General features: G+C 39.5%; 2 protein-coding genes across 5 annotated transcripts; one reads left to right on the top strand and one right to left on the bottom strand.

Moving 5' to 3' along the window:
* Positions 1-13598: 13598 nt before the first annotated feature.
* On the bottom strand, positions 13599-25569 carry MFAP3 (microfibril associated protein 3). Its single transcript, XM_036909382.2, has 3 exons — positions 25443-25569; positions 17690-18152; positions 13599-14841 (listed from the first exon to the last, which is right to left on the bottom strand). The coding sequence occupies exons 2-3, from the start codon at positions 17982-17984 to the stop codon at positions 14096-14098; spliced, it is 1041 nt and encodes a 346-aa protein (XP_036765277.2). The 5' UTR covers positions 17985-18152; positions 25443-25569; the 3' UTR covers positions 13599-14095.
* On the top strand, positions 25544-110384 carry FAM114A2 (family with sequence similarity 114 member A2). Of its 4 annotated transcripts, XM_036909264.2 has the most exons (15): positions 25552-25687; positions 25985-26067; positions 37543-37811; positions 38188-38287; positions 38692-38784; positions 74328-74419; positions 75552-75686; positions 76163-76321; positions 76933-77056; positions 86141-86220; positions 93795-93911; positions 94389-94528; positions 104219-104291; positions 107177-107230; positions 109045-110384. In XM_036909264.2, the coding sequence occupies exons 3-15, from the start codon at positions 37557-37559 to the stop codon at positions 109210-109212; spliced, it is 1590 nt and encodes a 529-aa protein (XP_036765159.2). In that variant the 5' UTR covers positions 25552-25687; positions 25985-26067; positions 37543-37556; the 3' UTR covers positions 109213-110384. The 4 variants fall into 4 exon arrangements, with proteins under 4 accessions (XP_036765073.2, XP_057347010.1, XP_036764996.2 ...); XM_036909178.2 differs by lacking the exon at positions 25985-26067 and having other exon boundaries at positions 25544-25666; XM_057491027.1 differs by lacking the exon at positions 25985-26067 and having other exon boundaries at positions 25550-25687; positions 37543-37802.
* The last annotated feature ends 11512 nt before the right edge of the window (positions 110385-121896 follow it).

Raw genomic sequence — 121896 nt, 5'->3', positions numbered from 1 at the left:
GCTTGTCCAAGGTCACATGGCTCTGTAATTCAGGTCCCATATATGTCTGGTTTACATTGCATCCTCTGTAATCTGGAACCCTGACTGGTATCTAGCAGGTGCTCAATAAGCATTTGTTGGATAAATGAATGGAACCCAAATGCCTGTTCTCCAGTGCAGGGTCCCTTCAAATCGTGTTCTCATGGCTTGGTAAAATGAAAACCAACACTACTTTGCTTACAACTGGCAATTCCTTTTCACCTTATGCTCAGATTAACACCTACTGGCTATGGATTGAATTCTGTTGAAAATGTCAGTTTCCTGGAGATCTAGCTAGGGAAATTTTCTAATATTGGAGCATAATGCTTTGTAACTTTTCATTTACCACCTAAAAAGGACTTCCCTGTTCCATTGGACATTCCTCTTAAATAAATGGGTGAGTATTCTAAAAATAGTGCCACCTAAAACTTACTAATGCTACATCAACCCATTGACTCTAGTTATATTTAGCCTCAGGCTTGGAGATAAAATCTTGACTGGCTGTTTACAAGGATAAAGGCAATATGACTAATAGCCACTATTTATCAGGTAACAGGTATGTCAGATATTCATTAAGCACTTTACTACATTATCACCTATCTTCATAATAAAGACTAATGATACCTTTCAAGGTACTGACTGTACCTGTGTTGTCCAATACGGTAACCACCAGCCTTGGAAGGAGCTCTTTTTTGGAAGTTTGATATTAGCAATGATAGGCTGAGGGCTCAGCGAACATGCAGGAGGATGTTTAATCTGGGTTTTAAAATGTCTAAGAACTTAACTTACAGATAAAGTCCCTCAAGTGTGCAAAGACATATGTCCAGAGATATTTGTTAGAGAAATGTTTGTAAGAGCAAAAGACTGGAAACATCTAAAATGTCTACCAAAAGAGGTTAGTTAAAAGATACATTCCATTAATAGAATGCCAGAAAGCCACTCGAAAGAATGGGGCAGAACTATAGGTATTCCTATGGAAAAATGTCAAGGTATAGGGTCTGAATAGGAAAGTCCCATTTGTGTAAAATAAATACAATGATATAAAATACATGTAGGAAGGAAGGTGGGACAGAAGGATGGTATACTCTTATTTGTGTAAAATAAAGACAATTATGTAGAATATATATAGAAAGAAATGAAGGAAGAGAGGGAGGGAAAATATTTCTGGAAGAATGTACGAAATACAGCTAATCAGGGAGCTGGGGAGTGGGGGTGGGGTGGGAGGATGAAGCAAAGAAAATGTATATTTTTTTTTACTTAAAAACTTCCTATACTGTTCATATTTTTAAACAATGTGCATGTATTAAATTTGTTATTTAAAAACAATAAGAAAAACAGGGTGTATATAAATTGTTATTAACACCCTTAGGGGCTACAAAGAGACAACAAAGAAACCAGGCAAGCTCATTTCTGCATCAATGTTCAAAAATTAAGAAAATGTTGGCTTTTAGCAGAATTTATACTGATACATGCAAGCTCACATTAATAACATGCTCAGAATAGATAGACCAGGCATAGTAGCACTGAACACATTCAAAGCAGAGTTTGGCCAAGCTGTTAGAGGAAAGATATTCCAGAGCACAAATGTTGGACAGATGGATGGCACAAGATGCTTCCCAAAAAGTTACTAAGTCTCAAAAGGATTCAGAGAAATGTGATACGTAGCATGAGTTCTTAATCATGAAGAGCCTCTTTTTTCCTGAAGGAAATATTCTTTCTCCTGCTTTAGAGAGCTAATATGTGAGCCTTAAGAAGTTTAATATGTGAGCCTTACTATGTGAGACATTAAGCTATAAAATTAGGGTGATCCTAACATTACTAATTGCTTTCTCCATGCTAGGCATTCAGCCCTGACAACGAAAGTTTTCACAAGTAGGCAATCTGATGTTCAAAAAAGTTACTGACCTGTGGAAGGTTGCTTGATGAGTATGTGGTGGAGCCCTGAGCCTGCTGCCTGCTAAGCTATATGTATCTCAGCATTCCAGAGTGGAGGGCTCCTCGGGCATCATTTATTCCAGAGGAAAGGAAAGTAAGGTCCATAGGGGAAGAAAATTCCCCAAGGCCAGAGTACAGGTGGTGGTCAAGGTGGGCGTGCAGTTCAAGCATCTGGTCCAAGAGCATGTGCATCCACCCTAATCACCCTCTCCTTAGGCTATGGGTATATAGCAGATGTTTCAGACAAAGCTGAACTGAATAAAATGGGGCTCTTATATGTACAGCATTGCAATAGGCCTCCAATAATGAAGTTCCTCTCTGAAAACTTGCACTTCCCAAACCTAGTCTCCCCTTCTAGAATTTTGCCATATCCCGATGCCCCAGAGCACTACCTGACAATTTCCCAGTTTGTGGAAGGTAGGTGACTGTGGCACCACTTATTGTAAGTTCACCTAAACCAAAAATATGTGTGAAAGCATAGGTTTAGTGGTTAATGTTCTCCTAACACATATTTTGAAGTACAATGCTGATCATGTTACTCCCCTTTTTAAAAACATTTAATTTGTTTTTAGAATGAAGACTCAAATTCCTGGCTGGGCCTATGGGAGGAGGGGTTTGCCATCTGGCCCACTGGCTCTGCAGCAGCTGTCAGGAGTCACGCTGGGCTTTTATGTGCCCAAATGCACCTTGGCTCCCACCGCTCACAGCCTCTGCACACGCTCTTCCATCTGCCTGGAGCACTCTTCCCCTGAGCAACTCATTTGTAGCAACCAGTTCAAAGGCCACTCGTTTGGGGAGGCCTTTCCCAAGTCCCAGGGTAAGCCTTTGAGATTCTTGTCACGCTTGTACTTACTTGAACCTGTAATCTTCCCCAGCAGTGTGGGCTCCAAGAGGGCAGAGACTACATTTTGCTTGTTTATCACTTTGGGTGTAGCCCTCAGAGCCAGCCTGCAGGCGCCAGGTGCCCTACCTATGGATTAAATGAGAGAAGGGAGAAAAACCTATGCAATACACATAAGGGATCTCAGAAAGCACAACGGTTCTACACATCTGTGATTTCAGAGTTTGTCACTATTTCACCCCCAAATGTAACAATGTAAGCTTATAATGATGTCCCCAAGTTATTAGCAAAAACTCTGTTCACTGCGCTGCCAGAGAAAGTTGCACTGAAATTCATTTGAAAACTATTTCCATTAAGACAGTCAAACTGAATAAATTCTTCTTACAATGGGAACATTGTCTAAAAAAAAAAAAAACACTTAGCAAAATACCTACTGATGCCAGATAAACAGAGTGTTATTCTGCTTTGAATTAATATAAGCTGTATTTATGAATTTTTATATTACAATTGGGTACATTTCATTTTCCTCCATTTTACTGAGTCCCCAGGAGGTTCATGGGTAATAAAACAAATGAATTTCTTTCTCCATTAGCCTATCTTTGACACTTCCACATGGCTCCTTGCCCATACAATCCAGTATTTTTCTCATAAATGGTAAAGCCTTCAGCCTTCTCATTTATTTTAATCACTTTCTTTGTTTTCCAGAAGAGACAGTAGTTATATCGCCTTCTGTCTACATGAGGGAAGAGGGTAAAATGAGGCAAAGATGCTAAATTATTTATTTAAGTTCATATAATCAGTATTCATCCATCCATCTTTATCAATGATGCAAAAAATATTTAGTGATTGCCAACTCTGGTGCCCAGATGTTTTAGTTACTGGGAATATAATAGGAAACAAGATAGATAAAGTCCCTGCTTTCATGTAGCTGATAATCTAAACAAATAAATAAAAAATTAGTATAATTAGTGCTACATACTGAATGTTTGTGTCATCTTCCATCCCTGCACCTCCCCCCTGCCACACACAATTCATAGGTTGAAACCTAATCCCCAGTGCGGTGGTATTAGGAGATAGGGCTTTTGGAAGATGATTAGGTCATAAGGGTAGGACTAGTGCCCTGATAAAAGCGGCCCCAGAGAATGAAGGAGATATCTAAGCTGGCCTGTGCATACAGTAAAACAACAAATTTGACTGGATCTATACTGTTGGAACTCAACCAAGAATTAGGAGAAGTGCAAATTGTAGCGCTCCAAAATCTTACAACTACAGACTATTTACTGTTAAAAGAACATATGGGATGTGAACAGTGCCCAGGAATGGGTTGTTTTAATTTGTCTGATTTTTCTCAAACTATTCAAATTCAGTTAGATAATAACCATCATATCATTGATAAGTTTTCACAAATGCCTAGGGTGCCTAACTGGTTTTCTTGGTCTCACTGGAGATGGCTGGTAATTACAGGTATGCTTTGGTTATGTAACTATACTCCTATTATGTTAATGTGTGTGCGCAATTTAAGTAGTAGCTTAAAATCTATACATGCTGAAGTTACTCTACAAGAAGATATGTCAAAGAAATAATCAATCTTCCCATGTTTTCTCCCGCCTGCTACTTCTATAGCTTTTCTTCTTCCTTCCTAATTACAACGAATTCTTAAATAGAATTCGTGCCTCATATCAAATTTACCGAGTATCATAACTCCTCCAAGTGGTAAAGATACCTCAAGACAAATGCTGGGCATAGAAGCCACAGGGCATAAATATGCAAAGAAATAAAAAGCTAACCATTTCAAACAATAAGGCTTCTCTCTCACTTACCAACTTTACATTTCCCTGTATGGCCCCGGAAGATGACTGGTTAGCCAGAGACGGGTAAGATTCCTCAAGGGAGGAACAACCTAAGACAGGCACAGTCGCAGGGGGGTCATCAGGTGAGAAATTGGGGATCAACAGAGGTGAGGCTTAGAACCTCACCCTCCCTGTTCTGAGAGAAATCTTCTGCATATGTGGATGTTTTATTGCCCTTGTCTAGCTTGGATTAACACATAGTCTACGGGCACACACCTGATCATCTACATTTGCTCTCTTACAACACTAAACTATGTTTTCTACCTTTATGTTGTATCTACCTACCACTTCAGCATTTTATTAAAAATAATAAAGAGAGAAATGTGGTATCCACATATAAATCAAGTATAAAAATCAAATGTGTATTCATATTTGAACTGTTTATAGTTCATAATGCATGAGCAAAACTAAAAGTTTCTGTGATGACTGCCCTTGTACTGTTCACCATGTAACTTAGTCACTATGTAAGAATTTGTTCTCCATGTAAGAACTTGTTCGTTATGCTTCAGAAGATTGGAGACTGATGAAAATTAGGCTTGGGGTGGATTAATGATTCTGCATTGAGCATTGACTCCCCTATACAGAATTTTATTGTTGTTAACAACCATTTGATCAATAAATATGAGAGATGCCCTAACAACAACAACCAAGAAAAAGTACACACTTCCAATTGTAAAATAAATAAGCAACCGGGATGTAATGTATAGCATAAGGAATATAGTCAAAATATTGTAACAACTTGGTATGGTGATAGCTGGTACTTAGAATTATCATGTATATAAATGTTGAATCACTGTGTTGTACACCTGAAACTAATGTAATGTAATACTGTGTGTCAACTACCCTTCAATAAAAAATAATTATCTAAAAAAAAAAAAAAAAAAAAAAAAGCGGCCCCAGAGACCCCCCTCACCCCTTCATGTGAGGACACAGCAAGTAGACTGCTGTTTGCAAACTAGGAAGCAGGTTCTCACCAGACACCAAATCTGCTGGTACTTTGATCTCAGACTTTTCAGACTCCAGAATTGTAAGAAATAAATTTGTTTTGATCCACTCAGACTATGGTACTTTGTTTTAGCAGCCCCAGTGAACTCAGACAAATAGTGACAAACACAAGGATGAAAATAAAAAGAGAATTATTCTTAGAGTTATTTAACCCTGACTCTAAGCCCAATCAATGCTGGGTGCATCTACTCTTGTGTGGTCAGGGAGACCTCTCTAAAATGGTAGTGAATATGCTGAGATCTGAATGCCCAGAAGAGGCCAGTAAAGGGAACATCTGAGGACAGATCACTCTGGGCAGAGGGAACAACAAGACCAAAGGTTTCGAGGTGGGAGCAAGCTTGGTGTTCTGAGGAACAGCAAAGCGGTCAGGGTGGCTGGAATGTGATGAGTGAGGTGGAGAATGGTGTGCAGTGAGCTCAGACACTCAGGAAGGAGCCGGCTCATCCAGAGCCTGTAGGCCATGGTAGGGAGGATGGATTTTCTTATGGTGATGGGAAACACCATAGAATATAAGCAGAGAAGACATGACATGATTTGTTCTTGAAAGTTCATTCTGGTTGCAAGGTGGAGAATGGAGGACCTTTTATCACAGTGGAAACAGGGAGCTCAGATGGGCCGCCAAATAGTACAGGCAAGAGATAATAGTGTCTTGGAGTAGGATAGTGTCCATGCAAGTAGAGAGTAATGGGTAGATTAGATACATGTTTTTTGAAGCAAGACAACAGAACTTGGTGATCTATTGGAAGTAGAGAGTAAGGCAAATTGAGTCAAGAATGACACAGGTTTTTGGCTTGAGTGAATGAGTAGATGATGGTATATTTATTGAGAGAAGTATTCAAGCAAGTATAGAAACTGATTATTCTTTTGTTATTGGGGCAGGGAATCAAAAATTCTGTTTTGGACATATTAATTTTGAGATGCTTTTTAGAGATGCCTGGCCAAGCGGAAATGCCAAGTAGAGAGGTGTTAGATCCACAAGTGTGGAAGAGAGCATTTAGAGCTGAAAATATACATTTGGGAGTCACCAGAGAAGATGGTATTTAAAACTTTGAAAGTGGGTGATGTCACCAGGAAGAGAGTGCTGTTGGAGAAGGGGCAGCCACACCTCCCAAACCCTCATCCCTAAGTCCCACATTGACCAATGGTCATGATCATATACAGTGCCACAACACTCTCACCCCTCCCATCCCATTAAACAAACATTTGCTGTCTCTCTTTTTTTAAATTTTATTATCAAGTATACATCACCGTGGTTCAACAGTCCCCCCCACTGTCTTGGTAACCACTAGTCACTTCTCAGTGTTTACGAATCTAATGCTGTTTTGTTCCTTGTTTGGCTTTGTTTTTATATTCCACAAATAAGTGCTGTCTCTTCTATATGAAAGGTGTTACACTAATGAATAGGTGACTAACAATGCCATCTCTCAACTTGCCCACAAACTGATAAGAGTAACTATAATATAAAAGGTAGAAAGGGGAGTGGCGGGGCCTCCAAACATAAACTTGGGAGGACTTATATCAGGGAGGATCAAGAAATAAGATTTTATCTTTCTGCTTAGATAACAAGATACCACTGAAGACTTCTGAGTTCCATGATCAGATTAATGCCTTTCCTTCCCATCCCTGGTTTATTCATTCTCAGATAAGATCAAATGTCACCCCATTCACAAAATATTTCCTACCCTCTGCTACCACTCACTTCACTTCTTTTAAGTCCTTCTGGGTATTTTACCTAGTACTAATACATTTAGCACTTGTTGACAGCACTGTCTCTTCCAGTTGGTTTATTTTAGGAACATTTTACTTTTTCAACTGGTCTATACATTCCTTCCAAGCAGGATCCATAACTTAAGTCCACAGTCTATGGCTCAGGGACAGGAACATGTCAAATACCTGCCGCTTCAAATGTCTCTTCTGCAGGGAATTCTTCTCTGACTTCCAATTGAATCAGTTTCCTTTGTTCTAGGCTCTCTCATAGAACATTTTCTAGCACACTTCTCAGTTTTTCCTTATAAACCCTTGTGTGACTGTTTGAATAGGATCCACCTTCCCACAAGGTTTAAGTTCCCAAAGAGGAGGGATCACCTCTTGTTTATGGTAGCATTCCTAGGTTGTGTGAAAAATTGAATGAATAGGCACGGCCTTAAGTAGTCAGGGGTCAAGGGGCTTGGGCAGAGCAGCCTCAGGCATGGTCCAACTGTCTGCCTGCAGTTTCGGTAAAAGCAACGAAATGCAAATGGCAAACTACTCCACAGAGGGAGCTCCTCCTGATGAACTTCCCTTCTGCCTAGGGACAAACTATTTCCCAGAGGGCAGATCTTCTATCAGAAGGAGGCTCCTCGAGGGCTGATTTATCATCACTTAGGACACTTGAATTCTCCCTTTTGCACAGCTGAGCAGGAGGCAAAGCAGAGTGTTTCCAACTGTCAGGAAGAATAAGATGCACGCTGGCAGCAGTCACTGATCTTCTAGGCAGATGGAGCAACATATGTATATTTACATATATATTTCCTAATCAATAGATTCCAGCAAAAACATGAAAACTCAAGAACATGATTGGAATTCAAGGAGCCCTGAAGAAGTTTAATTTTTTAACAAAAAGTAGCACAATTTTTTTTTAAGCAGCAGATGACTTCAGGACAAAACAAGGACTACTGAATAATCAAACATCACTCCCTAAATATGTAACTCTCTTCTTCTTAATTAGGTATTTCCAGCATTTCTTTTACAAAAAGCATTTCTGAGGCCAGCTAAATTGTGCTTTGAAATCTTTTCACCATATTTCTGGCCCCTTGCCTGCTTCTCTGTCTCCCTTCACTAGCCACACAGGCCAATTTCTTCTATATCTCCAACACGCCAACCTTGTGGTCCCCTAGGGACTTTGTCATTGCTTGTTTCCCTATCTGGAGTGCCCTTTGCCCTAACCTGTGAGTATTTCAATCTGCAACATTTGGGGCTCAGCACAATGTCTTCTTTCAAGACGCTTCCCTGATAACACCTGTCAGTCACTGTGGAGTCCCTGGCCCCTGGAAGCACCTGACACTTTGCATGTAGTAAGTACCTGCTAATAAACAAACAGATTGATAAGCCAATTATGCCCCAGCAGAATCCCGTAACTTGTCTGCTGTTTGAACCACGTATATTGGAGATAATATAACTGATGGCCTGAAGATTTAACTGAAGGTTTATTGCTTCTGATTCTTGCTTTTTTCACACATGTGAATATTTCCATGGAACATAGTTTGCAATTTTACCCACTACAGAATCACATTTTGCTCCTGTAATTCATGTGATGATTGCACATTATTCATTGCCTCCAACTTCCATTCTTCCCTACTCTCTTAATAATAGAACATTCTGGGGCAATGTGTCCAGTTAAAAAAATACTCATACTTATCTCCCAGGCTTTCTTATAGCTACAGCAGGTAGCCATGTAATCCAGTCCCAGCAGCTGAACAGCAGAAATTGCGTGAGGCTTTGGGAAAGCTGTATCTTGACAAAAAGATGCAGACTCAGCTGCTGCATGTCTTTTGCCCTTTGACCATCTATCTACCCTTCCCCCTGCCTGGAATGCAGACATGATGCTGAAGGTCAGAGAGTTGTCCTGGGTAGCAGGTGCTTGGACCTATAGAGTGTAGCTGTCATTGCTCTGCCCATAACCCCTTGACACTCACCACTTCTATATTCACCGCAGGCTTCCTACTGAAAGCTCCCGACTCTGCCTGAGGGCTTTTGCGGGCTACAGCATCATGCTTAGTCTGTGTGTGGCAGGTTGGAAGTGCCAGAATTAGTGAGCCTGGGAGCAGCCCTCAGTAATAATGGGAGTTGGCACATAAATATCTGAGCTCTGTGGCCTCTGGATGGGGCAACTTTGAGCCATGAGCTACATACACTGGGGGGCAGAGCTACATAGCTCTGAAGAATTTCCTCAAGAAGTGATATAAAGCAACAGCTTTGAGACATGAACTATATATACTGTCTCACTTCCCTAGCCTCCTACCCTTCTGACATGACCTTTCAAATAAACTACTTGGGAACAAATTCTTGTCTCACGGACTCTTAGGGAAACCCAGTCCAAGACATCTTGTGACCATGGGGATGAAAATCACGTACTAAGTCAGGGTGGAGAGGAATCTAGAAGGAGCCTAAGGCCTTGATGCCAGACTTGAGCTCATGCACGATCCCTGGACTGACTTCCTCTGGACTTCTTGACAAAAACAAAGCCCTTGCATGGGTAGACACCACAGTTGGGTTTCTAAGGCAGGCAGCCAAATGCAATTGTAACAGAGAGATCTGAAGAATCCACTTGAGTCCAAATGCAGCCAGTCATCAGCGGGACACAGCTGCTGACACTGAGACTGCATGGTTACTCATCCCTTACACTGTACAACATGTTACAGCAGGAAGAGTGTTTACTCACCTGTTCCTGTATTTAACCCTATTAATTTTGTGGGGTAGGCATTATCAACTCTATTTCACTGAAGTCTAGCGAGGCCAACTCCCATTGTTGCATGGTTATTGGTGGAATCAGGACTCAAGTTGTGATCTTTTGCCATAGGGAGATTGGGGCTAGGTTTTCATTCTAAGGAGTCTGTGGTATTTAAATGAGTCACACCTCTGTTTCCTTTGCCTGTCTCCTGATATCCTGCGCTTTTCCATGCCTGCTCTCCATGTTCACTCTCCACTCCCATAGAACTGCAAATGTCCATGTCTACCACAGCTGCCCCCCTCCCACCTGCCAAATCTCACCCCAAATGACATACTAATCACATGTTCTTCAAAACACGTGCTAAATCCTTTTATCTCTAGGCCTTTGCTCACGCTCTTGCCTTTGCGTGGAATGTTTTACTTCAGAAGTGGGAAAATACTCCACTTAGGGATGGTCTGGTAATTGCACCCTCATGGTAACTGCAGACAGGACACCCATCTCAGTATTGTTCATAGCACCAAAAGCATATGGATACCTAGTATATATTTGCAAAGCTGAAGTGGGTAGCCATGGTGGAATCTAAGTTGAATTCAAATTTACCTTTTTAAAATCATTGACATCAAATTCCATCATATGTAAAAATGAATATATATACTCTATAGTAAAGATTTCAGACAAATGAAATATTCTCCATTGAACATTTAATGTTACATTCAAGTACTGTTTTTTAAAAGACAAATTATAATGTAAGTATTCATTATTATAAGTGACCATTTAAACATCATCTGAAGCATACCGAATTAATACTCACTTACTTTCAAGAAATATGTTGAGAACCTAGGCTTTTTTTTGTATAAGGCTGAGCATTTTCAACATTCCCAGTCTAGATGAGAAAGACTATTCTCTTACTGGTGACTCAGGAAATACGGTACTCTGTGTCACAGCTGCTGGTGTGTGGAGATAAGGTTAGCACCCATGACTGGCTGTACTCTGGAGAACGAGCACGTTGGCTCCCACGCTGCTCTGGGACATGGGAGAAGTCTGATCTAGGCTGGAACTGCACACAGGGTGTGAAGAGCACGGCACCACAGGGTCCACTGAGGCTGGAGAACCAAAGCGAGAGTAGTGTGCTTTGCCTTTAAAATACATGTTTAGTGGGGCAAAGAAGCCAGGAGCCTCTCACAACCATTCCAGGCCAGCAACTCCTGAGATATTTATATCAAGGGAGTTGGCAGGAAATACAAATATTCACTGGGCTGGACTCAAGAATTAAACTACCTATGGACTCAAGTGGGGTATCAGCTTAAAAGATGCCCATCTGTCTGGTTTCAGCTAGTAAGGAATCTACAAAAATGTTCACATGTCTACTTTTGGAAGATTTATTTCAAAGAGCCACCATTTCATTTTATAAGGATAAAGACAAAATTTATAAATGTGATGACAGAACTATATCGAACACATTTTGTTGAGTAAAGACATTTTCACTAACTATAAAATCCAGTGAGACAAAGGGATAATTACACCACAGTCAAGACTTTTAGACTAGTTTAAGTTCAAAAGGTTAAGATTTTACAAAAAGATAACATAAACTATTAATTATACATGAAGAATACTTGATTAGACACAGAAAATATTAATAAGTGTGATTTCCTACCTCTTGAAAACTAGCTTCAGAAACTAATACCAACTCCAATTAAATTTTGACATACTTTAATCAACAGCACCATAACCTGGAATATTCAAAGTAATCCAGTTACTTTGGTGACCAAGTTACATTTATGTTTCCAAAATAATTTATCCAGGATACACTCAGTAACCAATACTTGAGTTCTATTTCCCAAGATGCTGATCATTAAATGTTTACCTTAAGATTTCAAACACTCATGTTCACTGTGAAAAGATGTGGAGTAAATCTTTTCCCATTAATATGACAAGCTACATTCAAAGAAATGACCCCAAGCTTGCTATACTGGGACAAGGCTGTACTATCTGAAGATCTGAGGGATCTTCAGGGACAGATCTCAAACACTGAATTTTTAAAATAAAAAAAAAAATTTTCAAGAGAAACATTCTGGGAAGGTAAAGTATTCTATTACCTAAGTATGTATGTTCAAGGGCCCTTGCTCTCAAAGCCAAACATATGCAAACAGTTTTCCTTAAAGAAATACAGGTCTGTGTATATAGCAAGCTTTGGCTAAATGGTTGGTAGGTTTTGTTTCACTTTGGAGGTTTCCATGGAAACAGCCTGAGACAGAAAAGGCAGCATATCTTCTTAATCCTTAACACCATCTGACAAAGCTGCACTTTGATTCATTCATGCTATCCAGAGCAGATGTATTATGCCTGATAAGCCTGGACAAAAGGAGGCAGGAGTTCTGTCTGGTCCCTCTCGGAATTTCCTGCCTTCCTCCATTTGAGACCTTAAATTAAAATCCTGATAAAACCTCCTCTGAACATTTCCTGCAGGAACCTCTAGTTCAAGGAACGCTTCAATAATCAGAAACCAAATGAAGAAACATGAAGCACCAAATGGAGCTCCATTGCCAAGTTCTTAAAATTATAGACACCAAGGTTTCTGTTGCTAAAGAAATAATTCTGAAGAGTATTTACAATTCTATTATACCAGATCTTAGCCAGGCAAGAAATACTATCTTAAGTATACACACTTGAATCAGATGGCACCACCCATAATTTTTCTTCCTCTTTATGTCTAGATCATTTGGTGTATATACATCTCTATCTATATCTGTATCTACATATTTAACATAGTAACATACACCACACACCATTATCTAATCTTATTCCAGGTTACTGCTTCTCAGAAAGGCTGCAAAAGCAGGCCTAGCTCAGAATTTTGTATCTGAAATATAGAAAAACAAAAACTTCAACAACAATAAAATATAAACAAAGCAAACAAGATAAGGAGGCATGCATGCAGCCTTTAGCACCATATTTAAGACCATGGAGAACAAGACTGTTGACAGAGGTCTGAAGAGGAATCCAGTCCTGTTATTTTCTGCCTGGAATGGGATCCCAAACACAACCCTCTGAGAGAGTCTAGTACTTTTAAAAAGCGAAAGCCTGAGAAATTCTATTACTAGAAATGTCAAAATTCATGATTTAACAGAGACAGATGATTTGACACTGTTTACTCTAAAAGCATTGAAGACATTATTCCTTAGCAACAAATTGCTCACTTTTGTAGATCAGCTGGGAAATCACTGCCAGCTCAATGAACTTTATGATGCCTCAGTAAGTTAAAAAGACATGATATATCCCCCAAAAGGACCAATTTACTTATGGAAAGTGGTTTACTAATGAGCAGTTAGCTCCAGTATCTGTATAACAATACAGACATGGGCTACACTGAAAAGATTCAACTTACCACATAAAATTGTATGTCATACAAGGCAAAACATCTGAACACCTCCTGCATCTCTGTGCACTATGGCACTGGAGTGGGAATCTAAATCATGAATTCAGTCTCAGCTTGGCCCCTTCCATAAAAAGGGACTACAAGTCTACGGAAGGGTTTATTTAGAAGATGTGCTTTAGATTTTGGTGGTTTAAAGGTGACAGGCAAGAAGCTATAGAGCTAGAAATGACTTTAGATATCATCAGATGCAAATTCCTCATCTTATTCGTGTAAAACTGAGGCTTCAAGCCAAGTGTCAGCCCTAACCAATGGAGGAACCATGGCCAGAAGAGAGGCCAGGGAACTCTTAGTGTGGTACTTCCCCTGTTGTTTATCTCTCAGGCTCCTTTAAATCTTAATATGTGTCATTTAATTAGGCTCAAGAGAAATATCAGATAGGATAAATGCTGAATTTTTACATAGATTTTGGCAATAATTCATGTTCTGATGTACTTAATATTCACAAGGGGAAAAAACCCAGGCATCTTTTGGTATAGATGTTATTTCAGGAAATAACACTTCTCTTTTTTGAGCTGTGTTTGTAGGTACTGGGATAGCTCACAGCTGGCAGCTTTCATACGCTCCATCTTTGTAGTGAGAGTTCAGTTCTGCAGGTCCTGTATCATCAGGTGGGCTGAATGGCTGCTGTCTTGAGAATCTGTATCAATACTTTTGGTCTCTGACTGAAGGTGAACAGAAACCTGAACTGCTATCTCCTGGCCTTGTTCATTCAGAGACCCATCATCCGAATCTCCCGGTGAATTACTCCGGCCCATCTCTGGGTTAATGACATAGATGCTACCTTGTGCATTCAAGGCAGGTCTCTCTTTAATTCTTTCTCCCATATCATCAGGGTCATCCACGCGCACAGCCTCAAACATCTCCTCCACAAAGGCCCGACAGTTTAGAATAAGGGGTGGAAGAGGGACACTTCTTGCCAGTTCTTCAATATAACGAGCAAACTCCATCGTCTTAAATTGTGTGACTTTGGCAAGCTCCAGAGTCTTGGCTGAGGTGATGATGGGGATACGTTTTGCGATCTCAAAGGCCTTCTGAAGTTTCTCGGCCCCCTCAGTTCTAAAGAATTCGTTGATAGCCTTCTCAGTCTTACGAAGATGGCTGCTCATCATGCACAGCCGTGTGACATTCAAGATGAGAGTGATTGTAAAGGCAATCAGGCAAACAATCATGTAATAGACACTCATGTCTCCAGAGGTGAAGATAACACACAGGGTGACAGAATAGGAGGCACGAACTGGAGAGGTGACGAAACACGTATAGAGCCCACGGTCATCAAAGGCTACACTGGTGATATTCAGGACGTTACCAGAAACCAACCATTTTCCACCTGATAACCCAACAGAAATAAAAAATCCAGCATGAAGAATATTATTAATAAATACACCAACTGCCTTATCAGTATTCCACCTCTCTGTGAGAGTATTTTAAATCAACTCATCTCATCTCTTAGGTTCTGCTATTTGTTTAAATCATGTAAGAAAGGGCAGACGTTTATGTCTAGAGTTGGAATTTAAAAAGCCTGGAACTTAAAAAGATAATCAAGATTGTCCTTCCTGACACTAATGATTATCATAGCTACTTTTTCACATATAACAGGCTTTTCAGGGAGACAAGTATGTCTATACAACGCTACATAACTCATCTTAAAAAAAATGTTTGGGTGTTGTTTACACCACAATCTCTACCTATACATTTTCATACCCTAGAAGGATATGACTCAGAAATATAAAACAGTGGTTACTTCTGGGATAATGGGTTCTGACTAATTTTTATTTAAATAAAAATATTTTTATTTAACTGTGTTTACTTTTGATAATGAACTTATATAACAAGACAAAAATTATTTTAAAAAAAACCTACCAATTTAACACATTCATTCAATTACTACCTACCTAATCTGGCATGCTTTCACATGTTAATTTGTTTTGTTAGAAAAGGTCTGTTGATATCCTGATTTTCTGGCAAGAGAAACTGAAGGACAAGCCAAAAGCTATGTCTCACAAGTCAGGGTAAGAACAGCTTGGCAAAGAATAAAGTTGCCCTTAAGATGCACAGGCTTCTGTTTTAAATCTAAAACATGCTGCCTCTTTTTCATATATGAAGGGGTCTTCATTCAGGAACACGTATACATCGGTACTTGAGAGTGAAATGCAAAGCATACTGACCTCCCAGCTAGATTCACCATCCTTAAATGACCTGGCTCTGCCTGAACAATTCTCATGTTTGTGGTAAACTGTCAGTGTACTCTGTGCTTTAACTCTGAACACCATTCAGAGATAGATGGAATGGGCTAACCTGGGTATAAGTGTATGTCTCAGTGACTAGAGGTGGTACCCCAGGGGAGGCTGGGTGATGGCTTAAGAAGCACCATCTGAGTGCCTCATCTTCAATCTTTTCTCTGGCTCCAGATTATTTTATGGCACATCAATTAGTAAGTACTCTGGATTGTGCTCACTTTTATCATCATCAAAATTTGTCTAAATTCTATAGTTACATGTAAGAGCTATCACTTCACTAATGTAGAGAGAGGAGGAAAATACATTATACTGAGCATATTCATTATTCCACAAGTTTCTGTTCCATGAAAAGGATATACCCTATGAATCCAAGGTATGAAGTACACAGACTCCATTCCTCAATCACTGCAATAAGACCACAATCCAAACTCTCTAGCTTACTTGCTCATAAGAGCTCAAGATTTATGAACCTTATGCTAGACTGATACGCTCTTTAAACTCCTCTCACTTGAGATTCATAAAACTTAACAAAATTTTCCAGAGCTGGTACTAAAAGGAGCAATGGTAGATGTTAGTGATTTTCAAAGTAAAAGCAAAACAGGAAAATCAAACTGCTATTCTACTTGGTTGGTCTCATCCTAACCTAAGCTTTGTTTATGCAGTCGATCTGTAATGATTATTGATTGAATAATTCAAATCTCAGATGCACTTGGTTAGGATCCCAAAGCCCAAAGGAGATAAGAGGCTAGATCAGTGTGTCCAATGTGGACACCAAATATGTTCACAAAATACACATTCTGAGCACCACTCTAGAGATTCTAATTCAATAGGTCTGTATTTTTAAGGAGTTAAAAAAATACTCTATTTTAACAATTCAAACTCTTCAATCCCTTCATAGTCAGTTAGTCTGTAGGTTAAAATGTTTTGTGCATATTTTAGAAGGAAACACCATTTGTCTCCTTTTCTGCTTTCTATTCTAATATGAGTAATTAAATATCCTTTACATTCCAAGAGGTAAGACTATCCTAGCAAAAAAGATAAGGGAACCTTTGAAAGTGTAGCTTGTGAGGATCCCAGAATTTAATCTTACCCAATATATAAATTTTTCATGGTGATTTCTTTTTGAGGTGCTTTAACACAAGCAGTCTTTAAAAAGAACTTTCTTGCAGAACACTAGTTAAGGAAATAGTATTTTGATTTAAGAGTCTTCACAGGTCCACAAATAGCAAAATTGAATAAAAACCTCTCAAAAAGGAGACTCTGGTCAATTATTATTATGTTTGTGTGATTTTTAAGACTGAGACAAAAAAAATACAAGAGAAACTCTCCTGTTCAAGTAAATTAAGGTATAGAATTAAAAAAAAATTGAGCTGTAAGGGCTTATAGCTCTCCTCTTCAGAGCCCTTCTAATTCTCAGATGGACTTTAAGTTTTCTGCACAGATCTATAATCATTTTAAAACACTAACCTTTTTTGTAACTCATTTCCAAGCAACATTTTTTTTAATGTATGACAAGTTTACTTCAATCTAGCCAAAACCCTTCCTGCTGTATTCTCACAGGGCCTCCATCCCGCACTCTTCATATTACAGTCTAGGGGAATGCTGAGTGCCCCTGGAGTTGTGCAGTGCACAGCCTGCATGGCTGTATGCAGCAACCCTGAAGTAGTCTACCTTTAACGGCTCACCAGAAGGAAAAAAATTGTTCACTATCATCATGTGAGCACCTTTCAAGTTCCTAGTTATTTTTATTTTCTTTTGGTTAAATAATTATAATTATTGCTTTTTGATAGGTATAATGCTCCAGGCCTTTCAAAAGTTTTTAACTATTTACCCTGGAATCTCATTGTTGAAATTTCTTGTTGAATATGCCATAAACCCAGTAAGACAGAAATGACAGGAAATGAGTAACCTTGATTAATTATACCCTGGCACAGTTACCTCTGCCTCTGTCATCCAGTTGCTGTCCTTTTGAGTTGTACCAATTGACATCTTCATAGTGGTTGACTGTGAGGAGACACTCAATCGAAACACTTGTTCCCTCTTTAGCTATGATGACATCATCACCTGAGTGAGAACCTGCTGAGAGTTCAAAGCCTGGAGGAACTGATGCATTGAAAGAACTATGATTTGTTCCCAGTGGGGCCATTCGGTTGAAGTCTACATCTTCCCAAACAAAAGCCACCGGCACAGTAACGCTCACCACTAAAGTGAATAAACAACACTGTGGCTTCATGGGAAAATGCAAGAAAAATCTTGTTTAGATTTGGAGAACTGAAGAGCTTCTAAAGTATAACAACAGCACAGTGGCTAATTTATTGCTTGGTATTTGAGTTTTCCAAAAAAGTGGTAGATCCAGGTATTTTGAAGTCTTCAAGATTAAAAGATGTTAGTGGAGGCCAACCTAAAAGAAAGCCAGATATAAAGTTTGACCAACAAAGACTCATGACAGCTAACACTCTATGTTCTAGAAATGAATATATATGAAATTGATTAGAATAATTGGCACTGACGTCAGGGAGTGAAATAGAATATAGCCTAAAAATCTCACATACAGACAGTAGAAAGAACACTGAGTTGGGAAATGGCAGACCTAGATTCTGGTGCTAGCTTTGCTATCAAGCTATACTGGTCTGGATAAGCAGCATTCCCTTTGGGATTGTTTTCTTATCTGTCAAATGAAGAACTGGATGAGAGCACCTCTAAAGGCTCTCCAAGTTCTGAAATGCTGTGATTCTATTTCACTGTGACAAATTTTATGCAACAGGGAGCCAATGAAGGCTAAAATATTTTGCTTACTGATCTTTTATTTCAACCTACACTATTACCATCTGTTCTTGTATCAATAATGTAAATCAAATGGTACCTTGTAATCATTACCATGGAACTCAAACTTTTAGTAATTCAAGTATATAATATATTAGATATAAATAATGCAAGGACACATGAGTTTGTTTTTCTGTTTTAATATTCGAAAGAAAATTGCACTGCTACAAGTTACTCACTTCTGAGGCTACTCGGGCAAGAATATTAGACAGAAGAATTTTCCTTTAATAGTTTCTTTAATATCAAGAGAATATAGTATATTTAACAGTCTGTGTGACTACCAAGTTTCTAACTCAAAGTATGTAAAAAATTAGCTAAGGAAGGAACTGACAATTTAAATGTCTAGTTGATAGAAATGCAAATATAAACTACAGGGAAAGACAGCCTGACAAATATCATCAATAAAGAGCAAAATAAGATCCCAATCTAAAAGTCTATGTGATTATGATCATCTTCTTGGTAAATTGATTCCTCTTATAAATCACTGACTCTCAAAATTTTCAACTTCTATTTCTATAAAAGGTGAGATGAAACACCTAGTTCTATTTCTTATAAAGGCTCAAAATAATTAGTTTTTGAAATGACATTTACTCCCCTGTACAGTTACATGAAAGCTGCTTCATAATACAACATAAAAAGCAATGGATCATCATATTTTGCCATCAAACTACTCAAAGCATGAATTACAATAAATTGTAAATGTCATTTAATTTTTGTTAGCCACTGAAAGGATGCAAAATGATAATTTTCTGTATCTTTTTATAGCTTTAAAGTTTAAGGACAGACTAAAACAAAGAACTTCAGATTTTGCTAAACATAATAGACTGAACATGTATTTACTTTCATTCCTTCCCAAACCCCAGTAAAATGACACTAAAAGAAACAAAGAACTTCCGTATCTGAGGGGATTTTAGAAATAATCTGATCTAACCCACTCACTTCACACTGACTTGCTCCCTTGGATTATAAATTAGTAGGAGAATCCTCGTCTTCATTAGGAGGGAGTGGTGAGTAGAAACAATGGAAATAACATTAAACGAATGCCTTAAACCAGCTATGGGCTTGACATGTGTGAACTCCCAAGTTCTTTTTCACTACAAGATAGGTAACAATTGGTGGATATGACTTTTATCCTTTATTCTAGACTAGGCATTCTCAATGGTGACAGGAAATGAGTGTGCTGAAAAAGTGCTCCAGGTTTTCTCCAGGACTTAAATAATGTGAGTTCCTGAGGCTCCATCCAAGTCAGCAGTTTCCAGATTTCATTAATTTCTTCTACTGTTAGGATTTTTTTTGCTGTGTCTGTGTACCAAATTATTATTTATACTTTTTCCTTAGATCAAACTATTTTCCTTTTATACATTTTAGAAGAAAGTTTGTATGACATCTGTGGATAAAAGTACTGTACACAATGAAAATAAATCCATGTTATTAACTTCAGAGATACTGTCATCTGCTAAAGGATCTGAGCTGGAGCCCTGCTCTCTTTGTAGGGAAAACAAACAAACAAATAAACAAACAAATAAATAAATCACTCACAACTCCACTTTATTCTAATAGCACCTCATTTCTTATTTTGCCATCCCCATCCAACTCCTCTTCTTACACACTGAGGTGTGGCACACAAACTGCCCATGTGGCCAAGACCTGCGATCCCTGCTCTGTACAGACACAACCATTTGCCTCTACTAAAAGTTTAGAGAGCCCTACAAGGCAGGATCTAGAAAAGTACCATGAACATCCTTAAATTGCACATAGGTCAAAGGTGGCACAGGAGCTTGTGCACAGAGACTTTATGCAGGGGAGCAGTAGATCCCATAATATGCTTTTATGTCCTGTCAATAAAGGGAGGCTCAGCCTGGGAACTTCATACTCATACCTTGGGCATCTGGAACACAAAGGACTTCTGATCTGAGCTGCTAAGAGACACAACCCATTTGCAGATAAAAGGCTGTAGAGCAGATGGGAGAGGAAACACTGGCAAAGATATGGGTCCAGGATGGTGACAGAAGCAGGGGGCTGAGGGAACAAACCACCTTTGAAATCAGGATACCTCCTGAATTATCTCCTCACACTCACTTTCTTTTTAGTTAAGTCAGCATGAAATGGTTTCTGCTACTTTCAACAAAAACTACATAGACTATGACCATTTTACTCATTCTGGAGTAATGATTTTAAAGCAGCTCCACTAAATTGTGTGCAAGATAAAGTACTGGGTGCTGCAAGGGATGCTCAGATTAATGAGGATATTTTTCCAGACCCTCAGGAATTTATACACTAACATGGAAGGTAGGGACAAAAACAGGCAACTATACGCAAGACAGTGTGAGAAGTACTGAAAAGAAGTATCATTGTGCTGTGAATGCAAAAGAGAAAGGACTTCATGAATTTTAGGAATGCAATTCACCTCTAAGATTGGGACTTCCCATAATATCATTCCTGCTATCCTCAATGCAGCAGCTGACATTTGAAGGCTAAGAAGAAAGTGTTCATAAAGGAAAATCAAAGTGCCAACTTTCTATAAACAGTTAAAAGGGCTATGCTATGCTGTGGATGAAGTTACTTGGTAGAACTTGTTATTACTTCTCTTTCAGCATTAATAAAGATAACAGAAAAGTGTGATGCTCAAGTTTAATTCAATTCCTTTTTCATTTTTTAAGTAAAGTGTAAGCTTTTCTAGGATCATGAATAATCAGAAGTGTAGATAATACTACCCTGAAGAACCATTCTGAATATTGGCTATACCATTAAAAAAAAAAAAGAAAAGAAAGAAATGAAAGGACCTAAGCTATCATCCCTACCAGATTGTCTTGTTGCTCTTCCTGCCAATTTCTAAGAGAAGATTTATCTCCAGTCTGTTCCAATTCTGTTCTTGACTTACAGAAGTAAATAAGGAAGTAATGTGGCTGATTTCCATTCTCGTGGCTCCATATTAAGTTGGTTGAGGAAACTGCCGTTTGCAGAAATAGTTCTGGGATAACTCAAAGGTGGCGGGGGGAGAAACACTGATGCCCAGATGGTATTGGTTTTTGCTCCAACTATACCGCAATATTAATGCTTCTTTCTCCATAATCAAATGTGTTCTTGGCTGTATTTACAGCTCATCCACTTTCTGCCAGCACTGTTATACTTGAAAAATGAAGTTCCCCCACAGCGGGCACACAAATGGTCAAAGTGCCGTTAAATTGGCAAGGGGAAGAAAATGCAAATAAAGAGCAGATTGTTAGCACTTCTCTATCCTTTTCAAAGGACAAACAGAAAGCTGTTTTGCCTAAACTCAAGCATTATTATAGGGATCTTAAACATAAAGAAGGTTAGTAGTATTCAAACAGAAATCATCATTTTGAGTGCTATTTTGTGAAGTTTCTAGTTAAAAAAGCTCCTGTGTCCCCAATAGTATTTTGAAGCCATCACACACCACATAACTGGCATTTGGGCACTCTGATCAAACTTCAACATATTTTCTGGCACACTAAAAAACACCTGATTTTATTGGAGCTTTGCTCTAAATTCAGGATTGTTGTATCTGTGACTTTTACCCTTTCTGCCATAAGCATTTGCTGAAGCTACTGGATGCAAATGACAAAGACATCAATGCAACAGGCTTAGATTCATAATCTCCTTGCCCAATTTTTTTCCCCTCTATAGTCTAAAAATACCTCAAACTCAGCATAACTAGAACAGAACTCCTTACTCTCACCCTTAGATCTACCTGTGCAGCATATACATAGCTTGAATAATAGCCACATAATACAATTCTTACAGTTTTGCAAGACCAAAGTTTCAAGATCTTCATGGCACCATGGTGAGGAGTATACAGAGTTGAGCTACAATGCCTGATCCTATCCCTGGGTGAAGCCATGGGCTCGTGAGCCTTAGTTTTCACGTCTCTTGGGTAAGGTTATTACAGTAATGACCTCATAGGGTAGTTGTGAGCATTAGTTGAACTAATGTGGGTATATTATAAATACATGCTATTGCTATTATTATTCTGCCTCTTTGGTGTTTTTCAATTGAGTCCTACTATCCCTGCCCTAGGTACCAGTTCTTTTACCTTACCTGGGTACAACACTATCCTTTAAATTTCTACGAGTCTCCTTCTTAACTCTAACCATGCCCCTTTGATGTCCCAACACTGTTCCTCTCAGAATTGGTTTTGAAGACAAATCCAAGAAAGTGAAGATGACTTTAAAAGCCGTTGTTGGTTTTCCATTGTTTATTGAGATTAAGCTTCAAATTCTGGCCTGATATCCCTAGTTTTCCAGGAATAGATTCACATGGCAGAACAGAAGTAGCTGGACAGAGTCCAGCACTGCCTGTATGCACAATGATTGCTTGCTGAAGGAATTTAGAAGTCTGGTGTTCAGTTACACCTTTGTCACTAACTAGCTGTCATCTCTGGTGGTCTTAGGCTGACTGTTATTAGCATCCCTTTCTCTGCTCAAATACTATGTTCTTCCCAGTTTCCATCATGGCTTAAAGCCCTAACTACACTTGTTTTGTTCTCTATTTCACCTTTTCACTTTAAAGTTTTGGTTCTCATTGTTCCTTTGGTTGAAACATCCTGCCCCTCCCCCACCATCTTCCTGTGGAAATTTCACCCTCTCTACAACATCCAACTGAAATTTTACTTATTCAAGAAGCCTCATCTAAACTCTCACCTGTGCCCTCTTAATTTTGGGTAAATTTCTTTTGCTGTCAGTCCCCTTGCACACTGAGAGTACTCGACTGTGAGACATCAGTTGCCTCTTCTATTAGTTATATATTTGCCAAAAGACTGTAAGATTACAGATGACAGAATATAAACACTCTCTCAGTCCTTGACTAAGACTGGATTCAATATTTTGGATTCAGACACTCATCAACAGGGTGGTTGGAATAGTACCCGCTACAAAGCTTGAACTGACTCTCCAGAGTCCTAGACTCTGTAAACTGTTGAGATATTTGAAGATATGGAAACAGCATTGTTTTCTTTTTTCTTTCTTTAAACACTTTTTTTCTTTCTAAAAACACTATACAGTGTTTTTAAAGTGGGCAAAACACTGTATAGAGTGAATTTGATCTATAGCTAGTTTTCTCAGAGCATACATCAAATTAATCTGTGGTGGCTATAAAAATGCAGATATATTGGCCCCACTCTGGCTTACTGATTTGCTATCTCTAAGGGTGAGGCCAGGGCATCTACAATTTTCATGTGCATATAATTTTAGTGACTTACACATCAAGCCCTTATTTCTTTCAATTCTCGTAACAAAATTGTAATTTAGCAATTCTCAGTGTGGCACAGGGGTTGGGCTAGGCGGCGGGGGGGGGGGTGGAGGGGGGATACCTGAGATTCTTATCCTTCAAAATAATTTTCATAATAATACTAGGACATTATTTGCTTTTTCACTCTCATTCTCACACAACATGGTGCAATTTTCCAGGGGCTACATGATGAATGACATCACAGGAGAATCAATGCAGAAGGAGATAGGAGAATCTGGCTGTCTTCTATCAAGCTAGATATTAAAGAGACTTGTAAAAATGTTAAAACAATGCCATTTTAAATAACTTTTTGTTTTAGAAAATATTCTTCATGAAAATGTTATTTATGTTAATTTGTAATGAATTTATCATTTTTAATAACTTATTTGAAAGTTGTTTTGATATCTAAAATGGTAAATATTGTTAGATATGACCCAAACAAAAACCTTTTTTTTTGATGTTCTCAGTAATTTTTAAAAGTGTAATTGGATCCTAACATCAAAAGGTTTGATAACTGCTGCTTTATTATCAGCAGCATTTTAAAGATAAGACACAGTTAAGTGGCTTACTGAGATTCTATACTTAACCCCTAAATTTATGCACTTTCAATTTCAACAGAAAAATCATAGAAAATTACCTATTTTATACTTATGGCTTTTTGGAGCAGGCATTTTAATAAGCTTCCTGGTGATACTGATGCTCATAAATTTAGAGAACCGCCATCAAAAGCAAACTAATCTGAAGGGTTTTAGGAAGTGCCTATTTTTATATACGGACATTAAGATGATAATTCTTAAGATATTAAACGGATTTGGAAGACTTCAGTTCTTAAAAGGCCAAGTCCCTTCACCTCTCTTGGACTTAGTTTCTCACATCTTTACGTTGAGCGTGTCTCTAAGACCTTTCTGCTTGCCAGTCTGGGTTTCATGGATTCCCATTGCTCAACGGCAAACATGAATGAGGGGTCAGCAGTAATTTTAAAGTCATAAATCAGGGCATGTTACTCTTCTGATTAGAAACCTTCAATCGTTTTCCATTGCTTTCCAAATAAAAGTCAAACCTTGTCATGGCTCATTAGACCCTGCAAGATTTGGCCCTTAAGTCTCTGACCTCATCTTCCTCTTTTTGTTCTATTCACACCAGCCTTTTTTGTTTTGCTTGCCATTACTAAGTTTGTTCCCGTTTTAAGCAAGGTCTTTGCACTTGCTATTCTTTCGGTCTCGAACGCTTTTCTCCGAATTTTCCTAAGGCTTACTTCCTCATTTCGTTGTCACATTACCCTAGTTAATTTTCCCTAAAGCACTCACTACCTTCTTAGATAATCGTGTTTGCTTGATAATTTGTTCAAGGTTGGCCTCGCCCACTAGAGTATCAATTACTGGAGAGCAATGCATAGTGGGTTTGTAACTCGTATGTCCCAGGCGCCCAGGGTAGTGGCTGGCAGGTAACTGGTGCTCAGTAAACGTAGGATGGACGAACTCCTGCAGCCCAGGCCGGGCCTTCCAAAGGCCCACAGACATCCTAGCTTCCTTTACGTCGGACCTCAACCCACCGGCTCGAACCCCTGCCTCTGCAACCCCAGAACCTCCCTCGCAGCAACCCCAACGGAGCCCTTACTCACCGGACCGGCGCCGAGCTCCTTCCGGCCTAAGCGGCGGCTTCACCCAGAAGTATTCTCCGTCGGGGCGGGGGGGAGGCGCCACACACTGAGGAAGTACTTCCGGGGCAGCAAAGAGGCTCGTCGGTGGCTGTGGGGGTGGTGAGGTTGGCGGCGGGCCGGGAGCGAAGCTTCCCGGGAGGAAGCTGGCGGCGTGCGAGGTCCTGGGGCCCCGCTCGGCAGACCAGGTCGCTGGGGAGGGGAAGGAGGTAACTTGGGGCTGGGCGGTCTATCCCTCGGCGCCGGATGCGGAAGCTGTGAAAGCGCTTTGGTTATTGATATTTTATGTTTGTGTGAGGAATTGTGGTCGTCAGCTTCGGAGAATTTAGGAGCAGATGTTTACACCGTATGTCCCGTTTGGGATGTATTCCTGCATGTGGGCATAAGTGAGGGCCGTGTGTTTTTCCGTCTGGGGACCTGTTAATAATGATAGTAATGACAAACCACCACCACAAGCACTAACAGTTGTTAACTGTGCGACGTTATGTTCCGGTCTGTGTTCCGAGGCCCTTACCACAAACATCGTATCGTTGAGTCTTCATATAGGTATTACTACTCCCATGTTACAGATGAGAAAAGGGAGACGCAGGTAGGTGAACAAACCCCCTCACAGTTACTACGGCACAAAGTTGGAAGAAAGTCTAACTCTAGAACCAGTGGTCTTAGCTGCTCAGCTACACCGCCCTCCACATTGGTAACGCCGTGGCTGGAAGTTCCCATTGAATATGGAGCGGTTTATATACATACTTTTTTATTTAAAAAAATACATGACTCAGCCATTTAGCTGTATTTATAATGTTCCGGTTCTTGGAATCTTTCTACTCTAATTATGAAACTAATACTACAGAACACATGGAAAATTTACAAAAACATTTAGCAGTACAATTCCATGTACCTGATATTTATTTATTTATTTATTGTCCTTTTCTGTTAGATTATGAATCCTTTGCGAACAGGACGGTACAGCCATTCTGATAACAAAAGGAATGATAATGATGGTTAAGATGATACAGTCACCACCGCAAAAAATTCTCTTCCCACCTAGTTCAAAATTTCTAGCACATTTTAGATACTTATTAAATCTTTGCAGAAATGAAAGAACACAGCAAGTGTTTAATGTTTTGGAGTATGTCCTTCCAGTCTTATGAAATTTTATGAATAATTAATGTAATATGTACATTATGTTATGCATAATATACAGCATATAAGATATAATGTGTTGTAACTTGGAGAGTGCATAGAGCATATGGAGAGTGAAATGATAGTGTAAAAAAAGTACATATTGAACTACACAAAACTTTGATTGAACTTTGTACAAGAACGGTGTAGTCTTTCCTATTAGCCCTTTGGAGTAAGTGGGGCACCAACTGTATCTTAAATTAATTCTTAATCTCCAGAGCTTGGTATATAGTAGGTGACCAAAAAATGTTTGCAAGAGAGTGAATAATTATTTCTGAGTCGGTTTGTAGGTCTTTGGGTAGTTGTATCTGGATTTTTTTTTTATCTATGTGTTTTGGGAAAGTATAATGTATGTATATCATGTACTCATTTGATCTAGTATCCATGTTACTGTATAAATATACCTTTCTAGCGTTGTATCTTCTTCCCACCATACTTCTTCCTCCATACTACTTATGTCTGTCCATACCGTATTGTCAGACTTCAGGCCTTGAGCTTTTGGCTGTTTGTTTCCACACCGTTGAATTCTCTCATTGGTATCTTCATCTGTCAGAATCCTAAGTGCCCTTTAAATCAGGTGTTGCATGTTCAGATGCCTGCAGGGGCTAATTTGGTAACATAAATAAATTAGTTGGATTTGGGTGGAGATTGTAGGGAACTAGAGAGTAAAACCCTGTCTAAAAAGGCTTAGCAACCATTTGGTCTGAGCTACTTACTACCAAAGCATGTGTCAGCCCAGTGTTGCCACTTCTTTAAATTTTACAAGGAAAGTTGGAAATCTGTATTTATATGCAAAGTCTGATTTTTAAGGGTTAGCAATTAATATAAAACAAGTTTAAAGACTTTGCAGGCCAAATAAAAGCATCTGTTGGCTTCATTTGGTGCTCAAATTCCCACTTTTTGGCCTTTATGCTTATTTCAGATACTATGTGCATGAATTAATTCCCTGATTGTAGCAGAGTTCTACCTCTCTGTTCTTTTAGCATTTTGTGTATACCTCAATTATAGTGCTGCTTCCAAGCTGTCTTAGTTGTTAATGTCTCTTTTTGCTAGTATGTTAGAAAACATTTTGATGACATAGATTGGGTCTGATTCTGCACTTAGCACATATTGGTATGCAGTATATACTAAGGTCTTGGTATATGGCTATGTATGGATGTGTGGGATACATTCATTTCTCTCCAGGTAATAATTTGGTTATCTTGAAAACCAGCATTTACTTTTTGTAAAAATACCAACAGTGTCTTGGCTTTAATTGCCAAAGGGCTGTACTTCAGGGAGGAATTGAATTGGTTTTTTTTGAATTGCTGTACAAAAGCTGGTCTGATGTATATCCTACCTGATGGCTTAAATTTCATAATCTCCTCTCTGAGAAGTTGAGACAGAAATGGCTAATGACTCCAATTTTTTTCTTAAAGTATCATTGATATATAGCCTTACGATTATTTCTTTTTTTTTTCTCCAAGATTTTTACTCCCCTCTCCCATCTGCCTGATTTTTATTATTCTTTTTTTTTTTTTTTTTTTTTCAATAATTATTTTTTATTGAAGGGTAGTTGACACACAGTATTACATTACATGAGTTTCAAGTGTACAACACAGTGGTAGAACATTTATATACATAATTCTAGGTTCCAGCTATCACCCTACCAGGCTGTTACAATATCTTGACTATATTCCTTATGCTATACATTACATCCCGGTTACTAATTTATTTTACCATTGGAAGTCTGTCCTTTTTTTTTTTTTTTTTTTTTTTGTGAGGGCATCTCTCATATTTATTGATCAAATGGTTGTTAACGACAATAAAATTCTGTATAGGGGAGTCAATGCTCAATGCACAATCATTATTCCACCCCAAGCCTAATTTTTGTCAGTCTCCAATCTTCTGAGGCATAACAAACAAGTTTTTACATGTAGAACAAATTCTTACATAATGAATAAGTTACATAGTGAACAGTACAAGGGCAGTCATCACAGAAACTTTCGGTTTTGCTCATGCATTATGAACTATAAACAGTCAGTTCAAATATGAATACTCATTTGGTTTTTATACTTGATTTATATGTGGATACCACATTTCTCTCTTTATTATTATTATTTTTAATAAAATGCTGAAGTGGTAGGTAGATACAAGATAAAGGTAGAAAACATAGTTTAGTGTTGTAAGAGAGCACATGTAGATGATCAGGTGTGTGCCTGTAGACTATGTGTTAATCCAAGCTAGACCAGGGCAATAAAACATCCACGTATGCAGAAGATTTCTCTCAGAACAGGGGGGGTGAGGTTCTAAGCCTCACCTCTGTTGATCCCCAATTTCTCACCTGATGGCCCCCCTGCGACTGTGCCTGTCTTAGGTTGTTCCTCCCTTGAGGAATCTTACCCGTCTCTGGCTAACCAGTCATCTTCCGGGGCCATACAGGGAAATGTGAAGTTGGTAAGTGAGGGAGAAGCCTTATTGTTTGAAAAAGTTAGCTTTTTACTTCTTTGCATATTTATGCCCTGTGGCTTCTATGCCCAGCATTTGTCTTGAGGTATCTTTACCACTTGGAAGAATTATGATACTCGGTAGATTTGATATGAGGCACGAATTCTATTTAAGGGTTGTAATTAGGAAGGAAGAAGAAAAGCTATAGAAGTAGCAGGCGGAAGAAAACATGGGAAGATTGATTATTTCTTTGATATATCTTCTTGTAGAGTAACTTCAGCATGTATAGGTTTTAAGCTACTACTTAAATTGCACACACACATTAACATAATAGGAGTATAGTTACATAACCAAAGCATATCTGTAATTACCAGCCATCTGCAGTGAAACCAAGAAAACCAGTTAGGCACCTTAGGCATTTGTGAAAACTTATCTATGATATGGTGGATATTGTCCAAATGAACTTGAACAGTCTGAGAGAAATCAGACAAATTAAAACAACCCATTCCTGGGGACTGTTCACATGCCATATGTTCTTTTAACAATAAATAGTTTGTAGTTGTAAGACTTTGGAGCGCTACAATTTGCACTTCTCCAAATTCTTGGTTGAGTTCCAACAGTATAGATCCAGTCCAATTTTGTTGTTTTACTGTATGCACAGGCCAGCTTAGATATCTCCTTCTTCATTCCCATGGCAGGTCCAGGAACTGGTGGGATGAGTGCATCTACAGCTGTAGCAGTGCGTGGATCTTTGTTGGGGTTTTTTGATGATCATCTTCTGGCATGAGTCTTCCAGAGGGTGCAGATGTTGGAAGTTCTTTTTCATATCGTATCTTAGTTCATTTTCGGGGTAGCCCAATTAGGCTTTGATCCTCTGTATAAACACAAACAGACCCTTTGCCTACACTTTTATATGCCCTTTATACCCTTGTGTAGAACTCGTTGGAGGTTACCACACAGGAACTGCCCTTTTTTTTTTTTTTTTTTTTGCTATCACTAATCTACACTTATATGAAGAATATTATGTTTACTAGGCTCTCCCCTATACCAGGTCTCCCCTATAAACCCCTTTACAGTCACTGTCCATCAGCATAGCAAAATGTTGTAGAATCACTACTTGCCTTCTCTGTGTTGTACAGCCCTCCCTTTTCTCCTACACCCCCATGCATGTTAATCTTAATACCCCCCTACTTCTCCCCCCCTTATCCCTCCCTACCCACCCATCCTCCCCAGTCCCTTTCCCTTTGGTACCTGTTAGTCCATTCTTGAGTTCTGTGATTCTGCTGCTGTTTTGTTCCTTCAGTTTTTCCTTTGTTCTTATATTCCACAGATAAGTGAAATCATTTGGTATTTCTCTTTCTCCGCTTGGCTTGTTTCACTGAGCATAATACCCTCCAGCTCCATCCATGTTGCTGCAAATGATTGGATTTGCCCTTTTCTTATAGCTGAGTAGTATTCCATTGTGTATATGTACCACATCTTCTTTATCCATTCATCTATTGATGGACATTTAGGTTGCTTCCAATTCTTGGCTATTGTAAATAGTGCTGCAATAAACATAGGGGTGCATCTGTCTTTCTCAAACTTGATTGCTGCATTCTTAGGGTAAATTCCTAGGAGTGGAATTCCTGGGTCAAATGGTAAGTCTGTTTTGAGCATTTTGATGTACCTCCATACTGCTTTCCACAATGGTTGAACTAACTTACATTCCCACCAGCAGTGTAGGAGGGTTCCCCTTTCTCCACAGCCTCGCCAACATTTGTTGTTGTTTGTCTTTTGGATGGCAGCCATCCTTACTGGTGTGAGGTGATACCTCATTGTAGTTTTAATTTGCATTTCTCTGATAATTAGCGATGTGGAGCATCTTTTCATGTGTCTGTTGGCCATCTGTATTTCTTTTTTGGAGAACTGTCTGTTCAGTTCCTCTGCCCATTTTTTAATTGGGTTATTTGTTTTTTGTTTGTTGAGGCGTGAGAGCTCCTTATATATTCTGGACGTCAAGCCTTTATCGGATGTGTCATTTTCAAATATATTCTCCCATACTGTAGGGATCCTTCTTGTTCTATTGATGGTGTCTTTTGCTGTACAGAAGCTTTTCAGCTTAATATAGTCCCACTTACTCATTTTTGCTGTTGTTTTCCTTGCCCGGGGAGATATGTTCAAGAAGAGGTCACTCATGTTTATGTCTAAGAGGTTTTCGCCTATGTTTTCTTCCAGGAGTTTAATGGTTTAATGGTTTCATGGCTTACATTCAGGTCTTTGATCCATTTTGAGTTTACTTTTGTATATGGGGTTAGACAATGGTCCAGTTTCATTCTCCTACATGTAGCTGTCCAGTTTTGCCAGCACCACCTGTTGAAGAGACTGTCATTTCGCCATTGTATGTCCATGGCTCCTTTATCAAATATTAATTGACCATATATGTCTGGGTTAATGTCTGGATTCTCTAGTCTGTTCCATTGGTCTGTGGCTCTGCTCTTGTGCCAGTACCAAATTGTCTTGATTACTATGGCTTTATAGTAGAGCTTGAAGTTGGGGAGTGAGATCCCCCCTACTTTATTCTTCTTTCTCAGGATTGCTTTGGCTATTCGGGGTCTTTGGTGTTTCCATATGAATTTTTGAATTATTTGTTCCAGTTCATTGAAGAATGTTGCTGGTAGTTTCATAGGGATTGCATCAAATCTGTATATTGCTTTGGGCAGGATGGCCATTTTAACGATATTAATTCTTCCTAGCCACGAGCATGGGATGAGTTTCCATCTGTTAGTGTCCCCTTTAATTTCTCTTAAGAGTGACTTGTAGTTTTCAGAGTATAAGTCTTTCACTTCTTTGGTTAGGTTTATTCCTAGGTATTTTATTTTTTTGGATGCAATTGTGAATGGAGTTGTTTTCCTGATTTCTCTCTCTGTTGGTTCATTGTTAGTATATAGGAAAGCCACAGATTTCTGTGTGTTGATTTTGTATCCTGCAACTTTGCTGTATTCCGATATCAGTTCTAGTAGTTTTGGGGTGGAGTCTTTAGGGTTTTTTATGTACAGTATCATGTCATCTGCAAATAGTGACAGTTTAACTTCTTCTTTACCAATCTGGATTCCTTGTATTTCTTTATTTTGTCTGATTGCCGTGGCTAGGACCTCCAGTACTATGTTAAATAACAGTGGAGAGAGTGGGCATCCCTGTCTAGTTCCCGATCTCAGAGGAAATGCTTTCAGCTTCTCGCTGTTCAATATAATGTTGGCTGTGGGTTTATCATAGATGGCCTTTATTATGTTGAGGTACTTGCCCTCTATTCCCATTTTGCTGAGAGTTTTTAACATGAATGGATGTTGAACTTTGTCAAATGCTTTTTCAGCATCTATTGAGATGATCATGTGGTTTTTGTCTTTCTTTTTGTTGATGTGGTGGATGATGTTGATGGACTTTCGAATGTTGTACCATCCTTGCATCCCTGGAATGAATCCCACTTGGTCATGGTGTATGATCCTTTTGATGTATTTTTGAATTCGGTTTGCTAATATTTTGTTGAGTATTTTTGCATCTACGTTCATCAGGGATATTGGTCTGTAGTTTTCTTTTTTGGTGGGGTCTTTGCCTGGTTTTGGTATTAGGGTGATGTTAGCTTCATAGAATGAGTTTGGGAGTATCCCCTCCTCCTCTATTTTTTGGAAGACTTTAAGGAGAATGGGTATTATGTTTTCCCTGTATGTCTGATAAAATTCCGAGGTAAATCCATCTGGCCCGGGGGTTTTGTTCTTTGGTAGTTTTTTGATTACCTCTTCAATTTCATTGCTGGTAATTGGTCTGTTTAGATTTTCTGTTTCTTCCTGGGTCAATCTTGGAAGGTTATATTTTTCTAGGAAGTTGTCCATTTCTCCTAGGTTTCCCAGCTTGTTAGCATATAGGTTTTCATAGTATTCTCCAATAATTCTTTGCATTTCCGTGGGGTCCGTCGTGATTTTTCCTTTCTCGTTTCTGATACTGTTGATTTGTGTTGACTCTCTTTTCTTCTTAATAAGTCTGGCTAGAGGCTTATCTATTTTGTTTATTTTCTCGAAGAACCAGCTCTTGGTTTCATTGATTTTTGCTATTGTTTTATTCTTCTCAATTTTATTTACTTCTTCTCTGATCTTTATTATGTCCCTCCTTCTGCTGACCTTAGGCCTCATCTGTTCTTCTTTTTCCAATTTCGATAATTGTGACATTAGACCCTTCATTTGGGATTGCTCTTCCTTTTTTAAATATGCTTGGATTGCTATATACTTTCCTCTTAAGACTGCTTTTGCTGTGTCCCACAGAAGTTGGGGCTTAGTGTTGTTGTTGTCATTTGTTTCCATATATTGCTGGATCTCCATTTTGATTTGGTCATTGATCCATTGATTATTTAGGAGCATGTTGTTAAGCCTCCATGTGTTTGTGAGCCTCTTTGCTTTCTTTGTACAGTTTATTTCTAGTTTTATGCCTTTGTGGTCTGAAAAGTTGGTTGGTAGGATTTCAATCTTTTGGAATTTTCTGAGGCTCTTTTTGTGGCCTAGTATGTGGTCTATTCTGGAGAATGTTCCATGTGCACTTGAGAAGAATGTATATCCCGCTGCTTTTGGATGTAGAGTTCTATAGATGTCTATTAGGTCCATCTGCTCTACTGTGTTGTTCAGTGCTTCCGTGTCCTTACTTATTTTCTGCCCAGTGGATCTATCCTTTGGGGTGAGTGGTGTGTTGAAGTCTCCTAGAATGAATGCATTGCAGTCTATATCCCCCTTTAGTTCTGTTAGTATTTGTTTCACATATGCTGGTGCTCCTGTGTTGGGTGCATATATATTTAGAATGGTTATATCCTCTTGTTTGACTGAGCCCTTTATCATTATGTAGTGTCCTTCTTTATCTCTTGTTACTTTCTTTGTTTTGAAGTCTATTTTGTCTGATATTAGTACTGCAACCCCTGCTTTCTTCTCACTGTTGTTTGCTTGAAATATGTTTTTCCATCCCTTGACTTTTAGTCTGTACATGTCTTTGGGTTTGAGGTGAGTTTCTTGTAAGCAGCATATAGATGGGTCTTGCTTTTTTATCCATTCTGTTACTCTGTGTCTTTTGATTGGTGCATTCAACCCATTAACATTTAGGGTGACTATTGAAAGATATGTACTTATTGCCATTGCAGGCTTTAAATTCGTGGTTACCAAAGGTTCAAGGTTAGCCTCTTTAGTATCTTACTGCCTAACTTAGCTCGCTTATTGAGCTGTTATATACACTGTCTGGAGATTCTTTTCTTCTCTCCCTTCTTGTTCCTCCTCCTCGATTCTTCATATGTTGGGTGTTTTGTGCTGTGCTCCTTCTAGGAGTGCTCCCATCTAGAGCAGTCCCTGTAAGATGTTCTGTAGAGGTGGTTTGTGGAAAGCAAATTCCCTCAGCTTTTGTTTGTCTGGGAATTGTTTAATCCCACCGTCATATTTGAATGATAGTCGTGCTGGATACAGTATCCTTGGTTCAAGGCCCTTCTGTTTCATTGTATTAAATATATCATGCCATTCTCTTCTGGCCTGTAGGGTTTCTGTTGAGAAATCTGATGTTAGCCTGATGGGTTTCCCTTTATAGGTGACCTTTTTCTCTCTAGCTGCCTTTAACACTCTTTCCTTGTCCTTGATCTTTGCCATTTTAATTATTATGTGTCTTGGTGTTGCCCTTCTTGGATCCTTTCTGTTGGGGGTTCTGTGTATTTCCGTGGTCTGTTTGATTACTTCCTCCCCCAGTGTGAGGAAGTTTTCAGCAATTATTTCTTCTAAGATACTTTCCATCTCTTTGCCTCTCTCTTCTTCTTCTGGGACCCCTATAATACGGATATTGTTCCTTTTAGATTGGTCACACAGTTCTCTTAATATTGTTTCATTCCTGGAGATCCTTTTGTCTCTCTCTATGTCAGCTTCCATGCGTTCCTGTTCTCTGATTTCAATTCCATCAATGGCCTCTTGCATTCTATCCATTCTGCTTATAAACCCTTCCAGAGTTTGTTTCATTTCTGCGATCTCCTTTCTGGCATCTGTGATCTCTTTCCGGACTTCATCCCATTTTTCTTGCGTATTTCTCTGCATCTCTGTCAGCATGTTTATGATTCTTATTTTGAATTCTTTGTCAGGAAGACTGGTTAGGTCTGTCTCCTTCTCTGGTGTTGTCTCTGTGATCTTTGTCTGCCTGTAGCTTTGCCTTTTCATGGTGATAGGAATAGTCTGCAGAACTGGGACGAGTGACGGCTGGAAGGACTTCCTTTCTTGTTGGTTTGTGGCCCTCCTCTCCTGGGAGAACAGCGGCCTCTAGTGGCTTGTCCTGCGCAGCTGCGCGCAGACAGGGTTTCTGCTTCCTGCCCGGCTGCTATGGAGTTAATCTCCGCTGTTGCTGTGGGCGTGGCCTGGTTCGGGCAGCTGCTCCAAAATGGTGGAGTCGCGTTGGAGCAGGAGCTGCTGGGAGGCTATTTATCTCTGTAAGGGGCCCCCCTGCTCCCTGCAGCCCAGGGGTTAGGGTGCCCAGAGGTCCCGGATTCCCTACCTCTGGATTCAGTGGCCCGCCCTGCCCCTTTAAGACTTCCAAAAAGCACCCGCCAAAACAAAACAACTACCACAAAAAAAAACAAGAAAAAAAAATTTTTTTAATTAAAAAAAAAAAAAATTTTTTTTATTTAAAAAAAAAAAGGTGGTCGTTCATTTTTCTTTATTCTCCGGTGCCAGCCTCAGGCCTCTGCTCACCGGTCTTTCTGCCCTGTTTCCCTAATATTGGGGTCCCTGTCCCTTTAAGACTTCCAAACAGCGCTCGCCAAAACAAAGCAGCAAAAAAGCAAAAAAAAAAAAATGGTCGCGCGCTTTTCTTATGTCCTCTGTCGCCCAGCCTCCAGTGCCTGCTCACTGTTCTTGCTGCCGTGTTTTCCCAGTATCGAGGGCCCTACACTCTGGCCCGGATGGCTGGGGCTGGGTGTTCGGCAGCCCTGGGCTCCGTCTCCCTCCCGCTCTGCCTGCTCTTCTCCCGCCGGGAGCTGGGGGGAGGGGCGCTCGGCTCCCGCGGGGCCGGGGCTTGTATCTTACCCCCTTCGCGAGGCGCTGGGTTCTCGCAGGTGTGGATGTGGTCTGGATATTGTCCTGTGTCCTCTGGTCTTTATTCTAGGAAGGGTTGTCTTTGTTATATTTTCATAGATATATGTTGTTTTGGGAGGAGATTTCCGCTGCTCTACTCACGCCGCCATCTTCCGCCCCTCTCTCCGATTATTTCATATGACTCAAAAATTTTAACGACAGTCCATAAAAGGAAAAATTGATATAAATTGAACCTCACTGAAATTTAAAAACTTTTGCTTTGTAAGATCCTATGAAGAAGATAAAAAGATAAGCTACAGACTGGGATAAAATATTTGTAAACCCACATGAATTTAGAATATATAAAGAATGCTTAAAATTTAACAGTAGAAAAAATTAACTAGAAAATCAGCAAAAAATACAAATAAGTATTTCACTTAAGAAGATAAATATATAACAGATAAGCACATGAAAAGATGTTCGGTATCATTAGCCATTAGAGAAGTACAACTTAAAGCCATTGCTTGATTATCATTATACACCTATCAGAATGGCTCAAACAGAAAAATAACAGCACCACCAAATGCTGGTGAGAATGGAGAGAAATTGATCATATATTACTGGTAGTACACATTCATGAGAAACTAAGCAAATACTTAACTTATGACCCAGTGATTTCACTCTTGGTCATTTATTCCAGAGAAATGAAAGCTTATGTTCCCACAAAAACCTGTATATGAATGTTCATAGCTGTTTGATTTGCAATAGTCCCAAATTGGGATCAGCCCAGGTATCCTTCAACAGGTGAGTGGTTAAAGAGATTAAGACAGCATCCATACCAAGGAATGCTACTCAGCCATAAAAAGGAAGAAGCTGTTTATTGATATACACAACAGCTTAGATGGATCTTGAGGGACTCTGGTAAGTGAAAAAGGTTGATATCAAAAGGGTACGTACTGTATGATAACATTTACGTAACATCTTGAAATGACAGAATTATAAGGATGGAGAACAGATCAGTGGTTGCTGTGGGTTGGGAAAAGGGTGGGACATAGCTAAAAAAAGATGACACAGGAGATCCTGTGATTGAATTGTTCTGTATCCTGAGTGTGGTGATGGTGACACAAATCTATACATACGATAACATTTCATAGAAGTAAATACACACAATATGAGTGCATGTAAAACTGGTAAAAACTGAGTAAGTTCAGTGGATTGCATCTATTAATTTTCTGGTTGTGATGTTATAGTATATAGATTGTTACTACTGGGTGAAAGGTATATAAAATCTTTCTTTTACCTGCTTGTGAAGATATGATAGTCTCAAAATAAAAACAAAAACAAAAAACTTGATGCCCAAGTAGCCTATGTAATTAATTTTTTTCTTGGGATTTTATTTTAATCAGGTGATGATCTAATCATGGCAGATAAGGAGGACATTGAAACTCCAGATAAGGATGACATTGAGACTCCAGTGGTAACCGAAGCAACCTTCACCCTTGGAGATGGGGAGTATGAGCCAGCTGAGAATTCTGAGTCTTTTGACCAAAGTACCAAGCCAAAGAGTATATCAGAGCCTGTGGCTTCCACTCGGAAAAGACCAGAATCCAAACCTTCCAGTGACCATGAGACTTTAGAAGTTCTCCCTGTCCAGGCTTCACAGGCTGTAAGCAAAGTAGAGTATCTATTAAAACATTGGTATTAAGAAAATGTTAAGAGTTAAACGGAATTGGGAAGCAATACCACTTTTAGGGTTGTACCTATTTTTTCCTTCTACAGCCATAAAACACAATTTTCTCAGTTCTATAAATAGCTTTATGAGTGGCGGCCTTCGTGGCTTTATGAGTGGCTGCTTTTGCTATGTGGTGCTTGCATGTGGGTAACATACATCTGTCTGTCAGTCAAGCAATACATTTCTTTAGCCAAATGATATGTATTTATTTACTCATACTTTTGGCTAATAATTAGATATCTTGTTTGTATACTCTTATTCTCCTCTAATTTTTTCATTTTCCTTTGCCTTTTGTTTTTCTGCCTACTGTGAAAAATAGGAGTCTGTTTCCAAAGATGTACCCCAGACTGGATGGGGCTACTGGGGCAGTTGGGGCAAGTCCTTACTCTCCTCAGCCTCAGCTACAGTAGCTACAGTAGGTAAGGTCCATTAGTCATTTTGTTAATTTTGTGTGTATTTTGCTACAGATCAGTGTTAAACTGACTTTAATAATTCCTCTTCCATGTTCACTCAAGGGCTTTATATAGTTTGAGGATGCAGTAGTGTTGATGGGCTGATTTATAATGCCACCAGAATTTTCAGCATTATCTCATTAAGGTTGATTTCTAGGAATCGTTAGTATAAAACTTCTTTTGTGATAATGAGTCCTTTTTTTTCTTTGGTGAGGATACACTCAAAGATTAGTTATATATAGTCAAAATAACATGTATTTTGGCTGTAATGATTTTAAAAACATACAGTTTTGATACTTGGTTTGTTTCTTAAGTTTTGTTGACTCATAGCAGTTAATATTCAAATTAAAAATGTATCATTTTCTCATTAGGGCAAGGTATTTCAAATGTTATTGAGAAGGCAGAGACTTCCATTGGAATCCCTAGTTCCAGTAACATTTCAACTGAAGTCCAGTATGCAACAGGTCAGTATATGGAAGCATTAATACCTAGAGTTATGGATTGAAATGGAGCAGTGAGCTCATTTTTTGTGTCTGTTTATTATCTGATATTCAGAGCGTCATGGGACTGGTGAGAAAGGGAATTTGGAATCTTTGACTGACAGAGGTCTGTGTCCTTTAGCCACTTATTTGTCTCTTCATTTCACTTTCCTCATGTATGAAAGGGGATGATATTTTATATCTCTTTATTTATTTATATATATTAAAAAAATAAAGCCATGAATGTAGAAAGTAAAAATGTTCTAACATTGTGCTTGGCAGAACTGAGTAAGAACCCAGTAAGAATTAGCTGAATTTGACTCTTGTCATGGCCTGAAAAAATATTTTTATGTGTGAGTTTTGGTAGTGTAGGTTTCTGTATCTGATTTTTATGAAGGTGAAGTTTAATTCTGGAGGCCTGTGTTGATCAAATAGAAACCTGCTCTCACTTAAGCCATAGCGGGCAGTGTTATAACCAAGGATTAAGGATTAACGGGGCCTGGGACCAGAAAAACAAAAAGCTTTTCAGGGCCTGCTTTTGCTTTCTGTATCTCTCAGGGGCTTTATTGTCTCCCATTCTTGCTTCTCTTTGATCATCTGTATCATTTTTCTTTTGAAGCAGACTGGTTTTCTCTACTTATCTTCCCCTGCTCCAGCTTTCTGTTGGGTCATGGTATAAGTGCCCATTAAGGACAAACTGGAATCAGTTATTTCTACTTCTAACTCCCCAGGAGAGAGAATTAGGTGAGCCTAAGCTTGGATTACATATCCATGTACCAGCTGTGGCCAGCAGCCATCACATTATACAAACATCAATGTAAAGGACTACATGTATAAGCTGGGGTCACTGTTATTATTGATATCTGCATCACACTACTTTGGCTGCAAGTAATATGTGACTAAAATGAGTTTATTTTTCTCTTAGGAACACCAGACATAGGCTGTTTTAGATTTAGTTTAGTGGCTCATTGATTTCAGAGTTCAGTGTTGGCTTCTCCATGATTTTCTTTGTGTCTGTGATTGTCAGACAAAATACTGCAGCTCAAAGTATAGTGTTCTAATATTATAGTGCTCAAAGTCAGGAATTAAGTGGATGAGAAGTATCATTCTCCTCATGTATCTCTCTCCCCTAAACGAGAGAAAAACTTTTACCAGCAATGCCCAGTGTATTTCCGATTCCATTGGCTGAACAGTGTCTCATGTTCATGCTGTAGCAGCAAGAGATGCTGGGACAATGAGTTTAGGGCATTATCATAAACCTCCATATTAGAAGCTGGGCTTAAAAGGCAAGGAGAAAGGGATTAGAAATGGTCTTGGTTAGGTAAACAGCAGTGTCTTCCACGACAACCTCAAAGATGTCTGCCACACAAGTCATATTTTAAGAAAGGCATTGAAAAACTGGATCAGTCTTAAAAAGAGTGAGCTAGATAGTGAAATATCTAGAGTTAAGGTCTTACAAGAGAAAGTTGAAAGTATCATGGATATGGAATCAGTAAATTTGGGGAAAGGGAGATTGGGAGAATATGTCAGTTCCTTTCACATCTTTAAAGACTACTATGGAGACGAGGGCTTAGATTCATTCTTTGTGGCTCATGAGGAGAGAACTAGTACCACTCTGGAAGTTATATGGTTTTACTTTAGTAAAAAAATTTTAAAAGATTATGAGAATAAAGATAATTTTTTTTTCTCCAATTTTTTTTTTTTTGAGAGGGCATCTCTCATATTTATTGATCAAATGGTTGTTAACAGTTAACAACAATAAAATTCTATACAGGGGACTCAATGCACAATCATTAATCCAACCCAAGCCTAATGCTCATCACTCTCCGATCTTCTGAAGCACAACGAACAAGTTCTTACATGGTGAACAAATTCTTACATAGTGAGTAAGTCCTTACATGGTGAATAGTACAAGGGCAGTCATCACAGAAACTTTCAGTTTTGATCATGCATTATGAACTACAAACAATCAGGTCAGATATGAATATTTGTTTGATTTTTATACTTGATTTATATGTGAATCCCACATTTCTCCCTTATTATTATTATTATTTTTTTTTTTTTTTAAATAAAATGCTGAAGTGGTAGGTAGATGCAAGATAAAGGTAGAAAACATAGTTTAGTGTTGTAAGAAAGCAAATGTAGATGATCAGGTGTGTGCCTATAGGCTAACTATTAATCCAAGCTAGACAAGGGCAACAAAACATCCACGGATGCAGAAGATTTCTCTCAAAACAGGGGGGGTGAGGTTCTAAGCCTCACCTCTGTTGATCCCCAATTTCTCACTTGATGGCCCCCCTGCGACTGTGCCTGTCTTAGGTTGTTCCTCCCTTGAGGAATCTTACCCGTCTCTGGCTAACCAGTCATCTTCCGGGGCCATACAGGGAAATGTAAAGTTGGTAAGTGAGAGAGAAGCCATATTGTTTGAAAAGGTTAGCTTTTGACTTCTTTGCAGATTTATGCCCTGTGGCTTTTATGCCCAGCATTTGTCTTGAGGTATCTTTACCACTTGGAAGAATTATGAAACTCGGTAAATTCGATATGAGGCACGAATTCTATTTAAGGGTTGTAATTAGGAAGGAAGAAGAAAAGCTATAGAAGTAGCAGACGGAAGAAAACATGGGAAGATTGGTTATTTTTTTGACATATCTTCTTGTAGAGTAACTTAAGCATGTATAGGTTTTAAACTACTAATTAAATTGCGCACACACATTAATATAATAGGAATACAGTTACATAACCAAAGCAGACCTATAATTACCAGGCATCTCCAGTGAAACCAAGAAAACCAGTTAGGCACCCTAAGCATTTGTGAAAACTTACTTATGATATGATGGATATTGTCTAACTGAATTTGAATAGTATGAGAAAAATCAGACAATTTAAAACAACACATTCCTGGGAACTGTTCAAATCCCATATGTTCTTTTAACAGTAGATAGTCTGTAGTCTCAAGATTTTGGAGCGCATCAACTTGCACTTCTCCTAATTCTTGGTTGAATTCCAGCAGTATAGATCCAGTCAAATTTGTTATTTTACTGTATGCACAGGCCAGCTTAGATATCTCCCCCTTCATTCCAATGGCAATTCCAGGAACCAGTGGGATGAATGCAGCTACAACTGCAACAGCACGAGGATCTTTGTTGACATTTTTTGATGATCATCTTCTGGAATGACTCTTCCAGAGTATGTTGATGTTGGAACTTCTTCTCCATATCGTATCTTATTTCATTTTCTGGGTAGCCAAATTGGGCTTTGATCCTCAAACAGACCCTTTGCCCACACTTTGATATGCCCTTTATACCATTGTGAAGAACTTATTGGAGGTCACCACACAGGAACTGCTTTTTTTTTTTTTTTTTTAAAGAGAAAGGAATATTATCAGAAAAATGTACTTCCATAGCTGATCATCTGACACCCTTTAAATGACCAAATTAAGGATATTTAAAGCATGCATTAATCGTTGATTTACAGTTGGTTTTATCCTATCAGGGAGTAATCCCTCTTTCATTTTTTTTTGTTTTTGTTTTTTTTTTGTTATCATTAATGTACAATTACATGAAGAATATTATATTTACTAGGCTCTCCCCTATACCAGGTTCCCCCTATAAACCCCTTTACAGTCACTGTCCATCAGTATAGCACAATGCTGTAGAATCACTACTTGTCTTCTCTGTGTTGTTCAGCCCTCCCCTTTCTCCCACCCTTCCCTTTATGCATGCTAATCTTAATACCCCCTTCGTCTCCCCACCCCTTATCCCTCCCTACCCATCCATCCTCCCTAGTCCCTTTCCCTTTGGTACCTGTTAGTCCATTCTTGGGTTCTGTGATTCTGCTGCTGTTTTCTTCATTCAGTTTTTCCTTTGTTCTTATACTCCACAAATGAGTGAAATCATTTGGTATTTCTCTTTCTCCACTTGGCTTATTTCACTGAGCATAACACCCTGTAGCTCCATCCCTGTTGCTGCAAATGGTAGGATTTGTTTTCTTCTTCTGGCTGAGTAATATTCCATTGTGTATATGTACCACATCTTTTTTTTTATTAAATAATTATTTTTTATTGAAGGGTAGTTGACGCACAGTATTACATTACATTAGTTTCAAGTGTACAACACAGTGGTAGAACATTTATATACATAATTCTAGGTTCCAGCTATCACCCTACCAAGCTGTTACAATATCTTGACTATATTCCTTATGCTATACATTACATCCCGGTTACTTATTTTACCATTGGAAGTCTGTCCTTTTTTTTTTTTTTTTTTTTGTGAGGGCATCTCTCATATTTATTGATCAAATGGTTGTTAACGACAATAAAATTCTGTATAGGGGAGTCAATGCTCAATGCACAATCATTAATCCACCCCAAGCTTAATTTTCGTCAGTCTCCAATCTTCTGAGGCATAACAAACAAGTTCTTACATGTAGAACAAATTCTTACATAATGAATAAGTTACATAGTGAACAGTACAAGGGCAGTCATCACAGAAACTTTCGGTTTTGCTCATGCATTATGAACTCTAAAGAGTCAGTTCAAATATGAATACTCATTTGGTTTCTATACTTGATTTATATGTGGATACCACATTTCTCTCTTTATTATTATTTTTAATAAAATGCTGAAGTGGTAGGTAGATACAAGATAAAAGGTAGAAAACATAGTTTAGTGTTGTAAGAGAGCAAATGTAGATGATCAGGTGTGTGCCTGTAGACTATGTGTTAATCCAAGCTAGACCAGGGCAATAAAACATCCACGTATGCAGAAGATTTCTCTCAGAACAGGGGGGGTGAGGTTCTAAGCCTCACCTCTGTTGATCCCCAATTTCTCACCTGATGGCCCCCCTGCGACTGTGCCTGTCTTAGGTTGTTCCTCCCTTGAGGAATCTTACCCGTCTCTGGCTAACCAGTCATCTTCCGGGGCCATACAGGGAAATGTGAAGTTGGTAAGTGAGAGGGAAGCCTTATTGTTTGAAAAGGTTAGCTTTTTACTTCTTTGCATATTTATGCCCTGTGGCTTCTATGCCCAGCATTTGTCTTGAGGTATCTTTACCACTTGGAGGAGTTATGATACTCGGTAAATTTGATATGAGGCACGAATTTTATTTAAGGGTTGTAATTAGGAAGGAAGAAGAAAAGCTATAGAAGTAGCAGACGGAAGAAAACATGGGAAGATTGATTATTTCTTTGACATATCTTCTTGTAGAGTTACTTCAGCATATATAGGTTTTAAGCTACTACTTAAATTGCGCACACACATTAACATAATAGGAGTATAGTTACATAACCAAAGCATATCTGTAATTACCAGCCATCTCCAGTGAAACCAAGAAAACCATTAAGGCACCTTAGGCATTTGTGAAAACTTATCTATGATATGGTGGATATTGTCCAACTGAACTTGAACAGTCTGAGAGAAATCAGACAAATTAAAACAACCCATTCCTGGGGACTGTTCACATGCCATATGTTCTTTTAACAGTAAATAGTCTGTACTTGTAAGAGTTTGGAGCGCTACAATTTGCACTTCTCCAAATTCTTGGTTGAGTTCCAACAGTATAGATCCAGTCAAATTTGTTGTTTTACTGTATGCACAGGCCAGCTTAGATATCTCCTTCCTCATTCCCATGGCAAGTCCAGGAACTGGTGGGATGAGTGCATCTACAGCTGTAGCAGTGCGTGGATCTTTGTTGGGGTTTTTTGATGATCATCTTCTGGCATGAGTCTTCCAGAGAGTGCAGATGTTGGAAGTTCTTTTTCATATCGTATCTTAGTTCATTTTCGGGGTAGCCCAATTAGGCTTTGATCCTCTGTATAAACACAAACAGACCCTTTGCCTACACTTTTATATGCCCTTTATACCCTTGTGTAGAACTCGTTGGAGGTTACCACACAGGAACTGCCCTTTTTTTTTTTGGTATCACTAATCTACACTTACATGACGAATATTATGTTTACTAGGCTCTCCCCTATACCAGGTCTCCCCTATAAACCCCTTTACAGTCACTGTCCATCAGCATAGCAAAATGTTGTAGAATCACTACTTGCCTTCTCTGTGTTGTACAGCCCTCCCTTTTCTCCTACACCCCCATGCATGTTAATCTTAATACCCCCCTACTTCTCCCCCCCTTATCCCTCCCTACCCACCCATCCTCCCCAGTCCCTTTCCCTTTGGTACCTGTTAGTCCATTCTTGAGTTCTGTGATTCTGCTGCTGTTTTGTTCCTTCAGTTTTTCCTTTGTTCTTATATTCCACAGATAAGTGAAATCATTTGGTATTTCTCTTTCTCCGCTTGGCTTGTTTCACTGAGCATAATACCCTCCAGCTCCATCCATGTTGCTGCAAATGATTGGATTTGCCCTTTTCTTATGGCTGAGTAGTATTCCATTGTGTATATGTACCACATCTTCTTTATCCATTCATCTATTGATGGACATTTAGGTTGCTTCCAAATCTTGGCTATTGTAAATAGTGCTGCAATAAACATAGGGGTGCATCTGTCTTTCTCAAACTTGATTGCTGCGTTCTTAGGGTAAATTCCTAAGAGTGGAATTCCTGGGTCAAATGGTAAGTCTGTTTTGAGCATTTTGATATACCTCCATACTGCTTTCCACAATGGTTGAACTAGTTTACATTCCCACCAGCAGTGTAGGAGGGTTCCCCTTTCTCCACAGCCTCACCAACATTTGTTGTTGTTTGTCTTTTGGATGGCAGCCATCCTTACTGGTGTGAGGTGATACCTCATTGTAGTTTTAATTTGCATTTCTCTGATAATTAGCGATGTGGAGCATCTTTTCATGTGTCTGTTGGCCATCTGTATTTCTTTTTTGGAGAACTGTCTGTTCAGTTCCTCTGCCCATTTTTTAATTGGGTTATTTGTTTTTTGTTTGTTGAGGCGTGTGAGCTCCTTATATATTCTGGACGTCAAGCCTTTATCGGATGTGTCATTTTCAAATATATTCTCCCATACTGTAGGGATCCTTCTTGTTCTATTGATGGTGTCTTTTGCTGTACAGAAGCTTTTCAGCTTAATATAGTCCCACTTACTCATTTTTGCTGTTGTTTTCCTTGCCCGGGGAGATATGTTCAAGAAGAGGTCACTCATATTTATGTCTAAGAGGTTTTCGCCTATGTTTTCTTCCAAGAGTTTAATGGTTTCATGGCTTACATTCAGGTCTTTGATCCATTTTGAGTTTACTTTTGTATATGGGGTTAGACAATGGTCCAGTTTCATTCTCCTACATGTAGCTGTCCAGTTTTGCCAGCACCACCTGTTGAAGAGACTGTCATTTCGCCATTGTATGTCCATGGCTCCTTTATCGAATATTAATTGACCATATATGTCTGGGTTAATGTCTGGATTCTCTAGTCTGTTCCATTGGTCTGTGGCTCTGCTCTAGTGCCAGTACCAAATTGTCTTGATTACTATGGCTTTATAGTAGAGCTTGAAGTTGGGGAGTGAGATCCCCCCTACTTTATTCTTCTTTCTCAGGATTGCTTTGGCTATTCGGGGTCTTTGGTGGTTCCATATGAATTTTTGAATTATTTGTTCCAGTTCATTGAAGAATGTTGCTGGTAGTTTCATAGGGATTGCATCAAATCTGTATATTGCTTTGGGCAGGATGGCCATTTTGACGATATTAATTCTTCCTAGCCACGGGCATGGGATGAGTTTCCATCTGTTAGTGTCCCCTTTAATTTCTCTTAAGAGTGACTTGTAGTTTTCAGAGTATAAGTCTTTCACTTCTTTGGTTAGGTTTATTCCTAGGTATTTTATTTTTTTTGCTGCAATTGTGAATGGAGTTGTTTTCCTGATTTCTCTTTCTGTTGGTTCATTGTTAGTATCTAGGAAAGCCACAGATTTCTGTGTGTTGATTTTGTATCCTGCAACTTTGCTGTATTCCGTTATCAGTTCTAGTAGTTTTGGGGTGGAGTCTTTAGGGTTTTTTATGTACAGTATCATGTCATCTGCAAATAGTGACAGTTTAACTTCTTCTTTACCAATCTGGATTCCTTGTATTTCTTTATTTTGTCTGATTGCCGTGGCTAGGATCTCCAGTACTATGTTAAATAACAGTGGAGAGAGTGGGCATCCCTGTCTAGTTCCCGATCTCAGAGGAAATGCTTTCAGCTTCTCGCTGTTCAATATAATGTTGGCTGTGGGTTTATCATAGATGGCCTTTATTATGTTGAGGTACTTGCCCTCTATTCCCATTTTGCTGAGAGTTTTTAACATGAATGGATGTTGAACTTTGTCAAATGCTTTTTCAGCATCTATGGAGATGATCATGTGGTTTTTGTCTTTCTTTTTGTTGATGTGGTGGATGATGTTGATGGACTTTCGAATGTTGTACCATCCTTGCATCCCTGGGATGAATCCCACTTGGTCATGGTGTATGACCCTTTTGATGTATTTTTGAATTCGGTTTGCTAATATTTTGTTGAGTATTTTTGCATCTACGTTCATCAGGGATATTGGTCTGTAGTTTTCTTTTTTGGTGGGGTCTTTGCCTGGTTTTGGTATTAGGGTGATGTTAGCTTCATAGAATGAGTTTGGGAGTATCCCCTCCTCCTCTATTTTTTGGAAAACTTTAAGGAGAATGGGTATTATGTCTTCCCTGTATGTCTGATAAAATTCCGAGGTAAATCCATCTGGCCCGGGGGTTTTGTTCTTTGGTAGTTTTTTGATTACCGCTTCAATTTCGTTGCTGGTAATTGGTCTGTTTAGATTTTCTGTTTCTTTCTGGGTCAGTCGTGGAAGGTTGTATTTTTCTAGGGAGTTGTCCATTTCTCCTAGGTTTCCCGGCTTGTTAGCATATACGTTTTCATAGTATTCTCCAATAATTCTTTGCATTTCCGTGGGGTCCGTCGTGATTTTTCCTTTCTCGTTTCTGATACTGTTGATTTGTGTTGACTCTCTTTTCTTCTTAATAAGTCTGGCTAGACGCTTATCTATTTTGTTTATTTTCTCGAAGAACCAGCTCTTGGTTTCATTGATTTTTCTATTGTTTTATTCTTCTCAATTTTATTTATTTCTTCTCTGATCTTTATTATGTCCCTCCTTCTGCTGACCTTAGGCCTCATCTGTTCTTCTTTTTCCAATTTCGATAATTGTGACGTTAGACCATTCATTTGGGATTGCTCTTCCTTTTTTAAATATGCTAGGATTGCTATATACTTTCCTCTTAAGACTGCTTTTGCTGTGTCCCACAGAAGTTGGGGCTTAGTGTTGTTGTTGTCATTTGTTTCCATATATTGCTGGATCTCCATTTTGATTTGGTCATTGATCCATTGATTATTTAGGAGCGTGTTGTTAAGCCTCCATGTGTTTGTGAGCCTCTTTGCTTTCTTTGTACAGTTTATTTCTAGTTTTATGCCTTTGTGGTGTGAAAAGTTGGTTGGTAGGATTTCAATCTTTTGGAATTTTCTGAGGCTCTTTTTGTGGCCTAGTATGTGGTCTATTCTGGAGAATGTTCCATGTGCACTTGAGAAGAATGTATACCCGCTGCTTTTGGATGTAGAGTTCTATAGATGTCTATTAGGTCCATCTGCTCTACTGTGTTGTTCAGTGCTTCCGTGTCCTTACTTATTTTCTGCCCAGTGGATCTATCCTTTGGGGTGAGTGGTGTGTTGAAGTCTCCTAGAATGAATGCATTGCAGTCTATATCCCCCTTTAGTTCTGTTAGTATTTGTTTCACATATGCTGGTGCTCCTGTGTTGGGTGCATATATATTTAGAATGCTTATATCCTCTTGTTTGACTGAGCCCTTTATCATTATGTAGTGTCCTTCTTTATCTCTTGTTACTTTCTTTGTTTTGAAGTCTATTTTGTCTGATATTAGTACTGCAACCCCTGCTTTCTTCTCACTGTTGTTTGCTTGAAATATGTTTTTCCATCCCTTGACTTTTAGTCTGTACATGTCTTTGGGTTTGAGGTGAGTTTCTTGTAAGCAGCATATAGATGGGTCTTGCTTTTTTATCCATTCTGTTACTCGGTGTCTTTTGATTGGTGCATTGAGTCCATTTACATTTAGGGTGACTATTGAAAGATATGTACTTATTGCCATTGCAGGCTTTAAATTTGTGGTTACCAAAGGTTCAAGGTTAGCCTCTTTAGTATCTTACTGCCTAACTTAGCTCGCTTATTGAGCTGTTATATACACTGTCTGGAGATTCTTTTCTTCTCTCCCTTCTTGTTCCTCCTCGTCAATTCTTCATATGTTGGGTGTTTTGTGCTGTGCTCTTTCTAGGAGTGCTCCCATCTAGAGCAGTCCCTGTAAGATGTTCTGTAGAGGTGGTTTGTGGAAAGCAAATTCCCTCAGCTTTTGTTTGTCTGGGAATTGTTTAATCCCACCGTCATATTTGAATGATAGTCGTGCTGGATACAGTATCCTTGGTTCAAGGCCCTTCTGTTTCATTGTATTAAATATATCATGCCATTCTCTTCTGGCCTGTAGGGTTTCTGTTGAGAAATCTGACGTTAGCCTGATGGGTTTCCCTTTATAGGTGACCTTTTTCTCTCTAGCTGCCTTTAACACTCTTTCCTTGTCCTTGATCTTTGCCATTTTAATTATTATGTGTCTTGGTGTTGCCCTTCTTGGATCCTTTCTGTTGGGGGTTCTGTGTATTTCCGTGGTCTGTTTGATTACTTCCTCCCCCAGTGTGGGGAAGTTTTCAGCAATTATTTCTTCTAAGATACTTTCCATCTCTTTTCCTCTCTCTTCTTCTTCTGGGACCCCTATAATACGGATATTGTTCCTTTTGGATTGGTCACACAGTTCTCTTAATATTGTTTCATTCCTGGAGATCCTTTTGTCTCTCTCTATGTCAGCTTCTATGCGTTCCTGTTCTCTGATTTCAATTCCATCAATGGCCTCTTGCATTCTATCCATTCTGCTTATTAAACCCTTCCAGAGTTTGTTTCATTTCTGCGATCTCCTTTCTGGCATCTGTGATCTCCTTCCGGACTTCATCCCATTTCTCTTGCGTATTTCTCTGCATCTCTGTCAGCATGTATATGATTCTTATTTTGAATTCTTTTTCAGGGAGACTGGTTAGGTCTGTCTCCTTCTCTGGTGTTGTCTCTGTGATCTTTGTCTGCCTGTAGCTTTGCCTTTTCATGGTGATAGGAATAGTCTGCAGAACTGGGACGAGTGATGGCTGGAAGGACTTCCTTTCTTGTTGGTTTGTGGCTCTCCTCTCCTGGGAGAACAGCGACCTCTAGTAGCTTGTGCTGCGCAGCTGCGCACAGACAGGGTTTCTGCTTCCTGCCCGGCTGCTATGGAGTTAATCTCCGCTGTTGCTGTGGGCGTGGCCTGGCTCGGGCAGCTGCTCCAAAGTGGTGGAGACGCGTTGGAGCAGGAGCTGCTGGGAGGCTATTTATCTCCGTAAGGGGCCTCCCTGCTCCCTGCAGCCCAGGGGTTAGGGTGCCCAGAGATCCCGGATTCCCTACCTCTGGATTAAGTGACCCGCCCTGCCCCTTTTAGACTTCCAAAAAGCACCCGCCAAAACAAAACAACGCCCACCAAAAAAAAAAAGAAAAAAAATTTTTTTTAATTAAAAAAAAAAAAGTTTTTAATTAAAAAAAAAAAAAAAGGTGGTCGTTCGTTTTTCTTTATTCTGCGGTGCCAGCCTCAAGCCTCTGCTCACCGGTCTTTCTGCCCTGTTTCCCTAGTATTGGGGTCCCTATCCCTTTAAGACTTCCAAAAAGCACTCACCAAAGCAAAACAGCAAAAAAGCAAAAAAAAAATGGTCGCGCGCTTTTCTTATGCCCTCTGTCGCCCAGCCTCCAGTGCCTGCTCACTGTTCTTGCTGCCCTGTTTTCCCAGTATCGAGGGCCCTGCACTCTGTCCCAGATGGCTGGGGCTGGGTGTTCGGCAGTCCTGGGCTCCGTCTCCCTCCCGCTCTGCCTGCTCTTCTCCCTTCGGGAGCTGGGGGGGAGGGGCGCTCGGCTCCTGCGGGGCCGGGGCTTGTATCTTACCCCCTTCGCGAGGCGCTGGGTTCTCTCAGGTGCGGATGTGGTCTGGATATTGTCCTGTGTCCTCTGGTCTTTATTCTAGGAAGGGTTGTCTTTGTTATATTTTCATAGATATATGTTGTTTTGGGAGGAGATTTCCGCTGCTCTACTCACGCCGCCATCTTCTGCCCCCCTGTACCACATCTTCTTTATCCAATTGTGTACTGATGGACACTTAGGTTGCTTCCAATTCTTGGCTATTGTAAATAGTGCAGCGATAAACATAGGGGTACATCTATCTTTTTCAAACTTGAGTGCTGCATTCTTAGGGTAAATTCCTAGGAGTGGAATTCCTGGGTCAAATAGTAAGTTTATTTTGACCATTTTGAGGAACCTCCATACTGCTTTCCACAATGGTTGAACTAACTTACATTCCCACCAGCAGTGTAGGAGGGTTCCCCTTTCTCCACAGCCTCGCCAACATTTGTTGTTGTTTGTCTTTTGGATGGTAACCATCCTTACTGGTGTGAGGTGATATCTCTTTGTAGTTTTAATTTGCATTTCTCTGATAATTAGCGATGTGGAGCATCTTTTCATGTGTCTGTTGGCCATCTGTATTTCTTTTTTGGAGAACTGTCTGTTCAGTTCCTCTGCCCATTTTTTAAGTGGATTTTTTGTTTTTTGTTTGTTGAGGTGGGTGAGCTCTTTATATATTTTGGACGTCAAGCCTTTATTGGATCTGTCATTTTCAAATATATTGTCCCATGCTGTAGGGTTCCTTTTTGTTCTATTGATGGTGTCTTTTGCTATACAGAAGCTTTTCAGCTTAATATAGTCCCACTTGTTCATTTTTGCTGTTGTTTTCCTTGCCCGGGGAGATATGTTCAAGAAGAGGTCACTCATTTTATGTCTAAAAGGTTTTTGCCTATGTTTTCTTCTAAGAGTTTTATGGTTTCATGACTTACATTCAGGTCTTTGATCCATTTTGAATTTACTTTTGTGTATGGGGTTAGACGATGGTCCAGTTTCATTCTCCTACATGTAGCTCTCCAGTTTTGCCAGCACCATCTGTTGAAGAGACTGTCATTTCCCCAATGTATGTCCATGGCTCCTTTATCGTATATTAATTGACCATATATGTTTGGGTTAATGTCTGTAGTCTGTAGTCTGTTCCACTGGTCTGTGGCTCTGTTCTTGTGCCAGTACCGAATTGTCTTGATTACTATGGCTTTGTAGTAGAGCTTGAAGTTGGGGAGTGAGATCCCCCCTACTTTATTCTTCTTTCTCAGGATTGCTTTGGCTATTTGGGGTCTTTGGTGTTTCCATATGAATTTTTGAATTATTTGTTCCAGTTCATTGAAGAATGTTGCTGGTAATTTGGTAGGGATTGCATCAAATCTGTATATTGCTTTGGGCAGGATGGCCATTTTGACGATATTGATTCTTCCTAGCCATGAGCATGGGATGAGTTTCCATTTGTTAGTGTCCCCTTTAATTTCTCTTAAGAGTGTCTTGTAGTTTTCAGGGTATAGGTCTTTCACTTCTTTGGTTAGGTTTATTCTTAGGTATTTTATTCTTTTTGTTGCAATTGTGAATGGAATTGTTTTCCTGATTTCTCTTTCTATTCGTTCATTGTTAGTGTATAGGAAAGCTACAGATATCTGTGTGTTAATTTTGTATCCTGCAACTTTGCTGTATTCCGATATCAGTTCTAGTAGTTTTGGAGTGGAGTCTTTAGGGTTTTTTATGTACAATATCATATCATCTGCAAATAGTGACAGTTTAACTTCTTTACCAATCTGGATTCCTTGTCTTTCTTTGTTTTGTCTGATTGCCATGGCTAGGACCTCCAGTACTATGTTAAATAACAGTGGGGAGAGTGGGCATCCCTGTCTAGTTCCCAATCTCAGAGGAAATGCTTTCAGCTTCTCGCTGTTCAGTATAATGTTGGCTGTGGGTTTATCATATATGGCCTTTATTATGTTGAGGTACTTGCCCTCTATTCCCATTTTGCTGAGAGTTTTTATCATGAATGGATGTTGAACTTTGTCAAATGCTTTTTCAGCATCTATGGAGATGATCATGTGGTTTTTGTCTTTCTTTTTGTTGATGTGGTGGATTATGTTGATGGATTTTTGAATGTTGTACCATCCTTGCATCCCTGGGATGAATCCCACTTGGTCATGGTGTATGATCCTTTTGATATACTGTTCAATTTGGTTTACTAATATTTTATTGAGTATTTTTGCATCTACATTCATCAGGGATATTGGTCTATAATTTTCTTTTTTGGTGTGGTCTTTGCCTGGTTTTGGTATTAGGGTGATGTTGGCTTTATAGAATGAGTTTGGGAGTATTCCCTCCTCTTCTATTTTTTGTAAAACTTTAAGGAGAATGGGTATTATGTCTTCTCTGTGTGTCTGATAAAATTCCGAGGTAAATCCGTCCGGCCCGAGGGTTTTGTCCTTGGGTAGTTTTTTGATTACTGTTTCAATTTCTTTGCTCATAATTGGTTTGTTTAACTTTTGTGTTTCTTCCTTGGTCAGTCTTGGAAGGTTGTATTTTTCTAGGAAGTTGTCCATTTCTTCTAGGTTTTCCAGCTTGTTGGCATATAGGTTTTCATAGTAGTCTTTAATAATTCTTTGTATTTCTGTGGAGTCTGTCATTATTTTCCGTTCTCATTTCTGATTCTGTTGATGTGTGTTGACTCTCTTTTTCTCTTAATAAGTTTGGCTAGAGGCTTATCTATTTTGTTTATTTTCTCAAAGAACCAGCTCTTGGTTTCATTGATTTTTGCTATCGTTTTATTCTTCTCAATTTTGTTTATTTCTTCTCTGATCTTTTTTATGTCCCTCCTTCTGCTGACTTTAGGCCTCATTTGTTCTTCTTTTTCCAGTTTCAATAATTGTGATGTTAGACTATTCATTTGGGATTGTTCTTCCTTCTTCAAGTGTGCCTGGATCACTATTTACTTTCCTCTTAAGACTGCTTTTGCTGCGTCCCACAGAAGTTGGGGCTTTGTGTTGGGGTTGTCCTTTGTTTCTATATATTCCTTGATCTCTATTTTGATTTGTTCTTTGATCCATTGATTATTTAGAAGCATGTTGTTAAGCCTCCATGTGTTTGTGAGCCTTTTTGTTTTCTTTGTAGAATTTATTTATAGTTTTATACCTTTGTGGTCTGAAAAATTGGTTGGGAGAATTTCAATATTTTGGAGTTTACTGAGGCTCTTTTTGTGGCCTAGTATGTGGTCTATTCTGGAGAATGTTCCATGTGCCCTTGAGAAGAATGTATATCCTGTTGCTTTTGGATGTAGAGTTCTATAGATGTCTATTAGGTCCATCTGTTCTACTGTGTTGTTCAGTGCCTCTGTGTCCTTATTTTCTGCCCAGTGGATCTATCCTTTGGGGTGAGTGGTGTGTTGAAGTCTCCTAAAATGAATGCATTGCAGTCTATTTCCCCCTTTAGTTCTGTTAGTATTTGTTTCACATATGCTGGTGCTCCTGTGTTGGGTGCATATATATTTATAATGGTTATATCCTCTTGTTGGACTGAGCCCTTTATCATTATGTAGTGTCCTTCTTTATCTCTTGTTACTTTCTTTGTTTTGAAGTCTATTTTGTCTGATATTAGTTCTGTAACCCCTGCTTTCTTCTCGCTGTTGTTTGCTTGAAATATGTTTTTCCATCCCTTGACTTTTAGTCTGTGCATATCTTTGGGTTTGAGGTGAGTTTCTTGTAAGCATCATAGAGATGGGTCTTGCTTATTCATCCATTCTATTACTCTGTGTTTTTTGATTGGTGTATTAAGTCCATTTACATTTACGGTGACTATTGAGAGATATGTACTTATTGTCATTGCAGGCTTTAAATTCGTGGTTACCAAAGGTTCAAGGTTAGCCTCTTTAGTATCTTACTGCCTAACATAGCTCACTTATTGAGCTGTTATATACACTGTCTGGAGATTCTTTTCTTCTCTCCCTTCTTATTCCTCCTCCTCCTTTCTTCATATGTTGGATGTTTTGTTCTGTGCTTTTTTGAGGAGTGCTCCCATCTAGAGCAGTCCCTGTAAGGTGCCCTGTAGAGGTGGTTTGTGGGAAGCAAATTCCCTCAGCTTTTGCTTGTCTGGGAATTGTTTAATCACGCCATCATATTTAAATGATAGTCGTGCTGGATACAGTATCCTTGGTTCAAGGCCGTTCTGTTTCATTGCATTAAGTATATCATGCCATTCTCTTCTGGCCTGTAGGGTTTCTGTCGAGAAGTCTGATGATAGCCTGATGGGTTTTCCTTTATAGGTGACCTTTTTCTCTTTAGCTGCCTTTAAAACTCTTTCCTTGTCCTTGATTCTTGCCATTTTAATTATTATGTGTCTTGGTGTTGTCCTCCTTGGATCTTTTCTGTTGCGGGTTCTGTGTATTTCTGTGGTCTGTTCGATTATTTCCTCCCCCAGTTTGGGGAAGTTTTCAGCAATTATTTCTTCAAAGACACTTTCTATCCCTTTTTCTCTCTCTTCTTCTTCTGGTACCCCTATAATACGTAAAAGGAAAGGAGCGACACACAGCAGCAATTCACCGGAGAATTCCGCTTTATTGGGGAAAGGTGCTGGGTTATATAGGAAGGGGCATGGGGTGATTGTGGTGTCACTTCTGCGGGGCTGGTGGCTATTGGCTAGGTGCTGGGAGTGGGAGTGGGGAGAGAGGTGATTGGTCTTTAGGTGGCGCCGTCGGGAACTGAGGACCCGGAAGAGAAGCCAGAAGTTCACCATCTTACTGGTGGGGGCCCTTCATTCCCCCCTTTCTCCTCTATGGGGTTGTGGATGTTGCTTTCTTTCTGACTGCTTCCTGCTGAACGGGGGCGGAGAAGGGAGTGAGGGCTTGAGGATTGGGGGGAAAGGGTTGATAGGACTCTCCACAGTAAGGACGAGTAGATGTGGACTTCTTCAGGTTTGAAATCAATGAAGGTTCCTTGTAACTATAGGTCGAGGACTTGTTGATTCCAATAGTGCCAGGAGGATACGGGTGCCAGAAGCCAGGCGTCTGCGGCCATTGTTTCCAGGAACAGTTTCTAGCGGAGAGTGGGGTCCATCTCAGCATGTGGTGAGGAGGTTACGTGAGGGTGAGGGATCTTCTGTGGCCAGAAGCTGATAGTTTCTGAGTAAAAGCTGGTTGAAAGTTTGATTAGAGATTTTTCTAACTTGGGATTTGATGAACTTTATTATACAGGGAAAGAAGAGACAGGCGAGAAGAATGATTATTATGGGGCCTGCAATGGGCCAGAGCTAGGTAAGGAGGGGGTTTGTTAGTATTGAAGAGAATGGGTTGGAATTAGAAGCAGAGTGGAGGCTGGAGGCAAGGTCGGTGAGTTTGGTAATGTCAGTTTTTATAATGCCGGATTTGTTGATGTAATAGCAGCACTCTTCTCGAAGGAAGACGCAGGTGCCGCCCTTTTCGGCTGTAAGCAGATCTAAGGCCCGCCGGTTTTGAAGGGTGACTTTAGCTAGCAAAGTGACCTGTCTTTGGAGAGAGGCCAGGGAATCAGCAGTGGATGTCAGGTCTCCTTCAGGTTTGGCGTTGAGATCTTTAATTGCCCATAGAGAGTGACCCAAGACTCCTCCCGAAAACCCTGCCCCAATGGCTGAGGTGGTCAAAGAGATACCGACCGTGATGGGAAGGAAAGCAGCCCTTTTTGTGTGCGAGGGCAAGGGAGGTTGGAGCTCAAGAAATTCTGCCGTGCTGTAAAGTGTAAGCTGTGGGATTAGGGTGACGAGAATGCAGGGTATATCGGAGTTGGGAGACAGTGAGTTGAAAAGACTTCCATTACACTAAAAGAAGTGTCCCGGTTGAGTGAAAGTCTTAGAGCTGGAGGTAGGGGTGTAGATAGAGAGGCAGTGAAGTGCGCTGGAGGGGGGTGGAGCTGGGCCTACACAGTGGTGGATGGTGAGGTTATCTGCGTATTTTGGTTCCCATAGGGGTATGTTTCCCAGGGGGCGGAGGGGTTGTCCTTCTGCATGGAAGGAGTAGTTGGAAATATTAAGGGGCACGGCGGCCAGCAATGGGCGCTGTAGTGATGTGCACAAGAAACAATTGGCGGTGTTGAGGGTGTTGTTGAGAAAGATGGTGGTGTCTTGAATAAGCCGCAACTAAGAGTAGGAGGAATAAAAAGATGAAGAAGTGCCATCAAGAGTTTGGATAATGACTTTTTCAGAATGTCTGATATCTGATGCAACTTGAGAGATCTGGGAGTGAGAGGGAACATACTCTTGAGAGATATGAAGGGTACCATGGGGGATCGAGGACTCCTCATAGTAAACTGAGGCTGTGACCCCGGCGGCCCATCGAGAGTCACAGGGATCTGGGATTGATAAGGAGAATGAGCCGTTGGGGTATTTCATGAAACGGTTGGAGGAGTAATACTGTGGGTACTGGGAGTTACTCATGTAGTGAATGGCGCAAGACTAGTAGGGACATCCCCCGTAGGTGTCTTGCCATCGCCTGCAATAGGCTTGTCTTTCGTCGTAGAGGAAGCAGAGTTAGGGAGAATAAAGGTAGCTGCTAGTGAACACTTCGGTGGAGGGAGGAAAGTGGAGGTATAAAGGCTCAGAGCAGCTTTTCAGAGGGCAGTCTGATGTGGCAATGAGGGCAGTAACTTTTGTTTGATGCTGTTTGTAAGTCTGTCTTACTTTGAATCGAATGAGGAGAAAAAGCAAGAGAGCGGTAAAGGAGGAAAAAGTCATGATTTGGGAATGGATGGCAATGGGGGTGAACGGGATTTTGGAGGAAAGAGGACAGTAAGGTCAGGAGTCTGGAGGGAGGGAAAGTCTGTAAACTTTTGAAGGTTAAGAGATCTTTTAGATGATGTGGGGACAGAATGGTAAGGGGCGCCCCAAATGTCAGTTTATGAGCTTCCTTCTGCAAGAGCTGTCCAGTGGCTAATGCCTGTAGGCAGGGGGCTCATCCCCGAACTGTGGGGTCTAATTGCTTGGAAAGATAAGCTACTGGGGCAAAGGATGGGCTATAATATTGGCCTAGGACTCTTAGAGCTTGACTAGACTTCTCATGAATGTATAATGAGAAGGGCTTCGACAAATCAGGGAGATGGAGAGCTGGGGCTTCCACAAGGGCTCGACGGAGCTTAATGAAGGAGTGTCAGGGTGAGAAGGATAATGGTTCTTCAGGGCGGCCCTTGCTGGGGTCATATAGGGGTCTTGCCAATAGGGAGAAGTTAGGGATCTACGCTCTAAAATACCCAGCCAGGCCTAGAAAGGAAAGGATTTCTGTCTTGGTTTTGGGAACAGGCAGGTCAGAGAGGAGCTGTTTTCTGTCTAAGGTGATGGACTTTCTTTGTTGAGATAGAAGAAATCGGAGGTAAGTGACAGAAGGGGAAGATATTTGAGCTTTGACAGGGGATACTCGGTAACTTCTGGAAGCTAGAAGGTTAAGTAGGGAGGCAGTGTCAAGTTGAGACTGTTCCCACGAGGGACTGCAGAGTAGAAGATCGTCCACGTATTGTAATAAGGTGAACTCGGAAGACTTGTGGCAAAACTGTCCAAGTGAGTTGTTCAGAATGTCTTGTGTATGGGTCCGTCCAGGTGAAGGTGAAAAAATCTTGGGAGGAGGGGTCTCAGGAGGCTAGGGCAGGGCAGCGATAAAAGGGTGTATGGATTTGGGACTAAGGGATGGATTGGGACGATGGCCATGTTGATGAGGTGAAGGTCTTGGACGAGGCGGGAAGATCCGTTGGTTTTTTTAACAGCTAATATGGGGGTATTAAATGGGGAGTGAGTGGGTCTAAGGTAATTTTTGTTTAAGAGATCTTGGATGATGGGTTGGAGGCCTATGAGGGCTGAAGTGGTTAGTTGGTATTGGGCCTGACAGATATACTGAGAGGGGTCACGTAATTTGATGGAGGCAGGAGGACATAGAGCTACGGAGGGGCTTGTAATGTCCCAAACTCTGGGATTTACAGGGTGTATGAGGGCGGAACTGGAGCTTTCATTGGGTAGAGGGGGGTCGTCGGCTATGAGGGCCATTAGAAAGGGAGTACTGGGGGCTGTGGGAGTCGATATAGTTATGGAAACATGGAGGAGAGAAAGGATGTCTCGTCGTAGTAAGGGGATGGGACACTGGGGCATAACCAGGAAGGAGTGGGAGAAAGGTATGGGATTGTCTTGGACTGTGCATAAAAGGCGGGGGGGGGGTGGTTTAATGGGAAAATCTGTTTACTTCTTACCCTGACTATAGGAGTAATGGCAGGCGTGGTAGGGCCCCGGTATTCTTGAAAGACTGAGAAGGTGGCTCGTGTATCTAGGAGGAAGGAGATGGGGCAACCGTCTATTACTGAAGTAACGCTGGGCTCCTGTTTGGTGATGGAAATGATTGGGTGAGAAGCCCCCGGGCCCCGTCAATCTTCTTCTGCCAGCCCCACTACGGCGGTCTTAGGTTGGGGGTTGTTCGTCCTGCCTCCCCTTTGGGTGGTTGGGGAATCAGACCCCCAGTGGCCCTTTTTGTGGCATCTGGGGCATGGGGTGGTAGGAGATCTGGGGGAGGGGCACGCCCTTGACCAATGTCCCTCTTTTCCCCACTTGAAACAAGCTCCTGGGAGGGGCTTGTTTGTAAAGGGGCGCCCAGGTTGTGGTTTTATCAGCTGGGCCAACATTTGGAAATTGGCCTGATCAGCCTTTTGTTTACGGCATTCTTTCTCCTCTTCCCGGTGATGGAAGACTTTAAAGGCCACTGTTAGGATCTCAGTCTGTGGGGTAGCAGGGCCCTGTTCTAACTTTTTGAGTTTAGCTTTAATGTCGGGGTAGCTTTGAGCTAGGAAGTATGTCATAAGGACATGTCTTCTATCAGGCGTTTCTGGGTCTAGGCTGGTATAGTGTAATAGGGCTTGAGTGAGTCTGTCTAAGAACTCAGAGGGAGCTTTTGAAAATTGATTATTTACAAGCTGTTTTTTTTTCAGACTTGCTATTAAGCAGCAGGCGAAGATATCTCGAGAGCAGAGACTCACAGTGGTGTTATAATCTCAGTGTGGGTCTTGTTCGGGGACAGCGGTGGGGCCAGAGGGATAGGTGGGGTCAGTCCTGTGGGTTTAGGTGGCGTGCGTTTGGGCGAAGTCTCAAACTCATCTATGCTCTTCAGGAAGGAGGGTATTGGCTAGGAGCATGAAAATGTCATGATGTGTGAGGCTGTATGACTGGTGGGTCTATTGAAACTCTTTGATATATGTTGTGGGATCAGTGGAAAAGGAACTTAGGCGTTTCTGAAGTTGGGCTAAATCTCTTAAGGAGAAAGGGACGTGAACGCGCACGATGCGTTCGGATCTTGCTACTTCTCGGAGTGGGGGTGATAATTTTGGGAGGCCCTCGGGACCGAGTCTGAGGGGGACTGAAGGGTTCTGGCTCAGTCTGTGGGGGAGAAACAGGTGATGGGGGCAAAGACAGAGGAGGCTGTTGGAACTTAGAGGGGAGCTGAAAGGCACAGGCTTGATGTGCAGGGGGTGAGGTGGGGGAGGAGATGGTGGTGGAGGAAGGGGGAGGGGCTGTTGTAGAAGAGGAGGGGGAAGGGAGTGAACGGGAGGCTTCTGTGGGAGAGACGGCTTGCAGGCTAGGAGAACTTGGGGGGAGGCGGGGGAGGAGGCGGAAAGCTTTGGTATAGGGAATTTCCTTCCAGTTTTTCAGGCGCTGGCAGTAGTTAAAGGATCGCGAGTGATGTTAGGATCAAGAGTTCCCCCTGCGGGCCATTGGTTGTTATTGTCTAGGGGGTATGTCGGCCAATCTTGGGAGCAGTATTTGCGGAGAAGTTTTGGTTTTATATCAGGCGTCAGGGAGAGGGTGGCTAGATGCTTGAGCAGGCATTCAAGAGGTGAACTTCCAGGGAGGGATGAGGAGGCTCCATGGCTAAAGGACAGAGAAGGAGACAAACAGGGGAAGACGAACGGAGATCCTCGGACTGGGAACAGACCGCAAGGAGACCAAGGGCGTCCCCGATGATCCTTGGTGGTCTGGGGAAACTCGTATACGAGTCGGTTTCTTAGGAAGTGTGGGTCGTCACCCAGACTTCTCTAAGAAGGCAGAGTGCCGGAGTCCGAGGTACCTAGTTCTAGGAGTTTTCGGCGGATGGAACGGATTTCGGCAGGTAAAACAGAAGAAAGGAGTGGAAAAGGGAGCGTTCTCATCCACAAAGGAGTCACCTCATTTATGGCTGTTGGAGGAGGGGCCTGAGGGTCTGTTGCAGCTGTGAAGGCCGGAGGCGGCAATTTATGGCTGTTTAAGGGGGGCCTGAGGGTCTGCAGCAGCCGTGAAGGCCGGAGGCAGGGAGAGTTCTTTCTTCGTCCCCGAGCGTCAGGGCCTTGCCGGACGATCACAGTCAATGGCGCTGCGATAGCTTGGGGAAGAGTGGCCCACTCTGGGGGAAAACTTACCTAAAGGCCAAAGAGGAGTGGTGAGTGTGAGGAGCCAGCGCCAGAAAAAGAGGATGAGGGCAAGCTGCTGCTGGTGTCGGGGGGAAGACGGGGCCCAGTTGGGGTGTCCTGTCTCCCGGGTTTCAGCACCAATGAAAGGAAAGGAGCGACACACAGCAGCAATTCACCGGAGAATTCCGCTTTATTGGGGAAAGGTGCTGGGTTATATAGGAAGGGGCATGGGGTGATTGTGGTGTCACTTCTACGGGGCTGGTGGCTATTGGCTAGGTGCTGGGAGTGGGAGTGGGGAGAGAGGTGATTGGGCTTTAGGTGGCGCCGTCAGGAACTGAGGACCCGGAAGCGAAGCTGGAAGTTTGCCATCTTACTGGTGGGGGCCCTTCAATACGGATATTGTTCCTTTTGGATTGGTCACACAGTTCTCTTAGTATTGTTTTGTTCCTTGAGATCCTTTTGTCTCTCTCTATGTCAGTTTCTATGCGTTCCTGTTCTCTGGTTTCTATTCCATCAATGGCCTCTTGCATCTTGTCCATTCTGCTTATAAACCCTTCTTTGGGTTTGTTTCACTTCTGTAATCTCTTTCCTGGCATCTGTGATCTCCCTCCGGACTTCATCCCATTGCTCTTGCGTTTTTCTTTGCATCTCTGTCAGCATGTTCATGATTTTTATTTTGAATTCTTTTTCAGGAAGACTGGTTAGGTCTGTCTCCTTCTCTGGTGTTGTCTCTGTGATCTTTGTCTGCCTGTAGCTTTGCCTTTTCATGGTGATAGGAATAGTCTGCAGAACTGGGACGAGTGACGGCTGGAAGGACTTCCTTTCTTGTTGGTTTGTGGCCCTCCTCTCTTGGGAGAACAGCGACCTCTAGTGGCTTGTGCTGCGCAGCTGCGCGCAGACAGGGTTTCTGCTTCCTGCCCGGCTGCTATGGAGTTAATCTCCGCTGTTGCTGTGGGCGTGGCCTGGCTCGGGCAGCTGCTCCAAAATGGTGGAGCCCCGTTGGAGGGGGAGCGGCAGGGAGGCTATTTATCTTGGTAAGGCGCCTCTGTGCTCCCTGCTGCCCAGGGGGTTACAGTGCCCAGAGATCTCCAGATTCCCTGCCTCTGGACTAAGTGTCCCACCCTGCCCCTAAGACCTCCAAAAAGTACTTGCCAAACCAAAACAACAACAAAAAAAAACCCCCAAAAATTTAAATAATTTAAAAAAAAAAACCGCACGATTTTCTTTGTCCTCAGGCGCCGGCTTCAGGCACCTGCTCATCGGTCTTGCTGCCCTGTTTCCCTAGTATTGGGGTCCCTGTCCCTTTAAGACTTCCAAAAAAGTACTCGCCAAAATAAAAGAAAAAAAAATGGCCGCTCCCATTTCTTTGTTCTCCGGCGTCGGCCTCAGGCACCCACTCACTGTTCCTGCTGCCCTGTTTCCCTAGTATCCAGGGCCCTGCGCAGGCACTGTGTCTGCGCTCTGGTCCAGATGGCTGGGGCTGGGTGTTCAGCAGCCCTGGGCTCCGTCTCCCTCCCGCTCTGCCTGCTCTCCTCCTGCTGGGAGCTGGGGGGAGGGGCGCTCGGCTCCCGCGGGGCCGGGGCTTGTATCTTACCCCCTTATGGAGGCGCTGGGTTCTCGCAGGTGTGGATGTGGTCTGGATGTTGTCCTGTGTCCTCTGTTCTCTATTTTAGGAAGAGTTGTCTTTGTTATATTTTCATAGATATATGTGGTTTTGGGAGGAGATTTCCGCTGCTCTACTCACACCGCCATCTTGGCTCCACCTCAGAATAAAGATAATTTTTATCAAAATTTTTAAAAATAAAAGAAGGGGCGGAGCCAAGATGGGCGTGAGTAGAGCAGCGGAAATCTCCTGCCAAAACCACAAACTCCCAACTGTGGGAGGAAATAATCGAACAGACCATGAAAACACACAGAACTCCCAACAGAAAGGATCCAAAGAGGACAACACCAAGACACATAATAATTAAAATGACAAAGATCAAAGACAAGGACAGAGTATTAAAGGCAGCCAGAGAGGGAAAAAAGGTCACCTACAAGGGAAAACCCATCAGGCTATCATCAGACTTCTCAACAGAAACCTTACAGGCCAGAAAAGAATGGCATGATATATTTAATGCAATGAAACAGAAGGGCCTTGAACCAAGGATACTGTATCCAGCACAATTATCATTTAAATATGAAGGAGGGATGAAACAATTACCAGACAAGCAAAAGTTGAGGGAATTTGCCTCCCACAAACTACCTCTACAGGGTATCCTAGAGGGACTGCTCTAGATGGAAACACTCCTAAAAAGAGCACAGAACAAAACACCCAACATATGAAGAATGGAGCAGGAGGAATAAAAAGGGAGAGAAATAATCATCAGGCTGCGTTTATAATAGCTCAATAAGTGACTTAAGTTAGACAGTAAGGTAGTAAAGAAACTAACCTTGAACCTTTGGTAACCATGAATCTAAAGCCTGCAATGGCAATAAGTACATATTTTTCAATAATTACCCTAAATGTAAATGGACTGAATGCCCCAATCAAAAGATGCAGAGTAATAGAATGGATAAAAAAGCAAGACCCATCTATATGCTGCTTACAAGAGACTCACCTCAAACCCAAAGACATGCACAGATTAAAAGTCAAGGGATGGAGAAAGATATTTCATGCAAACAACAGAGAGAAAAAACCAGGTGTTGCAATACTAGTAGCAGACAAAATAGACTTCAAAATAAAAGAAAGTAACAAGAGATAAAGAAGGACACTACATAATGATAAAGGGCTCAGTCCAACAAGAGGATATAACTATTATAAACATATATGCACCCAATACAGGAGCACCAGCATATGTGACACAAATACTAACAGAATTAAAGGAGGAAATAGAATGCAATGCATTCATTTTGGGAGACTTTAACACACCACTCACTCCAAAGGACAGATCCACCAGACAGAAAATAAGCAAGGATACAGAGGCACTGAACAACACACTAGAACAGATGGACCCAATAGACATCTACAGAACTCTACATCCAAAAGCAACAGGATACACATTCTTCTCAAGTGCACATGGAACATTCTCCAGAATAGACCACATACTAGGCCACAAAAAAAGCCTCAGTCATTTCCAAAAGATTGAAATCTTACCAACCAACTTTTCAGAACACAAAGCTATAAAACTAGAAATAAATTGTACCAAGACAGAAAAAGACCCACAAACACATGGAGGCTTAACAACATGCTCCTAAATAATCAATGGATCAATGACCAAATTAAAATGGAGATCCAGCAATATATGGAAACAAATGACAACAACAACACAAAGCCCCAACTTCTGTGGGACGCAGCAAAAGCAGTCTTTAGAGGAAAGTATATAGCAATCCAGGCCTATTTAAAGAAGGAAGAACAATCCCAAATGAATAGTCTAATGTCACAATTATCGAAATTGGAAAAAGAAGAACAAATGAGGCCTAAGGTCAGCAGACAGAGGGACATAATAAAGATCAGAGAAGAAATAAATAAAATCAAGAAGAATAAAACAATAGAAAAATCAATGAAACCAAGAGCTGGTCCTTCAAGAAAATAAACAAAATAGATATGCCTCTAGCCAGACTTATCAAGAGTAAAAGAGAGTCAACACACATCAACAGAATCAGAAACAAGAAAGGAAAAATCACAACGGACCCCACAGAAATACAAAGAATTATTAGAGAATACTATGAAAACCTATATGCTAACAAGCTGGAAAACCTAGAAGAAATGGACAACTTTCTAGAAAAATACAACCTTCCAAGACTGACCTAGAAAGAAACAGAAAATCTAAACAGACCAATTACCAGCAATGAAATTGAATCGGTAATCAAAAAACTACCCAAGAACAAAACCCCCGGGCCAGATGGATTAACTTCAGAATTTTATCAGACATATAGAGAAGACATAATACCCATTCTCCTTTAAGTTTTCCAAAAAACAGAAGAGGAGGGAATACTCCCAAACTCATTCTATGAAGCCAACATCACCCTAATACCAAAACCAGGCAAAGACTCCACCAAAAAAGAGAACTACAGACCAATATCCCTGATGAATATAGATGCAAAAATACTCAACAAAATATTAGCAGACTGAATTCAAAAATACATCAAAAGGATCATACACCATGACCAAGTGGGATTCATCCTAGGGATGCAAGGATGGTACAGCATTCGAAAATCCATCAACATCATCCACCACATCAACAAAAAGAAGGACAAAAACCACATGATCATCTCCGTAGATGCTGAAAAAGCATTCAGCAAAATTCAACATCCATTCATGATAAAAACTCTCAGCAAAATGGGCATAGATTGCAAGTACCTCAACATAATAAAGGCCATATATGATAAACCCACAGCTAACATCATACTGAACAGTGAGAGGCTGAAAGCTTTTCCTCTGAGATTGGGAACAAGACAGGGATGCCCACTCTCTCCACTGTTATTCAACATAGTACTGGAGGTCCTAGCCACGGCAATCAGACAAAACAAAGAAATAAAAGGAATCCAGATTGGTAAAGAAGAAGTCAAACTGTCACTATTTGCAGATGACATGATATTGTACATAAAAAACCCTAAAGACTCCACTCCAAAACTACTAGAACTGATATCAGAATACAGCAAAGTTGCAGGATACAAAATGAACACACAGATATCTGTAGCTTTCCTATACACTAACAATGAACGAATAGAAAGAGAAATCAGGAAAACAATTCCATTCACAATTGCATCAAAAAGAATAAAATACCTAGGAATAAACCTAACCAAAGAAGTGAAAGACCTATACCCTGAAAACTACAAGACACTCTTAAGAGAAATTAAAGGGGACACTAACAAATGGAAACTCATTCCATGCTCATGGCTAGGAAGAATTAATATCGTCAAAATGGCCATCCTGCCCAAAGCAATATACAGATTCGATGCGATCCCTATCAAATTACCAACAGCATTCTTCAATGAACTGGAACAAATAGCTCAAAAATTCATATGGAAACACTGAAGACCCCGAATAGCCAAAGCAATCCTGAGCAGGAAGAATAAAGTTGGGGGGACATCTCGCCCCCCAACTTCAAGCTCTACTACAAAGCCACAGTAATCAAGACAGTTCAGTACTGGCGTAAGAACAGAGCCACCGACTAGTGGAACAGAATAGAGACTCCAAACATTAATCCAAACATATATGGCCAATTAATATACGATAAAGGAGCCATGGACATACAATGGGGAAATGACAGTCTCTTCAACAGATGGTGCTGGCAAAACTGGACAGCTACATGTAAGAGAATGAAACTGGATCACTGTCTAACCCCATACACGAAAGTAAATTCAAAATGGATCAAATACCTGAATGTATGTCATGAATCCATAAAACTCTTAGAAAAAAACATGGGCAAAAGTCTCATGGGCATAAACATGAGTGACTTCTTCATGAACTTATCTCCCCAGGCAAGGGAAACAAAAGCAAAAATGAACAAGTGGGACTATATCAAGCTAAAAAGCTTCTTTATAGCAAAGTACACCATCAATAGAACAAAAAGGTATCCTACAATATGGGAAAATATATTCATAAATGACAGATCCGATAAAGGGCTGACATCCAAAATATATAAAGAGCTCACACACCTCAACAAACAAAAAGCAAATGATGTAATTAAAAATGGGCAGAGGAGCTGAAAAGACAGTTCTCTAAAGAAGAAATTCAGAAGGCCAACAGACACATGAAAAGATGCTCCACATCACTTGTCATCAGAGAAATGCAAATTAAAACCACAATGAGATATCACCTCACACCAGTAAGGATCACCATCATCGAAAAGACAATCAACAACAAATGTTGGTGAGGTTGTGAAGAAAGGGGAACCCTCCTGCACTGCTGGTGGAATTGTAAATTAGTTCAACCATTGTGGAAAGCAGTATGGGGGTTCCTCAAAATGCTCAAAATAGACTTACCATTTGACCCAGGAATTCCACTTCTAGGATTTTACCGTAAGAGTGCAGCACTCCAGGATGAAAAAGACAGATGCAGCCCTATGTTTATCGTTGCACTATTTACACTAGCCACGATATGGAAGCAACCTAAATGTCCATCAGTAGATGAATGGATAAAGAAGATGTGGTACATATACACAATGGGATATTACTCAGCCATAAGAAAAATACAGATCCTACCATTTGCAACAACATGGATGGAGCTTGAGGGTATTATGCTCAGTGAAATAAGCCAGGCGGAGAAAGACAAGTACCAAATGATCTCCTCATATGTGGAGTATAAGAACAAAGAAAAACTGAAGGGACAAAACAGCAGCAGAATCACAGAACCCAAGAATGGACTAATAGTTACTGAAGGGAAAGGGACTGGGGAGGATGGGTGGGAAGGGAGGGACAAGGGTCGGGAAAAAGAAAGGGAAAAAAAAAATCATAGGGATAAAAGAAAATAGTACCAGTTGTGCTAAAGGATGTATTAATTATCTGTGATCATTATTTCAAATCTTTGTGTAAGTATGTATATAATTCATATGAATATCTCTATATAAGTTGTACACATTAAACATGTATATTTTATTTGCCAATAAAAAAGTTAAAAAAAATAAAACTGAATAGCAAATATTTTAAAAAGAAACTTCACTAATAAAAAATTAAAATAAAAAAACAGCATGAAAAAAAATAAAAATAAAAGAGAAGGTACTTTGCAAAATTAGAATGAAAGCTTTATGATAATAAACTCCACCCATCTTCTAAAGTTTCTGAGGAGGGGCATTAATTCCCCTGCGAAGGATATTGTAGCTGAGATATGTCTTCTCAGAATTTTGAGGTAAACAGAAGCCACTGATGGAAATCATTCAGTCATCTTTCAGGGTTGGGGTAGAGTGATCCATCCTATGAGAGAAAAGACCAGTAATAGATACAGGGAATAAGAAGAAAGAACTGGTATGAACTGAGACACAGACTGGTACTATACCGAAGTATTTGTTGAGTGTTTACCCTTCAAGTGCCCTATCTGTGTTCTTTTATGCTTATAACCCCCATAGTCCTTTGACATTTGTAAAACTGGGGGAAAATGTCAAATGAGTATATTAGTGGGTTAAGGAATAAAGCATGTTTTATGCTTGTATTTGCATCAAAGGTTCACTTCCTTCTTAGTGTAGGTAGGCAGTGTCTCTGGCTTCAGACATCAGAGATATTATAGGAAGATTATTTTTCTGAAGTCAATCTGACAGATTAATACACTCAACAGAAATTTACTGGGTGCCAGACACTATTTTAAGTGCTGGGGGAGGCATCAGTGAGCAAACCAAACAAGATCTGTACCTTAATGGTAAAATGAAATGAAGAAAAATAAGTGAGGAGACAGAGTGCCTGTCATGAACAAAGCCCAATGCTTGGTGTTGCAAGAACTTGCAAATGAGTTAGACATAGAACCTGCCCTCCCTTCTGGATTTAATGGATGAACCCATCACTGAAAGAACTAACCAGAGCACAAGTTGGCTGAAGTCAAATGTTGTGGTTGAAGTTCCAGCAAAGGGCTGTGGGATCTTCAAGCAATTAATTTATGTTTTCAGGAAGTAACATATTTGAGTTAGATTTTGAGAATGGTTATGGTTTTGACAGAGAAGCTGTGGTAGGGATTTTGAGGTTAAGGAAGCAGCATGAATTAAAAAAAGTGAAAAGACATGAGGGTGTTTGTGGAAGATCAAAGCCCAGGATTTGTGTAGGGATGGAGGGAGAGATAAGCCTGAAAAGTGGGTTACATGTCGTAGACATACTTGTTTTTCAAAGCAAAAATCACTTAAATTTTTCCTGATTTTTGAAAATAATAATGCTCATCAGAGGAAAACTAATAAAAAAATAGAAAGTATAAATAAATAAGTGAAAAAAATCTGATTCTGTCTAGAAATAACATTTTGGTGTATATCATTGCAGATTTTTTTGTGCGTATATGAACATATACATTTAGGAAACTATAATCATACTTCTTTTTTTTGACCTACCTTTGTGTAAAGCCTATCACATTTTGTGTCAGTAATATGCCTGCATCATCATTTTTAATGGCTACAAGGAATTCCGTTTATGAAGTATATTTTAAGTATATAATTAATCACTTTTTAAAAAGCATTATGAACGTTACACTTAACATTCTTCTATTTATGTCTTTGTGCAATTACTTCTTTAATAGAAAACCCTAATCATGGAATTACTGAGTCAATAGGGTACTCACAAATGAAATTTTCCAGATAACTGACTAAACAATATTCTCTGAAAAGAGAAAAGGAAGATCTTGCTCTCGTTTCTACCCCAAGAATATTAAAAAGTATGGGGGGAGAGTCTCCTATATTTAACTACATAATTACCATTTCTGATGCTCATCATTCTCTTGTGGAGATCGAAGTTTTCAGCTTATATCATTTTTCTTCAGCTTAAAAATTTCCTTTAATATTTCCTGTTAGTGCAGGTCTGCTGACAGTAAGTTTTCTCAGATTTTGTTTTTTGAAGATGTTTTTATTTTCATTTTTGAGCATATTTTCTTGGATATAGAATTCTAGGATGAGAATTTTCTCCCCTTAAAATTGTCATTCCATTGTGTTCTGAGATGCATTCTTTCTGTTGGAAAGTCAGTTAGCTTCTTAATCACTTTCCCTCTGTATGTAATATGTCCTTTCTCTGGCTGCTTTACAACAATTTTGATTATTATGTAGTTTTCTTTTGTGTTTATTCTGCTGGTGATTCAATGAAATTGGTGGATTTATAGGATTTAATCAAATCTGGAAAGTGTTCAGCCTTTGTTTCTTCATATTTTTCTGTTTCCCTGCTTTTTCCCCCTTGTACTCTAGTTACATGTATCTTAGACAGCTTTATGTTGTCCCACAGTCACTGAGATTTGGGTCATATTTTAAACCTTGTTTTCTCTATGCTTCAGTTTGGATAGTTTTATTGTTGTGTCTTCAAGTTCACTGACCTTTTTTTTGTCTGTGTCTAATGCTGTTAAGTCCATTCAGTGACTTTTATTTCAGATACTGTATTTTTCAACTCTAGAAATTCCATTTGTTTCTTTTTTATGATTTCCATTTCTTACCTCCTTATGTACATATTTTTGTGTCCTTGTCTAAAAATTTTATCATCTCTGTCTTCTAAGTCTTATTTCTGGTGACCAGTTTTTTTTTTGTCTTGGTTATAAATCACATTTTTCAAATCTTTGATTGGATGCTGGACATTAGAAATGTTATAATGTTGACTAGATTTTGTTATCTTTTAAAAGGTGTAAGTTTTGTTTGGCAGGCAGTTAAGATACATATTTTTTTAAAATTTTTTATTAAGGTATGATTGATATACACTCTTATGAAGGTTTCACATGAAAAAACAATTCGGTTACTACATTTACCCATATTATCAAGTCCCCACCCATACCCCAATGCAGTCACTGTCCATCAGTGCAGCAAGTTGCCAGAGATCCACTATGTCCCTTCTCTGTGATACACTGTTCTCCCGTGATCCCCCACACCATGTGTACTAAGCATAATACCCCTCAGTCCCCTTTTCCCTCCCTCCCCACCCGCCCTCCCACACCCCTCCCCTTTGGTAACCACTAGTTCATTCTTGGAGTCTCTGAGTCTGCTGCCATTTTGTTCCTTCAGTTTTGCTACATTGTTATACTCCACAAATGAGGGAAATCATTTGGCATTTGTCTTTCTTCGCCTGGCTTATTTCACTGAGCATAATGTCCTCCAGCTCTATCCATGTTGTTGCAAATAGTAGGATTTGTTTCTTTCTTATGGCTGAATAGTATTCCATTGTATGTATGTACCACATCTTTGTCCATTCATCTACAGATGGACACTTAGGTTGCTTCCATATCTTGGCTATTGTAAAAAGTGCTGCGATGAACATAGGGGTGCATATGTCTTTTTGAATCTGAGAAGTTGTATTCTTTGGGTATATTCCAAGAAGTGGGATTCCAGGGTCAAATGGTATTTCTATTTTTAGTTTTTTGAGGAACCTCCATGTTGCTTTCCACAATGGTTGAACTAGCTTACATTCCTACCAGCAGTGTAGGAGGGTTCCCCTTTCTCTGCATCCTCGCCAAATTTGTTGTTCCTAGTCTTTTTGATGCTGGCCATCCTTACTGGTATGAGGTGATATCTCATTGTGGTTTTAATTTGCATTTCCCTGATGATTAGTGATGTGGAGCATCTTTTCACGTGTCTGTTGGCCATCTGAATTTCTTCTTTGGAGAACCGTCTCTTCATATCCTCAGGCAGTTAAGATATTTAAAGCTTAGATTGATCATTTTAAGGCTTGTTTTTATGCTTCTTTAGAGTGAATCTAGAGTAGCCTTTACTCTTAAGTGCTAATTGAACCCCACTACTAAGGCCTCTGACCCTTCTAAGGTCTCTACCTAATACTTAAGTGTTTAACCCTAGGTTTCTCTACTTGATTGGTCAAAGTTAAATGTCTCTCAGCCTAGCATGAGCTTTGGACATTGTTTAGTTTATGACTCCATGGTAGTTCTTTGCTCAGTATTGTGGAGTCTCCCAATGCATAAGCACCTTATTTATCCAACTGAAGACTTAAGGGCACTCCTGTGTAGATTTCTGGAACTCTTTACTCTATAGCCCCCTCTTCTCTAGTTCTCTGACTCACAAATTCCAAGTACTTCAGTCTTTCTGTTCTCTTTGTCTCTTCCATTCATTCAGTAAGACTACCATGCTCTGCTTAGTGTTCCCCTCTCAGTGCTGACGTTTGGAAAGCTAAGCCAGTCATATGGTTCTTGTCATTTGTTTCTCTTGTCTCCTGGACCGTAGTCCTATACTGTCTATGTCCAATGTCTGAAGGCTGTTTTTTCTTATGTTTTGTGTAGTTTTCTAGATGCTGTGGTAGAAGTCCAGTTCCAATACCAGTTAGTCCCTCATAGCTGAGAGTGGAAGTCCTCCCTATAATAATAATTCTTTGTTGATCTCCTATAAGAGATTTCAAAGTAAATAAAATAGAACATATTTTTTTTTTAGTGAAATATACCCATGTTTGTAATGCATGTCTGACTCCTATGATTCAGCATATTTTTCTAGGATAAAATTTAGAATAGGCTGGATTTTTAAAAGTAAGTTTTTTTTGAGTACTAAATTTATATACAGTATGTTTACCCTTTTTAGGCATGCAGTTTTACTTGTTTTGACAAATATATAGTCTGTTGTTACATATATCAGTAGTTTGTTCAAAAGACTGGATTTTATTTTTGCAATGAAAATGAGAAAAAGCCATCAGCTTTCATTTTTTTTTTTTTTTCAAATTTTAAAAAAATTTTTTATTAAGGTATTATTGATATACACTCTTATGAAGGTTTCACATGAAAAAACAATGTGGTTACTACATTTACCCATATTATCAAGTCCCCACCCATACCCCATTGCAGTCACTGTCCATCAGCATAGTAAAACACCACAGATTCACTATTTGCCTTCTCTGTGCTACACTTTTTCCCCATGATCCCCCACACCATGTGTACTAAACATAATACCCCTCAATCCCCTTCTCCTTCCCGCCCCACCCGCCCTCCCACAACCCTCCCCTTGGTAACCACTAGTCCCTTCTTGGAGTCTGTGAGTCTGCTACTATTTGTTCCTTCAGTTTTGCTTCATTGTTATACTCCACAAATGAGGAAAATCATTTGGCACTTGTCTTTCTCTGCCTGGCTTATTTCACTGAGCATAATATCCTCCAGCTCCATTCATGTTGCAAATTGTAGGATTTGTTTCTTTTCTTATGGCTGAATAGTATTCCATTGTGTATATGTACCACCTCTTCTCTATTCATTCATCTACTGATGGACACAGGTTGCTTTCATATCTTGGCTATTGTAAAAAGTGCTGCGATAAACATAGGGGTGCATATGTCTTTTTGAATCTGAGAAGTTGTATTCTTTGGGTAAATTCCAAGGAGTGTAATTCCTGGGTCAAATGGTATTTCTATTTTTAGTTTTTTGAGGAACCTCCATATTGCTTTCCACAATGGTTGAACTAGCTTACATTCCCACCAGCAGTGTAGGAGGGTTCCCCTTTCTCCGCATCTCGCCAGCATTTGTTGTTCTTAGTCTTTTCGGTGCTGGCCATCCTTACTGGTATGAGGTGATATCTCTTGTGATTTTAATTTGCATTTCCCTGATGATTAGTGATGTGGAGCATCTTTTCATGTGTCTGTTGGCCATCTGAATTTCTTCTTTGGAGAACTGGCTCTTCATATCCTCTGCCCGTTTTTTAATCGGGTTATTTGCTTTTTGGGTGTTGAGGCATGTGAGTTCTTTATATATTTTGGATGTTAACCCCTTGTCGGATATGTCATTTACAAATATATTCTCCCATACTGTAGGATACCTTTTAGTTCTGTTAATGGTGTCCTTTGCCATACAGAAACTTTTTAGTTTGATGTAGTCCCATGAGTTCATTTTTGCTTTTGTTTCTCTTGCTCAAGGAGATGCGTTCAGGAAGAAGTTGCTCATGCTTATGTTAAGAGATTTTTGCCTATGTTGTCTTCTAAGAGTTTTATGGTTTCATGACTTATATTCAGGTCTTTGATCCATTTTGAGTTTACCTTTGTGTATGGGGTTAAACAAGAATTCAGTTTCATTCTCTTGCATGTAGCTGTCCAGTTTTGCCAACACCAGCTGTTGAAGAGGCTGTCATTTCCCCATTGTATGTACATGGCTCCTTTATCACTTATTAATTGACTATATATGGTTGGATTTATATCAGGGCTCTCTAGTGTGTTCCATTGGTCTATGGGTCTGTTCTTGTGCCAGTACCAAATTGTCTTGATTACTGTGGCTTTGTAGTAGAGCTTGAAGTTGGGGAGCATAATCCCCCAGCTTTATTCTTCCTTCTCAGGATTGCTTTGGCTATTCAGGGTCTTTTGTGGTTCCATATGAATTTTCGAATGATTTGCTCTAGTTCATTGAACAATGCTATTGGTATTTTGATAGGAATTGCATATCATCAGCTTTCATTTTTAAGTAGGCAAATAATTTAATAATAACAATGAAAAAAGGGCCTGTGTGGGAAGCAGGGTCTAATTTTTAAAAATTCACATAGATGCTAATAAATCAAAACTACTTACGGACCATCCCTTCATGTTTACACATCCTTTCTCTCCTATAGGAGAGACAAAGGCCAAAGAAAATGAAAATGCCTCTCCCATGACTGGACCATTTGGTGTATTCTCGACCATCTCTACTGCTGTTCAGAGCACAGTGAGTAAAAAGTGTTAGGTGGCCTGCTCCCCTCTATGATTATAATGGGTTTTTGTCTTGAAAAGCCATGGGGACTCATTACCTTTATGGAAGTTCAAATCTCTGAGGTCAGTCACTTTGATCTTTCAAAGTAGAGTGAGAGCTACTTGAAAACTTAAAGAAGTAAAAGAGGGAACAGGAGATGAAAAGTAACAGGGGCAATGTATATAGTATTTTATGGACTAGGAAGTCTTAGTTTGGTGGCCCTAGAAAACTTATCTGCCTAACAAAAATGTGTTTCTCATAATTGCATCTTTTAGGTAAAGGGGAAATATACTATTTATGATAGATACTTGTAAACCTACTGATGATTAGAAACATTTTTGAAAGAATTATATAGGAAGCTTAATAGCTTTCCTATATGAGGATAGATGGCTAATACTTTTTAATTTTAACTTTTTTTCAAGTATAACATATATAAAGAAAAGTGAAATCATAAGTACTCATTTGAGTTTTCACAGTGTAAATATACTCATAAAAAAAAGAACATGGTGGTGCATCTGGTGTCTCTCCTATGCCCACTCTTAGTCATCTGTGCCTCCCCCTCTTGCCCACCAAGATAACCACAGTCCTGACTTTCTGCTGTTATAGATACTGTTGAACTTTATGTAAATGAATCATACAGTATGTACTCTGTTGTATCAGCTTCTTTCATTCAACATAATGTTTGTATGCTTTATCCTTGGTGTCATTTGTGTGGTGTATTCCATTTTCTTTGCTGTATTCTATTGTGCTACTATGTCACATTTATTCATTCCACAGTTGGTGAGAATTGGTTTTTAGCTTTTACAAATAGTGCTGCTGTGAGCACTCTTGTATGTCTTTTGTTGAGCCTTTGTACACATTTTTCTTGAGTTACACACTCAAACGTGTGGAGTTGCTGGGTCATAGAATATTAGTATGTTCAACAGTGGTTGATAGTGACAGTTTTCTAAAATGATTATACTAGTTTACATTCCCACAAGGAGTATGTGATTATTTCAGTTGCTTTGCATTCTTGCTAGTGCCTGGCACTGTTAGCCACTACTTCATACAGACAAAACATGCACGTGTCTTTCAATATTATTGTAATGAGGTTGCACATGTTTCCTAGGGAAAGAGTGTTATCAGTGGGGGCTTGGATGCCTTAGAATTCATTGGGAAAAAGACAATGGATGTAATAGCAGAAGGGGATCCTGGATTTAAAAGAACCAAGGGTCTGATGAATCGGAATTCTACGCTCTCTCAGGTACTGTGTCTTTACCTGTTTATTTCCTGTTTCTGTTTTAATCTGTGTTTTGCCTGTGGCAACTTGGGACCTTGTTGGGTTTTCCTTTTGAAGAATTTTCAATTATTTTTTTGGCAGTGAGAGCTCTAGTGCTCAGAATGCCCACTTTTTTCCTCCTCTTTCATTTGCATAGGAGTCTCATGTCACTGCAGTATAAGATGTCAAGCCCTTTCAGAGTCATTTATTAGACTAATATGTAAACCACTTTCAGAGAAACGCTGGGTTCCTTGGGTGTTATTTACCTGCCTAGCGTCAAAGTATGTGTGATCATTTTTTTCTTGCAGCTCCTTAGCCTGTTGGATTTGAATTGCAATGGCAAGAATGAAAGGGCGGTGCTCCATACTGTTACCAGCTCAGCTTTGCTTCCCTGAACTCTCCAAACTCACCTTTGGGCTCTTATTACTTGCTTCAGTGTAGTGCCTCCATTTCTTTTTCAGGCTTTACGAGAGGCAAAGGAGAAAGAAGAGCTATGGACCTCCAGTGAGATTACCATGGAAACAGACAAGAAAACTCATTATGGGCTACTCTTTGATGAATTTCAAGGCCTTTCACATCTAGAAGCTTTGGAGATGCTGTCCCAAGAAAGTGAAATAAAGGTAATTCCAACCAAAAATTTCAACTGGAGTAGTGTCCAAGCAAAGGAATACTGCATAGTTTCCTTTCTTTTTGTACAGTTGGAAGATGGAATGTATTTCAGGTGGAGGCTTGAGACTTTGTAAAAATACCATACCAAAACAAAAAAGCAACTAATTGCTAGAAGTAGAATCAACTGTTGTATCTTGAAATGTAAACAAAAAAGGACAGATTAACAAAGAGGTTGTAATAGCACATCTGTTTTTTTGCTTCACGTTAGTCTTTTCTTTTTCCTTTTTTTTTAAGTTTCTTTGGTTCAAACTGCCAATTTGGGTACAGTTACTCATTAGTTTTTAGTAAATTGAGGACTATTTCATTTCTGCCTAATTTCTAAACCATTGTTAAGCACTAATAATTTCCAGACATTTCTGACTTGTATCTTTTTGAAAGTCCAAATTCTCCCTTCCTTTCTATAATGACCAGCATCTTGTGTTAAGGTTCTTAAGGAATTAGCTGTGTTGACTGGTGAGTTCATAATTTTGATTTTAATTTGATCTATAGCCTTTTCTCCATTTGAAGATGTTTTTTTCTTTCATACTCCACAAATTTTTATTATTATTTTATATCCATTCAGGTGAAATCTATTCTTAATTCTCTAAGTGGAGAAGAATTAGAGAATCTAAAGCTTGAATTGGAGCAACTCAAAGAAGCATTTTCTCTGGAAGAGTTCTTTGAGGAAGAGGAAGAAGAAATAAAAGGTAATGTGAAAATCCAGCATCTGAGTGGAAAGGATGTAGTGTGTTTATATGAAGTGTATTGCCCCTGAAATAAACTATTTTCTCCAATTACACTAGCCCACTAGCCTGATATTTAATTTTTTCATTGAGAATTTTCATGCAAAATTCTCTGTAGCCTTGCCCCAGTCTAGGCATAGATGTAAGCAGTTGGCCGATGTGCATGTCTTACCCTTCCATTCCCTACCCCACACTTTTTGTGGCTGCTTCTCCAAGTCTAATCTTGCAACTCATATCTCTGCCTGCTTTTTCAGTTAGAGAGCTGCCCTTGTCTGATTCCTGCCTCAGTTTGACTGGTCAACCCTATGAGCTTTTTCTGTCCCTAGATAATCCTTTCATGCCTGACTCTTCTGTCCTCTGTTGTCATCTTGAATTGAGCATGAGGGGAGCAGTTATCCAAAATGTGGGTGATAGTTTGTCTTTTTGGTTTCTAAAAGTTTTTAAAATCATATTAAAATATTTGCGTCCTTCAGAAAATAAAAGCCTAGTACCTACTCATTTTTGCTAATTTATCAGGACATGAGGTAGCATAATTTCCAGGCAATTGAATCTTAAGCTTTAAGAGTTGTTCTACTTTTAAAATTTAGCTGGAAATATTCTAATATACTTTATACACTAACTGGCCTTTTTTTTTTTTAGCAAGATGCACTTTTGCCTTTTTTTTTTTCCTGAGTAAGCAATAAGTTATAAGCATTAAAAGTGAATTGAAAAATTCCCTCAGGGTCCATCAAGACATGTAGGGCCAGTCACTCATGTTGTAAATTAAATCAGTGGTTTAAAAAGTATGGTCTTCAAATTCTCTTCAGAGAGACCTCTTCAGGGAGTCCATGAATCAAGATGGCAACGTTGCATACAATACCAAAATGTTACTTGCTTTTTCTTTTTTCTTTTTTCTTTTATTTTCTTCGTTTTATTGTTTTGACATTTGCTGTGATGGTTAAAATGCACTCATGGGAGAAACTACTGTTGCCTTAGCACAAATCAAGACAATGGCACTAAACCTTACATATATTTGTGTTCATAATATTTACCATGCTCTCACATTAAAAAAAAAGTTCTAGTTTCATTCAATTTTGTCCGGATGAACCGGTAACATTACTAATTTTACTAAATCTTGACCCTTGAGTACACTTATTTTTCATATTCTGTGTGATGCATACTGAAATTGTCTCAAGAAAAAGCACTTGTATTATTTGACTTGTAAGTAGAACTCCCTGTTTTTTTCATGGAGTGCTATTTTTATTTAAAAAGATTATAGTCAGTCACATAGACTCCTTAGAGTAGGATATTTGGCAAACACTTGCTTAAAAATGAATGAAATAGCCTTTACTTTCAGGGAAGCACTGACAGGATTTGGGAGCAATAAAGTTCAAACTGTAAGTTGTAAAATATATTTGTACTGTGGTAAGTTTGATAGCTTCCCAGTGCTTATGGATTTTTCTGATGAAATTGGTGGTGATAGTAACAAATTTGATATTTTTGGGATATCTTATAATGAAATGTGCCAGAGAACCAGTATTTCCCAAATGACTAATATGTGTTCTTACATATTCATGCATGGACAAAAGATAGACTAATGGATTTAAATGTAACTGAGTTCAAAATTTCATGATAATGGTTTCAGGTTCCACATTGCAGCTAACCTTTAACAAGTAAACCTTTGCTGCTTTTGGTGTAATGATAAATATCCTCAAGTGTCTGAAAGGCTATTCCCCCTCTTCCCAACTGCATATCTTTGTGAGCTTGAATTTTCTTCATCTACTTAAACAGATTAAATATAAAAACAGTTAAAAGAATCCAGGTGTCTTTAAGCTATAAATTAAAGAGATTTGCAGATACAAAACAATGATACTCATCTCACTAAAATTTTTCTTTTTTGGAAAATGTAGTTATTTTTCTTAGAAAGCATGATATTTATGTTAAGTAATGGGTTTATTGTCATTTTTAATGAATTAAATACTTCAAATATTTCAGTTCTAATTTTTAGTATGATAAATGTTGATAGATATATAATTATTAAAAAAAGACTGGAGTTCTCAAAGTGCTTAAGTTTAAGGGGGTCCTGAGATGAAAAGGTTTGAGAACTGCTAGATTAAATTACCCTAAATGGCTATACTTTTAGGAATATCTCTTAATTACTTTTTAAAATTGTGCATCTTTCTCTTCACTATCAATGAGCTTTCTTTTCATATCCATTGAATCTTATTTTCTATTTCTAATATGTTGTGGGTAGAAAACCAGGTAACTAGTCTTACTCAAGTTGTATATTAAAAGCAGAGCTCTCTGAGTTGAGTGAGTGTTAGGGTCTTCCTTGTGAGAGAAAGATGTAAAGTTGAATGCATGGATTTTGTACGGGGATAAACTTTTTCTTTTTTATTCCTATTTGTGTTCTAAGAAAAATTGGCTGGTTATATAACATCTTCCTAAATACTCTATTGTTTGGTTCTTGAATGTAAGTTTTAATGCTTACCTGAGGTGTTGAGAAGGCTGTTTAGGATGGTGGATGAAAGGAGGGCTTTGGAGTTAGATCTGGGTTCAAAATCAAGATACCTTTACTAAGCTATGTGACCTTGGGAAATAACAATGAGCTTTTGTTTCAATTGTAAGAATAGGATGCTAGTTCCTCTCAGGTTGTTATAAGGACTAAATGACATATTTAATCTGTGACATATGGTAAGCATTCAACAAATGATGACTATTATAATTTTCATTATTAGGATGGCATAGGTAAATAGGTAAAGATCTGTGTTTTTGAAAGTCTTAGTAGGAAATTCATGAAATAATTTTGATTTGCTTAAGTTGCTCTATTGTTCCTAACCAAGGCCTAGTATGACAATCCCTAGTTATTTATAAACTTAATTTATTTGTACATAGTGCTATCAACAGTATTTGTTCATTTAGTCAACATCTGGCTCTGTATAGTAATCAGAGATCCTGGTCTTTAAACACCATTCAGAGGGCCCTAATGGGGTTTCTAAACAGGTGGATTTTTGTCTATGATGTTTTTCTTCCCTATCTGCTTGTCAGAGATCAGGACTCTGACAAGATTGCACTGAAGTGCTGCTTGCCCGCCTCCCCAGCAGTCCTAGTCCTCCCCATTCATTTTGAATGAGGTTGCAACAAAACCCTTGGTAACTAATTATATCTTAATGAAGTTGTCTTGAAAGATGGTGTTAGTAGCAGAGGGGAGAGCAAAAACTAGAATCTCGTTCTGGTGATGATGGTCATCTTCATTTTCTATCAGTGTCCGTAGCCCTTGCCCTTGTAACTTATATACCTGATCCTTTTGCCTCAGAAGACTTCCTCTTCAGGGAGATGCCAGTCTCTCTCCTGAGTCCCTCCAAAGCACTAACCCTGCCTCCTTTCCATCTTTACACAATTTTACTCAAATGCAACAATTACTTTTATACTGAGGTCTGTGGGGTGTACATGGCAGGTATTTCCAAACATTTTTTCAGTCAACATTTAGCAGTGCAAGTTTTGAGTACTTAGACCTAATATATGTATATTTCAATGTTTATATTATATACATGCACTACTATAATAATACATCATTTACACCCTAAAGTATACCCTAGAATAGAAATTTTTAAAGAATAAGACAAATGTCTACTGAATGTAAGTTATGAAACCATACAACTCTTAGAAGAAAACATAGGCAAAAATCTCTTGAATATAAACAGGAGCAACTTTTTCATGAACATATCTCCTCCGGCAAGGGAAACAAGAGCGATAATGAACAAGTGGGACTATATCAAACCAAAAAGCTTCTGTACAGTACAGGACACCATCATAGAACAAAAAGGCATCCTACAGTATTGGAGAATATATCCCTAAATAACATACCTGATAAGGGGTTGTTGACATCCAAAATATATAAAGAGCTCATGCACTTTAACAACCAAAAAGCAAAGAACCCAATTTAAAAATGGGCAGAGGATCTGAACAGACAATTCTCCAAAGAATACATTTAGATGGCCAAGAGGCACATGAAAAGATGCTCCACATCACTAATCATCAGAGAAATGCAAATTAAAACCACAATGAGATATCACCTCATACCAGTTAGGATGGCCAACATCCAAAACACAACAACCAATGTTGGCGAGGATATGGAGAAAGGCGAACCCTCCTACACTGCTGGTGGGAATGTACATTAGTTCAACCATTGTGGAAAACAGTATGGAGTTTCCTCAAAAAACTAAAAATAGAAACACCATTTGATCCAGGAATTTCACTCCTAGGAATTTACCCTAGAAATGCAGGATCCCAGTTTGAAAAAGACATATGCACCCCTATGTTTATCGCAGCACTATTCATAACAGCCAAGATATGGAAGCAACCTAAGTGTTCATCAGTAGATTAACGGATAAAGAAGATGTGGTACATATACACAATGGAATATTATTCAGCCATAAGAAGAAAACAAATCCTACCATTTGCAACAACATTGAAGGAACTAGAGGTTATTATGCTCAGTGAAATAAGCCAGGCAGAGAAAGACAAGTACCAAATGATTTCACTCATCTGTGGAGTACAAGAACAAAGAAAAAGCTGAAGGAACAAAACAGCAGCAGACTTTCACAGAATCCACCAATGGACTAACAGTTACCAAAGGGAAGGGGACTGGGGAGGGTGGGTGGGAAGGTGGAGATAGGGGATTGAGGGGCATTATGATTAGCACACATAATATAGCGGGGAGCACGGGGAAGGAAGTATAGAAGACAAGTAGTGACTATATAGCATCTTACTATGCTGCTGGACAGTGACTGTAATGGGGTATGTCATGGGGACTTGATGATAGGGGGAAGGTAGTAACCACAATGTTACTCATGTGAAACCTGAGCATAAGATTGTATATCAGTAATACCTTAAAAAAAAGAATAAGGCAGTGTCTGTAAATAAAAGTTTTGTTTCCTTCTGCACTCTATTGGATTGCTTTGTGAATATATCCCCATATGGATCCACATTCATCCCTGGCACCCAAATAATTTGGAGCTTAAGTGGAAAACAAAATACCTGCCTGAGAGTCAGGTTTTAGATTTTTTAAACAGTAGAATATGACTAGGAGTGGTTTAGATGAGATATAAGTCACAATTGTATCATTTAATGAGATCAGCTTTTCCCAAACCACATGATACCTGGGATTCACTAAACCATTTTAATTCTCTGCCTTGAATACTGAGAGAGAAGGACCAAAGGATAGCAGAAGGAGAGAGCAGAACCATGAAAGAATTTTTTTCTGAGGGTTTTGAAGAGAAAGTAATCATTTGCCTTGGTAAACCATGACCTGGTGACTAAAAAAATACTCATGTAGATTTTAAGTGTTAGAAGATTTCTGTGTACAAAGGCCCTCTCTTCATTCTGTGGTGCAGAGAAGCCTTGGGCTGGGCTTCAAAAGGGAGATTGGAAGGCATTTATATGAGTCGAGGAAAAGAGAACATGTCCTGCCATTTTTTTGTTTGTGTCAATTATTTTTTTATCTTGACTCCTCCATTTACTTGTATCTTTTTCAAGTACAACTATTCTGTGTTCCCCATTATCTCTTAACAGGCTTGTTTAACTGACAGTTTCCTTACCATCTTTCCAACATTCTGGAATCCATTTTCCTTATCCTTTCTTCTTAAACACCATTATTTCTTACCTGGATCCTGGATTATTGCCTCACCCAGAATTAATCCCTATGCAGAAGCTGAACTGATCTTTCTAAAATTTGAATTGGACATATCTGTCTCTGTTTAAAATCATTTAAAGCAGTGGATCCTCACTGCTTTAAAAAGTTGGAATATCTCACCTCATTTATAAGGCCATTTATTACCTGAAATCCTACTTACTTTTCTAGCTTCATTGTTACCCTCCCCTTAAATTAATACACTACCAACATATTCAGCTTTTTGCCATGCTTTTTTCTACCTCTGGATCTTTGTACTTGCTTTCTTTGCCTGAAACTCTTTCCCTTTCCCCTGGCAAACTTTATGTCCTGATTTAAAATTCCACTTCCTTGGTAGCATATGTGTATAACGTGATTAGTGCTCTGCCTTCACCAGTTCTGCATTCATACTTCTGGGATGTAATACAAAGAGCACCAGCTTTGAAGTGGGCATGGGAAGGCAAAGGTTTGACTCCTATCTCTTCAAGCCCTAGTTTCTTTCTTTTTTTAAAATTTAATTTAATTTAATTTTCAAAAAAAATTTTTATTAATGTATCATTGACATACACACTTATGAAGGTTTTACATGAAAAACATTGTGGTTACGACATTCACCCATGTTATCAACTCCCCCCTATGCCCCATTGCAGTCACTGTCCATCAGTGTAGTAAGATGTCATAGAGTCACTACTTATCTTCTCTGTGCTACACTGTCTTCCCCATGACCCCCCACACACCATGTGTACCAATCATAATATCCCTCAATCCCCTTCTCCCTTCCTCCCCACCCACCCTCCCCAAACCCTCCCCTTTGGTAACTCCTAGTCCCATCTTGTCTCTGAGTCTGCTGCTGTTTTGTTCCTTCCGTTTTGCTTCATTGTTATATTCCACAAATTAGGGAAATAGTTTGGTACTTGTCTTTCTCTTCCTGGCTTCACTGAGCATAATACCCTCCAGCTCAATCCATGTTGTTGCAAATGGTAGGATTTGGTTTCTTCCTATGGCTGAATAATATTCTATTGTATGTATGTATGTACCACCTCTTCTTTATCCATTCATCTACTGATGGACACTTAGGTTACTTTCATACCTTGGCTATTGTAAATAGTGCTGCAATAAACATAGGGGTGCCTATGTCTTTTTGAATCTGAGATCTTGTTTTCTTTGCCTAAATTCCTAGGAGTGGAATTCCTGGGTTAAATGGTATTTCTATTTTGAGTTTTTTGAGGAACCTCCATATTGATTTCCATGATGACTGAACTAGTTTACATTCCCACCAGCAGTATAGGAGGATTCCCCTTTCTCCGTATCCTCACCAGCATTTGTTGTTCCTAGTCTTTTCTATGTTGGCCATCCTAACTGGTGTGAAGTGATACCTCATTGTGGTTTTAGTTTGCATTTTCCTGATAATTAGTGATGCGGAGCATCTTTTCGTGTGCCTGTTGGCCATCTGAATTTCTTCTTTGGAGAAAGTCTGTTCATATCCTCTGCCCATTTTTTAATAAGGTTCTTTGCTTTTTGGGTGTTGAGGCGTGTGAGGTCTTTATATATTTTGGATGTTAACCCCTTTGTAAGATAAATTCTAACTGAAATAAGCAGGTGACGAGAGGCAACAAAGGGCCAGACAGTTTATTTGAGCGCAATCCCAGGCAAGGTTCACCAGTCTGCACCAGGACAGGCTAGAGAAGTCACCCCTAACCAGATAGGTGGGGAGTTTTTAAAGAAGGTAGGGGGAGGCAGAGCTTAGATTTACAGCAGAGTGAGGATTGGCTAGCCTAAGGCACATTTTTCAGGTTGGGAGGGGGCAGCAGCTGGGGACTTTGGCACGTCATCAGTGTCCGACGTGTTCACCTCTCCCTCCGGTGCCTCCAACCTTACACCCTTGTCATATATGTCATTTACAAATATATTCTCCCATCCTGTAGGATGCCTTTTTGTTTTACTGATTGTGTCCTTTGCTGTACAGAAGCTTTTTAGCTTGATGTAGTCCCATTTGTTCATTATTGCTTTTGTTTCCCTTGCCTGAGGAGATACATTCAGGAAAAAGTTGCTCATATTTATATTCAAGAGATTTTTGCCTATGTTTTCTTCTAAGAGTTTTACGATTTCATGACTTACATTCAGGTCTTTGATCCATTTCAGGTTGAGTTTTGTGTATGGAGTTAGACAATAATCCAGTTCAATTCTCTTACATGTAGCTGTCCAGTTTTACTAACACCTGTTGTTGAAGAGGCTGTCATTTCCCCATTGTATTTCCATGGCTGTTTTATTGTGTATTAATTGACCATATATGTGTGGATTTATATCTGGGCCCTCTATTATGTTCCTTTGATCTATGGGTCTGTTCTTGTGCCGGTACCAAATTGTCTTGATTACTGTGGCTTTGTAGTAGAGCTTGAAGTCAGGGAGTGTAATCCCCCAGCTTTATTTTTCCTTCTCAGGATTGTTTTGATTTTTCAGGGTCTTTTGTGGTTCCATATGAATTTTAGAACTATATGCTCTAGTTTGTTGAGGAATCCTTTTGGTATTTTGATAGGGATTGCATTGAATCCGTGGTTGCTTTAGGACGGATGGCCATTTTGAAAATATTAATTCTTCCTATCCATGAGCATGGGTTGTAGTTCCATTTATTGGTATCTGCTTTAATTTCTCTCATGAGTGTCTTGTAGTTTTCAGAGTATAGGTCTTTCACGTCCTTGGTTAGGTTTATTCCTAGGTATTTTATTCTTTTTGATGCAATTGTGAATGGAATTGTTTTCTTGATTTCTCTTTCTGCTAGTTCATCGTTATTATATAGGAATGCAACAGATTTCTGTGTATTGATTTTGTATCCTGCAACTTTGTTGAATTCAGTTATTCTAGTAGTTTTGGGTTGGATTCATTAGGGTTTTTTATGTACAGTATCATGTCATCCATAAACAGGGACAGTTTAACTTCTTCCTTACCAATCTGGATGCCTTTTATTTCTTGGTGGTGTCTGATTGCCATGGCTAGGACCTCCAGAACTATGTTAAATAAAAGTGAGGAGAGTGGGCATCCTTGTCTTGTTCCCGATCTTAAAGGAAAAGCTTTCAGCTTGTCGCTGTTAAATATGATGTTGGCTGTGGGTTTGTTATATATTTCAAGCCCTAGTTTCTTAATCTCTAGAATGGGATCATGACACTCTCTTTACAAACCCATTGAAAAAATTCACTGATACAGTATGCATAAAAGGATTCTTCAAGTACTGATGTACCGTGCTCATGTAAACTGCTGCTGCTGTTATTACTACCATTTCTGCTGCTGCTACCATGCCTTTCCCTTTTCCCTTTCCTCCTTGTCTCTCCCCAGCACACACTGTGGTCCTTAATCCTTACCAGTTCTTTTGTAGTGTTTTATGTGGGACTTGTTTTTTTTAGGAGATGAAGATTTTACCAAAGAGATAACAGAACTATTTTCCCAGCTGCATGTCTCCTCAAAACCAGAAAAACTTGTCAAGGTGAGTTATTACTTCTTGGTAATTTTCATTTTTTTACTTGTATGGATTTAGTGGATAATGTAAGATTGTAACTTCTTGGCAAAGGTGTCATCAAATTCAAGGGTATATTCTTAGTTACACCCTTTTTCTTGCCTTCTGCTGTTACAGGTGAGCCTGCTGAACTCACATCTGTTCCCTGAATGTATCTGCCGTCCTCATGTATTTTGATTGGTAATGCTTTGCTTCTCTGAAAGCTTATTTTAGGCCTTAGTATGGTCACTTAAGTTGGCAGTGCTCACCAGCCTTCATGGTACCAATGGGCTGGCTTCTATTGAGGTTTCACTGTTTTCAGGGCTCTCAGTGAATCAGAGATGATGGAATGTGGCCATTGCCCTTAGAGGGCTGAAGGTCACTCTTTCCCAGAGCCCAGCGACCTTTAGCTTGTGAAAATGAGAAAGTCCCATGGACCTAGACCTTTCTTTGGTGGTGATGCCTGAGCTGTCTCACAATGTGGAAATCTAGTGGCTTCAGTCAAAGCCCAAGTGAGTAGGGAGGGCCTGTTTCCAGAGCAGTACTCACATGTCATAGATGCCAGTGTCAGTTCTACTCACTGGTCTTGGTCTGCTTGCTGCCTCTTCACCTTCCTCCCCCAGTCTCAGGAAACATCTCAGGATCAGTTAGCAGCAGGTACACATTGCTTCCTAGCCAGGGATTGCTGATAGCCATTGTGTAGTCACCATAGTTACCTTCTGCATATGCCAAGGTAAGGAATATACTTGATTTGTTATCTCATCTGTGCCTGGTGAAAATGCTGCAATCTCCAAGGAAGCTTTGCGGACTGCGCACCCAGCAGCTCATGTTCCTTACCCCAACTGTAACTGTAGCTCTTTCTAGCTTGTGTCATAGTGTTTTTTTGTTTCGGAAATAATACCAAACTTAGAGAAAAGTTGTACAAATAGTGCAGTTAACATTCATTACCTTTTATGCAAATACATCTATTGCTAACATCTTAGTACATTTGTTTGCTTTGTGCTGGCTTGGGCATGTGTCCTCTCTTTCCCCCTTCATATCCCTGTCTTTCCTGACCTCCTTCCTCCCCTCACCCTCATATAGTTATTATTTTTGAGAGTAAATTGTAAACATAGTCTTTTGTACATTTCAATATGTATCTCCTAAGATATGGATATTCTTTTTTCTTTTTTTTTTTTTTTTAGATAATTATTTTTTATTGAAGGGTAGTTGACACACAGTATTACATTACATTAGTTTCAGGTGTACAACACAGTGATTCAACATTTATATACATGATAATTCTAGGTACCAGCTATCACCATACCAAGTTGTTACAATATTTTGACTATATTCCTTATGCTATACATTACATCCCGGTTACTTATTTATTTTACAATTGGAAGTATGTACTTTTTTTTGGTTGTTGTTGTTAGGGCATCTCTCATATTTATTGATCAAATGGTTGTTAACAACAATAAAATTCTGTATAGGGGAGTCAATGCTCAATGCACAATCATTAATCCACCCCAAGCCTAATTTTCGTCAGTCTCCAATCTTCTGAAGCATAACGAACAAGTTCTTACATGGAGAACAAATTCTTACATAGTGAATAAGTTACATGGTGAACAGTACAAGGGCAGTCATCACAGAAACTTTTGGTTTTGCTCATGCATTATGAACTATAAACAGTCAGTTCAAATATGAATACACATTTGATTTTTATACTTGATTTATATGTGGATACCACATTTCTCTCTTTATTATTTTTAATAAAATGCTGAAGTGGTAGAGATATGGATATTCTTTACATAATCACACCAGTCATCAACTGCAGTAAATTTAACATTGATGACACATTTTAATTTAATCTGTTGTCCCCTTTCCAGTTTTATCAATTGACCCCAATATTGCCCTGCATATAAGATTTTTTTCCCTAACATTGGAGCCAGTACATGATTATAAATTTTTGTTAGCTGTCATGTACATTTTTTTTATGATTTTGATTTTATTTCCATCATATGCTATTTAAAGTTACTATTACATTATCTATTACTGGAGCTGCTGTGTCTTTATTAGTTTAGATTCTTTTTTTTTTTTTGAAGTATCATTGATGTACCATCTAATATTGGTTTCAAATGTACAACATTGTGGTTCAGCAGTTACCCATATTATTAAATCCTTATCCCCTCTAGTATGGTTATTATCTATAAGCATAGAAAGAGGTTACAAAATCATTGGCTGTATTCTCCATGTTGTACTGCTGTCCCCATTACCGACTTATATTGTGATTGTGAATTATTGTGCCCCTTACCCCCTTCAATCCCCCTCGCCACCCACCCCAGTTGTCATGTACTTTTAATATCATTTCATTTGGAATAGTTCCTTAGCCTTTGTCTTTTATGATATTGACATATCTACTATCTCTTTCAAGTATATTAAATATATGGTATCAGTTTTTCTTTTATGTGGCCTTATCTCTCCCCATTTTTCTTTCTTTCTTTAATCTCACGTAAATCAAGGGGTAAGCCCTTTATAAAACAGAGTATTCCTCACTTTGGGGTTTGTCTGATGTTTTCTCATGATTAGTCTTAGGTTACGCATTCCCAGGCAAGAGACTTCATAAGTGATATATCCTTCCCAGGGTATTGTATCTAGAGGCACACAGTGTCCATCTGCCCATTATTGGTGATATGTTGTCTGATTTCTTATGGTGTAGGTACGATTTTTTTCCTGTGGTACTAATTAATTGCACACTTAAGTGAATCTTTACTATGATATTTGCTAAGTGATGATTTGTTTGAGTCCCAGCATTTGTTCCATGTTTACCAGCTGACTTTTGGCCTTCTACTACAATTAACAGCCCTTCCTCCTCTACTATTTCTTTATCTACTTCTTAGTAGCATGATCTCATGGATTTCTATTTTTTCCCCCTTTTGTTTATAATTCGTTGCTGTCTTTAAATATTTTGGTATTCAAATTGGCCTTTAGTCTGACCTTTAGTCACACAAGCCTTTAGTCTTGTGCGACATGCCCCTATCATTTTTTAAGTATTTCCTTATTTTATGGCATAATAAGATGTTCTAGACTCATCTTGTAAGTCTCCATACTCTACCCCTGGAATCAGCCATTTCTTCAAGGAGCCATCATTCCTTTTCAGCATTACAAGCCAAGATCTGGGCATTGTGTTCCTTGCTTCTGGGATGTCTTTTTTTCTAGGCTCTGTTTGCAGAAGTAGGGAGATGTATTCAGGTAGAAATACGTACACCTATATGTGCACATGTACAGGTACACATATGTTAGAGATCATGAGTTCACACATAACTCAAATTTCAGTCCACCCCTACAGGGTTCTCCCTTACTTTTCCCCTTTACACATTTGTATCTCTTTAAATGTATTGTGTTATTGTATTATTTTGTATTATCTCTTTGTAGGGATAATGTAGGGCTTCTGTGAGGATTGAGTGTGTTAATATAGAAAAAACAAAGCCCTAACAGTGTGTGGCTCATAGTAAATGCTCTCCGTTGATGGTCCTATAGCAGCTAGCCTAATGTACTTTACATTTTGGTATATTATAAATATATGTATATTCAATAAACCTCTATTTTGCTAGGTGCTAGGGAAGTAGTAATGAAAAAGATGTCATTTCTGTGCTCAAGGAGATCATAATAATAAATAAATAATTTTTAAGAGACTAGTAACCTCTTATCCACTTGGTAGTTCTTGTCATTCTCTGAAAGCAGTCTTCATATTTGCATTTTGGGTGTTGAGACATAAGATGTAGAATGGGTGAACAATGGCCTGATTGTTCCCAAGAATTTATAGAAGCTGTGTGATGCAGGAGAGAAGCAATAAAGCAGGAGTCTGAGAGCATAATTCTGATTATTATTCTGACCCTTATGTGTGGTAAAGGAAAATTCCATTCTTTCTCCAGGCCTCACTTTTTTTCAGCTGGGAAAAAAAAGTGGTTGGAGAAGGTAAGCTAAAAAATGCCTTTTACTTCCTAAGTCTCCAGATCTTACCAGTGGGAAGCACTGGACTAAATTCCGGGTGTGGATGGTTGGTAACATTGATAATTTTCAAAAGGGATGTTAAATTACTTGAGTTGGCACAGCAGTTCCTAATGACTTCATTTACCATATTTATTACAAGAGGGGTCTTCTGAGTATACACTATGCCTACTAAAATACCTCTTCTAAGTATATTAGATTTATGGTATCAGTTTTTTTTCTTTTATGTGGCCTTATCTCTTTCCCTTTCTTTTTCTTTTTTTAAATCTCAGATAAATCAATCCTTGATTTTTCTCTCCTTGTATCTCTTCAAAGGAATTGCAGAGAATCACACATACTGTTTGGACTCTTAGTCTCTGTCATGATTCTTTCCAGTCTTATCTCTCACTATTCTCTTATGTAAAAATCCCAACACTTCAACCTCATCTTCTAACATCTACCAAGTTGGCCTTCATTCTGTTTCTTGAATACACCAACCTGATTTCACTCCACTTACAACTCTCATTGTCCAGTTATTTGCATGGCTGACTCTTTGTAAACTTTGTTTTCAGTTTAAATATCATTCCTCAGAGATCCTTCCTGACCACCCAAACCCATTGTGCTTTCTACATACCCAGTCCACACTCACCATTACTCCATTTTCTTCGTGCATTTGTTTGCTTGTTGATCATCTTCTACACTAAAGAAGAGCAGGGCCATAGTTTGTCTTAGTCTAGATACCACTGTATCCCCTAGCATGTAGGATAGTGCTTAGTACATATTTGCAGTAAATGAATTAAAAAAGATCTGCACTGTATGCTTTGGTCTTGCTAATTACATCACAGTTGACACAGCACACTTTTGTTCTCTTGCTTCTAATCCTTTACATAGTTAATTATTTTTGTTTTTTGTTTTTAATTTGAGAGGTTAGTGCCTAAGTGGTAGGCAGATTATAGATCAGAGCAGATTATTCCTGAGGGTTTTTATGGTAGTCTGTATAGGGAAAAGAACCTTGAAGTGAATGTCTCAATACATAGGTTCTGCTCTAGTTCATTCATGTTGAGGCTATGGGTGTAGCCCTACCTGTTGATTTTCAAATGTTCAATGCCAATGCTAATCTGTAATAAATCTAATCTATAATTGATTCTCTCAGTTCTCAGTTGGAATGACTCTCAAGATCTCTGAGTTCCTATTGCCTAGTTACAGCTCTGAACACATTCTGTCTCTATAAAGTTACTCAAGTGGATGCCTTCATTTAATGACAACAAACCTTTCCTTAGAAACCAGGACTCTTTCGGTTGCAAATGGCAGAAACTCAAGTCAGACTGGCTTAAGGAATAAGGGGCTTTATTGGCTCAAGAAACTAGAAAATCAAGGAGCAAGACTGGCTTTAGGCATGGGCTTCCACTCAGGAACTTGCCCCCTCTCCATCTCATGAGTCTGCTTTCTTCTGTTTGGGCTTTATTCTTAGGAGAGCTTTCCCCTCTGGTGGTAGGGTGACTACTGGTAACCTCAGGCTGACTTTTTCCAGCTGAGTAGTAACTCCAACAGAAGGGAGCTTCCCTTTCTCAGTAATTTTACCAGATGTGCTGAGGCTGATGCCCATTGACCTGGCTTGGGTCACTTTTCCATCCATGAGTCAATCACTGTAAGGACAGGGGAATTAATTTTCCTAGTAGCTAAACCTGAGTTGTTTGCCAACCTTTGGAGTTAGAGGATAGAAGCAACCCCACCCAAACCATATAAACTGAGAAAAATCTGGAGCCTACTTAAAAGAAAGGAGATATGGATGCTGCCCAGGTAGAACAGTGTGCTAAGCACGGTATGCAAGTTCAAACAAGACACTGTACAGCTATCCAGTAATAATGTAATTGATTTAGGAGGTAGACACAGTTAATTTCAGTGTATTTTAGTAAGTACTGAGTTTGAAGGGGTGTTCAGGAGATGGAAACATTCATAGAAGGGTTGTTTAGGTGCCCAGTCTTCTTGAAGGCCTTGGAAAGTTGCCTAGAAGAGAGAACGTCTTGGTGGAGGATTGAAAGAAAGTTAAGAGCTGCCCTGATTTAGAATGAAAAAAAAATGGGAAGGGCATTTTATCCTATGAGAATAGTGTGAACAAAGAGTGGGCACATTGTAGGTCATTATTTTCAGATCATAGGTGGAAAGTGGTGAGAGATGAGGCTGGAGAAGTAGGTAAGGTCTAGGTCATGGGGACTTCTTAGATCATGTGAAAGAGCATGATCTAGTTGATGGGGAGCACTGAAGGAAAGAGGGATGATCAGCTCTGGTCTTAGACAACTGGTTGGCATTATGGAAGATGGGTTTAAGATGAGCCAGATCAGAAACAGGGAAAACAGAGTGCTGTTGCCATAAAGGGGATCTAAACTCAAGTGGTAGTAATAGGAAGAGGAGGGGTAGATTGGGGAAATACATTGGGTAAACTCAGACCATGTTGGTGATTAATTGGAAAGGGAAGAATCTACGATGGCTCTCATATTTGGCTTAGGCGAATGATATACAATTGCTCCTCTAAGCTTTAGGGAATAAAATAGGGTGAAATACTTGGAGGTAGGAAGAGAAGAATGATGAATTCCAGTTTTGTACATGTTGTTTGTGAGATGCCTATAGAATAACTTGATGCATACATCCAGCAGGCTGTTGGAATGTGTTATCTTCAGGAGATGTCAGTGCTGGAAATAAGGATTCAGGAGTCACCAGCAGGTAGGGAATATTTAAAAATCACTGAAATAGGATGGGTTGAGAGGAGAGGGAGTAGGGTGAGACAAGTAGAGAGCCAACACTAGAATTCCAAGTAATATTGGTGTTTAAGGGACTGTGAAAGGAGGATCATGACACATAAGAGCCTGAGGAGGGATGCTTTCAAGGGCTGGGGGAGAACCAGAAGATAGTGGTGGTAGGAAAGTCAAAACTAGAGACACTCCAAAGGTCCATTATCAGGAGAATGGATAAATTGTGGTATACGTATAAAGTGAAGTAATAACAGCAAGAAATAAGAATGAACTACTGATACTTGCAAAACATGGATAAATCTGGCAGACAGTATGCTGTGCATAAAGAAGCCAGACACACAAGTTAGAATTTACTTAGGATTCCATTTACTTGAATTTTAAGAGCAGGTAAAATTATCTTTTAGTAAGACAGAAGAGTGGTTACTTTTGGGCAGGAGAAGGAGGACTCTTTTGTGCCCTAGATGGGAACTCTCTAGCAGTATTGACTAGGAAGGGGCATGAAAGGGCCTTCTAGGGTGGTGGGAATGTTCTGTATCTTGATCAGCATTGCAGGTGTGCAGGCATATACACATGTAAATAATTTTCCTGTTGTGCTCTGAAGATTTGTGTACTTCATTGTATGTAAAAACAGCCAAAGGATTAGAGAATTTCAAGGAAGAATTAGTGGACAGTAGTGTTAAGTGTTGCAGAGAGAACTAGTGAACTAAATAATGAAAAGCTACATGGCATGTTCAGATGAGAACAAGAGGACCAGCTTTCATGATGCTGACATGTTCCTGGTAGGTGCCTAGTAATCCTGATGAGCTGAATTGAACTGATAATGGACAATAATCTTTTCTAATTTAGGCAAGAAATACTGCCTACAAATGGATTAGTACATCTCTGGCCAAGCCAATGAAAGAGAAGGAAGAAAAACAGTTGGAAACAGAAAGAACCGAGCAAATCAATAATAATTCAATAGAGGTAACCACAGCAACAAAGCCTTTTTCTTTTTTTTTAAATAGATAGCAATGTGAATATTACATTCAGGCTACTAGGCACCTTCTGTTTTTTGTTGCATTGCTCTCCATAATTTCAACCTTGTGATCCAAGCTTGCAACACCTAAGTTCCAGACTATAGGGTAAAAGAAGAAGTGAAGTAGAAAACATACAAATGATGTATATGTGTTGTATCACAAGGAAAGTTCCCTGAAGCTGCACAAGGCATTTATTATCTAAATCTTTGGCCAAAACTTAGTCCCATGGTCACAACTGATTTAAGCATCTGTTTTTACAGCTATGAACTCAGCTGTAAAATTGCATCCCTGCTATATAAGAAGAGGAGGTTCACTGAAGGGCAGCCACTAGTCTCTGCTGCTTCCAAGATATTGAATCCTTCAGTATAAGAGAAGCAGTTTCCTCTGTGCTAATAAAACTATGCTTTGTTTTTTTTCCATACAGGATATCCATGCATTTGCAATCAAGAGCCTAGCAGAACTGACTGCCAGCTCAATTGAACTGTTTCACAAAACAGCAGCATTAGTTCTGCATGGCCAGAAGCAGGAAGTGACAGCCATAGAAAGGAGCAGAACCCTTTCCCAGTAAGTGTAATGATTATCCGTCTAAATGATGCAAATTGCTGAAAGAATGGTCTCTACTTATTTCCAAAGTTTTAGAAACTTCCCTCTCAATAAAATGCAGTTCACTTTGCACCATTCAAGTATTTGAGATTTGTTCATTTTGGGTTTTAGTCAATAAATAGCTGAGGGTATTGTTTTTTGTTTTGTTTTGTTTTATTAAGGTATCATTGATACACAATATTATAAAGGTTTCAAATGAGCAACATTGTTACATTTACCCATATTATGAAGTACCCCCTCACACACCCCATTGCAGTCACTGTCCATCAGCATAGTAAGATGCTATATGGTCACTACTTATCTTCTCTACTATACTGCCTTCCCAGTGACCCCCCTGCATTATGTGTGCTAATCATAATGCCGCTTAATCCCCTTCTCCCTCCCACCTCATCTCTCCTCCTCACCCCCTTCTTTTTGGTAAACACTAGTCCCTTCTTGGAGTCTGTGAGTCTGCTGTTGTTTTGTTTCTTCAGTTTTGCTTGGTTGTTATACTCCACAAATGAATGAAATAATTTGTACTTGTTTTTCTCCACCTGGCTTATTTCACTGAGCATAATGCCCTCCAGCTCCATCCATGTTGTTGCAAATGGTAGGATTTGGTTTCTTCCTATGGCTGAATAATACTCCATTGTGTATATGTACAATATCTTTTTTTTAACTTAAGATATCATCAGTATACACTTTCATGAAGGTTTCACACAAAAAACATTGTAGTTACTACAGTCACTCATATTATCAAGTCCCCCTCATACCCCACGGAAGTCACTATCCATCAGTGTAGTAAGATGCCACAGAGACACTACTTTTCTTCTCTGTGCTACTTTGTCTTCCCCGTGACCCCCACAACACACACCATGTGTACCAAACATAATACCCCTCAATCCCCTTCTCCCTTCCTCCCCAACCCCTCCCCTTTGGTAACTGCTAGTCCCTTCTTGACTCTGTGAGTCTGCTGCTGTTTTGTCCCATTTGTTCATTTTTGCTTTTGTTTTCCTTGCCCAAGGAAATGTATTCAGGAAAAAGTTTCTCATGTTTATATTCAAGAGATTTTTAGCTATGTTTTCTTCTAAGAGTTTTATGGTTTCATGACTTACATTCAGGTTGATCCATTTTAAGTTTACTTTTGTGTATGGAGTTAGTGATCCAGTTTCATTCTCTTAAATGTAGCTGTCCAGTTTTGCCAACACCAGTTTTTGAAGAGTTTGTCATTTCCCCATTGTATATCCATGGCTCCTTTATTGTGTATTTATTAACCGTATATGCTTGGGTTTATATCTGGGCTCTCTATTCTATTCCATTGAACTATGAGTCTGTTCTTGTGCCAGTGCCAAATTGTCTTGATTACTGTGGCTTTGTAGTAGAGTTTGAAGTTGGGGAGCATAATCATTATGCCCAGCTTTATTTTTCCTTCTCAGGATTGCTTCGGCTATTTGGGGTCTTTTGTGGTTCTATATGAATATTTATTTTTTATTTTGTTTATTTTAGTGTCATTAATATAAAATCACATAGTGAACAACATTGTGGTTACTAGATTCCCCCCATTATCAAGTCCCCACCACATACCCCATTACAGTCACTGTCCAGCAGAGTAGTAACATGCTATAGAGTTACTACTTGTCTTCTCTATGATATACTGCCTTCCCCATGCCCCCCCGCCCTACGGTATGTGTGCTAATCGTAAGGCCCCTTATTCCCTGTCTCCTTCCCTTCGTACCCATGCTCCCCAGTCCCTTTCCCTTTGGTAACTGTTAGTCCATTCTTGGGTTCTGTGAGTCTGCTGCTGTTTTATTCATTCAGTTTTTGCTTTGTTCTCATGCTCCACAGATGACTGAAATCATCTGATACTTGTCTTTCTCTGCCTGGCTTATTTCACTGAGCATAATAACCTCTAATTCCATCTATGTTGTTGCAAATGGTAGGATTTGTTTTCTTATGGCTGAATAATATTCCATTGTGTATATGTACCACATCTTCTTTATCCATTCATCTACTGATGGACACTTAGGTTGCTTCCAATTCTTCGCTATTGTAAATAGTGCTGCAATAAACACAGGGGTGCCTATGTCTTTTTGAAACTGGTGTCCTGCATTCTTAGGGTAAATTCCTAGGAGTGGAATTCCTGGGTCAAATGGTATTTCTATTTTTAGTCTTTTGAAAACCCTTCATACTGCTTTCCACAATGGTTGAACTAATTTACATTCCCACCAGCAGTGTAGGAGGATTCCCCTTTCTCTGCATCCTTGCCAGCATTTGTTGTTCCTAGTCTTTTCTATGTTGGCCATCCTAACTAGTGTGAGGTGATATCTCATTATGGTTTTAATTTGCATTTATTTAATGATTAGCAATGTGGAGCATCTTTTCATGTGCCTGTTGGCCATCTGAATTTCTTCTTTGGAGAAGTATCTGTTCATATCCTCTGCCCATTTTTTAATAGGGTTAATTGCTTTTTGGTTGTTGAGGCGTGTGAGTTCTTTATATATTTTGGATGTTAATCTCTTGTTAGATATGTCATTTACAAATATATTCTCCCAAACTGTAGGAGGCCTTTTTGTTCTGCTGATGGTGTCCTTTGCTGTACAGAAGCTTTTTAGCTTGATGTAGTCCCATTTGTTCATTTTGCTTTTGTTTCCCTTAACTGAGGAGATATGTTCAGGAAAAAGTTGCTCATGTTTATATTCAAGAGATTTTTTGCCTGTTTTCTTCTAAGAGTTTTATGGTTTCATGACTTACATTCAGGTCTTTGATCCATTTTGAGTTGACTTTTGTGTATGGGGTTAGACAATAATCCAGTTTCATTCTCTTTCATTTAGCTGTCCAGTTTTGCCAACACCTGTTTTTGAAGAGGCTGTCATTTCCCCATTGTATATCCATGGCTCCTTTATCATATATTAATTGACCATATATGCTTGGGTTTATATCTGGACTCTCTATTCTGTTCCATTGGTCTGTGGCTCTGTTCTTGTGCCAGTACCAAATTATCTTGATTACTGTGGCTTTGTAGTAGAGCTTGAAGTCAGGAAGCATAATCTCCCTGCCTTATTCTTCCTTTTCAGGATTGCTTTGGCTATTTGGGATCTTCTGTGGTTCCATATGAATTTTAGAACTATTTGCTCTAGTTCCTTGAAGAATGCTTTTGGTATTTTGATAGGGATTGCATTGAATCTGAAGACTGCTTTAGGCAGGATGGCCATTTTGACAATATTCATTCTTCCTATCCATGAGCACGAGATGTGTTGTTTCCATTTATTGGTTTCTTCTTTAATTTCTCTGATGAGTGTTTTGTAGTTTTCAGAGTATAGGCCTTTTACCTCCTTAGTTGGTTTATTCCTAGGTATTTATTCTTTTTGATGCAATTGTGAATGGAATTGTTTTCCTGATTTCTCTTTCTGCTAGTTCATTGTTAGTGTATAGCAATGCAACAGATTTCTGTGTATTAATTTTGTATACCGCAACTTTGCTGATTTCAGATATTAGATTAGTAGTTTTGGAGTGGATTATTTAGGGATTTTTATGTGCAATATCATGTCATCCATAAACAGGGACAGTTTAACTTCTTCTTTGCCAGTCTGGATGCCTTTTATTTCTTGGTGTTGTCTGATTGCCATGTCTAGGAGCTCCAGAACTGTGTTGAATAAAAGTCGGGAGAGTGGGCATCCTTGTCTTGTTCCCGATCATAAAGGAAAAGCTTTCAGCTTCTCACTGTTAAGTATAATGTTGGCTGTGGGTTTGTTGTATATGACCTTTATTATGTTGAGGTAGTTGCCCTCTGTACCCATTTTGTTGAGAGTTTTTATCATGAATGGATGTTGAATTTTGTCGAATGCTTTCTTGGCATTTATGGAGATGATCATGTGGGTTTTGTCCTTTTTGTTTATGTGGTGGATGATGTTGATGAATTTTCCAATGTTGTACCATTCTTGTATCCCTGGAATAAATCCTACTTGATCATGATGGGTGATCTTTTTGATGTATTTTTAAATTGAGTTTGCTAATATTTTGTTGAGTATTTTTGCATCTGTGTTCATCAGGGATATTGATCTGTAATTTTCTTTTTCTTGTGGTGTTTTTGCCTGGTTTTGGTATTAGAGTGATGCTGGCCTCATAGAATGAGTTTGGGAGTATTCCCTCCTCTTCTACTTTTTGGAAAACTTTAAGGGGAGTGGGTATTAGGTCTTCACTAAATGTTTGATAAAATTCAGCGGTGAAGCCATCCGGTCCATGGCTTTTGTTCTTAGGTAGTTTTTTGATTACCAATTCAATTTTGTTGCTGGTGATTGGTCTATTCATATTTTCTGTTTCTTCTTGGGTCAGCCTTGGAAGGTTGTATTTTTCTAGAAAGTTGTCCATTTCTTCTAGTTTATCCAGTTTGTTAGCATAAAATTTTTCATAGTATTCTGTCATAATTCTTTGTATTTCTGTGGTGTCTATAGTGATTTTTCCATTTTCATTTCTCATTCTTTTTATGTGTGTAGACTCTGTTTTTTTTTTTTGGTCTGTCTGGCTAGTGTTTTATCTATTTTGTTTATTTTCTCGAAGAACCAGCTCCTTCTTTCACTGATTCTTTCTATTGTTTTATTCTCAATTTTATTTATTTCTGCTCATCTTTATTATGTCCCTCCTTCTTCTGACTTTGGTACTCATTTGTTCTTTTTTAGTTTCTTTAATTGTGAGTTTAGACTGTACATATTGGATTGTTCTTCTTTCCTGAGGTAAGCCTGTATTGCAGTAAATTTCCCTCTTAGCACAGCCTTCACTGCATCCTGCAGATTTTGCAGTGCGGTTATTTATCTCCATATATTGCTTGATGTCTGTTTTTATTTGGTAATTGATCCATTGATTATTTAAGAGTATGTTGTTAAACCTCCATGTGTTTGTGGGCTTTTTTGTTTTCTTTGCATAATTTATTTCTAGTTTCATACCTTTGTAGTATGAGAAGTTGTTTGGTACAATTCAAATGTTTTTGAATTTACTGAGACTTTTTGTGGCCTAGTTCATGATCTATTCTTGAAAATGTTCCATGTGCACTTGAGAAGAATGTGTATCCTGTTGCTTTTGGATGTAGTGTTCCGTAGATGTTTGTTAGGTCCATCTGTTCTAAGGTGTGGTTGAATGCCTCTAGTTCCTTACTTATTTTCTGTCTGGTTGATCTGTCCTTTGGAGTGAGTGGTGTATTGAAGTCTCTTATTTCCCCCTATAATTCTGTTAGTATTTGTTCCACATATGTAGGTGCTCCTATGTTGGGTGCATAGATATTTATAATGGTTATATCCTCTTGTTGGACTAGCCCCTGTATCATGATGTAATGTCCTTCTTTGTCTCTTGTTACTTTCTTTTGAAGTCTATTTTTTCTTGTACAGGTACTGCAACTCCTGCTTTTTTCTCCCTATTATTTGTATGAAATACCTTTTTCCATCCCTTCACTTTTAGTCTGTGTATGTCTTTGGGTTTAAAATTAGTCTCTTGTAGGCAGAATAAAGATGGGTCTTGTTTTTTTATCCATTCAGTGACTCTGTTCTTGATTGGTGCATTCAGACCATTTACATTTAGGGTGATTATTGATAGGTATGTACTGATTGCCATTGTAGGCTTTAGATTCGTGGTTTCCAACGATTCAAGGGTAACTTCCTTGCTATCTAACATACTAATTTAACTCACTTAGTATGCTATTACAAACACAATCTAAAGGTTCTTTTTATTTTCCTCCTTTTTCTTCCTCCTCCATTCTTCGTATATTAGGTGTCATGTTCTGTACTCTTTGTCAATCCCTTGACTGACTTTGGGGGTAGTTGATTTGATTTTGCATCTGCTTAGTAATTAATTGTTCTACTTTCTTTACTGTGGGCTTATTTCCTCTGTTGACAGCTATTTCTCCTTAGGAACAGGTCTATCTATAGCAGTCCCTCCAAAATACACTGTAGGTACAATATGTGGGAGGTAAATTCTGTCAGTTTTTGCTTATCTGGAAATTGTTTAATTCCTCCTTCAAATTTAAATGATAATATTGCTGGGTAGAGTATTCTTGGTTCAGGCCCTCCTTTTTCATTGCATTAAATATATCATGCCACTCCCTTCTGGCCTGTAAGGTTCTTGTTACGAATTCTGATGATAGCCTGGTGGGTTTTCCTTTGTAGGTGATATTTTTTTCTCTCTTTGCTGCCTTTAGTACTTATCCTTGTCCTTGATCTTTGCCATTTTAATTATTCTGTGTCTTGGTGTTGTCTTCCTTGGGTCCCTTGTTTTGGAATATCTGTGCACCTGCATGGCCTGAGAGGCTATCTCCTCCCCTAGATTGGGGAGGTTTTCAGCAATTACCCCCTCAAAGACACTTTCTATCCCTTTTTTTCTCTCTTCTTTTTGTGATACCCCTATAATGCGAATATTATTCCTTTTGGATTTGTCTCACAGCTCTCTTAATATTTTTCTTTCATTCCTAGAGATCCTTTTTTCTCTCTTTGCCTCAGGTTCTTTGTATTCCTGTTGTTTAATTTCTGTTTCATTTACTGTTTCTTCTACCTCATCTAATCTGCTGTTAAATCCCTCCACTGTATGTTTCATTTTGGAGACTGTATTTTTCAATGTTTCTATCTCTTTCTTGAAGTCCTCCCTGAGGTCTACAGTATTTTTCTGTAGCTCTCTGAGCATGTTTATTATTTTTATTTTGAAATCTTTATGGGGAAGATTGGTGTTTTCAAAAGTTTCAGTTCACCCTTTTTTTGGTATTGGAGGGATTTTGCTTTGTACTAAGTTTTTTGCCCTTTCCTATTCCTAATGATTCCTATGGGATAATAACTTTGTGTAGGCAGTGCCCTCTATTTCCCAAAAACTCTACTCCCTGGAGCTGCTTAACTCCTGGAGTGATGGCAGGGGTCACAGGCGCACGGCACCAGTGCCTGCCATGAGGAGAGAGCTCTTTCCTGCTTCCTGGCGGCAGTGCCTGCCTCCACTGCCAGGGCCAGTGAGCTGAGTGTTTAGGGAGGAGGCTCTGTGCTACACCCTTGTAGTTGCTGTAGGCGGGGCCTCCCTCCAGCTGGCCTGGTGCATTGGCAAGGGCAGCTGTTTTGTGAACTGGTGCTGACCAGGAGGAAGGAGCATCAGGATGCGTATCGCAGTGGGGGACCTCGGTGCTGTGTTGCTAGCCAGGGGATGGAGTATGTGAAGCTTCTGAAAGTTCCCAAGCTGCTGGGCTGAGTGTTCCAGGATGATTTTGTACACCTGTCCTTTCTCCGGAGCAGCAAGTTCTGTGTAAACCTTGCCCCTTCAGTAGCGCTCTTGCTGTTGGGAAGTCTTTTAATGTGCCCATCTTTCTTTTGTCCCAAAATGGCTGGTTGTGGGTACCTGTTCTCCACAAGTGGCTGGAATCTCAGTGTCTCCCAGTATTCTGCCTATATTTGCTTTCCAACCCCTCTAATCTCCAGAGCACCTTGTAATGTGGGTGTGTGCTACTGGAGTAGATTTCCAGAGGTGGGTATTTAGCAGCCCTGGGCTTCCACTCCCTCCCTGCTCCATTTCTCTTCCTCCCACCTGTGAGCTGGGGTTGGGGAAGGCTTGGGTCCTGCCGGATCGCATCTTTGCTACTTTACCCTTTTCAGTATATGGTTTTGGGCATAGGTTTCTGCCTCACTTCTCATGCTGCCATCTTGTTTAATCTTGTTTTGTAATTTTTTTTCGTTGAGCCATAAGTCTACATTATATATCTGCCCTTCTTTATTAACCAACTCATACTCTGAAAACTAGTTCTTCTCAAATTATTCATCTTAGTAGGAATAGAATTTTGCATAAAGAAAAACAGAAAATAGCTCTGAGAACCTCAATTCTTAATCATAGTTTTATTAGTTACTGAGTGCTAATTATATGCCAGGCAGCATGTTAAGGAATTTACATGTCTCATTTCTAATTTTTACATCAACTCTAAACGTAAGTGATTAGTGCAGCTTTGAAAATGAGGAAACACATACAAGAAGTTAAGTTATCTGCTCAGGTTATGCTGACTGGGAATTAAACCCAGGTCTCACTAAGTCCAGAAACCCTTTTTTCTTCCTTACCATATAGCTGATTTTAATAGGATGTACTTATTCACAGGAGGAAGAAAAAAGACCTACTGCTTTCTAAATAAATCTCCTAATTAAATGATGAGAATTTTCTTTGGAAAAAGAAATATGTGTGAGAGTGTCTAGTGGTTTATATTGAGGCTCTTGATATTCTCAAGACCACTTCTTCACCTATAGCGTTGCTGTCTCTCTATGCTGTCCCACAAGGGGACTTGGTTTTATCTTCAATATCTTTTGGGTGAGTGACTTACAACCCCAAAGCAGCCTGTTCTGTGGGAAAGTGGCAATTTCCACTGCTTGGAATGTTCTGATCCTGGCTCACTCCCTCGCAGAAGGACGAGGTTTCCATTCAAACCCTACCTTTTTAGAGGGGCCTTCTTTCACCATCTATTCTAAAATATAGTTTGTTCTACTATTCTCTAATCTTTTACTTGCTTTATTTTCTTAGCTGATATCACCATCTAGTGCATATATATTAATGTGAATGCATCTATGTATGTATGTTTATATGTCTGTATATGTTTATATGTTTATATGTGTGTATATATATACCTACATTTACACTGTGTGTGTGTACATACATCCATATGTATTTATAGTATCCCCATTATTTAGTAAATACGTTAAAATCCATGAAAACTGACACCTTACTTGTTTAATGATATATCCCCAGTGCTTAGAACAGTACTTGGCACATAAAAGACTTTCAGTAAATATTTGTTGAATGAATGAATGAATACAGTTACTTTAACTATATAGTTGACCCTTGAATAAACAGGTTTGAGCTGCACAGGTTCACTTGTATGTCAATTTTTTTCAATAAATGTATTATTTGAGAAATTTTTTTGAGATTCATGACAGTTTGGAAAAACATTTTCTTTAGCTTATTATAAGAATACAGTAATACGTTAAAATCCATGAAACTGGAACTTTACTTGTTTAATGATATATCCCCAGTTCTTAGAACAGTACCTGGCACATAAAAAACTTTCAGTAAATATTTGTTGAATGAATGAATGAATACATTTACTTTAACTATATAGTTGACCCTTGAATAAATAGGTATATTATACATATATAACATGTATAACATTTAAAAATGAGTTAATTGACTTTAGATCATTGGTAAGGCTTCGGGTCAGCAGTAGTCTGTTAGTTGTAGTTCTTGGGGAGTCAAAAGTTATATGCAGATTTTGTATTGTGCTGGGAGTCCTGCATTGTTCAAGAATCAACTGTATCTCTAAATGGAATATAGAGTCTTTTAAATGCTATCTTGTCTTCCTTAAAATGTATTTTAGTTATTTCCTTTGATTTAACTTTAAAGTATAGCACTCTATAGAGGATTTTGCAGAAAAATGTTTTCCTAAGGACTGAACCTCCTCTTTCTGTAACATGAGTGCCTGCTCAAATGGGTCACCAAATACTAAATTAAGCTGCTGTTTTAGGCATATGTACTACTACCTTGAACAGCTTTCTTCTTTCACATTTAGTACCAGGAATGATTTTTTTCTTCTGACAGTTATTACATATAGCTTATTAAAAAAGAGAAAGAAAAAAAAAAAAAAGAAAGAAACTCTCCTGACTTTTCTCCTTTCTTTCCTAGGATGACAGTTGTGTTATGTGAGGAGTTGTCCTCTCTGTCTAAAGAGTTCACCACCTGCCTAACAACTGCTGGGGTAAGAAGTCACACCTCTTATTGGGGCACTGTCATCTTCTTTTTAAACAACTTTATTAAGATATAGCTTACATACCACATTCAGTGGTTTTTAGTATATGTGCAGAGTTGTGCAGCATCACCATAATCTAATTTTAAACCATTTCATCATCCCCCAGAAAACCTCATCCCATTAGCAGTCACTCACATTCCTTCCTCTCCATACTCTTCTAGCCCTAAGCAGTGCTGACCTACTTTCTGTCTATGCATTTGCCTGTTTGGACATTTCATATAAATGGGATCATACAATATGTACTTTGTTCCTGGTTTCTTTCACTTAGAATAATGTTTTTGAAGTTCATCCACACTGTAGCACATATCTGTACTTACTTTTATTACCAAATAATGCCCTATTTTATGGATATATAACACATTTTATTTATCTGTTCATCAGTTGATACAGGTGTTTGAATGTTTCCAATTTTTGGCTGTAATGAATAATGTTGATATGAGCATACATACATATTTTCATTTCTCTTGGGTGGATAGCCAGGAGTGGAATTGCTGGATCATATGGGTGATATGGGCCACTGAGGAACTGCCAGACTCTTTTCCAGAGTGGTTGTTCCGTTTTACAGTCTTGCCAGCAGTGTATGAGTGCTCCGGTTTCTCCATATCCTTGACAACACTCGTTATTGTCTGTTTTTTAAAAAATTTTAGCCATCTTGGTAGATATGAAGTAGTTATCTCATTGTTTTTATTTGCATTTCCCTGATGGCTGATGATATTGAGCATGTTTTCATGTGCTTGTTGGCTACATGTATATGTCTTTTTGAGTCTTTTGTCTACTTTTAAACTGGGTTATTTGTCTTTTTATTATTATTTTTTTAATTGGGTTTGTTATTATTATTTGTCCTTTTATCATTTAATTATTTGATTTTATTCTTCATATATTCTGGGTAGAAGTTCCTTATCAGATACATGATATGCACATATTTTCTCCCAGTCCATGAGTTATCTTTTCACTGTCTTGATAATGTGTCTGCACAAAAATTTTTAATGTTGACAGAGTCCAGCTTTTCAGTATTCTCTTTTATCACTGATGTTTTTGGTATTGAATCTAAAGAATCATTGCCTAACCCAAGTCATGAAGTCTTACTCCTCCTGTTTTTTTCTCAGAGTTTGATGTTATAGCCCTTCATACTTGGGTAGGGCATAAAGTAGGGGTCCAACTTCATTCTTCTGCATGTGGATATTCAGTTGTCAAAGCACCATTTGTTGAAAAGTTTTCACCTATTGAATTGTCTTGGCTCTTTTTTCAAAAATCAGTTGAACATAGATGAATGGGTTTATTTCTGGACTGTCATTTCTGTTCCATTGATCCTTGTGTGTGTCCCTGTGCCAGTACCATTGTCTTGATTACTTTAGTTTTGTACTAAGTCTTGAAATCAAGAACTGTAAGTCTTCCAATGTTGTTTTTCTTTTCCAAGAGTTTAAAATTTTTAGGGGGAGGGCCTGTGCATTTTCATATGAATTTTAGGGTCAGCTTGTCTATGTCTGATTTTTGAAGTTCATTTTTTTTTTTATTAACTGCAGTATATTTTGTACTGTCCACTGAGACCTGTACTGGAAATGTAGACCTTGATAACAGTAAAAACAAAGTTTGACTCTAGTTTTAAGGAACAGCCCCTTTCTTTGATTCTGACAACTCATATTTTGAAGTTGCCAGCCAGTAGGAGAGTTGTAGTTAAAGTTTTTTGGTTTCTTTTTTCTTTAAAGGAATTGTAAAAATTTATTAAATATGTGTGAACTATGGAAGATGATCCAAAAATCAGCAATCACAAATTAGGATAAAATCAAGAGTATTTTTAAAAGGGCAACTGAACATCACTTTGTAGTAAACTAAACTCAGAAATAAAGAGGAAAGATTGGTAGTTGCAGAGGCAGGGGATTTGGGGATGGGGTGGGCAAAGTGGGTGAAGGAGGTCAAAGGTACAAATTTGCAATTATAAAATAAATAAGTCATCGGAGTATAATGTACAGCATGGTGATGATACTTAATACCATATTGCATACTTGAAAATTGCTAAGAGAGTAGATCTTAAAAGTTCTCATTACAAGATAAAATTATGTAAATATGTATGGTAATGGGTGTTAACTAGACTTATTGTGACCATTTTTGCAATATATGTAGATATCAGACCTGAGCAACATAGTGTTGTATTCAATTATACCTCAATTTGAATGAATCACTTTGTAATAAGTATATGTGTCAGTGTGGCAACAAAGCCCTTTAATTTATTTTAGTTAAGAACATGGCCCAATTTAATTTGTCTTACCTTGAGTTTAGACTACTCCTATGGTGTGTAATCCTGTGATATAACTTCATTTTCCCTTTTAAAAGAGCTTTTCTGTTTCTGAAGTTCTGAGGTATACTAAGGCTACATCTTTCTATTTGTTTTATGACACTTTAACCCAAAAAGTCAACTATAAGGTGCTAACAAAAGCACCTTAAATTTGTGTTATTTCCATGTTTTCCAAGCAGTTCCTCTTAAAAACCACTGAGTATTTTGAGCACATGTTCCATATGTGCATATTTTGTTTTAAATTTTTTCCAAAATTTTCTAGTCAAATGTACCATTTCTTCCAAATGAAGATACTTTTTTAAAGTCAGTAAAACACTACAAAGCAGTACATTTTCAATTTGGATAGCACAGAAAGATGTAAAGAAAAGTTTAAAGCACTTCCAGAGACAATATTTTGCTCTGTCTCAGTACAAACTTCTCCTATGCTTATATTTATATATAGGGGTATGTGTATGTTTTTGTGTGTGTGTTTCAAAGTGGGATCATACTCTGCATATTGTTTTTTCAATCTACTCACTTAGCACTGTATCCTTTATTCTAGGTCAAAGAAAAGGCAGATATCCTTAATCCGTTAATCACTGCAGTATTTCTAGAGGTTAGTAGTAGTTGTTTTTATGTCTCTTTTAGGGCATTAATATTAACTCACCATAAGTCTTTATATTTTAGCTTTTTGTTTTTTTCAGCAGATTGGTAGTTTAGCCATGTTGATGCAGATAAGAACAAAATGGTATATAGTTGGTGCATTTTGCTTGTTCGTTAATTACAAAGTGTAAAGATGAAGCTATTGGGTAAAGTGCAAAGGAAGACGCAGTAGGCTGTCATTCCTAACACTACCCCTTGGCAGTGAATGGACAATTCTCAGTAATGAAACACCTTCTGGAGACCATCTGGCAAACATGAAGGGCTGAAAATTACGAACAGGCAAGATTTGGTGCAAAACAAAACAATCAAAAACAAAACATTTTGTCTTTTTTCTTGCCAAGAAATTTGCTTTGTTTTGTCAGAGAGGTACCTGTATTTACATAATCCTCCACAGTCCTTTAGATTTAAGGAGGTTTGGGTGGTTTAAGTCCATGGAAAAGGGAGACGAAGAGCATCCCATGGTCAGTTACGTTGCCTCCAGGCGTGATGCTTTCTGGATTCCATGTTTAAGAACTCTGTCCTGTGGATGAATTTTGCAAATAATGTACATGTTTGATCTATTTAAAACATTTAAGTCTGTGGGGATAAAATATATTTGATAATTGGTTAGGTTTTAAATATGAATTGAAAAGAGTTTTTTAACTTAAACTGTTACTTCTTTAGTTTTGAATTCTTTTAAAATTATCACCAAGGAAATGCCTTTAATTCCTTAACTATACAGTTTTCTTTGAACAGTCAGTGAAATTATTCTGATTACTCAAGCAATTAAAAAAAAACTTTGTGATTTCATAGATGTTAGAGTGGTATTCATAAGAGATGTTTGCAAACCAGGAGCCCAGTCCTGTCCTGAGTCTCCTCTGGTTTGTTGTATGACCCTGGACTTAGAAATCTCATTATCTTTATGTGTCAATTAAGAGATCTAACTGGTGATCTCTGAAGTCTCTTTTGGCTGGAAAACTCAGTGCCAAATGTCACCCTGAAGTTCAAAAAGGAGTGTGTACCACTGATAAGTACAAAAGAGGCAAACGCACTTGATAGATGTTTCCTATGATATTTTAAATTGGTTACTCTTGGTTTGTAGATTTGAAACTCTTTGTCCTTGAACTTACACATTTTTATCTGGATGTGATGTAGTCTCTATCTTCTAGGTCAGAACTTGTCAGATATAAATGAAGTCTGGCAAACTCTGAGCATTGAAACTCTTTTAGTAATGGGGTTTTTGTTGTTTGAATAATGCTTCTCATAAATATGTCTGTTATACCAGATGGAAATGTATTTATACTGTATATCTTTGAAAGCAGTAGTCTTTGTTCATATTTGTGAGCACCTATTTTGTGTTCACTGATTGTGTTGAGTCCATGGAAGAATTGCTGTGACAATGGACTGGAAATACTGTTGGTGTGGGATTCATAGCCTGCTGAAATCCTCTTTGAGTAATTGACTAAAATGCTGTGATATAATCTCCCCATTCAATAAAGGACTAAATAAGCTTTGACTGCTGAGTTTGTGCAGGAAGTCAAAGAATGGCTGTCATTTCCAAGGGGCAAGTCGTATAGAAATGCTGACATTCTTTTTTGGTGCTGTCATATCATCTTAAGAGCTCGATCATTCTTTCCCATATAACTTTACTGAAATGGTTTGCATGCTTATTTGTGAGGCTATAGATTCAGTTAGATTGTAAAATTTAATCTGTTTTTTGTTATCTTATAGTGTATTTTTTCTTTTAAGTGACTGTGATATTTTCTTTTTCTTGTTTTGCAATCCCAGGCATCAAACAGTGCTTCCTACATTCAGGATGCATTTCAGCTGCTCTTCCCCGTGCTGGAGATGTCCCTCATTGAGAACAAAACTAAACCACCAGAGGCGCGAGCGGTAGGTCCAGAGACCTTAGTCAGGACACTGAAGAGCAGAGAAGATTCAACCAGAGACTTCTGATGGCCAAAAAATGCCACTCTCTTTGGGGTACCCCTGTAAAAGTGAGAGAGAAGGGTTATTTTAGTATTTAAAAATTCAGGCAGGAGAGCATGTTTAAAGGAAGTTTGTTGACTTCACTGTTTGGCTGAATATTCAGGTCTTCACACTTTTCTTCCCAGTTGTTATGTTAGTGAGTTATTTGAAAAGAAACTTTTATAGAAAGTTAAATAATAATTCTAGATAAAGGTTAGTGGGACACTCAAGCAAAAATATTGGTCTTTCTTTGACATGATACTAAACACTGACTTCACAGGTATATGATTTTGCAACCCATGGATTGTTTGTTAAGAGAAAAACTAATCTGGTATTCTAGAATTCACAAGCTTGATCTATTAATGCCATGTACTTTCTCCATTCTATAATAAAATCCATGGCTTTAAGAACACTAAGTATATATAAACTGTTATGATTGCTCTTTATTACATGAGTTCTTGGAATTGGTTAGAAAATTTCATCTGCTCTTTAATGCTCAGTTGATGTTTAGCATTGAGGAGAAACTTAGGGAATATACTTAAAACCACATGGGCTAACTATAGCAAAGAGCCCTTTGGCCTCAAATTGTTCTCCCATCCCAAGATGATAAGCTTCAGGTTGTAGTTGACCCCCGTGCAACTGGATTAAAGACTAGTAAGTGCAATTCAGAGAAACGATTTCATGTTTGCCGATATTCTGTGTCTCTCCAGGATGTTTTTCGTGCACACTATATGTGCAGGATAAATTCTGTAATAGCCAACTCCAAAGGAGTGTTGAAGCTCTTTTAGTAATGGGATTTTTGTTGTTTGAATATTGTTGAAGTGGACTGTGGAGTCCCATAGAAATAATGTTCATTTATAACAGGATTTAAACTATAATACACAATATGTTTTTCCTCACCCTTTTTGTTCTGTTTGTTTTAATATACTCTTTAGCATGTATGTAAATAGTACTTTTATCTTTCAGATCTTAAACTGTCTTTTGCTCTCTTCAACATTTTAAGAGATTAATAAGGTGTCATCTTCCTAAAAGCTATTTTGGTATCCTCTCTTTTTTAAAAAATTCTCCAACTCTTTGTGTTTTTTAATGATTTAGGTAACTTGTGTGAGCTCTGCCAGTCATTTCTAAAGCCTTTAAATAAAATGTGGCAGTTGTGTCAATGATCTTTTCACTTACCTTTCCAAACATAAGCGCCAATATCTCAGACCAAAGAAACTGCAAAATGAAGATGTAACATAGATGGATATCAGGACTGTTTCTGTGTAACCACCTTATTTGGGCTGGGGGCAGTTTATAAGAAGGAGGAAAATAAATAGATAGGACTAAAAAGTACATCAATAATCCTAACATGTTAATCTGCTTATATTCAAATATGAACAGAAAAGTTTTTGAACATTTCTTTTTATGGACAAATGTAACCCTTCCCAAACTGAGTAATTCTGAAATTTCAGAAAAACAAGTTGCCTTGTGGCTAACAAACCTGGTTTCCCCAGCCCTGTTTTGTTTCTTCAAGCTCAGTTGCTGTGTCTGAACCTGGATCCTTTGAGTGAGGTATTCCTTGGTCACACTGCATACTACCTATTCAGACTCTTGTACAATGACAATCTGTGGTTTTTACTCATTGATCTAGAAATATATCTAAGGTTTTTGTTTCAAGAAGATGGATATAGTTAAGGGTGACAGAACAGTGGCTCTTTTTATGCACTTAATTCGATTAGAGCCCTGAATTTGACCAGTTTTAGATAAGATTTTACCAAATGTGAATGTAGTCACCTTCCCCTCACCCACACAAATGTTTCTTAATGAATTTAGACCACCAATGAAATGATGAAAGGACCTGTTAATTCTGAGGAACAATGGTTGCCTTTCACTTAGACTATACTGAAAAAGGTTGAAAGTTCCTTGATTCAGTAGACTGCAGAGAAATAAAAGCATAAACATTCATTGATAGGGAAAGTAAATTCAGGGGACACTTTGGAGCCAGTTGGATTATGGTAACATAGATCATTATTCCCTTTGGGGTGGGTGCATGATGTAGTTTCTTGATGATACCTACTCTTTGGTGTTACATCCTTTACATTTTCTCGTGTCTAGGACTTACTACTGTGTCCTCTATGTGATACCCTCTTCCCAATATACTTAACACTTTGGTAGTTGAAGTGTTCAGTTATTACTAGGGTAGGTGCTTTTCTTATTATTGGGATCTTTAAAGGCCTTGATTAAAAGAGAGTTCATTAATTTGAGTTAAAAGAAATAGAAACTTTGCAAATGAATTCTTGCTTTCTTTTCCTTTATATAATACTTTGGATATGTGTTAAGGACAAGCTATATTTTCGTTATAATTGTCTTTAATGGATTTTTTTTTTTAGAGATACCCAGTCTGACAGGCCTCTGGAATGTGAAAGTGTAATTCAGATAGATGGCATTACCACAAATCTGAAATCAGTGCTGATGCACAAATGTGAATTTTCCAGTCTACAATCAGGAAACAAGATCTTGTGGGTCTGATTCCTGAATGATGACCCTCTCTTTTGTACTTGCTTTTATCTAAGACCTATTTGAGGGAGAGATGTTTTTAAGTAGTTGCTATTGATGTCATTTGAGAAATAGACATTTTTCTTTATTTTTAGATGGTGCTCTGAATTTTAAAGGTGAGGATATTCTTCAGGTTGGAAAAACCCAGAATAAAATTGTACCCACAGTGGGCATTCAATAAGCATGGTATTTCACAAATGTCAAAGATTGAAATCTCTTATTATGCCTTACCAACATAATGTGGTGTTCATTTTCATTGAAGAGTTTCACTGAGAAATGAGGAAGTTCTAAAAAGAACAAACCTCTTAATTAACATTTTATGAAAGTGTCTGGCTAATATATGAGGGGAATTTTGAAAACTTGCCCAATATAGTACTTTCCAACTACAACCTGATGCTTCTCAAGCACCAGTCCACTCGTTTCCACGTTTTGCTTGCAACCGTTGTTATTACATTCTTGCTTTTTATTACATCATCAGGCCCAACCCCAAAGTCCCTTCATGTCTATCCCTTCCCCAATCAACTTTTCAGGAAAATTAAAAAAAAAAAGAATCACAGTGTTCTCTGAACTCATTTGTCCTTTAAGCTAAAGGCAATGCAAGGCTATAGTGATTGATCCACTTTACACATCAATGTAGAATTTTCCAGACACATTTAAAGTTCTTACTGGCCTACTCTTGTAGGGGCAGATACAGAGACTACAAATCAAATGAAGTCATCATTTGTTTCTATTTGTCAGCCCCACATTGTCTCCTTCTGTACACACTCGCCATTGCCATGCTCTTAAGTTAGTTCTAAAGAGGAAGTCATTTTGCCAACTTGACTGAATGCACCAGTATGCTTCAGTGTTTGGAGAACATGTGTAAGCTGGAATTGGGGTAGCTTGTCACAGAGTTTCCACCATCCAGTATCATCTGGGTAACTGGTCCAATGACCTTGGCAATTTCAGCCAAGCCTCTTTAAGCCTGAATTCTCTGCATAATAGTAGTAGCTGTTTATGTCAGTATTGAAGGACTTAAGTGTTTAGTACAACTGGATCTTTACGTTTCCCACACATATCATTGAGAGTGATAAGGACTGCATAGTTAGCTTGTTACGTTGAAGCAAAATTTTCAAAGTAAGAATTGGATGTTTTTATGCATTTTCAGTGTTAAGTAAATCGGCAATCACTTTTTAAGTCCCTTTCCTCTATATTTTCTTGCTCTGAGAAATACAGAATTGAGATCCCAGTTTCTGGCATAGGGTCTGGCACTTGATAGGAAATATATATTGGCTGACTGAAAGAAGTAAGAAAGGAGGAAGAAAAAGGAGAGAGAGAAGGGAAAGTGAAGGAAAGGAAGACAAGAAAAAGGTTGCCTAGTGCTTTGCTTCTAATAGAGGGTATAGCACTGGAAGGGACTCTCGAGCATGTAAGGTTGAAACCCCTCATTTCACACTGAGGGCTCTTAAGAGGAAGTGACTCCTCTGAAGTCACATAGCTGATAGGAGGCTCACTGGGGACCTGGATCCAGGTCTTCAGATTTCCAGCTCGGGGCTCCTTGTTCCACCAGAGCCTCACTGGGGTTCTGTTCACATTTACTGAGAGGCTACTCCTAAACACCGAGTCAAGGGCTGGGAGAACAAAGTGCAGAATGCATGGCTCCTGTCTTGAAGGAGTGCACATTGATGCCACTCTGAACAATCTCTGCCTTGTAGCCGAAAAGCTCTCTGAGAAAGGAAATGAGTTGCTCTGTTGTAATGAATTGTGGCTAAGTTAGGTGGACTTGTCTCGAATCTGGTTGTGATTGTTGGGTCGGGTCATCATTGCAATTGTTTGCAGAAATGTTTGCCCTTAAAAAAAATAAAATAGAACATGAGCTTCGCAGCCAGACAGCCTGGGCTCACACTGCAGGGACTCTGCCATTTATAGTTGTGAAATTTTGAGCAAGTCACTAACCCCTCTGAATCTGTTTCATAATCATTGTTACGGTAGCTGTATAATGCAATGGTTATAAACAGGGACTTTTGTACAAAGATGCAAGGGGTTGATTCCTAGCTCTACCACTTGTTGACTGTGTGACCAAATGTTTGGTCTGTGTCACCAAATGTGTGCACCATCGAAACCATTAAATCACTATTTTTGTTTTGGTGGTTTTGTTACAGGTTGAATTTGTTCTCCTCCATTCTTATCCCTGCTGTAACAGAGAATTGGAAGGCACAGTAATGAAGCAGAGTGGAAGTTTTATTTGAATATATTCCAAGGGAGAAGTGGGCCAGTCAAGGTAGACAAAGGCAGGCTGCACACTGTGAGGCTTCTTTTTATGGGGTTGCCAGGACAGAGAAGTCCTTGATGGACGATCTTTGGCCTTGGAGGCCTGGTCTCACTGCAATGGAGACACGGGTCATGCTCTGTGGATTCTTTGTCCTCTGATGTTTTTTCTTTTTTCATCTGGGGATGGCTGGACATCCCAAGTCACTCCTGGTCTTTGAAACTTCAACTGATGAACTCTGAGTCCTTTCCGGCTCTCTGGTTAACTCTTTGAGTTCCTTTCAGTCGGCTTTACTGGCTTTATTCTCCTTCCACCTGCTCATGCCTTTCTTTCTGCCTAACAGTTTGTGTCTTGAGAGGCCAGTTTCTGCCCTGTGTAGACTACAGAATGCTCTATTGTTTGTCAACCACCAGTAGTTAAAAGAGGTTACTAACACGTGTAAGCAGCTTTAACAGCAGGCGCCGTGGCATACACTTTTCTTTGTGATCCTCACACTGCTGTCTGGGATGCAGGGCAACGGCTCCCCTAGTTCATGAGCTGCAGGATAGTGTACAAGTTAGGAGCAAAGGCAGACTTAAAATTAACCTGAGCTCCTTCATGTTCCAGTCCTGTGATCATGAGCAAGTGACTTAATCCCTTAAATTGCAGTTTTGTCATCTGTAAAATCAATCTCTTAACATGTGTATTATAAAGTCATTGATAATATTAAATAAAATAACCTGTGTAAAGTGCTTAGACCAGTACCTTTCACAGAGCAATATGGCTAATGCTTCTCAACATATTGTGCCAGACACTGTTCTGAACATCTTACATGTATTAATTTAATAATTCCATCAACCCCATGAGATAGGTACTATTAGCATGCCCATTTACAGAAGAGAAAAACTGAAGCACAGAGAGGTTCAATAACTTGCATGAGGTCATACAGCCAACAAGTGGTAGAGTCAGAATTCAAACCCTGGCAGCTTGGTACCAAAGTCCCTGTTTATAACCATTGCATTACACAGCTGCCATAATGGAGATTCTGAAACAGATCTAGAGGGGTTAGTGACTTGCTCAAAATCTCACAACTATAAATGGCAGAGCCCCAGCAGTGTGAGGCCAGGTTGTCTGGCTCCCAAGCTCATGTTTATCCTATTTTATTTCTTTCAGGGGAAAGGCTTGGGGATGCCTCTCTAGTGATAAATGTCTGTAGGGGAGCATTTGGGCAGATGACACAAAGCCACTAGGAGTTGGCATTGAAACGATGGTGTGGTGACAAGTCATGTTTGCCACAGCAGGAGCTAAGGTCTCACTGAAGTGAGAGCATCTGTGTCAGTTAGTGATCAAAAAGGAGAGCAGAGTACACGAGTGTTCCCAGCAGCCTTATGTAATGGCCCCGGCGTGGAAACTACACAGATGTCCTTAAGTGGAAGAATTGATTAAACAAACCGTGGCACATCCACACCTTGGCTTACTACTTAAGCATTTAAAAGGAGCAAACTACTGATATATGCAAGAACTTGGATGACTCTTAAGGGAATTTATGCTGAGTAAAAAAAAAATCCAGTCCCAAAAGGTTATATAACATATGTTTTAGCACACTGTAATTACAAAAGTCCAGAAATGGAGAACAGATTGATAGTTTTCAGGTGTTAGGAATGGGAATAGGGAAGGAAGTAGGTAGGTGTGGTTTTAAGAGGCCAACAGGAGGGTTTCTTGGGGGTGATGGAGCACCTTGACTATGCTGGTAGTTACATGGACCTACTTGTGATAAACTGTGTAGAAGCAGTATGTGTGCACACACACACACACAGGAGTACAAGGGAAACTAATCAGGATGAGATAGATGGATTGTATCAATGTCAATAACCCTGTTGTGAAATTTTTGGTTTTGCATATTACTATTGGAAATTGGGTAAAGGGTACACAGGATCTCTCTGGTTCTTATAATTGCATAGAAATATGCAATTATCTCAATTGTTTCATTTAAAAAAGTGTGGGGAAGTTGGGTTTCCTATGGCCAGTATCCTCACTGAACTTAAACCACCTGATGATGTAACTGGCCTGTTGCTAGGCTACCGTTTCCACACCTTTAGGCAATAAGCTATTACTGTGCTATATAGAGAGCTCGGGCCGAGGCAGAGACTTTAGTGCTCAACCTATTGCTGGGAGAACAAGCTGGGTAATAAACTCTTTCACCCCAAAAAACGTTTTGCTGTCAATTTCTTTGGTCACACTGAATCCATAGCGAACTTGGCCCGGGCTGAAACCCATTGGCAAGACAAAAAGGAAAAAGAAAGGAGAGGGCTTTGAATCAAGAGAGCCAGAGTTAAGAAATATTGCCCAAAGCTGTCCTCTCTCCTGTTGGGAGGGAGGAAATATCCTCTACCCCTCAAGGTTCTTCTAGTCTAAGAATCAAGTTGACGTGAGATACATAAACAGGAGGAAAAAAAAACAAAGTTTAATTAAAAAACCAAAGTTTAATTGCATTCATGTGGGGAAGCCATAGCGTGGGTCCTAAAGACAGTCAGGAGAATGAGGTGTATATGTCATCTGAACCTAGGAGTCAGGGGTCTGAGACTTCGAAGGGAAAGAGAAAAAAAAGACTTTCATTTTCACAGGAGTATGAAGTGTAAATGTTGAACAACATACTTGATGGGCCACACAGTGGGGCAGAGAGAGCAATTTTAGCAAACAGGCTTTGTTACATTCCTTCCTATCTATCACCCCTGGTTTACATTATAATACAGCTAGCTATGGTGATGGCTCTCCTCCTGGAGCAAGTCCTCCTAAATTCCTTTTATGCAGTTGTGGGGGAAAGGTCAAAGTACCTTCTGAGTCTTTTGGGTCTTGATGGTTTTCAGCTCAAAATAATCTGCCTGCCAAATTGACACATCTTGGGGTGGCCTGCCCTTGGTCCATACACTCCCATGTGAGCATCCCTATCACAGGTTCTCAGAAGCAGGAATGGTGGAAAGGGGACCGTCTGGCTTCTCTCAATAAGCAGGTGCTCTGGTGGCAGGTTTCAGGGAGTACTAAAGGCCGAGGTGGAAGAGAGAGACCAAGGTACAGTGGGAGAGGAGAGAGGATACAACAGCACAATCACGAATGCTGCTAAGGTGTTTCCTACTGCATCTCAGTTCCTTGGCAGAACAGCAGAATGTCCAAGAGCCAGCATGAGCTCTGCAGGCAGGCGGTCTCACTTCAGGCCCTGGCGCCACCTCTTACTAGTTCTGTGACCCGGTGAGTTCGTCAACCTCTGTGCACCTCAGTTTCATGACTGTAAAGGGAGGATGGCCCCTGCCTCACAGAGCTGGATAAGGTGATGTACACTGGGGCCACATGCTTGGCACAGTAATCCCTCCATAAACTTAGTTCTGATGATTATGACTGAGATAGGAGAAGATAGTAATAGTAGGAGGCCCTCAAAGCTGCCTGGTATTCCGCAAGCCTGTCTAGTTTCTGTCTTTGTGGTGAGGCTCTGGGGCCTCATGCAGGCTGAGTGGAGAAACTGAGCTTACCTTAATCCTTTGGCTTTTCTAAGTCTCAGCTTCCTCATCCAGAAAATGGGAATAATATCTGGCTGTTTGTCTCATGGTATCTTATGGGTCTCTTAAGATAATGTATATGATAGCATTTTAAGGCAAAGAGGTCCTTAAGGCCAGACTGTTAAAGATATTCTTGAATAAATGATGACTATTTTGAGACTGCTTCCTTCTAGGTGGACTAATATAGTGATACCTACCTCCCAGAGGGAGGGTGTAATCACCTTGGAACCAGTGGGGAAACTGAGGCCCAGAGAGGTGTTTGGACTTGGCTATGTTGACCATCTAGTTAGTGAGTAACAGAGTCAGAAGTGAGCAGTGATCTCCAGACTGTGTCAGTGCTGAGCATCTCAGGTTCAGTGCCCACTCTGGGCTGCCCTGCTTTACCGGGGGCCTCCTTACTTTAAGCTAGCAACAGTCCACGCCGCTTCTGTCAGGAGTGCAACCTCTGCCTCAGCGCCTTATGTAGCTTTCTCAATCTTGGCTCAGTGTCTCTTTCCTTCAGAAAGCCTTCCCTGAAAAGGACCTCCCCATAGGATTTTTTCTTTCATATGCACATTCACCCAGAATTCAGTCATATGGAGTATAGTTTTGTTACCAAACATATGAACATACTTCCAGCTTCTTAAGTATTTTTAACCTTATTTATAATAGCTTCATAATATTTCATTTCAAGCAAGCTCCATAATTTATTTGACCAATCCCCTATTATATTATTAGTCACTCAGGTTGTTTCCAATTATTTTCCAGTTACTGAAAGGCAGTATATCAAGTTTTAAACTGGGGATAATCATAGTATCTGGTTCATGGGTCATTATGAGGATTAAATAAATTAGGGAAAACATTTAGGAAATGAAACAAGTACTGTACATATGTTGTCTAATATTCTGTTAGCTCTATCATTTTGATAATGCTTGAGTTGATAACGTTTCACACACAGCTTTTGAATATTCAAGTGATTATTTTCTAGCAGCTGGATTACTGGGTCTGAGGGGAGAGCATTTTGAAGGCTGGCATAGAATGTGTCCACAATTTATGGAGGGTGTGCCCCATGGCTGACGTAGAGATCAATAGGGTGAGGGGGGCAGGGGACTGAGCCCTAGGCTTTGATCAGAAACATTTGTCACAGTCTGACAGATGACTGAGGATATTTGGAAAACCAGTCTGTCCACTTCAGGACTGAAAGCAGGAAAGATCAAGAGTATAAAACCTTAGTGTGGGTTCCAGAAAGCCCCTGCTAGCCCAGCACAGACAGGGCAGTTCACCCTCCAGCTCCACAATTTAAAGTGGCTATTTTTCTCTGTTCTCTCCCATAGTTCCCGCTATGACTAAGGAATTCAGGCCTTGGCTGCAAGGGAGTTGAGATGAAATTGGATGGGAACACTGAGTCTTAAGTAGCCAGGGTTCTATGAGTTTAGGCTGTCATTTAAGCCAGCCCTGGGTGCAGGAGCCAGGGGGGATTAACAGCCGCCCTTGTGGTCTGCCTGCCCTCAATATCTCCTCTGTGAGCTGTCTTCCATCATGGATTTGTGACTTTTGTTACTTAAAAGTAATTTGTCTTTAGGATGCCCTTTATGGAACACAAATACCCAAGGAAGATAGTTATTTCAAAGAGTGATAGAATCATAGAATTTTAGAGATGAAAGGAAATTCCATCCAGTACTCTCCTAGAGCAGAAATTCTCAAACATTCGTTTGTCAGTATCCTACATCTGGGGATGTAGAATCACCTGGGGGCTTATTAAAAAGGTTGGTTCCTGGGGCCACACTCAGGATCTGAGTCAGTGGTCCTGAGTGGGTCCCAGGAAGCTGGCTCTTTAAGAATCTCCCAGGTCATTTATGCTGATGCAGGTGATTTACACTTGGAGGAATTCTGTTCTCTAATATCCCTAGCAGGTTGCCTGCCCCTGGTATTAGGGAGTTCACCACTTCAGGAGATGGTCTATTCCATTTTTATAACAGCTCTGACTATAAGAAAGTTATATGGAGCTGGACTCTGCCTCTATAAATTCCACCCACTGGTCCTGATTCTATCCACTGGGCCTTGGAGAGGAAGTTCAATTCCTCCAGCCTTTGATGGGCAGGGGAACTTGATACCCATGAGAGCCTGTGAGTCGAGTTGCACTGGCAAAGAGAAATGGCTGGGCTTTGAGAAACTCATTTCCCCTCCTCCCAAATCCATGCAGAGTCATCCCTAAATCAGAGAGCAGACTCCCTGAGGTGGAGGAAAGGAGTCACTGGGCTTTACGGGGCTGTGAAAACTGATTCCAGTGTTCAGGGGATGGCAGGGCCTGAGCAGATCTTGGCCAGATGTCTTGGTGCTGAGTTCCAGGAGCTGTGTCTGCCTCTACCCCACAACATGTTCTGAGCAAGTCCCTGCCCCCTTGGGCCTCAGTTTTCACATCTACATAACAATCCGGTCTTCAAGTTCTGAAATCCCATTTTTAAAGGGCTCTCTATGATCTGGCCTCCTCTTTGCTACTCTGGCAAGTTTTCTGGTGGGGGTAGCAAGAGGGGAGGTGTCAGTGTTCCTAAGTGAGAATCCTGAGACAGAGGCTGAGAAGGAGCACACTTGGGTCATCCAGCAGAGTGGCTCCTGTTGGACCAAGGTGGGGATGGAGTCATGAAGAAGGAAAGGGCAGGCCTCGGCGCTGTGGTCTGTGCTCTGAAACAAGGTGTCCAGGGCTGTGGATCCCTGAAGCCTGTGCTCCCCAGGCTGAACGGGGCTCCCTGTGGGGGTCCCCAGCTGAGGAGCAGAACCCTTCAGACTTGGAGGTTCTTAGAGGCCAAGGCCTTGCTGAGGGAGACAGAAATAGTAAAACAAGGAGGTTCTGTGGGTTATCAAAGGGTCCTTTGCACCCCACCCTGCGTCTCTACCTGACCCATCTGTCAGGAGATACCTGAGGTTTTGGACAAAGAGCTCTGTGTGAGCACTGACTCTCTGTGGGTTCTTAGGACATTCCTGTCACTTCCTGGGCCTCCATTTCTTCATCTGTACAATGGGCTAATAATACTGATCTCACAGGGCTGATGTGCTCGTAATGTAAGACAGTGTCCATAAACACCCTCTGTAAACTGCACATGCCAGAAAGGTACCAGCTGCTGTTACTCTGTTTGTTCTCAGGTTGGTGTGTTTAGAAGCAAGAAATCTCAGGTGAGATGGCTTCCATCCCTAAGCCTGGGTTCCTGGGTTCCTGCATGTATGGGACTTTGTCTCTGTGTCCTGGGCATGTCTCTCAGGGGGCAGTGACTTGGGGCATGGCAGAAGAAGGGCCAGCTCAGTGGGAAAATTTCCCCAGAGTTGCCTGAGATCTGATTAGGATTTACAGGAAAAAAAAAATGGGTATTGGGAAGTCCAGAGTCACAGACTGACAATACTGGAGGGAGAAGCCATGCCAGCTGTGAGCAGAAATGGCCTCCGGGAGTTACAAGTGTGAGTTCAATTGGATGAGCCCATGCATATGCACAAACACCATGCACGAGGCGCCCACACATCCCTGCGCACAGACACCCTAGGGCTCACCTCAGCCGGTGCCATGCTTAACAGAGACTCCAGGTCTTTTCTGAGAAAGTGTTGAACTATAGGGCCACCCCTCATTGTTGATGGGGGAGCTGGGATGTTTCCTTCATCATCAGTCATGTTCTGCTTGGCTGGGGAAGGACCTGGACTGGGAGGAAGCAATCTAAGATTCTAGTTCCACCGTGGCTCCAATTTCCTTATGTTTTCAGGTGTCACTTTCTGTATCTGGACCTCAGTTTCCTTCTCTGAAAAATGGGTCCATAATCCCTTCTCTGTTTACTTCTGAAAATGGCAGTAGGGCTCAAATGGAATAGTAGATGTGAAAGTGCTTTGAGAACGAGGAGGAGGGGCCAAACAGGTCCTGGCAGCTTCAGGTCACACCATCAAGCCAGCCTCTCCTGGAGCCTGTTATCTCTCCACCGCAACCTCCAGGGTTTGGCGAAGATGAAGACAAAGAGAAGGAGCAGCAGCAGGAGAAGGGGGAGCCGAAGAGAAAGCCGTGTGAGGAGCAGCAGAAGGGGGAGCGGACGGTGAGCCTTCTGTACGCTCGCTGGGCCAGAAGAGCCCAGAAACGAGGCTTGCGCAGTTCACAGGAAGACCCTGGGGCGGCTGTGCGGCCCAGGTCTGAGCTGCTGCCGGCAGGCGGGTGGCAGGTCCCCGGTGAGGGGGAGCTGGCCCTGCTCAGGGCGCGGAGGGCCCAGGGTGAGGCTGCTGGCCCGCTGCGCCGTGCCTCCCGTGCTCCATGAGTGGGCCAGTCGGTTAAACGGCCACGTGAGTGGATCGCAGACCCACCCATGTAGATTACTGAGCGGGGCTGAGAGGCCCAGAAAAAGAGCCCGAGCT

The sequence above is a fragment of the Manis pentadactyla genome, chromosome 2, assembly GCF_030020395.1.
Source record: "Manis pentadactyla isolate mManPen7 chromosome 2, mManPen7.hap1, whole genome shotgun sequence".
Taxonomy (NCBI): domain Eukaryota; kingdom Metazoa; phylum Chordata; class Mammalia; order Pholidota; family Manidae; genus Manis; species Manis pentadactyla.
The sequence above is the reverse complement of the archived record's forward strand: the minus strand, read 5'-3'. Positions and strand labels throughout refer to the sequence as shown.

Bases quoted from the DNA above. Each gene is read 5' to 3' on its own strand.
- FAM114A2 (XM_036909178.2), top strand. From the start codon at position 37,557: ATGGCAGATAAGGAGGACATTGAAACTCCAGATAAGGATGACATTGAG. The intron at 93,912-94,388 runs GTAACCACAGCA...TTTTCCATACAG, and splicing joins TCAATAATAATTCAATAGAG to GATATCCATGCATTTGCAAT. The intron at 94,529-104,218 runs GTAAGTGTAATG...TTTCTTTCCTAG, and splicing joins AGGAGCAGAACCCTTTCCCA to GATGACAGTTGTGTTATGTG.
- MFAP3 (XM_036909382.2), bottom strand. From the start codon at position 17,984: ATGAAGCCACAGTGTTGTTTATTCACTTTAGTGGTGAGCGTTACTGTG. The intron at 14,842-17,689 runs GTAACTGTGCCA...TTGGGTTATCAG, and splicing joins ACTGGATGACAGAGGCAGAG to GTGGAAAATGGTTGGTTTCT.